Source organism: Thalassophryne amazonica, chromosome 2 (genome assembly GCF_902500255.1).
Source record: "Thalassophryne amazonica chromosome 2, fThaAma1.1, whole genome shotgun sequence".
In the NCBI taxonomy this organism is placed as follows: domain Eukaryota; kingdom Metazoa; phylum Chordata; class Actinopteri; order Batrachoidiformes; family Batrachoididae; genus Thalassophryne; species Thalassophryne amazonica.
The window spans coordinates 23,996,972-24,140,832 of NC_047104.1; the positions used below are offsets into that span (position 1 = coordinate 23,996,972).

The 143,861-nt window shown below is 41.8% G+C and overlaps 1 protein-coding gene and 1 long non-coding RNA gene across 3 annotated transcripts; one reads left to right on the plus strand and one right to left on the minus strand.

Annotated features, from left to right (window-relative positions):
- Nucleotides 1-330: 330 nt before the first annotated feature.
- On the plus strand, nt 331-814 carry LOC117522960. The gene is made up of 2 exons (XR_004564381.1): nt 331-551; nt 582-814. It is a non-coding gene; the product is annotated as an uncharacterized LOC117522960 (long non-coding RNA).
- On the minus strand, nt 615-97,881 carry LOC117522943 (CD81 protein-like). 2 transcript variants are annotated; one of them, XM_034184367.1, is made up of 8 exons: nt 97,704-97,881; nt 64,726-64,840; nt 33,221-33,318; nt 19,450-19,524; nt 18,977-19,096; nt 9,799-9,897; nt 9,026-9,109; nt 615-3,336 (listed from the first exon to the last, which is right to left on the minus strand). In XM_034184367.1, exons 1-8 carry the CDS (start codon nt 97,767-97,769, stop codon nt 3,100-3,102), a joined length of 894 nt encoding a protein of 297 aa, XP_034040258.1. In that variant the 5' UTR covers nt 97,770-97,881; the 3' UTR covers nt 615-3,099. The 2 variants fall into 2 exon arrangements, with proteins under 2 accessions (XP_034040258.1, XP_034040263.1); XM_034184372.1 differs by having other exon boundaries at nt 3,301-3,336; nt 9,026-9,107; nt 9,786-9,897.
- Between the last annotated feature and the right edge of the window lie 45,980 nt (nt 97,882-143,861).

Genomic DNA, 143,861 nt, shown 5'->3' on the forward strand with positions numbered 1-143,861 from the left:
AAGAAAATTGACAATAAGGAGTACCAAGTTGTGTACTTGAAAAATGACAGAAGAACATTACAACTTGGCATTTTGGCTTGTGACAGTAGAACCACTGCAGACATCTATATACCAAGATAGGACCTGCTTGATGAGTACAATGCATGGAACAGTATTCAGATGATAATCTCTGACACAACAGCAGTCAATACTGGTCACAAAAATTGCTCCGGTTTCCTCCCACATCCAAAGACATGCGGGTTAGGTGGAATGGAATCTTTAAAACTGTCCGTAGGTGTGTGTGTGGGTGTGTCTGTGTTTGTTTGTCTATTTGTGGCCCTGCGACAGACTGGCGTCCTGTCCTGGGTGTACCCCGCCTCGCGCTCTATGACTGCTGGGATAGGCTCCAGCCCCCTGCACCCTTAATTGGACTAAGCGGTAGAAGATAAATGAATGAATGAATGAATGTCACAAAAGGCTAAAGCACACCATTTCAGGCCTAAATCCAGTTTAGAGCAACAGAATATATTACTGCAGATGTTTACGTAATGTTTAGCTAAAAATGGTAAAAAGTGACTTCTGCACAGTATGACCTCTTTAAGTGAGTTACAAGACTGCAGAAGAAGACGACAAGATGGCAGTGTTATTTGTAAAATACATTTAATCCCTTTATGTTTGGGCAAACCATCGTCCACAAGAGTAGACAGGGGCGAGATCAGAGTGGTCCAAACTGTCAATCACAGACAACTTTACTGTGACTGGCTGATGTCTAAAACCACCAAATCTTTCCCCCTTTCTGTCCACACATCTCTGACAACGTACCAAAGAAACGACAAGACGAAGCAAAAAGGCAAACATCATTTTTCTGCAGCTTTCAAGATTTTCATTAATATGATGTAAATATGACGCGATGATTGACAACAAGACATGACGGCTTTAGACAAAATGTGAGGTTACACATGGGCGACTATTAGGTGTTATTAACGAGCATCAATTACAAGAAAAAAAAAACACCTCTACATCCAATCAGCATGCAGAACTGCCTGCTGGGGCTTTCTGATTGGCTGGAGGTCAGCAGGCTGTTCAATTAAACAGCTTATTTAACAGGACTCTTCTGCCCCCTCCTGGTAATAGCACCGTTACTGCAGCCAGCAGAGATTGTTTTGTTGTTTAAATCAAGAGTTTCACAAACTTTTTTGGACCAAGAACCACTTAACCAATGAAGAGTGTTGCAGACCACCAACTCTTCAAATATCTAAAAACAACAGCTTCATAAGTAGCTTGCGGCTGCTGAACCACCTGCATCAGGGAGATGCATTTTCCCTGTTCTGTCAGATGTTTAATTTAATATAATTAACTGACGCTGACTTGTCAATTGATGGCGCTGATTATTAACACTTTTAAACTAGGATATGATCTTAATTCAAAAGGTGATATGTTACCAATATACTCACAGACCACTAGGGGTCACTCATGGACCACCACCAAAAAAAAACCTTTCTAAGTGACATTGGATTTTTAAGTCAAACGCAAGATAAAAGCCAGTTTTGAAATGAAAATGGCAAGTTTCTGTGAAAATAATGCGAAACTAAAAAAAGTACAATTTAAATTTGGTTAAATCAAAGTTCAACAAAAGTGAGTAGCTCATAATTATGAATTTAAAAGTAGACATACTGAGATGTAAAGTGTAATGATGCTTAATCTCATAAATTTAAATGACAGTCATGTTTAGTTTTGAATCTCTGAATTGTGACACGGTGTTGTGATTTTGTTTCTACTTTGGCATGAATACGCTTCCGAAAATGCACACAATAGAAGGATGACATCGCTGTGTTGGCGAGCTGATTGAACTCTGCGATCACACGGTGGATGTCTTAACATTTCAGCGTGATTACACGAATCATTGATTAGTGAGACCAGTCCACTGCTGCTATTATTCTTTCGAACCGTATTTTAGGAGTGAGGTTACGACACAATTATAATAATAATACTCCTGTTAGGAGACAAACTGTTATTTTGTCATAAAGGATTGATTATTATCATTCTTATTACAAAAACATGATTCTGTGTTGTTTTGTCTTCACTGATAAAAGTGCACACTGATTTAATTCCTCAGAATATGATGACGACTAAATGCTGTCTTAGTCATATTTAGTCTAATATGTCGTCGAGTGACACGGTTGCCATCACATGGATTTGTTCGGGCGGTACAGCTGTTTGTGGTATTTTGTCAAGCCGTGCTTTGCACACATGCAAAATGTTTCACAGCACTGACCAGCAGGGGGCAGAAAAACTCAACGCAAACCGCAAAGTGGTTTCAGCCCTGAAATGGAAAACGTCACGTGAACATCTGCGGGTCCGGTGCCAAAGCCAGGTCAAACGGTACCAGAACGTGGACATTGCTCCAACAGCACGCAGCCAGACAGCTAGCTAACACATCAGCAACTTGGATGCTAAGAACACAACACAAGCATACAGATGCTAAAAGAGGGCTGCATGCTAACAAACAGATTTCAGCCGGCTTCCTCCACGACTGAATACAAGATTCTTTTTTTAATAACATTTTACATAAATCCTTCAAATAAGTGGTCAGCTGCAAATTAAAAAAAAAAAACACCTCATATTTTCTTTAACATGTTCATCTTCCCTGACATAATGATATTTAAAGTAAATGATTCTTCAGTCAAAAAAATTTAGAGTTAAACTTGTAACTGCACTTGTGACAAAAAAAACAGCATATCTGTGTAGAATATAAAGGTATATTAGTATCTATAGAGGACGACTACAGGTAACTACGTTCCTAACGCGGTTTATGTAACGAGCGCTCGAGACAACGGGTGAAGATGGAGCCAAAAAGGACGGGTTCCTGGTCAGTCGGACTTTGGTTCCAGCGTGTCGCTTGGTGCTGGTTACACACCGTGATGTGGATCAGTGCGGCGTGAGGCGAGCAGGACGACATTCATGCTCAGGCAGTCATCAAGCACTGTTATTATATATACTTATATACAGTTATACAGAATCAGTGAAAAACACCCAGAAGAAGAAAACAAGGGGAAGTTCAGCGGCCAAGAGAAGAAGAAGAAAAAACAATCAGGACTGCAGCAGTGCATGATGGGATATCTACACGTCGGGTTCGGACAGCTCCGACCTCACCGACACCAAATGCTTCCAGGATGACAAACTAAATCCCAGCAAGCTAAAGAGAACAGAGAGCGAGAGAGAGAGAGACACACAGGAGACGCTGCGAGCTCGTCCGCCAGCTTCATTGGCGAGCTCACGCTGGCCTGTCGGCGCCTCAGTACACGGGCTGTTGCGGATGCCGCAGCACAACACCATGCTGAAGATCATCTCGAAGATCTGGAAGACAAACACAGCTGGCAGTCACATTTCTGTACCTAATGAGTAAAGACGCTGCAGAAAGCAGGAAAAGGTTCAAAACATCAGATGGTGACGGCGCATCACACACACGCCCACTCTGAACTACCGCCTGGTTTTTACAATAACTGATTATTGACTGATTATCATATCGTTTGTTGACTGTGTTTGAATCATTGACTGCAAAATTATAAAGTAGCCATAGTTGTATTTTTTGTTTTATTTTAACTGTCCACTGCGTTCTTTAATAAATGTCTTGTAAATGTCTTAATTTGGGGTTTTTCTGACTGATTACACAGAAGCAGGCATGTGAGTAAATATGGCTGACTGCTTACTGCTAACGAGCTTTTTAAACTGAATGACGGCTCGCACACGGATCCTGTGGAGGGGGCTGTGGCTTTGTGAGGGAAGCAAAACTGACAGACAGCATCCAGAGTTGGTCTGAAGATCAAAAGGGCGGGCTCCACCATCCTGCCCGGTGTTGGACTCTGCCCTAACTCCTGGCCACCCCATAAACGGGGAAGCACGGGGAAGCCCGGCGTAACTTCGGCCCATGACGAATGAAACACGAACACGCCAACCTAGATAGGCCGATATATTGGCCGGCGATATTATCGGTCGATATAAGCCCTTATCAAAGTACTCACTACTCGGCCGAAAATTTTGCCGATAGAATGCTGATAATTCCTCATAACAGAACAGTTACTGAAATAATGTTTGTGTTGGCAATGTAAAATGCCCCTTGCACCGTTTGTCCAGTAGATGGAGCTCGCCTCCATTCAACTGAGAGCGGCTGCACCCCTGCATTAAATGTGTTCATCAATGGCCCCCGTAGTTACCCTCACATGCACTGATCGGCTGACAAAAGCATACAAGTTATAAGGATGTGTTTGAATAACTTGCGATTACATCACACCACATTTCTCCCGTTTTCAAGTTCAACTCAGTGTGATTAAACTCAGTTATGTAGTAACTGTGTCAAATGTGCTTCATTGTGTCGGTCACGCTTTTTTATTAAGCCCACGTGTGGTAGACCTTATTCCTAGCATGAAAACACTTTTCGTTCACTGCTAGAGGTTGAAAATATTCAGATTCACTGGTCCTCACATGTTATATCAGGGTCCATGTTTTCTTGTTAAATGTTCTACCAGCACTAAAACCAACCTCTGCTTGCGCTAAGGTTGTTTGAAAGTTTTTTGTTCTTGAAAGTTGCAGAATAGAAAAATAAAGGAGTGTTGTGGAAATAATGTTTCCTTAGTGTTTGTGTTTCTTTCCTCTCACAATTACTTGTCTGCAACTTAAAAAGTTTTTCTACCTGTAATATAACCTAGATCTAAGTTGCAGCAACAAGAGGTACAAGATCAGATGTATTTCACAACTCTTTTTAAGGATATGTATTTGCTAATTTCACGAAGGTTTAATTCTTGATTGCATTTTTTGAATTTGAAAATTCTTCTCTGTTATAAAGTTAATCAATATGATGACAAAGCTTCAGCTTTTATCTCATACCTTTTTGGTTAAGGTTCCAAAAACGAACATTTTATTCATTAAAAAAAAAATAATAATAATAATATCATCTGATTTATCGTCTATCGGCAAATCAGCCGATTTATTGATCATCCAAATATCTTTATCGGCATCAGCCTAAAAAAATCCATAATGGTCGGGCTCTAGTGCTAACACACAAAAGAATACTAAAAATGTCACTCTTCTGCAATACTGCAGCACAGACTTCTTCAGAGGTCCGGCAGGACTATTAATGACACTGCAAGTCATATTATCTCAAATATTTGTCATAAAATGCTCATGAAGGACAAACATACACCACAGCAGCTAGCACGTGGCTACAAGCAACTGAAAATTTTTGACTGAACATTTTCAGTCAAAATGTGCAGTGATCACAGCACGGCTCTGTGTAATGCTTTCGTTTTGTGATGGTTTGTGTCGTCTGGATGTAAACAGAATAAAATAAAGAGCTGAAGTTGCTTATGTGAAATTTCCCTGCAAAAATGGGTTTCCGCACAGTCACCCCCCCATCCACCCTTTTCAGGTTTCAAATCCCGCAAAACCTTGGAGAGGTCACTGCGCTGCGAGATCTCAGCATCATTGAGAACTGCATTGAGACGCTCTGATCACGCTGCACTTTAACCGCTGCACACGGCCAACACCATTAACATCGCAACATAAAACTATTTTTATATTGTGCCTAAAACTCTCATGAACATATTCTCTGGGTTTATAAAAGTTGTAATTGCATCTGTTTTATGTAAACATGTGAGAATCACAGGCTGTCTCTCCATTATTTTCAATGGGAGCTGCTGTGAGCTACACTCGCTTCCTGATCATGTCGTTCTGGGGGAAAGTGAAGTTTGTTCTTTAACGTTTTGATTATTGTTCTTTACAACACTGTTTGTCCTCTTTGTTCCAGACTAATATATATGTCTGAAATTCGGTTTGCGTTTACTAAATTCCACGCAGATTAAACGTAGCAGACACGGATTATTCGTTATAATTGTTTTACCAAGTTTAAAGGGTATCATGCAGCAGTCTCTTATTAACGTGATGAAAAGCATAAAAAATACATTTTTGTAGTGTAATATTCATTTATAATTGTCATCATGTAGATTCTCTATGTTGTTTTGACTGCAGCGACTCTCTGGCGCGCAAGGGATTATGGGATACATGAAAACCCTGGATTAACCCAAACCTTGATAAGGCCCAATCAGGATAGAGTAACCTTTAAACTCTGTATTTCATGGATGTTTTATGGTCACAGATGAAGCAGTTTGATTGATGGTGAACAATATTGGTATTCCTTCTGTATCTATCTATAGCTATCTACAATAGTAATATTTCCTATTCTGAAGTATCTTTAAATCCCCCTTCCAAATATACTCTACAAATATATGGACCTGACTGATAACCTGAAATATGTGATGTGACATAAAATACTCCAATTTAGTTTTGCATAAAATATCCACAGAATATGTATAGAACACACAGTACCACACCATCTTTATGTATAAAGTACTTTACTATAACCAAAGCTGACCCAATGTGCTGTACACTAAAACATACAGTTAAAACATTAAGACATATATATAAACAAGTTAATAAATAAATATAGCGCATGCACGCTCACACACACACACACACACACACACACTAGTAAAGAAACACATGTTTAAAAAACATAATGAAAATGAGGGGCCTATAATGTCTGTCACCTTTCTTAAATCTCTTTTGTACAAACTCGTCATAAATATAAAGAGCAGCAGATAGGAATCAACAGAATAATATAAATGTAGCATGAAATTGACAAATATAATTATTTGAAACTGTGTGATTTTCACTGGACGAGCAGCTCGGCAGGAGAAAGAATTAATAAAGATTTGTTCAAATCATTTTTATCCACTAAATATTACAGCAAAGTGGTTTCAAGTTTTAGTAGCATGAAGAATGAGTCAAACTTTAGAGTCCCAACTGGTGTTGAACTACATGGCAAATGACCCCACAATAAGTGAAGATCAAATGTACGAGGTCTGTTAGAAAAGTATCTGACCTTATTATTTTTTTCAAAAACCATATGGATTTGAATCACGTGTGATTACATCAGACATGCTTGAACCCTTGTGGGCATGCGAGAGTTTTTTCACGCCTGTCGGTTACGTCATTCGCCTGTGGTCAGTCTTTGAGTGAGGAGTCGCCCACCCTCTCGTCGTTTTTTTCATTGTTTAGGAATGGCTCAGAGACTGCTGCTTTGTTTGATCAAATTTTTTTCAAAACTGTAAGGCACAACTGAGTGGACATCATTCGATAAATTCAGCTGGTTTTCGGTAAAAATTTTAACGGCTGATGAGAGATTTTGGTCTGGTAGTGTCGCTTTAAGGGCGGCCCACGGCGCCTGACAGTGATCTGCGCTCTGAGGCGGCAGCGTCTCGCCGTTTCAAGTTGAAAACTTCCACATTTCAGGCTCTGTTGACCCAGTAAGTCGTCAGAGAACAGAGAACTTTCAGAAGAAGTCGGCATGAGGAGTTTATTCGGACATTCCATTGTTAACGGACATTTTGTAATGAAAGAATGTGCGGGCAGAGTCGCATGTCGGGCCGGACCCGACCGCGGGAGGTCGTGACAGGAAAAACACCTCCGTTGGAAACCTTAACAGACAAGTTGGAACATGCCCAAGCTGTTAAACAATTTCTCAGTTACTCACTTGTTGAAAGCCATCAAAAGCTGCCTGAATTTTACAAATGGTTTTCAACACGGAGGTGTTTTTCCTGTGGCGGCACACACAGATTCGCCGAGTCGTCACGGAAACGACCCGGCGAATTTGCACGCACGTCTTTCATTAAAAAATGTCCTTAAACAGTGGAATGTCCGCATAAAGTCCTCATGCCGGCCTCTTCTGAATCTTCTCTGTTCTCTCACGACGTCCTGGGTGAATTAAGCCTTAAATTAGGATGTTTTCAGGTCGAAACAGGCCGACGACGGCGCCTGGAAGCGCTGCAGGACGTCCCGCTCTGTGGGAAGTCCTTACACCGACAGAAACACCCCATAATCTCTCATCAGCCGTTAAACTTTTCACCGAAAACTAGCTTAATTTCTCGAATAGTGTCCACTCGGATATTCCTCACAGGTCCAGAAAAAATTTTGATAAAGCAACTCGTGCCGTCTCGAGTAGTGTGTGAAACAAAGGAATTCAGCCGAGAGGGCTGAACCACATCTCACTCAAGGCCTGCCCACAGAGAAATGACGTCACCGACACGCGTGAAAAAACTCACGCATGCGCACGAGGGTTCAAGCATGATTGGTGTAATCGCACGTCATTCAAATCCATATAGTTAAAAAAAAAATAAAAGTGTCGGTTTCTTATCTAATAGACCTTGTATTCAAAAGAACAAAGTCGTTGGAACAGACCCTTCTCTACCCTGCAAAAATCAGTTTACTTCTTATACTGACAGTATGATAACAAGCAAAAATACATTTATGTTAGTTTTTCAACACCCAGTATGACTAATAGTTTGCTGTAATGAACATTTACCATAACTATATGCTGCTAGTACTAATATAATCCTAAAATATTATTAATTTGGTGTATTACACAACATGTTTTATTGTAATCTGAAGTTTGACCTAATTTAGTTGCCATTTGATCTCAAGTGAAACCCTGAAGGTCAAGGTCAATCACTTATCCCAGATAATGGCTTATGGGCAAGGCCTATCACTATGTGCATGCCAAATTTGGAGGCAAAATTTCAAAAACTGCAACCAAGGAAGCTGTTTCATAGAATTTAGTGCTTGACCTACCTGTATTTAAACTGGATTTTAACTCACATAATCAACCGCATAATATTATTTCATTCTCTTAATGGCATAATTTATAAATATTAGAGACCTAGACCTTTCAAAGGACACATAGATCATCAAGACAGTCCCATTACTTTCCAAATTATGAGCCATTCAGTGATGGAAAAGGTCAGTGTACACAATACTGTGCTGCATGCCCGTTACACCACATAAACACCGGGTGGTGCTCATATCCACGCAGCTGGTGGTCACATCATTTTGGAAAGTATTATTAACACATACACAGTACTACTGCTGGGTGACTAACTCAACTCCTTTCTTTAAATTCCATTAAACTGAAACAAAATAATATTCACATACTCACCATAATAACTGCAACCACCAGGGCGGCGATACCAATCAGGTAAATTTTATCCGTGAACAAATCGTTGATCCTGGTGTGGCAGCTCTGTGCGGTAAAGTCAAAATATGAGTGTAAAAAATCCTGTACAATACACTGGCAATTATTATCATCATTTTCTTTCCTGTCAATCACAGTGTTTGTGAGTCAAAGTAAAGCTTGAGCCTTTTCCAGCAGTCATAGCGTGTGAGGCGGGGTACACTCTGGACAGGATGCTAGTCTAAACTTTAAATATATATATACACATATAATTTTGTTAAATTACCTTGCTTGTGTGAAGCAACTTGAGGCAGCTTTGTTGTGATTTGGTGCTATATAATTTAAATAAATTGAAATTGAATTGAATGAGGCTACTCCTTTTAATCACACAAACTATTTCCACTGCAGAACTTCCTTCCCAGAGGGTGTATTATTAGAGCACAGATCTGGCAACTTAAGAAGTATGCATGAGACATTTTTCAGTAATATAAAAGAATGCACATCTGTGCTGCTCAGATGTGAATTCAGAAAAAACACAATTAGTCTGCAAACTCACAACGCTGTTAATTAATGTGTTATTTTAAAAACATAAATAAACGAAATTGGTAGTAAAGAAAATAAAAGCATTAGGTGTAAGAATGAAATGAATCATGTAATTACAAGATGCTGATATTTCCACTTGGTGTCAAAGAAGCTGTTGTTTGTCACTGAGCGATGTGCGCATGGGGAGATGAAAGCTACTGACTTGGTGAACTTACGATGTTGCTTCCAGACTCGGGACAGAAGTTGGTCACGCCGAATGTGTCCATCACTTTGGTGAAAAGCGTGCTGCCCTGACCTTTACCGCAGCAGTTCAGCTGAAACACAAAAACACAACTCAGCAAAAAAAAAGAAAAAAAAAGAAAAAAGAAAAACATGCACTGTACAAGTGACCTAGTAAACCTACAAGCTAAAATACTCAAAGATTCTCAAACAAAATGCCAGGGTGGAATATGCAGCACAGCGCTCACTGATTCAAGATTCAAACAACTTTACTGATCCATAAAAGAGAAATTCATATCACACCCAGTTACCTCAGACAAAAAAATACAGCAATTAATCCACAATTATTACTAGTTGAACGTAATAATGGCACACATCAGAATTAAAACACCACACATATACATTTGATTGTTTATGTACACTAAACTTTAAGACAATCCATCATCCGAATTGAGGCAATGTGAGTGTGGGGTGGCCACAGCAGTCTCCCACACAGCCACGAGCTTGGGGGAAAACGGAAAGCTGTAGCAGCTGAGCCGTGCTGCCTCCCGATGGGGGGAAAGGAGTGGCAGAGCAGAGGCCTGGGGTGGGGGGTCGGAGACACAAGGGGGAGTAGAAATCTTGGTAGGGGAGGCGTGCGTCATGTGTGGGTGAGCAGATAAGTTTATATCAGTTTCTGTCCGTGTGTGCATAATGTCTGGGGATGCCATGACAACAGTGGCCAGTGGTGAGCACAGCTAACCAAAACGTTAGCTTCGATAACCGCTTTTAGTATTGACTCTGACACACTGTCAGCTACTGACAAGCCAGTCTTGAGTTTTAGCACCACTGATGCTTCTGAGTAGAATCAAAGGCAATCACAGGGGAGAATCAGCCTCCGCTCATCAGTGACTGGTTGATTTATTATATTTAAAAACCAACACACTGATTTTCCCATAATGCCTTTTGGCATCTGTGTGTGTTGATGTTCAAACCTTCAGAATTAGTGCATTATTTTAAAATTAAAAGATATGTGGGTAACACTTTATATTAACTGCACACTATAAAGCATTAGTAAAGCATTTATAAAGTGTAAGTAAATGCTTAAATAAGTACTTGTAAAACATTTACAAAGCATTCTTTTTATTAGCTACTCATTGGTAAGAACATAAATAGATGGCTTAATAATTATTAATATCAAAATATGTAATGCCTTTATAAAACATTTTTAATTCTCTATAAACCATTTAAGAAAACTTCATAATTAATAGTTCATCACTTACAAACGTAAAATCAGACACTATTCATTAGTGATAAAAATACTTTACAAAACATATTTTTATTGTTTTTACATTTTTTCCTCACAAATTATTAAGCCTTTGCATTAACTATTTTTCCTTATTCCTCAATACTATGTATCATTTGTTAATATGTACAAAGCTCAAGTCTCTTTCCCCATCACTACAAGTTTGCAGTTTTAAAGACTTTATCTATGTATGAATTCTTCTTTCAATGTACAAATAAGCCTTAACTGAGCATTAGTTAAGCATTTGTAATATCCTTGTGGTGATTAAACTTGTTTTATAACTCATTTGTATATGCTTAATATATATTTTAATCACAATCTCAAACAGTTGACCAATTCACTTTTATATGTCCATTTATAAATGCTTAATGCGTTACTAAACTTAAAAATACTATTATAAAGCCTTTACAAGCTGTTAGTATTTGGTGTGAGCTTAACTAAAGTGATGGTTAAATTTGCATTAGAACTCATTTGTAGATGCTATTTATACGATATTTGTACGCACCCTCCGCCATTGTGCGCCGTCTTTAAACCGGTTGTAACACTCCTTAATCTGTGTGATGCCCATATGATCGTCACCGAAAGCTGTCTGAATCTTCCGAATGGGTTCCACCTGCCTGTCTCTCATAGTTTCTGGAAAAATTTGATGCAGCAAAGCTCCAAATTGTTCAGACATTTTCCTCGCAATGAAAATCCAACGAGGGGGGAGGACCAGTGCTCACACAAAGCCTGCTCACAGGCGAATGATGCAACCGACGGGCGTGAAAAAAATCACGCATGCGCATGAAGGTTCAAGGTTGGCTCATGCAAGCACACATGATTCAAATCCATATGGTTTTTGAAAAAAATAAAAAGGTCTGATACTTTTTGGACAGACCTCGTATGTGTTATGCAGAGTCACCAACAGCTGACCAATTCACTTTTATACGAGGTCTGTTAGAAAAGTATCCGACCTTTTTATTTTTTTCAAAAACCTGATGGATTTGAATCACGTGCGCTTGCATGAGCCAACCTTGAACCTTTGTGCGCATGCGTGAGTTTTTTCACACCTGTCAATTGCGTCATTTGCTTGTAAGCAGCCTTTGTGTGAGGATGGGTGTAGTGTCTCGTTTTTTCTTTGCAAGGAAAATGGCGGAACAACTGGAGCAGCGCGACTGCATCAAATATTGCCAGAAACTGGGCGACAGCCAGGTGGAAACCATTCGGATTATTTAGATGGCTTTCGGTGACGATCCTATGGGCATCACACAGATTAAGGAGCGGTACAACCGGTTTAAAGACGTCTGCACAATGGTGGAGAGTGAGCCGCGCTCCGGGTGGTCATCAACATGCTGAAATGACCAGATCATTTCCAAAGTGAATGCTGTGGTGATGCGGGACCGTTGTGTGACTATCCGAGAAATTGCGGAAGAGGTGGACATCAGCACTTTTTCGGCACATTCCACTGTGAAAGAAGATTTGGCCATGAAAACAGTTGCAGTGAAATTCATGCCGATGGCTTCGGCATGAAGCTGATGGCAGAGCAAAAGCGCCACCGTGTTGAAGCCTCACAGGACATGCTGTGACATGCCCACCTCTTCCACAATTTCTCGGATAGTCACACGACTGAAAAGCCACCGAAAGCCGTCTGAATCTTCCGAATGGTGGAAGAGGTGGGCATCATTTTTCGGAGTCCAGCATGTCCTGTGAGAATTCAACATGGTGGCGCTGAATGTGACGTGCAGCCAATCAGAAAGCGAGGTGACGAACGTACGGAGCGGAAAATAAAATCAAAACAGCTGTTCTGACTTACCAGAAACTCCAGTGGTCGCGCTGTCTCCACTCCTTTAAAGAACACCTTTTCTTTTTCTTTTTGTATCGTTTTTTTTTCCCTCTGCTGTAAATAGTCCACAAAGTACCTCCGTTTGTTTACTCTGAAGTCACGTTTAATCTCGAGAGATTTTGCGAGATTTCCTGTCTGAACTGTAAATGTCCGTGCGTGAAATCTGTTCGTGTGTGGTGTTGTTGTCCTTACTGTGTGGCTGCACACCACACACTGTACGACCAAACCTGTTAGATCCATGATTTTTTATCTTCACGTTTGTGGTCTCTTAGGTTTTGGAAACCTACTGATAATTTTAAAATCCTGTCGTGTGAACCAGGCTTTAGAATACATTAAGCAGTTAGATTTGGGACGACATCGGTTCACCAATGCAGCTTTAGCCTAGCTTTTGCTAACACTTACGCACATAGCTGATTAATCATCATTTTTGGTGAGGTGTCCGCTGGAAGTGTGCATGAGAATGCCAGTGATTAAGCAACATTAGTCCATACTGTCCGAAAAACATTTAAAACCAGTTTTTCATTTTAATCTTTCTCTTCGGACGTTCCTCGTCAATGAGAACAAAAACAGGAAGTGTCGTAGGAGCTGCTGCCATATGTCGGCGATATAGTATCATTTGCACTTGGTGTTACAGCCATTTGTCGGCGAGGTAAGTAAAATCACATCTTATTTGATTTGAAAAACAGGTTTATATTCCCAGAAATGATTGGGTGCTTAAAATTAAGAAATTTAATTAATAAAACATAAAATAAATAAATGATTGGGTGCTAAAAATTTAAATTAAGAAATTGAATAAAATAAAAATAAGGACTAATAAATAACAATAAATAAATAAAAATATTATATAATATTAATAATAAAAATAAAAAAGATAGCACTGGGAAAAAGCTCAATATGTGGACCTCCTTAACCAGAGGAACAGTGTTTGAGAGAGCTCAAAAGGAAAAGAGGAAAGAATTAGAGAGCAGGAAACAAAAAGAACAGAAAAGGAATGTGATGAACAAATAGGTGCAGAGAGAAGTCATTATTGTGGGATTCTTAAATGGTTTATAGAGAATTAAAAAATAATTTATAATGTTTTATAAAGACATTACATATTTTGTTATTAATAATTATTAAGACATCTATTTATGTTCTCACCAATGAGTAGCTAATAAAAAGGTGCTTAATAATTTGTGAGGAAAAAATGGAAAGACAATAAAAATATGATTTGTAAAGTATTTTTATCACTAATGAATGTTGTCTGATTTTACAATTGTAAATAATGAACTATTAATGATCAACTGTGCTTGAATGGTTTAAAAATCATTTCTAAATGTTTTATAAAGATGTTACATATTTTGCTATTAATAATTATTAAGCCATCTATTTATGTTCTTACCAATGAGCAGCTAATAAAAAGAATATTAGCGATATGGGTTACATTTTCACTTTGTAAAATTGACAGAGTTAACATTAATATTGAATTTATTTTGGCACACATGGATCCAAGCAATTAACAAAACATACAAAGAAAGAAAAAGAGAAAATAGTCCAACAAAGAAAAGAGAAAATAGTCCAAGAGCAAACCCATGCGGCCGAAAGGGGATAGGCAGAAGCAAAGCTTGCAGATGCCTACCCCATTAACCAAAGAAATAAAAACTGTACATATGTATATAAAAAAAATTATACATCCATCCAGTTAAATCCAGTCCAAAAAGGACTTGGGGGGGGGGGGGGGGGGGGGGGGGGACCCATTTATTCCCATTCCCTATTTCAACCGCTCAATCACTGCAATTCATAGGACACAATCCCAATGTTACCAAACAATCTACATTCACAATTCAGCAACTCATAGAGCACAAACTCATTTTTCTTCATCAGTCACATATCTAGAGAACATAATTTCTTTATATTGATATTTAAACTGAATAATATTTGGACATCACTTGAGTTCCTCCGTCAGTTTATTCCATATTTTCGGGCCACAAATGGGGAGACAGAAACCTTTCCTGCAGCCCCTGCAATTTTAAAATAATACAAACCCCGTAAATTCTATTTTCCCTCTCTCTCCATGAAAAAGGCAGTTGCTTATTTTTCACTTTATACATTAATTGAACAGTCTTAAACGCAATCATATCGTGAAGTTTTAATATTTTAGATTTAATGAACAATGGGTTGGTGTGGTCCCGATAACCTGCATTGTGAATTGTTCTTAATACTCTTTTTTGGAGAATGAATAATGGTTGCAATGTAGTTTTATAATTGTTGCCCCAAACTTCAGCGCAGTAATTCAGATAGGGTGCAACCAATGAACAATACAGAGTATGTAGTGCTTTGCAAGCAAGAACATGCTTTGCTTTATTTAACGCTGCAATACTTTTTGATACTTTCTTTTGAATATGTTGAATATGAGCTTTCCAACTCATTCTTTCATCAATAATGACACCTAAAAACTTATTCTCTTTGACCCGCTCTATGTTTACCCCCTGTATGTTTAACTGAATTTGTATGTCTTTTTTATCATTTCCAAATAACATTATTTTAGTTTTAGACAAATTTAGTGATAATTTATTAATATCAAACCATCTCTTTAACTTAATCATTTCAATGTCTAAATCAGATAATAATTGTTGCAAATTTTCTCCTGAACAAAACAGGCTTGTATCGTCTGCAAAGAGAACGACTTTAAACAAATCTGAAACTTTGCACAAATCATTGATGAACAAAATAAATTGTTTTGGTCCCAACACAGAACCCTGGAGAAGCACACAAACGATGTCCAAATATGAAGAACAGTAGTCCCTGAGTTTAACAAACTGCTTCTGGTTTTGTAAGTAACTTTTAATCCAGTTCAAAACCAACCCTCTGATCCCGTACAGTTCCATCTTTTGCATTAATATGTTGTGATCTATTGTGTCAAAAAGCCTTCCATAGATCAATGAATAAACCTACTACTATTTCCTTTTGATCCATATGTTTATTGATCTCTACTACTGAATCGAGCCGTGCCAGTGCAGTGGATCTTTGCTCTAAAACCACATTGACTTTCATCAAGCAAGTTGTGTTGTTCGATAAATTTATCCAATCTGTTATTATAAAGTTTTTCCAGTATCTTTGAATATTGTGACAATAGAGATACAGGCCTGTAATTAATAAAAAGATGCTTGCTACCAGACTTACCAGGCCACTTAATGTTTTTGTATTAATATCATTTGTAAGTATGTTATCAATGAGAGTAGCTGAATGTGAAGTTATTCTCGAAGGCCTAGTAATTTTTGGATATAGGTTTAAGCTGTACATGGTATTAATAAAATCCTCTGTTACTTTATGTTGATACAGATTTAAAAAGATCAATGTTTATATCTCCACAAACAATTACTCGTTTGTGGCATTTCTGAGAAAAAAACTTCTCTATCCAATTTTGAAACTCTTCAATTTCAGAGCCAGGAGCTCTGTATATGCGCCTAAAAATTATATTTTTACATCTCTCCATACATATTTCAATTGTTATGCATTCCAGAAGATTTTCCACAGCCACTGTCATTTGTTCTTTAATTTTGTAATTAAGATTTATGTCAACATACAATGCCACTCCTCCCCCTCTATTTTGTCTATTCAAGCAACTGAATTCATAACCCTCCAATTCATAGCTTGTTTCATCAACCTCTGTAAGCCAAGTTTCAGTTATAGTAATTATACTAAAAGGTTGACAAAATTGTTTAAATAATCTTTAATATTCACAAAGTTTTTATATAGGCTCCTACTGTTAAAATGGATTAATGAGAGTTTCCCATCACTTTTAATGTAGTTGTTGTATTGGTCCTCTGTGTAATACTGACAGTTACCATTTATGAGAGAACAGAAATGATTGTCCGGATCCATCTCATATTCTAGATCCTGCATATTACGTTCAGTATACTGAGAAGGTTGTAATTCCAAACTCTCATAACCCTGTATCATCCCAGTTAAGCTATTACTGTTGAGAAGCACAGATGAATGGTCTGTATGTTTGTCAGTCATTGTAAAAGTTTGATAAAATTTTGTACCTGCAGTCATTAACACTTCAACATCAATCATCAAGTCATGTCTCAATTTAACAGAAAAATGGTCACGCATAAGCATGGCCACACCACCTCCAAACCTATTACAATCATTCCTATAAATTGAAAAGGCTCTTATATAAACCTCTGAATTGTCTATAAAGCTGTCCAGATGGGTTTCATAAATTGCAAGAATATCAATATTATTTGACTGCAAAAATAGAGAGAGGTCATGAATTTTATTCCTCAGACTACATATACTGATATGTGCAAGGACTAAACCTTCAGGTAGGTCATTTATGTCAGTCATCTTATCGCATACCTCAAGCTGTTACATATATTATCATCAAGTATATCAGACATATTTATCCAGCTCTGAAAGTTCACAAATAAGTAGCGTCTTTGCTTCCTTTGGGTTTCCATTAAGTTTAATGTAAATCTTGCAGTTTGCCATCCAGGTGGCTTGTATTTTGTTCTCCTTTCTCAGGGCACGTGCTTGGCAGGCAATGTGGGCATTTTTCCTTGTCAAATGTTCATTTAGATATACATTTGAGCCCTTCAGCTTCTGGCTTTGCTTCAGGACTTCCACCCTTTGTTTTCTGTTTACAAAACGCAGTATTATATCTAGACTATGTCATATCAAAAAACTATCTGGAATTAGTTTGGTTTTTAAATCAAACCACAAGTCAAACCTGTTTTGCTGTGTGTGCCTTTGCCACATGTTAGGAGCTCTGTAAGCTGTGAATGTAAATTACTTATTTTTTTTGTAGCAGCCTGGCAGCCAGGCCCCTTCTGTTGGGGTAGAGCTGAGCTCAGCTCCTCACAGCTGACTGACTAGTGCAAAATACATAGCAGACACGAACCAACATGTATGATTTTAGGGTTTACAAATGTTTTTGACCGTTACTAACTATGCCAGCAAAAAAAAAGATAGCTGACTAAGTTAGCGGAACTAAATTTAGCGGAAGCTAATTGGTCCGCTGAAGGTTTTTGAAGTAGCTGAAAAGTTAATCCGCTAATTAGCGGTTAGTGGATTAGCAGAACTATGCCCACCACTGGAGGTGGCATATTGCTGATTGAAGTGTTGTTGCTAGTTTCCAACCGACACAGTTGTCATTTTCGCGCCCAGTGCCAGCACTGCTTCACTGCTGCATTTGTGCGGCTGTAGAACAAGAAGCAGCGTCACCAACTCAGCCTGCCGCTTAAATAACAATGTGGTAGGTTCAAGCACATGCCCCTCTTAAAGGTAACATAACTCTGATTGGTTTGATTCATGTTACACCCATAAATAATTATTTGAAAGTAAAATACAATCCTCTTGTACCCTGTGCCAGACCCTGAGACCTATAACTAGCCAAATGGAGATGTAAGTGCCTCAAATACACTGTGCTATGTGCTGTGCCATGGAACGCCAGGAGGGGGCACTTGACCTTGATACTATCTCATGAAAGGCTGATCATTTATTTTCAGAATGTCTCATGGAAGACTGATACTTTACGTAAACAAGTCTCCTGGAAGTCTTTGATACTTACTCTGTTCTTACCGTCATATGGGAGACTTTCATTTTTTATAGCAATTCAAAGAGGTCCAGTTAGAGGAGATTTCCTCAAACAAAGGTCTGGACATCATAACGTCTAACATGCATTATGATTCAGCACCACATATTTTGAAGTAGCCTAGTATTTCTATCAACATCTATATACTCCATATACTTTGTGTTTATACAGTCTTGTGAAAGACTTTGATCCTTTGTGTTCATACAGTATTGTGGAAGAGTGTGATACTTTTTGTTCATACCATCTTCAGGAAGACTTTGATACGTTGTGTTCATACCGTCTTGTGGAAGACTTTGATACTTTTTGTTCAGACAGTCTTGTGAAAGACTTTGATCCTTTGTGTTCATACAGTCTTGTGAAAGACTTTGGTCCTTTGTGTTCATACAGTCTTGTGAAAGACTTTGGTCCTTTGTGTTCAGACAGTCTTGTGAAAGACTTTGATACTTTGTGTTCAGTCAAGTGGAAAACTTTCATACTATATATTCTTACCGTCTCGTGGAAAGCTTTGAGCACAGGGACAGCTGCCGCCTTCTTCTCTTGTTCAGTGAGGCTTTGTGCCATGGCTCTGTCGTACACAGTGTCATAGAAGTTGATCATCTCCTTTGACACCTAACAACAAAGACCAACGTTTTCAACCAAACCCTTTTGCTGTATAGTATCTATCTGATTTCAGCCGGTGGGACTGTTGCACTCTGAGAGCCACACCTCCACTAGCTGGCAGAGGAAGACTCTCTGTGTGGCACTGATGTCACCGGGAAAGCCACAAATAATTACCAAATAAAGACCTCAAATAATTTGCTTTGGTCTGTGGAAAAGTTTCAGGTGGATTAATATCAACACGAGTTTAGCCTTCGGACATCAACCCCACAAAGTTTTGATGGTTGATCAGATTCATAGCAGCCGTATAATGTTGCATGTCTGTGTCACATCATGTAAGGGTACTGATGACGTGCACGTCTTACCGTATCTTTGTTCATGAAGCCCCAGATTCCAGCAGCAACCTCACAGGCGAACAGGATAACCAGGCAGGTGAAGAACTGCAGGAAAGGAAATGGCCAACTTATGGTAAGTTCAGACAAAAAATAAAAAAATAACTGGATTTGCAAGCTCTCCCCGTGTGGCTCCAGGCCAACCATGAGTAGGGACCACAGCTGAACGAGCTGCAGCACAAAGTGCATGTCTCCTTTTGCCCAAAATGTATTCTTTTGTATTCCGAGGCAGTCATGGATTTCCCACCAAATGGTGGCAGTAATGCACAAGTCAGCTGTTTGGCTTCCTACAAAAACAGAAGAAGAAGAACAATCTACGCTTGCTGCAACCATGTCCAGATAATCACTGCTCAGACTGAAATTACATGCGACAGAAAGCCATGCGTTTCCAACCTGACCGTTCTTCAATGTGGTCTTTACCTATCTGGACACATTTTGTCAGGTTTCGGCCCTGTTTATGTTTCAGTTATCATTTGTCCCCTTTTCCTTTTCCACTGTCTGCCCCGAACTGGATTTCATAATTGTTTTATTTTTGTCACTTGTTAGGACCCCTTCACACGTAACACGGCTGAAGCCGACTTGCACACGAAGGAGGAATTGCGTGCCATTCGTGAAAAATGGAGCTGCCTCCAACGCCTTGTACACCTGTCGTTGCAATTATTTGTGCACACCAGCAGCTGAAAGAGTGCCCTGTGAGAGCCCATTCGATCCCATTCGTTCGTGCATAAACCCTCGCTGATGTGTCCTGCATGCCTGTGCAACAGTGCGTCCCTCATGACAGCAGGTGGATAGTTTGTGGTTCCTCATTTCGTGGTTGTTCACGGATTTTCTTCCGCTTTTGTGTCATGCGTGAAGGGGGCCTTAATTTTCAGCCAAGTCTGGTTTTGATCATCCCTTCTCTGTGTATTACACTTTAGTCTCTGGTTTTGTTTTCTGTTTATCATTTATTTTTGGTTCAGTCATTTTTGTCATTATCTGTTATTCAGTAGTCTCAGGTTTTGTTTCTGTTTTTCAGGTAGTCACTGTTTAGCCTATAGTTTGTTTTGCCATTTAGTTATCTTTATTACTTTTTATACTCTAGCCATTTTTCAGTCCTGTTCTAGTTGTGTCCAGCCAGTCTGCAATTTCATTGTGTAATCATTAGTTTATAATCATTTGTTTGTTTTGTTCTTAACTTGTTGAATTATCTGTTTATTTATCTGTTTATTTGCTCACTAGCTGAGTTCTGTTCTTGTTTGGTCTTGGCATTTATTTCCTGGTGGTTCCCTTTTCGGTTCTTATAGTTGTTTGGTTGTGCAATTCTTTTCTTGATAGTATTTTATTTCGTCTTTGGTTTTTGATTTATCTTTGGTTGTTGTTGTGTGTTGGGGAGTTTGGCTGGATGTTTTTGTGTTGTTTTCTTTTCTTTGCTCTCCAGGTGGTATGCAAACTGGTTTTTGTCTGTGGAGACGGTGCTGGCAGAAGAATCCTTCACCCTCATCAACATTATTGGCTGCACTTGTGGAGGATGTCCGCGTGCAGGCCTAATGACTCGCAGCACCTGTGGATGATGCTCACGTGCAGACTTAAAGACTTTCAGCTGAAGCAGATAATTAGATGGCGTTCTGCATTTAAGCCATGAGTGGTTCAAGCAGAATTGCCGGGAACTCGACCTTGTGACGTTCATTTGTGAGACGCTGAGGACCGCGCCTGGGTTTGACACATCGTGCCTGTGAAGGAGGATGGGTGAGGGACACATGCTGTCAGCACACATCAGAGGTGATTGATTGTCTGAATAAGTGTTAATAGTAATTTGGTATTTTGTTACGCAGTATATTTGAACATTGATGAGAATTGTGCAGCTCGCTTCTCACGGCTGTGGCGTGCGGACTGATGATCCTCCACCTGTTGTGAGAAGCTGCTCATTTACATAAAGCTTAAATTCAGACCTGAATGTGTTGCTGATAGTGTGTGCCTTTGAAGGATATTAGTTGTAGCTGTTGACTTACCTCACCTCTTCTATCCTTCACAGAGTCAGTTTGTCGTGTCCACCTGGGGGGTGTTTGGCGGTGAACTTGAGTCCAGAAGCGCCGGGCTTCGATCCCTTTGGGCACTGGAGAGCGCGCTGTCCTTCACTCCGCCAGACAAACGCACTTTTATGTTGTACACAATTATTGCACGAAAGGGAAATAAATGTTTTGTTTTTGGAACCGCTTTCTGGTTATTTAGCGCTGGGTTCAGTCAGACGCAGGTCCGCTCCTCAACCCGCGTCGGCACATAACAGTAGTTCCCGGCCATTCTAAAATGGACCCAGCGGCAGAAGCGGTTCCATTTGCCGAAAGAGTTCAAGAATACTTGGAGAAAATTTGGGAGCAATTACAGTATCTCGCAAACCTAATTAAACAAATAGATGTCTGCATTACGGAGCTTGCAGCGCACGCCGTTCTGCTTTCTGCTCCTCCGGCTGCGGCACTATCGATACCGGTGCAGATAACTCCGTCACCCAGAGATTCGGCTTCCTTCTCTTCTGATGGTAGCCGTGTCTCATATGTGACAAATTTGCTCCGAGGTGACGCCTTAGCTTGGGTCACTGCGTTGTGGAGTAATGACTCTCCATTGTTAGGATCCTTAAGGATATCTCCAGGTGTTCTTGGACAGGCACAATAATGGACACAAAAAAAACAAAAAAAAAAACATAATTAGTTATGTGGGCTGTTTTTGTTTTTTCTGTGAGGGGTTATAAATTGTTTGGGTGTTTAGAGGCGGTTCTGGTGGAGTGAACGACTGGCGGTTCGGAGCTCGGCTGGACTCAGACAATCGTTGGTTTTTATTAGTTGAACTTAGGTATTTTCTGTTTGGGATTGGGTCGTTTTGTTTTGTTGTTTTTTATTTCCCTGCTTCCCTTACCCCAACCTCCCTTGCCCTAAGACCGTTTGTCTTGTGGGTTGTGGGGTGGTGCAGGTTGGTCACGCTGAGTGTTTCTCAGAAGACCTCTGCACCTGGGGGGGGTTGTCAGGGGCGTTTTTTTGGGTTTGGTTAGGGCCCGGTTCCACTCCAGCCTCGGTGGGCCTTTGACCGTTCGTCATTGGTGTTACCGGGGTGTGGTGCAGCGGGAACATACCTCAGTCGGAGGGGTGGGCCGATCTGTTGCCGTTCACCATTTCGGTAGTTCCGCCCCTCCCGATAGGCTGGTGGTATGGTCGGGTAGGGGCACCAGACGTATTTCCGGTTTTCCGCTGCACTTCAGGGTTGGGATCGGGTTAGTTTTTCCTGTTTCCTTCCCCGGCTTAGTAATTTTGTGCCGTTCGCCAAAATGGAGCTAACGACTGGCTCTGGGAGTGATCTGGGGTCTTTCGGGGTGCTGGGGGAGGTAACAGGGTTTTCCAGTTGTTTTATTTGCCCCCAGGGTGTTTTAATGAAGTCCGCCGGGGGTTGGATTTTTGTGTTTTTATGCTTCCTTCCAGGTTCCACCTCCAGGGTTGATGGGACGGTCCTCTGGGGGGGGGGAGGGGGGAATTGATTGTGGGTCCGTCTCACCAAGTGTGGCCGGGTCTGGGGTTCCTGGGTTGTGGGGAGGGGGCCTCCTGGGGTTGATGGTACGGTCCTCTGGGGGGCGCTGCTCCTCCATGTAAACCTGGGGACCTCTGTGGGATTCCGGTTTTGGTTGTCTCTCCTAGAACTGGCGGTAAAGGTCTTCTGGGGGGGGGGGGGGTTGGGCTCTGCATATCGTTCTGGGGGGGGGGGGGGGTTGTTTGTTATTTTTCTTTGTGAATTTGTGTTTGTATTGTGTTGTTGGGGCTGTGTTGGGTTTTTGCATTTGGGAGTTTTTCTTTTCTTCCCGGGGTTGGATGGGACGGTCCCCTGGGGAGGTTTTGGGTGGGTTTTGTGTTTTTCTTGTATGTTGGGTTGTATATGGGACTTTTTTGGGGTTTTGTTGATGCCAGCCGGCCTTCCAGCCGCGGTGCCCTGTCCTGCTGTCTGCTGTGGACCTTGGGAGCGCTACGCCGTCTGCTTGCTGTCATGGACCCCGGAGGGAGGTGCTGTTCTCGGGCCTGGTCTGTTCGGTCGCCGGGAGGCTTCCCGTTGATGGGGGGGTACTGTTGTGTGTTGGGGGGTTTGGCTGGATGTTTTTGTGTTGTTTTCTTTTCTTTGCTCTCCAGGTGGTATGCAAACTGGTTTTTGTCTGTGGAGACGGTGCTGGCAGAAGAATCCTTCACCCTCATCAACATTATTGGCTGCACTTGTGGAGGATGTCCACGTGCAGGCCTAATGACTCGCAGCACCTGTGGATGATGCTCACGTGCAGACTTAAGGACTTTCAGCTGAAGCAGATAATTAGATGGCGTTCTGCATTTAAGCCATGAGTGGTTCAAGCAGAATTACTGGGAACTCGACCTTGTGACGTTCGTTTGTGAGACGCTGAGGACCGCGCCTGGGTTTGACACATCGTGCCTGTGAAGGAGGACGGGTGAGGGACACATGCTGTCAGCACACATCAGAGGTGACTGATTGTCTGAATAAGTGTTAATAGTAATTTGGTATTTTGTTACGCAGTATATTTGAACATTGATGAGAATTGTGCAGCTCGCTTCTCACGGCTGTGGCGTGCGGACTGATGATCCTCCACCTGTTGTGAGAAGCTGCTCATTTACATAAAGCTTAAATTCAGACCTGAATGTGTTGCTGATAGTGTGTGCCTTTGAAGGATATTAGTTGTAGTTGTTGACTTACCTCACCTCTTCTATCCTTCACAGAGTCAGTTTGTCGTGTCCACCTGGGGGGTGTTTGGCGGTGAAGTTGAGTCCAGAAGCGCCGGGCTTCGATCCCTTTGGGCGGTGGAGAGCGCGCCGTCCTTCACTCCGTCAGACAAACGCACTTTTATGTTGTACACAGTTATTGCACGAAAGGGAAATAAATGTTTTGTTTTTGGAACCGCTTTCTGGTTATTTAGCGCTGGGTTCAGTCAGATGCAGGTCCGCTCCTCAACCCGCGTTGGCACATAACAGGTTGTTACGTCATGTCATGCTCTTGCACTTGCTACTGTGTCTTTGTATTGCTTTTTCACTTCACTCTGGTTCTGGCTGCTTTGTGTTTTCCGTCCCTCACCCTCTTGCACCTGCTCTGTCCTCATCCTCATCTTTCTGCCACGCCCCCTTTTCAGATCCTTCTCCCACACGTAAGTCTCATTACCACCTTCTCGATATGAGAAGTTTCAGCTCACCGCTTCTTTGCTCGTTCGTTGACTTTGTTCACCCACCACCTACTCTTCGTCACAGTTCTGTTTTTACCAAGCCATGTTTTGACCCTGCTCTGCTTTTCAGATCTCGCCTTTTGCCTCAGCTCTGATAACCCTGTTTGCTCAAACTCCCGAACCCTGCTTTTTTTTTTGACCACGTCTATTTGCCTCGCCCCTGACTGTTCCCGTCGCTCTGTGGACTGCGTACCTGTGTACCGTACTTTTTTCTGCATTAAAGATCCAGCCCTTTTTACTCATACGCCTCACCTGAGAGTCTGCATATTGGGCCTCATGTATCAACGTGCGTACGGCGATATTTGAGCGTATATGGGATGTACGCCAAAACGGCTGCGCTACTTGGCATTTATCAATGTGGTCGTTGGCGTACGCTGCGCTGAAAATATACACCAGGTCGAGAGGTGGTGTAAATTATACACCAAAATGAACCAGCGCTGGAAACCACATAAAAATGAAAATGATCAACATGATAAACAGTGCCATTATACAAATCAATGCATATGTTACATAAATAACACTTTCCTGATTATACTACATAATAATCAATACAAATCCCGCTTTTGCTCGATTGTTGGTCTCGAGCACGATCTGTGGCCACAGCGCTGACCGCAAAGAAAGCGCTGCTCGCCTTTTTCTCCAGAGCCTGGAGCCAGAGCAGCGCTGAGCTTAACTTTATGTGGTGTGATCGTTTTAGACAATGAAACTGATAATTACAACTGTAGTGTTCTCATTCCCTTCGCCCGTGCTGCAATCAGGTTTTGTCTTCTCCATTCGTTTGTCACAATAAAATAAAGAAATACATTTTAAGAATAAAGAAATCTGAAAAATTAGGTGTGTCTTATTAATTGAGCGAGCAAATATCCACATGTCAAGAATTATTGACATGTGAAAAGAGAATACAGTGGTCCCTCGCTATAACGCGGTTCACCTTTCGCTGCCTCGTTGTTTCGTGGATTTTTTTAGTCCAATTTTGCATGCTTTTTTTTACAGTGCATTGTGGTCTGCGTGTCTGTTTATAAGAATCTTCTCGCCCAGAAAAAAAAAGAGTGCCAACAACTACTCATAACTGTGTTTGTCACTCGGAAACAGACACCTGCAGCCAGGTGTGAGTGGAAAAAGGCGCGGCGTCAGGACGCAGAGGCACGATCTGTGAAATACTGGTCAGTCACTATTAATAATTTATGTGTCCAACCTCGTACGTTGATTGTTAAAATTAAATTCATTAGTTCTAAAAGCCATCATAATTATTTATAGGAAAACATTCTATTTTTATTTCTCAAACAAATGTTTGGGCCTGAAAACAGTTTGGTCTTATTTTTTAATAAGGTTTGAACTTTGAGAGTGTTTACACACGAGAGAAAAGTGAGAAAATGTTCATGCCTGATTGAGAAAGTGTATAAAGTGGTTTTACAGCTTTGAAATGTCTATAATAATTGTAAAAAATAACGCTGACTACGTCGTGGACTTCGCTTTTTGCGGACTGTTTTTTAGAACGTAACTTCCGCGATAAATGAGGGACCACTGTAACACTTTTTTGATTATACTACAAAATAATTAATACGACGGCCGCTTTTGACGCTCTATTGGCACGCGTCATGATTGGTGGAGTTCTTTTTCTTTGCCGTCTTCCTGGCTTCCATGTCGTAAAATGAGGGTGTGTCTGAAGCGGAGTCTGAATATTTATGGGCGTGTTTATTATAATTATGATTGTTTTCACCCGCTGCATTTATCAAGGTCACGTCAGGCGTACGCTGGAAATGGGCAGGTGCGCACTTCTTGATACATGTCACGGCAACTTTGGTGTACTTCAAATTTACACCGTAAATTTACGCCACAAGTGCGCAACTTTGATACATGAGGCCCATTGTGTCCAGCCTCTGTCTGTGCCTCGCTTTCTCTCAGCCTGACACATTTCTTCTTTGTTATGAACATTAACAGACTACATCACTGCCATCATGTGGTTAGGAGTGGAACTGATTGAGCTCACTGGACATATTTGGCATTGTGGCTGTAATCAGTGGTGGGCACTGCTAACCAAAATGTTAGCTTCGATAACAGATAATCAGCTAACTGAAAAGTTATCTTTTATAGAGCTAAACCACCCAAAAATTTATCGAACGCTACAGCTAACCGATAACTTTCAGTATTGTCTCCAGTACACTTGCAACTACTATCAAGCTAATTTTGATTTTTAACACCACAATTGCTTCTGTTAGTATCAAAGGCGACCACAAACCCAAACAATGAGTCAGCACTTCTGTTTTTGTGCGTCCTGCCCACTGCTGGAACCTCCTGTTTATTACATAGCTTCCAGCAGTAAAGCAGTTGAGAGGAGCAGCGAAGCTCAACTCTCTACTCAATAACAGCGTCGCCGTGAGGCGGAGGTCTTGGAAAATAAAGCAGTGCTGACTTAATGTTTTGGTGTATAAATAAAATTAATACAGATAGAATAACTCCATTAATGTCTATTCTGTCATTTGTACAAAGCTAAAATATAACACATATCTTTTAATTTTAAATAATGCACTAATTCTGAAGTTTTGTAACAAACACAGATAGATGCCAAAGGGATTATGGGAAAATGAGCCTCCACTAACACTGATTGGTTGACTCATTCATTCTATGTAAAAACCAACACGTTAATGTGATGTGACGTGTTAGTATTTAAATGTGCTTTTGTAAAATATGGCATTTTAATTATATGTAAAAAAAAAAAAAAAAAAACTATTTGTTAAAGCCATAACTAAGTCAAGTTGTGATTTGACTGATGTAACCGGGGTCAAAATGCATAGAACACTGCCATCTACTGGCGCCCAAATGCTCAGACCCTTACCCATAATCCTTTGTGTACAGAGTTTTTTTGTTTGTTTGTTTTTAGCGCCAGGGAGTTCTGCGGTTTAAAACAACAAAATCCATGCCGGCAATTGTAAATGAACATTATACAACCAAAATGTATATTTTTTCTTTAGCTGCAGCAAGAGGCTGCAACAACTATCAGGCGCGCAAATTATTATAATTTATGGGATATCTCAATACTTAGGGCAAATACTGCCATGAACATTACTGGCCAGTAGATGGCAGTAGAGGCTGTAGAGCAAATAGGAAAATATTGGATAAGCAACCTGAGCTTCTTCTGACATTTAAAACAAGCTCAATAACAAGTAACAATGTCTATAAACCCAGAGAATATATTCATGAGAGTTTTAGGCACAATATACAAAGAGTTAAATGCTGTTGTCCGTATGGAGCCTGATCAGAGCGTCTCAAATGCATTTCTCCTGCCGTGACTGTACCAGGATTACCCATAATGCAGGACCTGCACACATGTCCACACTAAAACCTTCAAAATCAGTGCAGTGCAGTACTTTAAAAGTAAAACATATAGCTGATATTTTCACTTTATAAAACTTCAGAAGTGATGTTAATTTAAATAACATGTCCAAAATTAGTTTTGTTAAAATTTTAAACATAAGTTAAAACTGTATGCCTCTGAATGACTTGGGTGATATTGCCGGTAAGTTGATAAGGTGTCAAGAGGAATTATCTTTTGACCAGCTCTATTCTAACTGCAAAGGATAGAGCAGTTTTCATGAAACCAGCTCTTCTCTATTTACAGAGAATACAGTGTTTTTTTTTTTTTTTTTTACTGCAAAACCTTTTGCATGTAAGGGCTAAAATCTTTGATATCAAACTTAACAAAGGATTTTAGCTGTTAATGCTCGATTTACTTTGCTTGTAAAAACATATTAGCGATCTAAAAATTACTGGACCAAAAATTATCAGAAGATAATTGATTCGACGATGCTTTTCAAAGTTATCTGAAAAGCTAATCCGATAATGAAAACATTCGCTTCGATAATTAGCGGTTAGCGGATTAGTGGAACTGTGCCCACCACTGGCTGTAACTGATGTCCTGCATAGACCTACAAAATTCCAAGCCATATGGTGATGCCATCAGTGATCCAGAAATCAAAAATCCAGAGATGAGTTCACATTGGCCTATTTTGCATATTTCCCGTATTGTGAAAAAATTATGTAATACCACTGTCACACCTTGACGATTCAGCCTGCATATGCTGACTGTATGAAAAATGCTGGCATACGACTAATAAGTTATGGGTAGGTTTTATATAACAGCATGTTGAATCATGCTGATATACATCATAATATGACAAGTACGTCTAAAGGTTTTGGGCATGCACAATATTTTCAATGTATGTCTGATACATCTCACATATGATCATAAGCTGTAGGTAACGCGATTGTTGACACGTGTTTCTTTTAAGTTACTCATAAGTCGAAATATGTCCATTGATGCTGTCCATTGATTGGTTGAACAACTGAAACCTGCAGTCATGCGAACAGTTCAGACTGTTTCAAATATTAAAACCATTCACATACAAACCTATCCACATAAAGCATCCTGAGTTTAGAAAACAACATCTGAAAAAACTTTAGTTCCTTGTCGTGGCTGAAGGAATGTAGCATTTTTAAAGAAGTCCCTCTGCTCCAGGTGCGTTTCTCAGCCTGAACCAGAGAATAGCGGCGCTTTGTGCCACAAGACAATTAAGTTATTTTAAAAGTTGACAGAGTCACAGCACCTCATTGATTCACCTCAGTATTTACCACAGGCATCACGTGATGAAAGTACAGTAAATCCCATGATCCACCAAGATAAAAATTGAATTAAATTTTTAAAAAGTTGAATTAATCTTTTTGGTGGAAATGCAAACCATACCAGGCTGAGCGACACACCGGGCAATGGTGGCGCGTCCGTCGCCATGTGACCGAAGCAACTTTGTGGCGTCTGGTCGCGCCCGGTGTGAACGCGGCATTATATTTACACTGTGTGTGAATTTACACCGCATGAGGAGTGCAGCTTTCAGGAAATCAATTGACACCATCAACTGACGTATTTCGACTTATGAACAAGCCTGTAAGAATCCATAAATTAGCCACATCACGGTAAAAGCTGCAGTGTTCAAAGCATGTGAAAAAAGTAGCGGCTTATAGTCCGGAAATTACGGTATTTCCATTGTGGTCCATTTAAAAATCAAAGGACAAAATAGAAGTAAGAATAAAATATAATAACAATAATAATAATAGTGTGTATATGATAACAATAACCTAAACGATGTATAAATACATAAAGACAGTAAATTAACCTAAAAAATTACAAACTGTATTTTCCGCACCATAAGGCGCACCGGATTATAAGGCATGCCCTCAATTAGCGGGTACTTAACCCTTACATAAGGCGCACCTGATTATAAGGCGCATGCTAAAACATATAGTCTACAAAAAAAAAGTCACGGAAGCAAAACAGTGAGTTTATTTGAACTTTTAAACAACTTTGAACTACCAGTATTTAACAATACGGTACTCACATTATTTTTTATTATGGTTCTGTCACAAAGCCATCGAAGTCCTCATCTTCTGTGTCTGAATTGAACAGCTGAGCAATTTTGCCATCAAACATGCCAGGTTCCCACTCATCTTCCCTCTCATCATTGTCGGAGTCGGTCTCGTTGCCAAGTGGCTGTTCAGCAATGATACTGGCTTTCGCGAAAGCTCGGACAACAGTTAAAGCAGAAACCTGAGCCCAGGCATCCACAATCCATTCACATATGGTGGCATAACTCATCCGGCGCTGCCTCCCCGTCTTCGTGAAGCTGTGTTGGCTGTCTGTCATCCATCGCTCCCAAGCTGCTCGCAACTTCAGTTTGAACGCCCTGTTTACACCAATGTCCAGTGGTTGGAGTTCTTTTGTTAGTCCTCCCGGAATGATGGCAAGCTTCGAATTAGTTTTCTTGACGTGGTTTTTCACAGCAGCGGTGAGATGGGCGCGCATGGAGTCGCAGATCAACAGGGACGGTGATGCGTGGAAAAAACCATCCGGTCTCTTTACATACACTTCTCTCAGCCACTCACTCATTTTGTCCTCATCCATCCAGCCCTTTTGATTGGCCTTAACGACGAGTCCGACTGGAAACGTTTCTTTTGGCAGCATCTTCCTCTTAAAAATTACCATGGGTGGTAGTTTCTCTCCGTTACCATGGCAACCAAGAACAACAGTGAAAGCCGACTTCTCATGGCCTGTGGTGCGTATGGATACCGTGCTGGTCCCCTTCTTCTCCACAGTATGGTTCATGAGGATGTCAAAGGTGAGGGGGACCTCGTCCATGTTGGTGATGTGGTTGGGCTAGCCGCTAGATCTTTTTTCGGTAATCTTGTGTCTGCAGTAGGTGCGGAAGATGGCCATCTTTTCTTTGTAATCCGCTGGGAATTGCTGCGCCACGGTAGTCCTCGCGCAGATAGAGAGCTGACGCCTTTTCATAAAACGAAAGCACCAAGACGGACCTCCATCAAAGTTTTCGATGTTCATGTCTTATATTATCGTTTTTGCCTTCAGCCGAATGGTGACTGTAGAGACGCTTCTCCCGGCTGTTCTTTGTTCAATGACCCATTGTTGGAGTTGGTCTTCTAACTGTGGCCATCTCGGTTTGTTCTGCGGAAACTCAGTTTGGTCTTTTTAACTTGGCGCAGTTCATTTTCTTGTTTCTTCCACTTACGTACCATAGATTCATTGATCTTGAATTCTCTCACAGCTGCTCTATTCCCATGAACAACCGCGTAACTGATAGCCTGCAGTTTGAATTGTGCCTTGTAAGCATGTCTCTTCGCTGGCACCATTTTCGAGGGTCCTTAGACAAACAAATGTTTTGCAGGATACCAGTAGTATACCTACCGGAGGAGTGGCGGAGGTAAGTGTACGTACCACGGACTCTTCTCTGATTGGTTTATCGCTGGCAGCATACGTACTCTACGCTGCCAGTGTACGTACTTTACATATTACGTAATGTTCTCTGATTGGTTTATCGCTGCCAGTGTATGTACTCTATGCTGCCAGCATACGTATTTTACGTATTACGTCCCTGTGTCAGCGGGAAATGGTCCAATATTCCGACGGTCAAGGACAACATCGTCGGTCGTTTTTACAGATTTTGGAATTCAGTGCGCACATAAGACGCACCGGATTATAGGGCGCACGGCCGATTTTTGTGAAGATTTAAGGGTTTTAGGTGCGCCTTATGGTGCGGAAAATACGGTAATTTACAGGAAATGAAACAGGGTTGAGTTCTTCTTCAAAACCTGTTGAGGTCTAAGGTTGTAAAAACATTCTGGACTCACACTCCATTCCAACTCATTATAGAAACTTTGCATAATTTATTACTACCCTGTCAGCTACCTATGTTATAAACACTACCCAATCTAGAACCCGTGGATCCCCACAGGCTACTCGCTAGGTTACATACAAGCCCCTAAAAGTCAGAATGACAGTAGTAATTCCTAAACTTTGCATTTAGTTTAGGTGGACTTGTGGTCACAGTACAGACATTATAGACAGACATTACAGACATTGTGCCGTTTAACTCTTGTATGTTTACATTGTTTTTGTGAATTGTTGATCTTTGATTTTACTGTGAAGCACTTTGGACACTGTCTGGCTGCTGTAAAGAGTTTTAGGAATAAATGTTGATTAACTGATTATTGTTCGCTGCGGGCAGTCATACAGAGAACACGCGGTGTAAAAATGCAAGACGGAACCAAATTTACACGTGAGTTCTTCCAGGACGTGTCTGAGTCGGTCACACTCACTGACATGCGAGTGGAAACTAACGGCCCTCAGGAGCTACAGAGGACCTGCCTGCTTCTTTTAAAACAGCAGGATGGGAAAACTTTGCATTCTCAGTGAGCTACGAATGGTGGATCGGACGAGAACGGTGGTGTTCGGCAGTTATACGTGAGTGTTCACCCAAAATCATCTGTCACTTTTCTTTTGGCGCTGCAGTCTTCAGGAGTCGCTTACAAACGCGCTCAAGCATTCAGTGTCACTCACAAATCTCGCTCTCTCTCTCTGCCTCTCTCCCCTTGCATCCCCCCATCATTGTACCGATTTTGTACCAAACTGTGATGTCCAAGCCGCACGCACCGCAGCATGTGCACAACGTTAATTCTAGGTGCTACTCCCGTGTTATTCCCACACTTTTCCACAAAGCTAATCCACGTTTTTCATTGGATTTAAGCTGCAGAGGAAACTCAGGAAGAACGGTTGATCCTGCTCACCCCGCATGTCCGCCATCACCTACTTTTTGTAAAATATTACTCTGACTCTGCATGAAGTACGTCTGACTGTTCAGTACTTCTGGATCATGATTTTTTTTGAACATGTTCAAAAAAATTCCTGATAACTCAAAATGTTCCACAACGCTACTTTTACCACCACTTACACTAGACGCTTGGGTGTCCGATTATCTTTTGTAATGTAAATGCTGTCGGGCGGGTGTCATGAATCAGCTCTAGGACTCGCCCTCACTGTGTTCTGGCTTCAGTTTTGAGTGCGTCGGTTGATGTGGGCGTGGTTTCAGTCTCTATTTTCAGTATTTGAGTTGCCAGCGACTTTGCTTGTTAATAACCAATCATCAATTAATGAAGTAAAATGTGACTCACAGTTCCCAGCAGGCACTGGGACTCCTGGATGGCACCGTAGCAGCCCAGGAACCCGACCACCATCATGACAGCTCCCACGGCGATCAGGATGTGCACACCTGGGCAGAGACGATCAGACAGGAGAGTGTGGTTACAATCTTTGGTCCCATCAATGAACGCATGAACGTGTGCTTATGACATGGAGACACGTTCACAACGACACACACACACACACACTACTTGTTTCCACCAGAGGTGTCATAACAGCCACTGAACACCAGGGGGTGCGATGCTGTTTTCTTGCACAGTGAGTCAGTCTGTGGGTAGAATCACATCCCCCCAGGATAATGACTGACTGCGTGGTTGTGCAGCATCCACTGTCTCCATGGAAACGTGTGACTCACGGCTCTGCTTTGCACCGTGCTCTTATTAAACAGCGGAATCTTTGTCAGTGCTGTTGCACATTTGTGGTCATGAACTCGATGTCCGAGAAGAGGAAGCGATTTACAAGACTCCTAAAATGTCAGGTCAAAGGTCAGATGCAGGATGAACCAGGAAAAGGGAATTAAAGCAGATCTGATCAGTATTACTGTCACACTGAAATCACTCCAAACATTTTCTTCTAAAAACAGGCTGATTGGGGGCTGGATATACCCCAGGAAAAACAGAAGATTGCTTTGTTTTCACAGAGTTAAACACTGAAGACATTTATCCTAGGTTTTTTACTCCCACAAACCACCAGAAGGTAGACTCATAACAACCTCTGACTGACCAGCAGAGCAGTGGGAGTCACAGGGTCACATGTCTGAATGTTTGTGATGCAATAAGGATGTTGAAATACAGTAAACTATGTAAGAAAAAAGTCAGACAGACTGAGGATACGTTCTCATTGTATTTCCTATCTCCTTTACTAAATTATTTTCTTTACCTCAATGGATATTGTCAAGTAGTCAAGGAAGCCCAGTGAGTGTTTGGGTTTAGACCGTTTTTAACCGTGATGTTGAATAGTGATATTTTTCAACCTGTACAATGATTAAATTATAGCAAATTACAATTTTGAAGCCTAGCTAGGCAAGGCATGTGAGAGGATGCCTGAGGAGTGGACCTATTTTTAAGAACAAGGGTGATGTTCAGAGCTGCAGTAACTACACAGGCATAAAGTTGATCAGCCACAGCATGAAGTTATGGGAAATGTCAATGTCAATTTTATTTATATAGCACATTTACAACAACAGCAGCTGCCCAAAGTGCTTCACAGTAAAAACAATATCAAAAACCTTAACACAAAAAAACAGAGCATTAAAATTCCAAAATATACAAAGACACACAAGACCAGACACACACAGCTAAAATTATACGAGGTCTGTCCAAAAAGTATCGGACCTTTTTATTTTTTTCAAAAACCATATGGCTTTGTTGATCCGGGACGTCGTCTGACTTTCACAAAAAAGGCAGAAGGCGTGGACATCAGCACTTTTTCAGCACATTCTACTGTTACAGGAGTTTTTTTCATGGAGAAAAGAGAGAATCAGAGGATTGCGCCACCGTGCCGCTCATGGCGCGGGACAAAAGCACCTCCGTGTTGGTCTCACAGGACGGCTTTCAGGTGGCTCAGACGGCTTCCGGTTGCTTTTCAGTCGTGTGAGTATCCGAGAAATTGTGCATGAGCTGGACATCCCAGAACATGTCCTGTGAGGCTTCATCACGGCGTTGCTTTGCGCCATGCTGCTCCGCCGCTACGCGCGGAAATCCTCCGCTCCTCCTTCCATGACAAAAACTCCTGTAACAGTGGAATGTGCCGTTCATTTCTAAACTGGACGCTGTCTTGATCCGGTATGTCGTCTGACTAGCACAGGAATTGCGGAAGACGTGGACATCAGCACTTTTTCGGCACATTGAGACAGACGTACGGAGGAATTCCGTGCGTCAGGACGGAGCCGCATGGTGCAAAGCAACACCGTGATGAAGCCTCACAGGACATGTTGGGGCATGTCCAGCTCATGCACAATTTCTGGGATACTCACACGACTGAAAAGCAACCGGACGCCATCTGAAAGCCGTCCTGTGAGACCAACACGGAGGTGGTTTTGTCCCGCGCCATGAACGGCACGGTGGGGCAATCCTCCGCTTCTCTTTCCATGAAAAAAACTCCTGTAACAGTGGAATGTGCCGAAAAAGTGCTGATGTCCACGTCTTTTGCCTTTTTTGTGAAAGTCAGACGACGTCCCGGATCAACAAAGCCTTCACATTGGAAATGATCTGGTTGTTTCAGCGGGGTTTGAGCCTGTCGATCGGCGCTTGGAGTGCGCCGCGCTCTCAGACGCTGTGGGTGGTCTTTAAACCGTCTGGAGCACTCCTTAACCTGTGTAATCCCCATAAAATCGTCGCTGAAAGCCATCTAAATTTTCCGAATGGTGTCCACCTGGAGGTCACTCACACTTTGTGGAAACATTTGATGCAGCAAAGCTCCAAATCATTCAGACATTTATTCGCAATAAAAATCCGACGAGAGGGGTGGACCACTGCTCACACAAAGCCTGCTCACAGGCGAATGACGCAACCGACAGGCGTAAAAAAAACTCACGCATGCGCACGAAAGTTCAAGCTTGGCTGATGCAATCACGTGATTCAAATCCATATGGTTTTTGCAAAAAATAAAAAAGGTCTGATACTTTTCGGACAGACCTCGTATTAAAAGCCAAAGCATAAAAATGAGTCTTAAGAACAGATTTAAAAGACTCTAGAGATGGAACAGCTCTAATGTGCAAAGGCAAACTGTTCCAAAGTTTAGGCGCAGCCACCGAAAAAGCCTGATCACCTCGAGTTTTTAATCGAGATCTGGGCACATTTAATAAAAGCTGGCTTTCTGACTGGGACATAAGGAGTCAAAAGCTCAGAGAGGTATTTAGGAGCCAAACCATTTAAGCACTTGAACACAAGCAGCAGGATTTTAAAATCAATCCTAAATGTGACTGGGAGCCAATGGAGCGAGGCTAACACAGGGGTGATGTGCTCTCGCTTCCTCATCCCTGTAAGCAGTCGTGCAGCAGCGTTCTGGACCTGCTGCAGACGCTTTAGAGACGACTGGTCCAGTCCACAGTAGAGTGAGTTACAATAATCAAGACGAGATGTTATAAACAAATGAATAACTCGCTCAAAATCACACGCTGGGAGGTAAGCCTTCACTTTTCTCAAGATTCTGAGTTGGAAGAAACTGGCCTTTACCACAGAATTAATTTGCTTGTCCATTTTAAAGGAGCTGTCAAAAATGACCCCCAGATTTCTGACAGAATCATGCACACAGGAAGACAAAGGACCAAGCACATCATATGAACCAGATGACCATGCAGGGCCAAAACCAACTATTTCAGTTTTATTCTCATTGAGAATTACAAAGTTTTGGGCCAACCAAGTTTTCACTTCCTGCAGACAATTTACCAAGTTAGTAAGAGAATTTGATGGGAGCTTAAGTGGCAGATAGAGTTGCAGGTCATCAGCATAAAAATGAAAGGCCAAGTTGTACTTTCTGAATATGGTGCCAAGTGGCAGCATATACAGTGAAAAAAGGGCGGGACCCAAAACAGAGCCTTGTGGAACACCATAATTTAATGGTGCTGAGCTGGACTGGTGTGGCCCAAGGTGCACAGAGAAACTACGGTCTCTAAGATAAGATCTGAACCACTCCAGTGCTGTCCCTTTACCTGCATAATGCTCCGGATGGGACAGTAGAATACAGTGATCAACCGTGTCAAAGGCTACTGTCAAATCCAGCAAAACTAAAATCCCAGAGCAACCAGAGTCAGCAATTAAAAGGAGAGCATTAAAAACTTTCAACAGTGCTGTTTCAGTACTACGAAGTGATTTGAAGCCAGACTGAAATTTTTCAAAAATGCCATTAGTATCCAAATAGTAGTAGAAGCTAGGCTTAGAAAACAGGTGAAGATCTGTGAGCAGCACTATGGTTTCATGCCAATAAAGAGCACCACAGATGCAATGTTTGCTCTAAGAACACTGTTGGATAAGTATAGAGAAGGCCAGAAAGAGTTACACTGTGCGTTTGTGGACTTAGAAAACGTTTATGACAGGGTGCCACAAGAAGAGTTGTGGTATTGTATGAGGCAATCTGGAGTGGCATAGAAGTATGTTAGAGTAGTGCAGGACATGTACAAGAATTGTGTGACAGTGGTGAGATGCATAGTAGGAACGACAAACTCATTCAAGGTGGAGGTGGATTACACCAAGGATCAGCTGAGTCCTTCACAATGGTGATGGGCAGGTTGACAGATGAGATCAGACAGGAGTCTCCATGGACTATGATGTTTGCAGATGACACTGTGATCTGTAGTGAGAGTAGAGAGAAAGTTGAGTCTAGTCTGGAGAGGTGGAGAAATGCTCTGGAGAGCAGAGGAATGAATGTCAGTAGGAGCAAGACTGAGTACATGTGTGTGAATGAGAGGGGGCCCAGTGGAATAGTGCAGTTACAAGGAGTAGAGAGGTGGTGAAAGTTCCCGGTTCAATCCCCACCCCTGCTATATTTCTCCATGTAATGGAGTTCCAAAGTTAAGTGGAGTTGCATCAGGAATGACATCCGGTGTAAATCTTGTGCCAAATCAACATGCATATCCACCTTAGACCTGCAAACAAGGGAGCAGCCGAAGGGACTTACTGTATAATCTGAGTTGTTCTCTTGTGATTGTTTGGTCTGTGAATTTACAAAATTGTTGCAGGCATGATGTGATTTCGCTTGATGTTTGCTGTTGTTCTTGATGATGTTCTTGATCTTGATGATCCCAGTTCCACATTGTTTAAATCAAGTTCTTATTTTGCAAAAAATATGCTCATGAACATGTTTTGCTTTAAACACTGCTGCTGCAAGGAATTGTGGGGCTTTATTATCTCTTTTCCTGAACTAATAGTTAGGTGCAGCCTATGATAAAGGAGATGAGAAAGGATGCACTGAAGCACCTTTGAAGGGCTCTTATCACAGCTGTCTCTGGATGCCTTTGGTTCTCGGTCTCTTTGGAGGATATTTAGCTACCACAGGAAACACTTTGAATCCAATGACCAGCAACATTTGCATTGTGATGGGGTGGCATGGTGGCTTAGTGGTTAGTACAGTTTCCACACAGTGAGAAGGTCCTGGATTCACTTCCAACCTGGTCCTTTCTGTGTGAAGTTTATTTGTTCTCCTTGTGATTGCGTGGGTTCCCTCAGGGTGCTCCAGCTTCCACATTCAAGCGGAATAGGTGCAGTAGTGACTCTAAATTGACCGTAGGTGCGTGTGAGAGTGTGAATGAGTTTGTCTGTCTCTATGTGCTGGAATGAGCAGGTTTAAATTAATAGATGGGGTGGATTAGTCATCTGTCTGGGTGGCTGCTATCCATGATCCAAGGCTGTTCTGCTGTGTCATGAATGTGGTACAGCGTGACAGCAACACATGCTCCCAGACTTAACTTATCACAGCTGCCACTTAGATACTTTTGGGGTCACTTCATTCAGCTAGGAACCTTCCTGGTGAAGTCTTGTTTATCAACACCAAAGATAATGTTGTAGTTGCCCTGTTTATGTAATGTGTAGTGAGAGTGGAGAGCAGGCTGAGACGAGCCTGGAGACGCATGGGTATGCTCTGGACAGAAGGAGAATGAAAGTCAGTTGGAGCAAGACTGAGTACATGTGTGTGAATGGGAGGGAGCCCAGTGGAATAGTGCGGTTACAAGGAGTAGAAGGTGGTGAAAGTAGATGAGTTTAAATACTTGGACTCAACTGTCAATACTTCCCCTCAGCCCCAACCAGTCCCAGCAGAAGACTGCCCCTCCCTGAGCCTGGTTCTGCTGGAGGTTTTTTCCTGTTAAAAGGGAGTTTTTCCTTCCCACTGTCGCCAAGTGCTTGCTCACAGGGGGGTCGTTTTGACCGTTGGGGTTTTTCTGTAATTATTGTATGGCTTTTGCCTTACAATATAAAGCGCCTTGGGGCAACTGTTTGTTGTGATTTGGCGCTATATAAAAAAATTGATTTGATTTGAACTGTCCAAAATAATGGAGAGTGTGGTAGAGAGGTGAAGAAGAGAGTACAGGCAGGGTGGAGAAAGGTGGCAGGACTGATTTGTGATTGAAGAATATCTGCAAGACAGAGGGAAAGTTTACAAGACAGTAGTGAGACCAGTTATGTTGTATGGCTTAGAGACGGTGGTACTAACAAAAAGACAGGGGGCAGAGAGAATGGGCAGGATTAGGAATGAACATAGTGCCGCTTAGGAGGTGAGATTGAAATGGTTTGGACATGTGCAGAGGAAGGACCCAGAGTACATAGGGAGGAGGATACTGAGGATGGAGCCACCAGGCAGGAGGAGAAGGAGGAAGCCAAAGAGGAGGTTTATGAATGTGGTGAGGGAGGACATGCAGGTTGGTGAGACAGAGGAAGATACAGAGAACAGGGTGAAATGGGAACGACTGATCTGCTGTGGCATCCCCTAACGGAAAGAAGAAGAAGGTCATCCCTACTTATGTGACAACACAGAAGTGATGATGACATCAGAGCTCTCAGCCAATCGGTGCCTGATGGTCACACTCGGAGCAAGCTGGTACCCTCAGTGCTTCATATTTGATAAACATGCTTGGATCCAGACTCTCTTTTTAGTGGGTACAGTTAAAATGAGGGGCTGGATAATCGAAAATAGGCAGAAAGGAATGCAGGGCAGTACTCCTGAGGGGCGAGGCCGCAGGTCCGCGACTCCACCGCCCTCTAATGGTGGGTAGAGGTAACGATGAAGTAGACAACCTTATTTGTGGCTGGAGCTCCTCGTGATGTTTCTATGAAGAGCCCATCCGAAACCAACCACTTTAATGTGCACATGTGCGGGACTGCGTGTGTGTGTGTGTGTGTGTGTGCGTGCATGTCAGACCCAGAGTGGCGCTTTCTGTCCTCCAGCTGCAGCATCATTACTCCCGTTTCCTCAGACATAATTGGATTGTGAACCACTAACTGCTCCCGTATCTCACGTACTTCCACTACTCTGCTCAGGACCGACACACACACGCACACACCAGCTAATTTCTAAATGGCTTTGCTGGCGGCTGCCCGAGCTCCGCCTCCATGTCTTTGCGGTGACACGGTGCAGCGCTGACCGGCTCCCCCTCCCTCTGTTTATGTAATGCATTCACTCATTTGAAATTATGCCCCCAATAATTCCATTTACTTAAATGTCTTTTCCTGTCCGTCTTGATGCACTCTCCTTTACCATCATGCTCTCTGCCAGCCGGCTGCAGCTTCCATGGCGGGAAGAAGAGCTGCTGGATAACACTCATCTGTGTTCCGCCGCCGCTGCTGCGGCACCGCCACACGCATCAATGTGATTTAAAGGTACAAATCAAACCATGACACAAGAGATGGCTCACTGCTCAAAAATGCAACGCACGATTTCACAAAGATGCTTTGAGAGAGACGTGTCACTATTTGTCTTTTAGCCAGTGCTCTCAAAGTAATGACTCGCCCAATGTTCTGCACGCCGCACAGATGGAACACCTTTTCTTTTAATGAGAGGGAGAATCACAGCCAGAGCTCTTATGTATAGAAGTGCAATGCATTCACTGGATTAAAAAAATTAAACCCCTGATCTCATACAAGATCAAGATCTACGAGATCAGGTGTCTAATTTTTTTTTTTTTAAATCCAGCTTCCTTACAATGTGCTTCCATACATACAATCCCTCAGTAAAGACAAGTATGAGAATTCCTGAGTCATAATCGAAAATTAGCCGATTCGTAACTTCCGACGGTGCACGGCGATCGCACACAAAGTGTGGATTTCCCCCTAATGCTGCATTTACACATAGGCAGGACGTATTATAAATGTCATATTTCTGTCATTCGTGGCACATTCCTAAATTCTTAACGTGACTTAATGCATCTGAATAAGTTTCTTAACAGTGCGTGTCGGTGCGCAACATTCGTGATATTCGTGGAGCATGGTTTTGGGTGTCAAAAAAATCTTCCATGAATGTGACACACCACCCTCAATTCGTGGAGTTCGCCACTGAGCGTGTTGATACGTGTTGATTAGTGGTGATTCATAATAGAGCCTGACAGTGTTGGTAGTGGTTCCTGTGATGGTTCTTGGAGCCCAAACTGTCACGCGCTGTTACGAATTGACACGAAAACTGTCATGCCTTAACATTAATTGTAACGCACTGTCGCATTTCACTGCACGCTACTACGAATCACTGTTTTCTCTCACGTGCGCACAACTAGACCCTGCTGCACTGCATTCAGTTTCATTGCTGCAGTATGCTGAAGAAGGACAGCGACGCCAAGTCGGCTAAGTATCGTTCCAGACCAGAGCCAGCACCTCCTGCTGATGCTACTCCGGGTGCTCCTGCAGGTGTTCCACTCGCTGTTTGGGAGAATGAGTTTGAGCCAGAGGAGCGCCACGTGCAGCCCGACATCTGGCTCTCTTCATCTCCTCTTCCTTCTTTATGTGCAACTCCACGGCACAGAACCAAACTAAGCATGCAATCGCAAAGTTCTTCTTCTGCTGTGGATTCATCTGGACTTTGAGGAGCAACCTAGAGCGATGTCCAGCAGCTGACGGTAGGATGAATATGGGGGGTGTGTGTGGAGACAATTCGCCTGATTCACAACATTCCTGACAGATTCATGACAGAACATAATGATGGGACAATATTCTTGACCATGCGTAATGGTTTGTGATCATTTGCCAGCAATACGTGCTATTAATCATAACGCGTGGTAACAGGACGCAACAGTTCCTGAGGATTCCTGACGCCTTTGCCCCGAATCATCACATGTGTGATTTGGCGACCAAGAATTTATACTTCAAGGCATTCGTGACTTGTCGTCATTATGTGTAAACGCACCATAGGGTGTTCCTGGCAGAAACTCCACATAGACCGCCGTCAGATGTGCGTCCCATCTCAACAGCACCAAGAGTGTTTTGAACATGTGCAACACACTCTGGACAGCCGAGCGAATGGGACCAAATATGTAGACCGCTTCGAGACTGCCATCCTTCTGTCTTCAGACCGCACCTCAATAGTTCCCGACTGCGGCCGGATGTGTCATTCTGACAACATTCGGCCTCAATCGGTGTATGTGTGACGGGGGTATGATGCTATTCCGATACCTCTGTTTGCTTTAATATTATTATTAGCATTATTACTGATTTTATATGAGGATATTTTGTATCCCCAGTTATACAGCTTCATGATGAAGTATCTAGAGGATGATTTTCTTGGAAAAAAAAAAAGACCTGAAAGTTCAGCTACAATTTTCCTGAAGGTACATCTAAGAAGCAAGCCTAGATCTGATGTTTTGGTGAAAGAATTAAGTACTTCTCTTTTTGGTGGTTTCTTGTGGCATTTTGGAAAAGCAGAAATGCACTCCTTCCTCAAAATGGTACATGTACTCATACTTACTTTTTGGGGCGCCTCTGTGAAAAAAATCCAATCCAATCAATAAAATCTCAATTGATGAGAAATGGCAGATCTTCCAAAAAAGCCGAGACTTTATAGAGAAAAGACAGCACTCTCTGTGCCCCCCCCCCCCCACCAAGAAATTAGCTCTTTAGAATGCTTAAACGCACCAATGTAAATAAATGAAATAAATAAGATTAATGGTATACATGTTTATGTACATGTAAAACGGGGCCAATGAGGCAGTGGCGGAGGTGTCATCTCTTGAACACCAGAAGACATACCCGCCCGAGTACATTAGAGTCTTTGTACCATTTTTAGGACAAAGCACATTTCCGCATTTCCAAAATACCACAACAAGCCATCAACATAAATAAATAAAAGTACTTAATTTACTCATATTTGTACTTGATTAAAAAAATCCTCACACTCTTATGTGATGCTTTTTCAAATTTTGATTAAGTTTGCTGTAGTATAGGTCACGGAGGAGCTTCCACGTCTTGGTACAATGGCTTTGCAAACATTGCACGTTGCTGTCTTGCTTTGCAGCGTTTTTAGTATAAAATATTTCCAACCAGCGGACTTGTTGAAAAGTTGGCTTAGCTTAATGCTCACCTGCTCTGCTGGCTGCAAACTGTGGAAGGGACCTCACCCCCACACAGATTAGTGGATAACTACATAATCTGCAAGCACGATACAAACTTTGTGTTACATCTGAAAATTGTCCAATGCTGATTCTTGGGTCTTTGAGAATGAAATGGGTCAGTTTCTGTTTTTTTTGGTTTCATCTCCTTATTGTTCTGTTTTCTGGTTTTATTCTCCACATTCGTCTGTGTCTAAAATTATTCTCTGCAGGGCTTGACATAAACCAATTTGCCCCACTGGCCACAGGGCCAGTAGAATTTCAAAGTTAGTGGCCCACAGTGTAGGAGCACTGGCCCATGGTTTTGAGCACGAGAGTTCATGATATTCCACCCTGAAATCCCGCAAATAAAACTGCCTATACAAATATAAACCAATCCAGAAAAAAAAAAAAAAAAAAAAAAAATAGTCTATGGACCATGAAGTAAAAAAAAAAAAAAGAAAAAAGAATTTATCAGTGTAAAAAAATAAACCGACTTCCATAAAATTTAGAGGGCATTTTTTAGCAACCCTGAGTTGGCTAACTCACAGTCAGAAAAGTAAAATATAGATGTAGGCCCGGCTCGGTAAAACTTCGGCCGTCTTCAGCCAAAGCATACTTACAACCGTGCAGACATGGCAGTTCTTGCACCAGCTGTACCCGTCAGTGAAATTCGCTTTTATTTATTTATTTATTTTTTATGGGGCCTTAATTGTCTTGTTGTGGCACAAAGTGCCAGCGTCCTCTGGTTCAGGCTGAGAGATGCACCAGGAGCAGAAAAACCACAGAGGGACATGCTTTAAAACGCTACGTTTCTTCAGCCACCACAAGGAATTTAAGTATTTTCAGATGTCGTTTTCCAAAATTGGGGCGCTTTATGTGGATCCGTTTTCATCAGGTTGTGATGATGAATCCAACTGAAATGAACAGGTAAGATTAAGACTTTATATTTACTCTGTGTGTGAATGGTTTTAATATTTCTGTCTGAACTGCATGAGAACTGCAGCTTTCAGTATTTCAGCCAATCAATGGACAGCATCAATAGATGTATTTCAACTTACGAGTAACTTGCAAGAAATGCAATTGAATAACTTATGTACAACTTATGTCCCGCACATGTGGAATGCATGAGTCATACACTGGCATACGTCAAAAATACTGTGCATGCCCAAAATTTCTAGAGGTACTTTGCACATCACAACATACATCAGCGTGCTTCAACGTGCTCTTAACTTAAACAAAACTTACCCATAACTTATTAGATGTACACCAGCATATGCCAGCGTTTTTAATACGGTTGGCATATGCTGGCCAAATTGTCAAGTGCGACAGGGGTGTTAAGAGAAATTATTTTTGCAAAACAGTGTACATGAATCAAATACAAAATTAAACACTGGAATCTCTGTGCATTTCTGGAAACTGCAGTTACAAACATGGTACAGGTATATGCATATAGTGCAATGTTTGACTGACAACACTAAATGTAACAGTTCACCAGTTTTGCCACAGTTACTCTGAAAAGTTATATTAGTTACTTTTTTAGTTACTTTATACAGTTACTTCATTAGCAGCTGCTGACTTGTAACTAGGGATGGGTATTGATAAGATTTTATCGATATCGATACCATTATCCATTCCGCTTATCGATAGCTGTTGTGAATTTTCTGTGTACTAAAAGTAGGCTTTACAGGTTTTTTATGTCAGCAACATTTTATGAGTCTCAAAGTAAATAAATGTGAAATTGGTCACTGGATTCTTAAACTCTGGACATAATAAACTCTACATGGTGGGTCCTTGATCTCTGGACATAAATAGAAATAAACTAAATCTGTAGTTTTTGTCAAAAGCATTTCCTTTCAGACAGCTGAGCTCTTGCAGCTGGCTGCGCTGCACGTGAGGATGTAATTCATAAAGAATACAGAACGTCTCATTTTGGGAGGAAAAAAACGTTTTAGTCAACTGTAGTTTATTGCCTGTATTACAGCGTTTGGAAACAAGTGTCATTTTATTTAAAGCGGCAATTCGTTTTGAAGTTATTAATTCCAACCGAACTCTGTCTCGGCAGAGAGCCGCACAGCGTTTGGAGCTGTGCTAACGGAACGGAGAACGATTCTCGTTTCTTGATTGCAACAACACAAAAGTCCCAGGTAGTGACTTTAATCCACACAAAAGTAACTTACAATTAACACATTTTAATGGGTTTGAGACGGGTTAAGAAGCGGACTTGCTGCTTCTGAAGAGCAGCTAATCAAAGAACAAACCAGCCAGCAGATCGAAGCATTGCTTCGTTGGTTCATGCTTCAAACTGGAGTCGTGCTGCAGAAACGGTTGATTACAGACCCTGCAGCAGGTCTGTAATCAACGTAGAGAAATGATCATTTTCCTGACAAACACCCTCAAAAACAACAGCTGCTCTGAAGGACCGATAAGGGAATTGTTAAGCAAAAAGGCTATTGATGTTGGTGGATCGAATCATTTCTTAACGATACCTGAAAAGAACCGGTTCTCGATACCCAACCCTACTTGTAACTAATAAGTAATGTAACTAATAAGGTACCTAGTAATCTTACTCGGTTACCCTTAAGATAAGTTGTCCGCAGCTGTGAATGAAGTAACTATAAAATGTAACTGTATAAAGTGTCATGTTTTGGCCCTAATCCGGTTCTGTGTCATGTTTTTTTCCCTGTCCTCATCTTTGCCACTTCTTTGATCCTCAGTTTTGATTTTCTATTTGTTATTTCGTAGTTTCTGTTTTGGTTTTCTGTTTATTATGCATGTTCAGTTTATCATACTTTAGTCTTGTCTCTCTGTTTATTTTACATTTAATAGGTGTTCTATTTTGTGGTAGTTTTTCTTCAGCTGTGATTTTCCATTTTTGTATCAGTAGTCATATCCCCTGTTATCACTTTAGTCACTAGTAGTTTTTAATGTTACTCTTCAGCCACATGTTGAGTTCTTTTCTAGTTTAGATCCTTCTGCTCTTTCATTTGTTTATTTTGTTTTGCTCATGTTTGGATTTTAGGTTTCATTATTTCTTAGTTGTTGAACATTTGTCTAGTCACTGTCACATTCCTGTTTTGCTGCTTTTGTCTGACACGCCCCGTCTCTCCACTCGTCTCGTCCGGCCACGCCTTCTTCCCTGTGCCTGCATCTTATCACGCCCTGATTAACCTGTGTATTTAAGTCCCACGTTTTCCTCTGTTTACTGCTCGTTTGTTGTGCTCCATGCCTTGTGCTCTTCCCCTCGTTCTAAGCCTTCCTCGTGTTGTTTCTGCTCTGCGTCTTTTCTGTGCTTGACTCTTTCCCATTTTTTGACCATGTCTCAGCCTGCGCCAATGAACCTGCTTCTCCGTGTCCCTGCCTCTCGATCATCTGTACCTCTGCCTGTACTGATTGACTTCCTGTGTCCTGTGTACGAACTGATCCTGTTTTGGGATAAAGTTTTTTTCTTAACCCACATATGAGTCATGCATTTGTGTCCATCCGCCCGCCGTGCCTTGCCACCTCAGTTCCTGACATAGAGTAACTAACAAAGTAACTTTTCAAAGTTCTGTGGCAACACCGAAGTTCACTGATGATACTTCAAAGGCTCCACTAAACTAATGATGTCAGAAAAACAGATATTGGAACAAGGATCCTCTAGGGTACTTTAAAGTGACATCACAACTTACAGAATACATCGTACCATTGTGACTGTACGCCGGGTAATTATACGTCCATCCTGAAAGTCCAGCTTGGAAAACAGTTCCAATCCATCAATGGAATTTCAGAGCGTCTTGCATGCTTCACTGCAACCTTCATTCTTCACAACAGGGAAAAGGCCTCCGGGAGGAAGGATTTCATTGTCATCATACAACAGTCAGATAACACAAACACATCTGGACAAAATATTTGAAACTATTTTCATTTTCAGCCTGCACTGTGACTGTATGCTAGATGTTCCAAATGGTGTATTACCATATCTAAATATTGATTTGCCTGACATCACACTGCCACAGTTGCTACATCTTAAATATTAACAAAATAATACCCCACCCACCCCTTGCATATTTAATGTTTAAGCCCTCACTTTCAATCAATCAATCAATTTTATTTATATAGTGCCAAATCACAACAAACAGTTGCCCCAAGGCGCTTTATATTGTAAGGCAAGGCCATACAATAATTACGTAAAAACCCCAATGGTCAAAACAACCCCCTGTGAGCAAGCACTTGGCGACAGTGGGAAGGAAAAACTCCCTTTTAACAGGAAGAAACCTCCAGCAGAACCAGGCTCAGGGAGGGGCAGTCTTCTGCTGGGACTGGTTGGGGCTGAGGGAGAGAACCAGGAAAAAGACATGCTGTGAAGGGGAGCAGAGCTCAATCACTAATGATTAAATGCAGAGTGGTGCATACAGAGCAAAAAGAGAAAGAAACACTCAGTGCATTATGGGAACCCCCCAGCAGTCTAAGTCTATAGCAGCATAACTAAGGGATGGTTCAGGGTCACCTGATCCAGCCCTAACTATAAGCTTTAGCAAAAAGGAAAGTTTTAAGCCTAATCTTAAAAGTAGAGAGGGTGTCTGTCTCCCTGATGCGAATTGGGAGCTGGTTCCACAGGAGAGGAGCCTGAAAGCTGAAGGCTCTGCCTCCCATTCTACTCTTACAAACCCTAGGAACTACAAGTAAGCCTGCAGTCTGAGAGCAAAGCGCTCTATTGGGGTGATATGGTACTATGAGGTCCCTAAGATAAGAAGGGACCTGACTATTCAAAACCTTATAAGTAAGAAGAATAATTTTAAATTCTATTCTAGAATTAACAGGAAGCCAATGAAGAGAGGCCAATATGGGTGAGATATGCTCTCTCCTTCTAGTCCCTGTCAGTACTCTAGCTGCAGCATTTTGAATTAACTGAAGGCTTTTTAGGGAACTTTTAGGACAACCTGATAATAATGAATTACAATAGTCCAGCCTAGAGGAAATAAATGCATGAATTAGTTTTTCAGCATCACTCTGAGACAAGACCTTTCTAATTTTAGAGATACTGCGTAAATGCAAAAAAGCAGTCTTACATATTTGTTTAATATGTGCTTTGAATGACATATCCTGATCAAAAATGACTCCAAGATTTCTCACAGTATTACTAGAGGTCAGGGTAATGCCATCCAGAGTAAGGATCTGGTTAGACACCATGTTTCTAAGATTTGTGGGGCCAAGTACAATAACTTCAGTTTTATCTGAGTTTAAAAGCAGGAAATTAGAGGTCATCCATGTCCTTATGTCTGTAAGACAATCCTGCAGTTTAGCTAATTGGTGTGTGTCCTCTGGCTTCATGGATAGATAAAGCTGGGTATCATCTGCGTAACAATAAAAATTTAAGCAATGCCATCTAACAATACTGCCTAAGGGAAGCATGTATAAAGTGAATAAAATTGGTCCTAGCACAGAACCTTGTGGAACTCCATAATTAACCTTAGTCTGTGAAGAAGATTCCCCATTTACATGAACAAATTGTAATCTATTAGATAAATATGATTCAAACCACCGCAGCGCAGTGCCTTTAATACCTATGGCATGCTCTAATCTCTGTAATAAAACTTTATGGTCAACAGTATCAAAAGCAGCACTGAGGTCTAACAGAACAAGCACAGAGATGAGGCCACTGTCTGAGGCCATAAGAAGATCATTTGTAACCTTCACCAATGCTGTTTCTGTACTATGATGAATTCTAAAACCTGACTGAAACTCTTCAAATAGACCATTCCTCTGCAGATGATCAGTTAGCTGTTTAACAACTACCCTTTGAAGACTTTTTGAGAGAAAAGGAAGGTTGGAGATTGGCCTATAATTAGCTAAGATAGCTGGGTCAAGTGATGGCTTTTTAAGTAATGGTTTAATTACTGCCACCTTAAAAGCCTGTGGTACATAGCCAACTAATAAAGATAGATTGATCATATTTAAGATCGAAGCATTAAATAATGGTAGGGCTTCCTTGAGCAGCCTGGTAGGAATGGGCTCTAATAGACATGCTGATGATTTGGATGAAGTAACTAATGAAAATAACTCAGAACAATCTGAGAGAAAGAGTCTAACCAAATACCGGCATCACTGAAAGCAGCCAAAGATAACGATACGTCTTTGGGATGGTTATGAGTAATTTTTTCTCTAATAGTTAAAAATTTATTAGCAAAGAAAAGTCATGGAAGTCATTACTAGTTAAAGTTAAAGGAATACTCGCTCAATAGAGCTCGACTCTTGTCAGCCTGGCTACAGTGCTTGAAAAGAAACCTGGGGTTGTTCTTATTTTCTTCAATTAGTGATGAGTAGTTAAGATGTCCTAGCTTTACGGAGGGCTTTTTTATAGAGCAACAGACTCTTTTTCCAGGCTAAGTGAAGATCTTCTAAATTAGTGAGACGCCATTTCCTCTCCAACTTATGGGTTATCTGCTTTAAGCTGCGAGTTTGTGAGTTATACCACGGAGTCAGGCACTTCTGATTTAAAGCTCTCTTTTTCAGAGGAGCTACAGCATCCAAAGTTGTCTTCAATGAGGATGTAAAACTATTGACGAGATACTCTATCTCACTTACAGAGTTTAGGAGCTACTCTGCACTGTGTTGGTATATGGCATTAGGGAACATAAAGAAGGCAAACATATCCTTAAACTAGTTACAGCGCTTTCTGAAAGACTTCTAGTGTAATGAAACTTATTCCCCACTGCTGGGTAGTCCATCAGAGTAAATGTAAATGTTATTAAGAAATGATCAGGACAGAAGGGAGTTTTCAGGGAATACTGTTAAGTCTTCAATTTCCATACCATAAGTCAGAACAAGATCTAAGATATGATTAAGTGGTGGGTGGACCTCATTTACATTTTAAGCAAAGCCAATTGAGTCTAATAATAGATTAAATGCAGTGTTGAGGCTGTCATTCTCAGCATCTGTGTGGATGTTAAAATCGCCCACTATAATTATCTTATCTGAGCTAAGCACTAAGTCAGACAAAAGGTCTGAAAATTCACAGAGAAAACTCACAGTAACGACCAGGAGGACGATAGATAACAACAATAAAACTGGTTTTGGGACTTCCAATTTGGAATGGACAAGACTAAGAGTCAAGCTTTCAAAGAATTAAAGCTCTGTCTGGTTTTGATTAATTAATAAGCTGGAATGGAAGATTGCTGCTAATCCTCCGCCTCGGCCCATGCTACGAGCATTCTGGCAGTTAGTGTGACTCGGGGGGTGTTGACTCATTTAAACTAACATATTCATCCTGCTGTAACCAGGTTTCTGTAAGGCAGAATAAATCAATATGTTGATCAATTATTATATCATTTACTAACAGGGACTTAGAAGAGAGAGACCTAATGTTTAATAGACCACATTTAACTGTTTTAGTCTGTGGTGCAGTTGAAGGTGCTATATTATTTTTTCTTTTTGAATTTTTATGCTTAATAGATTTTTGCTGGTTATTGGTAGTCTGGGAGCAGGCACCGTCTCTACGGGGATGGGGTAATGAGGGGATGGCAGGGGGAGAGAAGCTGCAGAGAGGTGTGTAAGACTACAACTCTGCTTCCTGGTCCCAACCCTGGATAGTCACGGTTTGGAGGATTTAAGAAAATTGGCCAGATTTCTAGAAATGAGAGCTGCTCCATCCAAAGTGGGATGGATGCCATCTCTCCTAACAAGACCAGGTTTTCCCCAGAAGCTTTGCCAATTATCTATGAAGTCCACCTCATTTTTTGGACACCACTCAGACAGCCAGCAATTCAAGGAGAACATGCGGCTAAACATGTCACTCCCGGTCCGATTGGGCAGGGGCCCAGAGAAAACTACAGAGTCCGACATTGTTTTTGCAAAGTTACACACCGATTCAATGTTAATTTTAGTGACCTCTGATTGGCGTAACCGGGGTCATTACTGCCGACGTGAATTACAATCTTACCAAATTACGCTTAGCCTTAGCCAGCAGTTTCAAATTTCCTTCAATGTCGCCTGCTCTGGCCCCCGGAAGACAATTGACTATGGTTGCTGGTGTCGCTAACTTCACATTTCTCAAAACAGAGTCGCCAATAACCAGAGATTGATCCTCGGCGGGCGTGTCGCCGAGTGGGGAAAACGGTTAGAAATGTGAACGGGTTGGCGGTGTACACGGGGCTTCTGTTTAGGGCTACGCTCCTCCTCACAGTCACCCAGTCAGCCTGCTTTCCCGGCTGCTCGGGATCTGCCAGAGGGAAACAAACGGCGGCTAAGCTACCTTGGTCCGCACCGACTACAGGGGCCTGGCTAGCTGTAGAATTTTCCACGGTGCGGAGCCGAGTCTCCAATTCACCCAGCCTGGCCTCCAAAGCTACGAATAAACTACACTTATTACAAGTACCATTACTGCTAAAGGAGGCCGAGGAATAACTAAACATTTTACACCCAGAGCTGAAAGTGCGGGAGAGACAGGAGAAGCCGCCATGCTAAACCGGCTAAGAGCTAGTATAAAAACACGCAAAGTGAATAACGTGTAAATAATTTAGAGGTGATTCAGCAGAGGGAGTGCTTTAGTTAAGGCACGTGAAGATAACACTGTGAAACAAATCGTTATCTAGGTAACTAGATCAATCTAACTGCGCAGATTAAACAGCTAACAGATACAGCAAAACACCGCTGTGCTCCGGAACAGGAAGTGATACAATACCGCAGTGAGAGCCAACCACCAGTAGAGGCAAGCCTCTACTGGTGGTTCGCTCACTTTGTCAAAAGAATTCCGACAAAGTTACACACAAAACGTATGTTACATCCAAAAGGGCTTATGGTGGCTTTACAACTGAACTGCACCATGTTTATGCCCCTCCACTGCAGCAAACGACCAAAATACTGGAGAAGCTTCCTTCTTTGTAGGTCATGTCCAGAGTGGTTAAAGAGGATTAACTCTGAGTTCACAATACGGTCACATCGTGTTTGCAACACTAGATGGAAACTAGCTTCAGAGTGCAATGTGTGGGCTTTATTCATTTGTTGATGAATTAAAGAAATAAGGCAAGTCAAATTTGGAGATGCAATTTTAAATTATTTCATGTCCGGAGCGGCTGGAGTGTCCACGCTGTGCACAAAGGGATGAAAGCTGGTTTTAGGGCAGCATTATGGTACACTTGTGTCGCTACACAGGAGCTCACTTCAGAGCTGTATTACTTTATTTACAGTACATTCTCCTGCACGCACGCCTCAAAGCCTGCAGAATGTCCCAAGGGCCAAGTCCTTCAAATGAACTAGATCCAAAATGCAATTGTAGTCGCTCACATTGAAGCTGCTCACATTTTCTTCATGTCACAATCCATAATCTCTGATCGACTTTGTGGTCTGTTAAGAAAACCACGAAGCTGCTTCTTCAATCTGACAGTGTTCACCATATTAAGTCACAGTGAAGGGCTTGGTTTGGTCAAACCTGGCTGTTCCTCTCCTCCTGGATTTCCTAAGTCTTTGGTTGTAACGTCACCCTCAGGTCGCTCACATTAGTGCAGATTTTAAAAAGTCTGCAGCAACATGTTAATACAAAAGTCCACTTTCACTGGTGGGATTCAACAAATAGAAGCAGCCGTGCACAGGTCAGCAAACGCCAAACCTTAGTCTGGAAGGACATGGTCTTCCTTCTGAGCACACGGCACGGGTATTACCAAAACGCAAAACTGTAAACGTCGGTCTGTTTTGAGAAAGCTGCCCCAATCGTTGTGTAAAGTCATTGGTTGTTGTGAGATAGTTGTGAAACAGGAACAGCAACTCATTCATTGCTTCAACATCGGACCAGGGACGTGCATGAAGCACGTGCATGAACCTGGCATATGCAATCTGAGAAGCCTTCAAAACTGAAATGAATCTCAGCCATTTGAGGAAACATTTATTGCTGTTGTGTGTGTGGTAGCACATTTCGTGAATGCGGCGTGTTTTACAGTGAAACAGGAAGTCAAGTCAAGTGGCTGAAGCAGCAGCTTCCGAAATCACCGCTGGAGCCGTTCATCTGTGAAAAAAAAAAAAAAAAAAAAAACTGCAGAGGTTGAGGGTCTGGTCCTCGTGGAAACACAGTGTATGTGTGTGCATGCGTGCGTGTGTGTGTGTGCAGCTGTTTTCCTCATTAACTGCCGAAGCGTTCAGTCTCACACCCACTTAGAGTCGTGACGAGAACAGACGGCACCACAACACAACAAATCTGTAAAAATCCAATGCTCTGACTGCAAGTTGGTTGAAGGTTTTCTCTGTAAAATTTATTTTTCTCAGTCGCCACAGTTGGAAAAGTTTGACAGTGAAGGCCAAAAATATTTGGACAGTGAAGGATTTTTATAATGTTGACTCTGTTCACCATCACGGTGGATGTGAAGTGAAACATGTTCTCAGAGTTCTCGACATTCAGCTTAAGGTTGTTTTAACTACAATATTACATGAACCCTTTCAGAATTACAGCCATTTTTATACACAGTCCCTCCATTTCCAAAGGCCATAAGTAACTGGACAAACTGAAGACTTTCCTTCATCATCAAAAGTAACAAAAATGAACAAGAGTGCATAAAATGAAAGTTGCAGCGAAATTAGGGGTAGCGACAGTGAAGTGCAGTGAGGTTGATGGCTGGTGAGGCACTGATTTCATCACAATCAGATTTACAAACATACAACCCCAATTCCAATGAAGTTGGGATGTGTAAAATGTAAATAAAACAGAATACAATGATTTGCAAATCCTCTTCAACCTATATTCAATTGAATACACCACAAAGACAAGATATTTAATGTTCTAACTGATAAACTATTTCTTTTGTGCAAATATTTTCTCATTTTTAAATGGATGCCGACGAACATTTCAAAAAAGCTGGGACAGTGGTATGTTTACCACTGTGTTATATCACCTTTCCTTCTAACTGCACTCAATAAGTGTTTGGGAACTGAGGACAAAAATTGTTGAAGCTTTGTAGGTGGAATTCTTTCCCATTCTTGCTTGATGTACGACTTCAGCTGTTCAACAGTCCAGGGTCTCCGTTGTTATATTTTGCACTTCATAATGCTCCACACATTTTCAATGGGCGACAGGTCTGGACTGCAGGCAGGCCAGTCTAGTACCCGCACTCTTTTACTATGAAGCCATGCTGTTGTAACACGTGCAAAATGTGGCTTGGCATTGTCTTGCTGAAATAAGCAGGGTCATCCCTGAAAAAGACGTTGCTTGGATGGCAGCATGTGTTGCTCCAAAACCTGGATGTTTCTTTCAGCATTGATGGTGCATCTGTGATGGTATGGAGGTGTGTAAGTTGCCCATGCCATGGGCACTAACACACCCCCATACCATCACAGACGCTGGCTTTTGAACTTTGCGCTGGTAACAATCTGGATGGTCTTTTTCCTCTCGTCCACAAAACACAACGTCCGTGATTTTCAAAAACAATCTGAAATGTGGACTCATCAGACCACAGCACACTTTTCCACTTTGTGTCTGTCCGTTTCAAATGAGCTCAGACTGTTGTGTGGGCCGCCAGAAGAGGAGGTACTGCTGGCCCACCACCAGAGGGCGCCCTGCCTGAAGTGCGGGCTTCAGGCACGAGAGGGCGCTGCCGCCACGGACACAGCCGGGAGTGACAGCTGTTACTCATTACTTCCTGACAGCTGTCACTCATTCTTCATCACCTCACTCCATAAAACCCAGACGTCATCTCCACCTCATCGCCGAGATATCGTACTTCATTGAAGGTAATATCCTCAGCCGTTTTGTGTTACAATATATCTGTATATTGTGAGTGTTTGCAGGAGTACCGGTTCCTCTATCTGTGGAAGCTGAGTGAGTGCAGGACGGCACTCTTTTCCCCTGAGGAATCACTGCGGTACTCATCACATATTGAGTGAGAGGTGGAGGTGGCATTCCCACCGTTGTTGTTACTGGGTGTACACACACCCACACTTGACTGTCTTTGTTCTCGCCAGCAGTACCAGATCCGACAGTCGGAGACGGTGATCACCTGGGAATTCGGGACTTGGCGGCTCCAGTATTCACCAGGTTCGGTGGCGGCAGAAATCGTGTGGTTCCGGCCCTTCTCAGGACAGACGTCTTCTATCCTCGAGCCTGCCCACACGTCACCTTTGTAATTTGACTGTAATCATATTCTGAGATTGTCTGTATATTCGTTGTGCACATTTCACAACATTAAATTGTTACTTTTTGGCTCATCTATTGACCGTTCATTTACGCCCCCTGTTGTGGGTCCGTGTCACTACACTTTCACAACACAGACCCAGAGAAGGCGACAGCGTTTCTGGATGTTGTTGATGTATGGCTTTCACTTTACATGGTAGAGTTTTAACTTGCACTTGTAGATGTAGCGGCAAACTGTGTTAACTTACAATGTTTTTTTGAAGTGTTCCTGAGCCCACGCAGTAAGATCCTTTACACAATGATGTCGTTTTTTAATGCAGTGCCGCCTGAAGGTCACAGGCATTCAATGTTGGTTTCAGCCTTTTCACTTACATGTAGAAAGTTCTCCAGATTCTCTGAATCTTCTGATTATATTATTGTAGATTGTAGATGATGGAATCCCTAAATTCCTTGCAGCTGAACGTTGAGAAACATTGTTCTTAAACTGTTGGACTATTTTTCCACGCAGTTGTTCACAAAGTGATGATCCTCGCCCCATCTTTGCCTGTGAACGGCTGAGCCTTTTGGGATGCTCCTTTTATACCCAAACATGACACTCACCTTTTTCCAATTAACCTGTTCACCTGTGGAATGTTCCAAACAGGTGTTCTTTGAGCATTCATCAACTTTCCCAGTTTTTTGGTGCCCCTGTCCTAGCTTTTTTGAAATGTGTTGCAGGTATCCATTTCAAAATGAGCAAATATTTGTACAAAAACAATAAAGTTTATCAGTTTGAACATTAAATATCTTGTCTTTGTGGTGTATTGAATTGAATATAGGTTGAAGAGGATTTGAAAATCATTGTATTCTGTTTGATTTACATTTCACACAACATCCCATCTTCATTGGAACTGGGGTTGTATGAACCCCACAGAGCAGCTTATTCACCGTTTGAATGACAGCAATTAACGGGTATGTTTAACAAAAAAAAAAAAAAAATGTTATTATGGTCTTACCTTTACTTATAAATGAAGTTCATTGCCACTCCTTCTGAACAAAAGCATCAATGACTTGTTTGTAGTAATTTTCCTTATCTTCCTTCAGTTTTAAAAGTCTCTCTGTCTCAGTGGAGATCACTACCAGGGAAGACAGTCTTCCTTCATCAGTCCTGTTCCGACTATATGTTTGGAGCTTTTCTGGCTTTGAATGCGGGTGGTCGACCACTTGTCGAAATTCATTGGGCCACAATATCTCATCTGAGTCCAGACATTGTCACAAGTTGAGAAAATAAAGCAGATAAGGCAGTTCCTTGCTGGACGTCCACACAGCCAAACTTTACGTGTGTCCTGCTCCATTTGAAAAAAGCGGCTCTTGTGTTGTCTGAAGCAAACCGTTTAGCTATGGTGTCGGTCTTCTGTTAATTAATACCTCCTGCTTCGATTGAAAGTCCAGTTTAGAAAATTCTTACAGTTTGGATATGTAATCCTCCATTCTAGAGGAAAGTCGAGAGGAAAAAAATAAATAAACGGCTGCTTTCGTAGGTTAGTGTCACTCATTCTGCACCTCAGAAGAATCCCTGGAAATCCCTGGGATCACTAGTGCCCCCTAACATGAGGCAGGAGAACTGCGTGGCTCATTTCATGCCTTTTTACAGTCGCTTTATGATCGATCAGCACACGAAACACGTTACACACATACAGCTGTTGACAAAATACACAGATTAAGTGATGCCATCTGCTCAAAGTGATGTTAGTGAGATCACCTGGTGGAGCAGGTGGTTGCAAAGAAAACCTGCACCCATTTGCCCCTTTCTGGAATGAGTTTCAGACCTCTGCTGTAGGAGATACAGTCTTCTGTGGTTGTGACTAAAGAGAATGTGCACAGTGCAAGTTTTGTGTCTTGCATCACCAGTCATGAGTTTGCATTTTCTCCTCGTGTTCGCATGTTTCCACTTCCAAAAACGAGGTGAACTGGTGACTCTAAACTGCCAGTAGGTGAGTGCGAAAGAGTCTGTCTGTCCATTTGTGTTGGCCCTGCAACAGACTGGCGGCCTATCCAGGCTGTACCTCGCCCCTTCCCCAATGATGGCTGAGACAGGCTCCAGCTTTACGGTGGCATTGAACATAGAGAAAATTTTGTACAAGAAAACAGATCAAATCTTCAGTCGTCTCTTCAAGAATGTCGTCTGTTTCATTCCACCATGAAGCCATGAAACTGGCGAGCCAAAAAACAAAATGTGCACAGCTTCTCCAATCAATGTCAATGTCAATGTCAATTTTATTTATATAGCACATTTTCAACAACACCAGCTGCCCAAAGTGCTTTACATGTTAAAAAACAATATCAAAAACATTACAAAAACAGGGCAATTAAAATCCAAATAAACAAAAAGACAAGCAAAAAACCAGACACATACAGCTTAAATTGTATTAAAAGCCAAAGCAAAAAGGTATGTCTTAAGAGCAGATTTAAAATACTCTAGAGTTGAAGCAGCTCTGATGTTTAAAGGAAAACTGTTCCATTGTTTGGGCGCAGCCACCGAAAAGGCCCGATCACCTCGAGTCTTTAATCGAGATCTGGGCACATTTAATAAAAGCTGGTTTTCAGACCTCACTGATCTGACTGGTACATACAGAGTCAAAAGCTCAGAGAGGTATTCAATCACAACCACAGAAGCCTATACCTCCTACAGGGTTGTCATGGGTTTCTTGGTGGCTTCCCTCACCAGTGTCTTTCTTGTACTCACTCATTTTTGAGAACCGCTTCCTCTATAACAGTTTTACCACGCAGGACCAGACTGTACATATTTCTTAATGACTGATGTAAACGAAGTCCGAGGCATGTTCAGTGACTTGGTAATATTCATGTATTCATCACCTGACTTGTCTGAAGAAAACTGTATAAGTGATCATTAATAATATTAGAGTTCATCCTCCTTATTCCAACTTCTGAAAGCTGTTACACGATGACATTCTCTGTTGCAGTTTCACCAGCGGTGGCACTGAACAGCCAGTTTTTGGACCCGCTGAACTGTAATGACTCTGACAATCGTGCAACCGGAACGCAACACAAAATAAGGCATCGTCACAAGTTAGTCAGTCACTCAAGACTGTTCAACACGTCTTCTGGGAAGCTGGTTATTTCGAAGTCGGAATGTTTCTGATGTGTGAGTCTGTTGAAAACTCAGAAACCGGCAGCCATTGTGTGTCTGAGTGCATGAGGAGAAAGAAAGGAGGGAGCGGGAGACAGCGGAGGAAGGAGAGGGAGGGGAGGACAAGGCGGAGAGATCGAGGGAAGGAAAACAAGAAGTGAGACAGGCAGGCTCGAATGCTAACTGCAACCAGATGGAAACGTGGGGGAGAACACTGGAAACAAACGGAGCAGAGCGAGTGAGAGGAAAACTTTCACAGAGGAAGGAGAGAGGAGGAGGGATAGGGCTAGGAGATGAGGAATTTTTTCCTCTACTGACTAGGCTTCTTCTGGTTGGGAGTGAGAGGGAGGCTTTATATGAGTCGGCTGTAATCAGTGTTTTTTTGAAAAAACCCCGGCGTGGTTCCTCTCTGAGCGGCAACAACAACCACAGTTATGCAGCTTCCTGAGACACAAAAACAAAAAACACCCCCTGAAGCTTCTCCGCTCGCTAACCCCACTGAAGCCGCTTCTTCTGTTATACTTCACCCACCCACAGCTCAGGGCGCTGACCGCTAAACGAGATGACACACTGGATAATGTCACGTGGGCGTGTCCTCCGTCTGCCGTGGTCACGAGCAAATTTGGGCTGGTCTCAGTGCTTCCATATCCTCTGTTCAGGGTTAATCAGCAGGGTTCTGTCTGTAGACAAGGGGCGTGGCCATGATTTTCAGCTCCAAAATCCTCTTTATGTGTATGGAAGCGGAGCCACTGCTGTCTGATGGAAGGTGACAGATTGCGTGCCGCTGCGGCGAGGTCAGCTCATCCACAAACACGCTGATATGAAAATAAGCAGGTGCAACTGAGGCGTGATCGAGATGTGCAGTGACACGATCTCAAGTCCAGCAGAAACAGGAGCAACCTGACCCCACTGGACACACACGCAAAGAGGAGGACGGATTCTGATTAAATTTAGTGGACAGGTCGTTCTTGCGGCACGGAAGAGCTGACTAAAGTTTTCTGACCCACCTTTTATGTTTTTCTACAAATTCTCTAACTTGCACCATAAAGGTTTTCCTCTTGACTCGGTCTTTAACACTCTGACCTTATGACATCACAAAGACAGGAAAGGAACACACATCCCTCCAGTGTGTGTTGCCACACTAGTGTCCATCCTCATGTGGTTTCAAAATGGAAGAGTGTTTTTACGACGACAGGTTTTTACAGTGAGAGGAAACAGGAATGTTTGGAGAAATCACAGGGGGAACATTTTATACTCCACACAGCAAGGAACAGGAAAGGAATGCAAAGTGGGTGGCTCTGTGGGAGAGGAGTTCAGACTACAGACATACAGACCAAGGTTCAATTTCAATGTTCAAACACAAAATACTTCATCTGCATTGATCACAGTCCATCAAGCTGGAAAAGGAACCTGCAATGGAACGGCATTCCATCCAGGAAAAGACACAGACTCTCATCTCACAGACTCATATTTGTCTAATAGATTACAATTTGTTCATGTAAATGGGGAATCTTCTTCACAGACTAAAGTTAATTATGGAGTTCCACAAGGTTCTGTGCTAGGACCAATTTTATTCACTTTATACATGCTTCCCTTAGGCAGTATTATTAGACGGTATTGCTTAAATTTTCATTGTTACGCAGATGATACCCAGCTTTATCTATCCATGAAGCCAGAGGACACACACCAATTAGCTAAACTGCAGGATTGTCTTACAGACATAAAGACATGGATGACCTCTAATTTACTGCTTTTAAACTAAGATAAAACTTAAGTTATTGTACGTGGCCCAATACCCTGACCTCTAGTAATACTGATGAGAAATCTTGGAGTCATTTTTGATCAGGATATGTCATTCAAAGCGCATATTAAACAAATATGTAGGACTGCTTTTTTGCATTTACGCAATATCTCTAAAATCAGAAAGGTCTTGTCTCAGAGTGATGCTGAAAAACTAATTCATGCATTTATTTCCTCTAGGCTGGACTATTGTAATTCATTATTATCAGGTTGTCCTAAAAGTTCCCTAAAAAGCCTTCAGTTAATTCAAAATGCTGCAGCTAGAGTACTGACGGGGACTAGAAGGAGAGAGCATATCTCACCCATATTGGCCTCTCTTCATTGGCTTCCTGTTAATTCTAGAATAGAATTTAAAATTCTTCTTCTTACTTATAAGGTTTTGAATAATCAGGTCCCATCTTATCTTAGGGACCTCGTAGTACCATATCACCCCAATAGAGCGCTTCGCTCTCAGACTGCAGGCTTACTTGTAGTTCCTAGGGTTGTAAGAGTAGAATGGGAGGCAGAGCCTTCAGCTTTCAGGCTCCTCTCCTGTGGAACCAGCTCCCAATTCAGATCAGGGAGACAGACACCCTCTCTACTTTTAAGATTAGGCTTAAAACTTTCCTTTTTGCTAAAGCTTATAGTTAGGGCTGGATCAGGTGACCCTGAACCATCCCTTAGTTATGCTGCTATAGACGTAGACTGCTGGGGGGTTCCCATGATGCACTGTTTCTTTCTCTTTTTGCTCTGTATGCACCACTCTGCATTTAATCATTAGTGATCGATCTCTGCTCCCCTCCACAGCATGTCTTTTTCCTGGTTCTCTCCCTCAGCCCAAGCAGTCCCAGCAGAAGACTGCCCCTCCCTGAGCCTGGTTCTGCTGGAGGTTTCTTCCTGTTAAAAGGGAGTTTTTCCTTCCCACTGTAGCCAAGTGCTTGCTCACAGGGGGTCGTTTTGACCGTTGGGGTTTTACATAATTATTGTATGGCCTTGCCTTACAATATAAAGCGCCTTGGGGCAACTGTTTGTTGTGATTTGGCGCTATATAAAAAAATTGATTGATTGATTGATCCACTTCATGCTATGTTGTTGGAGAAAAGAACCGGCCCGATGGGCCTCAGGTCCTGGACTGGACTTACTCCTGAAGAAAATAACTTTGTTGGAACCAAACCCGCAATTTTCTTGTATTCCCCATCAACACCCTGCCAGAAAACTCAATGACAACATGATACAAAGCACCTGAATCACCAGTCACTATTTTAGTTTGGAATAAAGTTAAACAGACAAAAAAACAAAACAAAATCCCTAATAGCCAAGAAGTACAAACCAACAAAAGGAACTTGTGCTGTGTCAAAATTCCCTCATTCCTTATTTTATGTTCTCATTTTCTCAGCACTAAGCTGTGCATAAATGTAACTGTTCCACTTTGATTCTGTAACTTTCTCAATGGGATCTTTTCTTACAAAGTGTGCTGTTATTCTACCCTTCCAGATACAAGGTGTATCTGCAATCGAGAACCGATTCCATTCTGGTTTACGACCCTCATTTGGTTCAAACACTTCAGCCAAAAGCAGCAGAGCACAGAGGGTCCTGCAGTGGGAATGAGCGGACTTGCATTTGCCTTTTGTTTGCAGCGTTTCAATGAAAACCTCTGGAAAATAAGGCTGGTAGACCAGATAACACTTTGGTTCTTCATATACCAAATGAAACCGGGCTCAGAACCTGTGGTAACTATTTATCACAAGGTTACAAGGAAGCTTAATGTACACTGTATTTGTTGTTAGACTTAAAAAGTCACAAAAAGAACAAGGCAGTGTTGCTGGCAACATCTCCCACCACAAGAATTCTTCCTCATAAGTTAGGAATTATGGAAAGTGGAGCACTGTGCAGGTTTTATTTCATCAAATTTCATTCAGGAGTTATATAAGGTTGCTCTGTTGTACAGGAATCAGGAGTCGACTACATCAAGACTCATACTCATAAACTGAGCCCTATTTCCCCCCAGTAGCCTGCTAACATTAGCTTGACTGCCAGTCACACCCAGGGTCGAGATGTTTTAGATGCACCACGGCTAAAACCATCCCAAAAAAACGCTTTTAGACCGTTTTCACCAGCAAAACACAAAATACAGTATATCTAAAATAGGAAAACATATTTGAAATCTACCTGAAAGTAAAATAATCACATAAGAATAATTAAATATCAATAAAATAGTGTGACAAGCATGGTACTAGTAAGTCCCTTCAGCTGCTCCCTTCTTCACACTCGGGGTCGTCACAGCAAATCCAAGGTGGATCTGCATGTTGAATTGGCACAGGTTTTACGCCGGATGCCCGGATGACTTAACTCCACATTACATGGAGAAATGTGGCAGGGGTGGGATTTGAACCCAGAACCTTCTGCACTGAAACCAAGCGCATTAACCACTTGGCCAGTGAAAAAATATAATTGTGGAAAAGTTTATTAAACTCTCCTTAAGTGTTCTATAAGTTTCTCATACTTACTTCAAAAGATGTGGTTAAAAAAAACTCATCTCTCTTTGATAATGTCCAGGGAGGAGACTTCAAGAGCTTATCTACTTTAGCAGAGATCTTGGTATAAATATGGGCTAATTTCACAAACAAAATCCATTTCACTAAGTTATGCAGAGCAGACACATCTGCTGTCAAACACCTTGAGCATATAGCGCTGTTACCTTCACTTGGAATTACAATTTTAAAGTGGGTGATTTCTCAGAAGTCATAATGGTAGTACATCAGATTGGAATGTTCGTAATTATGATGCGATTGCCTTCCTTCTACAAAAAGGGTGTCATAAAACATTCTAAAACAAGTGTTATCAAATAATTTCCATGTTATTAATATTGTGCCAATCTGCTCCTCAACCAGCTCAACCCAACTAACCCATATTTCCCATACTTTTCCACCCACCTAATGTAATCCAGGTACACAAGCAGAGTATGACCCTCCCACCATGGGACTTCTGGGTTTTGGGGTTTTAAATGTTGTTATTGTGGTTCATGTTAGTTTAACAGTGTTGTTAGTGTTATTGATTTATTGTGTTTTTGTAGTTCAAGTGGTTTAGTCAGTTTAGTTACGTGTCATGTTGTCATTACCATGAGTGAAAAGAGCATTGCTTCAGATGTCTTCCGCCACCATCTCTGTTTGTACATGTGTAACAATTAAAAGCACCTGCTTGCAGCAGCCACCGTCTGTGCGTGTGTAAAAAAAAAAATAAAACACCTGCTTGCAGCAGCCACTGCCTCTGTGTGTGTAAAAATTCTAAGCACCTGCTTGCAGAAGAATGCAGAAAAAAACAAAAAGCTCTGTGTGTGTGTGCTACTGGGGAGAGCTGAAAATTGCCATTTGGTATGCTTATGTATTTTGGGTCAAGGATGAACACTGCAAAAATGGACAGTTGATAGGACCAATATTTTTGAATAAATTGGCAATTTTAGCTAACCAGTAAACAATGGACATGCAATGCAATACACCATGAGAGTTCGGGTGTTGGGTTTTAAATGATGTTATTGTGGTTCATGTTAGTTTAACAGTGTTGTTAGTGTTATTTATTTATTGTGTTTTTGTAGTTCAATTAGTTTAGTCAGTTTAATTATGTGTCATGCTGTCATTACCATGAGTGAAAAGAGTATTGCTTTGATGTCTTCTGCCACTGTCTCTATTTGTGCATGTGTAAAAATTAAAAGCACCTGCTTGCAGCAGAATGCAGAAAAAAAAAAAAAAAAAGCTCTGCATGGGTGCGACTGGGGACAGCTGACATTTGTCGTTTGGTATGCTTTTGTATTTTGGGTCAAGAATGAATGAGTTGAGTACTTCCTCTAAAAATAGTTGAAGTCTAAGGTTCTAAAAACATTCTGGATTCACACTCCATTCCAACTCATTATACAAGCTTTGCTTAATTTATCACCCATGAAAAATGTCAGCTACCTATTTAATAAACACCACCCAATCTAGAGCCGTAGATCCCCACAGGCAACACGCTAGTTTTATTATATTTATATCATAACTAAGTAGATGATGCTGAATAAATGTTAAACAGCTTTTAGAACACATATGTGCCCCGGATTCCTTATCAACAAATCAATCTCTTTAAGAACATACAAGATGTCATCTGGGATTAACAGTCTGTTATCAGTGTCAGCTTTTATCTTCCATTTATTAATTATGAATATTCTATTCATCTTAATCAATAGCAAGCAAAAGAGTTCCATTTATTCTGGCTGTGAATATTTAATGAAGAGCTACCACTAACTGCACAACAAACAAATGACAGTTTCAGAGTGCATTCAGTAACGATACACACAATTAAATGTCAATGGTGCGTTCAACTTATGTTGTTCATACAGTATGTGTGTGTGTGTGTGTGTGTGTGTGTGCGCGCGCACATATTGGAGGTTGTCCTTTTCCAGACTACATGGTGTGAAATGACAGGCGTGTTGTGAGACACATACTGATGTAGAAGGTGCTGGGGGCGTAGGTATCCTCAAATTTGAGTTCCATCAGGTCACTGGTCTGGGGGTCATGTCTGAGCCACAGGGCCACTCCCAGGATGACACCTCCCGCAAGCTGCAAAACACACAAGGCGTCAGGACGTTTCCTTAAAACAATCAACAGGCACTGTGTTGTTTTTCTACCTTTATTGGACACATTAAAGGGAGCCAGAGACAGGACTGGTGGGGGGGGGCAGCGTAAAACAAAGGTTTTTGAGTCAGAGCCCAGCACACCTCTGTGCTGACTCTGTAGATCTTATTGCACCCATTCATTACACAGACACATCTCCTGAAACATCTGCAGCCTCCGTCATCCTCGTAAAAATAACTTACGACATCAAACCTCAGCCCCATTCAGGGAAAAAAAAAACCCTGGACAGGTGATATTTCACACAGCGAGAGCCACATGTGTGGAGCATCAAGTGAAGAAGCAGGGCGTTTAGAAATGCATCAGGCAGACGGGTCCTGCTGGACACGACACACCTGTCCACCCGCACAGAGTCAGTGGCTCGGTAAGCTGAACATTCTTTCATTATCAGCATTCACTAATAGCGCTGCTCCGAGTGTCGGGACAAGTTATTCTACTCATTTGTCGGAATCAGTTAAAATGGTTAAAATTCTTGTTTCTCTGCATCACCGCCATAGAACTCGTCCAGCCAGATCACGCCACTGTGCTTCTGATGTTTACGTCTCACGTCAGGACGACTTCATCTTCATTTTTCCTTGAGAAACTTCAAGATGTGCCCCCAGCACAGAGCACAATAAAAAAACAAAAAACATTCCCCCAAAACTGCAAAGACGACACTGGATGTGTGGAAGCAAAGCGACCGAATGTTTGGAGGGTAAAATTGTGCATTCTGGTGAATTCTTTCTATGTAGGTAATTACTAACCCTTAACATATGGAATTAAAAAGCCCTTTTCTAGTCATTCAAATCAGCCTTTGTTTTATATAAAGAATAGAGGAAGTGGGCGGAAAAAGACATTAACACAGAAACAACAAAACGAAATGAATAGGATAAAGAAAAAATCTGTATATGAGGTAATAAGGAAGCATGTAACACTAAAATAAATGTTTTGCTTCAGTGCTACAGTTCTTTCCTACTTCCTCAATTATCTGTATCGCTATTTCCTTTTTAGGCGCACCTGCCATCTGTTTTCTTACGTGTTCCCTGATGAGAACGAATTATTAAACGCATACACAGTGAGGCAAATAAGTATTTCTTCCACTGTCGACTTTGCAGGTTTCCACCACTAAACGAATGGAAAGGTCTGTCATTTTTATCATAGGTACACTTCAACTGTGAGAGACAGAATCTAAAACAACAAAAAAAAATCCAGAAATCACATTGTATGATTTTTAAATAATTTGCATTTTACTGTATGAAATACTGTACAAGCCAAGGGAAGACGTTTATTCAAAATGAGGTTTTTCTGTTAGTATTGATCAGCAGGAACACACAGGCGGGAGGAAAATCCAGACCGCTGTTTGGTTTCGCCGTCTCACCTTCTCGGCTCACACTCAAGTCAAACGTGCCGTTTCCCTGCTGGAGTTTATTGTTCTTCAGGGTGATTTCAACAGAAGCATTTCTTTCTGGAAAAGGGTCTTAAATATAACTACAGTTCCACAGAACGTTCATAAGCTTCCACATAGTCAAACAAAGAGTTGGGTGGAGCTTTAGATAAAAAAAAAAAAAAAAGTGCAATATTCTGCTTCTTTCCACAAACCATCCAGCCTGACTGTGATTTTTCTGAATAGATTTGGCTCGCACGCCGGCCCGCCCTCCTGCGCTCAGAGTGAGGTCCATTCCAGAGCAGAGGCCAGATGCTGCATAGCAACCAGATCAACACCATCAGCGCCAAGAAGCGACCTCAGAGACACAGCAAGATGGGGAAACTCTGCACTCGCTGAAACACTCGCTGCTAGTTCACACATTACCATCAGCGTCCACTAAAGGTCTATTTTTACAAAAGATATTCATTCTGGAATCTGGACCAATAGGAATGGAGCCTTCAGGTGATGTCAGTGTCTTCTCAAACGTTCACTGGTACAAATGCTACATTCAGTGACAACTGGGAACTCTCAACGTCTGATTTCTGCCTTGGAAAATTGATTTTAAAAACGCTTCCAGACGTTGGACAGCCTGCTCTGGAACTCAAAAGGTTCCATTTTATCTATTGGGTTCAAACTGAGGAGTTCCTTTGCAAAAACAAAAGTGTAATTTTTTGTTTTTCCACCACCACCATTTATTTGTGTGATTGTCTGCTAGCTGGATAAATGAAATGTGTAGGTGAATGTGAGGCATCATTGTAAAGTTCTTTGAGCTTCTGACTGAAGGTTAAAGCGAGAGAGCTCATGATGCCACCGTAGTCTGATGTGTCCTCTGTTACTGCTACAGGGTGACACAGTGAATACTCAAAAATAAATAAAATAAAATAAAAATATCATGCTGTATAAATTCAACTCCACAAAAGTTGTAATTTCATGACTTTTACTCACGTTACTCTTTCTGTAAAAATGGTTCTAGAGCCAACAGCACAGTGTTGAAATGAGCCCCAAATCTGATAAGAACAGTTTTAATATTTTTGTAGTATCAGGACAGATCTAGTGGATCCGCCACATCGTGGAACTACCTTGGGTTCTGGGTGGCAACCACCCAGGCAGACTGACATCTCCATCTCATGACTATAACCATCTATCTACTACAACCCTGTGAAATGCTGGTGTCCCCTCGGCATTCTCCAGCAGCTGAGGTCCTCAACACTGCGGCACCTGCGTGCTGGATCATGTCCAGAGAAACAAACAAAATATCGTAGCTGAAGCTCCCTCGCAACACAAGTGATACGTCTCATCTGAGTCTCTTCAAGTAACTGTTCACTTGAGACAAAGTTTTTCCACTGATACCCGAGGATCCTCAGAAAAGACCTGGTACCAGAGACATCCAGTCAGGGCCTGAGGTCACTGGTTAACATCCAAGACTCACAACAAAGCAATAAAAACCGAAAGACTTGAACCTTCGTTGTCCTGCAAAGACATCAGCACACTGAAAAGTGTTAAGATCACACGATCAATATTTAAATATATCTGGCTGCTAAAAGTTGCCTCTTCACTACATTCTTAATGTCTCCACACAGATAGCGGAACCTGTCACGCTGCGTTCTTACAGACGGGACTCTGCTGCTTATCCAGATCTGTATCTTTTTATTTTGAGGAAAGTGAACCTCATGTGGAACTTTCCCTGTCACGAGCAGTTAGTTTAATCTAATCACTCTGATCAGTGTGACATGCCGTCTATCCATCCTCATGTACTGCACAGAACTTCCTTTATTGTGCTCAAAACAGCCCAGCTCCAAAATTCAACAAACACTGACTTATCGCTGAAATTTCTAATTATAAGATAAAACTTTATTATCCGTAAAACGGAAATTTGACTTACAGGAGCTGCCGAAGTCCCAAGACGTGAAAACACATCAAACATTCATCATAAAACATTCAACATAAAATACTTTTAAAAGTAGTTTGTGGTCTGCAACGTGTTCATTTGGTCTCCCTCTGATTTAAAAGTGCGATGGAGTGTGGCACAAATGAGTTCTTGTATCTATTCCTCCTGTAACGATGCACTCTATAGTGTTTCCCAGAAGGAAGAAGCTCATATTCACTGTTCAGAACATGGGCTGAGTCCGTAGGCTTGTTTCCTGCACAGCTCTGTGAAATTGTTCTCCACCGAGTGGCCCACAATTTTGGAGCAGATGTTGAGGAGCCTCAGTATCCTGTTCTTTAACACTTACAATTAATGGTAAGAAGCTAAAACAACTATAGCTCACCTGGTAAGTCTGAATATCTTGACAATCTATTGTGCACATAAACACATAGCGTAAGTGCATTTGTAGTGTTTTGAACCCACCTTAGCTAAAACAGTTTTTCTATCTGAGTACAAATTAAAGCACAAAGGGGTTGCTTTTATTCTCTCACATAATCATGGATTTGTTTTTTGTTTAGATACTTTTTTTCGAGAAGTGCGATAAACCGTTTGTCTACCTGGGAGGGTTGCTATCTAGGACGAAAGGCAGTTCCGTAGTATGGTGGATTGTCTTTAAGAGACAAGTGCCCCCGCAACTGGCACACTGCTAATCAGATGGTGGATGCAAGTGAGAGGTGTTCAGTCACATAAGTGGCTGTGTGGCAACATGTCCACCACAGCTCCCTGAAGTGAAGCATTTTTGCACCTCCTGTAACCCTTCCTCATCTTTCTCCTGTCACCACCTGATATCTTCCATATCTCATTATCATCATTCTTAAGTTTATTATGCATTGCTGTGCAGAGAGTCTACCAGTGTTATGAACCCACTTATGTAAGGCAAGTCTGAGTGTTGTGCTCTTTAACAGCCTCTTTAAATTCAGTAGCAGTTGAGTCGCAGATCACAGTGCTCTGGCAGGGGCGTAGACATGAAGGAGCTCAGCCAGATACTGGGGGTGGGGCTAGGCCATTAAGAGCTTTAAAAATAAATAATAACATTTTAAAATCTAGTCTATAAGCAACCAGGAGCCAGTACAGTGAAGTTAAGACAGGGGATAGCATGGATTACAGTCTCGAGATCTTTGCGTGACAGGTACCCTTTTACTCTTGATAAAATCCTTAAATGAAAAAAGCTGCTCTTCACAACTGAACAAATTTCAGCCTGTCATCAAATATTACACCAAGATTTCTCACTGATGACGAGATGTTTGGTGTAAGAGGGCCCAGAAAGCCAGCAGGAAAATCAGATGGACCACTTGCAAACATTATCATTTCGGTCTTGTTTTCATTTAAATTAAAAACAATTGTGGTGACATCATTGACATCATTTAGACAATCAAGCAATGACTGTACAGAGTCAATGGATTTTGATGTTAAAGGCTGATAAATCTGAACATCATCGGCATAAGAATGATATATAATGAAATATATAATGATATATATAAAAGAAAGATTATATTTTCTAAAAATTGACCCCAATGGCAACACATACAGCAGGAAAAGAATTGGCCTGAGGATGGAGCCTTGGGGGACCCCCGTGACAAGAGGGGATGTGGATGAAGTAAATTCACCTAGCTGCACAGAAAAACTCTGCTCAGCCAAATATGACTGGAACCATGAGAGAGGAGAGCCTGTAATGCCCACCCACTATTCCAGTCGTGCTAGGAGGATCCCAAGATCCACACTGTCAAAAGGAGCTGTCAAATTCAAATCAAGGAGCACGTGCCACGCAGGGTTTCCTGAGTCAACAGTTACCATTAGATCATTAAAAACTCAGCAGTGCTGTCTCAGTGCTGTGGCATGGTTGAAAACCAGACTGAAAGGTCTCATAGATATTATTGTCCACTAAAAAGCCCTAAACAATATTAGACATCAAACAAGGTTTTTGCTGATCTATGGTACACTAATGATAATGACAGGTATGCGGCACTGTGCGTGAGTATTTAAGTGCACCTACTGAGGTGAACAGAGCCAAATGGAAAATCACCCACACCAACGCCGACACTTGGATCAGTATTACAAAACACTTTGGATATGTTGTGCCACAAATACATACACATACCAACAAATGGTATAGGAGAGAAAGTAAGACATAGAGCACAAGTTATGGGTGTGGTGCATGAGGATCCAACAATGTCTGCTGTGTCACTGTGTCCAAGAACACGCCGTTAAAAGGTAAATAAAACATTGTTCATGACTGAGTGATTGATTGATTGATTGACTGATTGAGTTTATGCAACATCAATACAAATATACAGAAGTGAATGATACACGGACAATACAATAAAACATAAACACTCATTTCCATTATATACATACATATACACACACACACACACACACATATATATATATATATATATTTTTTTTTTTTTTTCTCTCTCCACTCAGATTGCAATAGCCAATCACAGATCAGACTTTCTGTCCATCATTTACCTGTATTTTGGCATGCTTGGAGCCAGAAAGTTATGTTGGATCCAAAAGGATCCAAACAGGCTAGGACCAAAAGTTATATTGGATTGGTTCCCACTGACCAATAGTGTTAGAGCTTACTGCCAACAGCTAGCCAATCAGAGCGTGGCATATGAAGGTCAAGAACTAGCTGACAGACGCTGGTTGAAAAAAATGGCAACAATCATGTCAACAACAGCAGAAAATCGTCTGCCAGCGAGGTTTGCTGAGTTCACAGAGGAGGAACTGGTGGAAATATTGAACTCCAAGGATGCCAAAAACACTAAGAAGGTAGACAAGCATGCTACTGACGTTTTAGAAGCATTCATCACATCAGAATCAATCATACGCTGTTCACAACAAAATTAATTGCTCTAATTTACTTGACTCTTTGTTGTTTGCTTAATTTGGGAGAGGTGTGGAGAACATAACTGATGGATGGCAAGTCGTCCAACATAGAGAAATACTGGATTCAGAAAAGTTATATTGAACGAGGCGTGGCCGAGTTTTCTTGATCCAATACTTCTCTATGTTGGACTCCTTACCATCCATCATATATATATATATATATATATATATATATATATATATATATATATATATGAGATAGAGAGTTTGCATTGGGATACCAATTAAACAAGTGCAAATTATAAAGAAGACAATAAGATCTTAACAATTAATATAAGTAGCCACTGTATACCTGTAGATATGTACACACAACAACAAATATAGCACCGACATTAGGACTAGAAAAACAGACGAGAAGACAGGTTAAATATTTTCAAAGATGGCTAACCTTGACCTATTTTAAGAGGTCAGAGGGTCAAATTCTGTTTGCTATTTTTATGCTCATAAGGCCAAAGGTATTTAAGCATTGCATTATATTAGGATTTACACAGTCATTAACTTCAGTAGCATTGCAACAAAAGCCCACAATCTTCTGAAATACTGAGCTGGAAGAACCAAGTATTATCTGTGGTCCTAATACTGGAACTGAACACTTATTTTTTAAATTACTAAAGTGTGACTTCTTGGGTTTTACTGATTCATTAACTCCAGTAACACTGCAAAAGTACCCGCAACCTTACAAAATACTGATGTGGAAGAACTGCATATTATCAAAGTTCCTAATCCCATGTCTGATCAGGTATTCTCAAAATGACTACAGAGTGACTCACTAGGATTTTCCACGGCAGGGTAGATGTCAGCTAGAACAACACAGACATTGTCTGAGTGCACTGTGATGTTCAAACACTTACGTACTTAAAGTTCTTCAAAGTTTTGTTCAAACATGCGCGTTAAAGAAATAACAGCACGGCTCAGTGTGGACACCCCATGTGGACCTCCAACAAGATGTTTTATTAAATAACATGATCTGCAAATGTATGTATGCAAATGCAAATCACACTGTGGAAAACTATGACTTTCACTCAAATAATTTGTCTTGTCTCAGAACATCCAACCACTCATTGGACAGTCCTCACACGTGTCCCAGGACTAAAGGTGGAAAGGAGCCTGAAAGTGTGAAGGGGCTTCAAATGTGGTCCAATCAGCAGCCTCATCCCGGCTGTGGCTATTTCTGCCTGTTGCCCCGAGTACAGCGGGTTGTAGAATGCCGAGCATGTCGAAGGGGGAGACGTGGGGATGGGGTGTGGTCTTCAGTTCCTGTAAGGATCTTATACCCCAACATGTGCATGTGTGCACAGACACTCCACCCCCACCCCCCACCCCCACTGTAACCTCTTAACCCGCTCAGTGTCGGCTGAGATTTATGGAAACAGGAGGTCTCCCGTTTATCGTCCACGCCTGCCTTCTAACAGCGTCTCTTCAGGTCAACTGAAACGAGCTCTTCTGAACAAAACGATGAATCTTTTCACAAAGGGGGTAAAAGCAAAAGAGCTAAAGAGAGCTTTGTCTTAAAATGGCACGAGTCGAACACAACAATCACAATAAAATCACAAGTATGACAAACACTTATCATAAGAGACTTGGTGTATCATACACACACACACACACACACACACACACACACACATATATATATACATATATATATATATATATACACACACACACACACACACACACGCACGCATATGACTACATTTGAGTGCTTACAGTGAACACCTTCCATCTGGTCTCAGCTTGAAGGACCAAAACACTGGAAACAAAATTAGATTAAAATTTAAGTGTCGGTGTTAAATGCTTTATATTTAATTATATAACGCCTGAATAGATCGTTGTCATTTGATTGGTGGTTTCTATGTCACGTGACATGGATCATTCGTCCCATTTTCCATTGTGCTCCATTTACCATGCAATTTTGGTTCCATATGATTTGTACCATTGCAAGCTCCGACCACCGCACATGCACACGAGCGATGAAGGCACTTAGCAGCTTAGCGACACTGCTCATTCTTATAACACAAAAGAAAAAACAAATCCGGTATGCCGTAAGCCATCTGGAGGCATTTGAAATATTTGCTGGGACGTTTCTAGCTAAAGTAGAACCGCTGTTGGATGAAGAGCTCAACAAATGTCTGTCGCGAATTTTCATGAGACTGAAAAAAGCATAAGAAGTACACGAAGAAGTCAATGCACGACATCACCTACGGACTACATCGTGAGAATTGTTTTTGAACTAGTTGACTGTTTTTGCAAGTTGACTGAGAATAATTTTGGATTGGATTGCTATTCAAAATCTGTGTTGGAGTATTTGGAACCTGTTGATGTCAAAGGACCAGTGACGCACACAAAAATGTAAGTCCCTTTCCTCTTGTTTATAAATTCATAAAATATCAAATTTTTAGGTGTTATATAAAACAAATAATAATGTTTCTTCATTCATTCAATGGTACGAATATTTCATTTGGTGAAAGATGGAATGTCCATCTTTAGCGGGACTTACCATGATGATTAGATTTACAGTCCTGGCGAGAGCATCGCTTGAATGACTGTTATCACAAAACCCAGCAGTCACATTCCAACAGTGTTCAGAAAATATTGCTTAACTTTTGCGCAAATCTTTAATGGATGCCCAGCTACTTTTTTTTTTTTAACAAAAATTAGAGTAACTTTAATTTTTCACCCCTGTACAAACTGAAATCTACCTTTGTCACCATTTTTGCTGGTTTTACACCATAACTCTGACATTCAGCCATCCAGGGTTTTCATGTATCCCATAATCCCTTGTGCGCCAGAGTCGCTACAGTCAAAACAACATAGAGAATCCACATGAGGACAATTGTAAATTAATATTATACTACAAAAATGTAGTTTTTTTTATGCTTTTCGTCACGTTAATAAGAGACTACATGCATGACACCCTGAAAATTTGCTAAAACAATTATAATGAATAATCTGTGTCTGCTACGTTTAATCTGCATGGAATTTAATAGACGCAAACTGAATTTCAGACATATATTAGTCTGGAACAAACAGGACAAACAGTGTTGTAAAGAACAATAATCAAGACCTTAAAGAGGTCTTACCCCCAGAACGACATGATCAGGAAGCGATTGTAGCTCACAGCAGCTCCCATTGAAAATAACGGAGAGACAGCCTGTGATTCTCCCATGTTTACATAAAACAAACGCAATAACAACGTCTATAAACCCAGAGAATATATTCATAAGAGTTTTAGGCACAATACAAAAATAGTTTTATGAATTGTTAATGGTGAAATGTTAATGGTGTTGTCTGTGTGCAGTGGTTAAAGTGCAGCCTGATCAGAGCGTCTCAATGCAGTAATCAATGTTACTGAGATCTCGCAGCGTGGTGACCTCTCCGAGGTTTTGCGGGATTTGAAACCTGAAAAGGGTGGATAGGTAGTCCAAACTACCGTAATTTCCGGACTATAAGCCACTACTTTTTTCACACGCTTTGAACACTGCGGCTTTTACAGTGATGTGGCTAATTTATGGATTTCTACAGGCTTTTTAGTTCCGTTTTAGTTTAAAAAAGTCCCTCTCCGGCACGTTGCGCCACAGTTGTGCCATCAGATCAGTTAGCGTAGCGGAGCCTTCTCCCCCACCCTTCCCCACCGGTTCTCTGTCACAGCGCCTCATTAACGTCTCATTTACCACAGACTCCATCTGATCCTGGCGGCATGCGATGAAATCTCAAGAAAAAGTTAAAATTACTCAGTTCTCCATGTGGAGCAGAGACACCGTGCACGAGCACTGGATGACGTGCACGTCAATATTTACATGTAACACTTCAGGGGAAACAAAGCATTTAGGGTATGTATTTAATAAAAAGTTTTAAAAAATCTGTCTAACATCTTTCTATGTAAATATCTCATGTTACAACGTGGAGACCTGTGGCTTATAGACAAGTGCAACCTATTTATGTACAATGTCTTTTTTCTTTTTAAAATTGGTGCATGCGGCTAATATTCAGGTGCGCTCTATAGTCCGGAAATTACGGTATACCTTTGGAGCATTTTTTAAATTTTGACCCTTGTCTAATCCTTCATAGGTCCCTACCGGGCTACATCTACCACCCTGGGATGGTTATCATACATTTTTGTGGAGGTCATGGTCCACTGAGGGTGGTTGAATGGTACCGAAAACCTCCTTGGCCCATGGACTATAATGTGGTGGCACCGCACGCGATCCCTCCCACCAACTTCTCCAAGCTTCCCACCGCATCGGACGCAAATAATCAATATCTGACATCCCTGGATTTGGGGTCAATCTCTTCCATTAACTGTTTAAATCCAGAATGCTTGTCCACAATCAGCTGTTCCTAATGACTAGCTTTAGCCTGGAGACGGATGGCGTAGCTGTATCACGTGTGTCCACGTTGTTGGTGACATATATTGAGAAGCGCTGTCACAGACACATCCAGGCAAATGTTTGGCCTGACATTAAATATCTCATTGAAAAAGATTTGGATAAATTGCTCACAGTGCAACCTTTGTCAGTTGTATCACTGGTTATACAACTTCATGGTGGCGTGGAACGGAGAAGGATTTGATTCAAAAGGAGTACAGTAGTGTTCAGAATTATAGTAGTACTATGTGAATAAAGATTAATCCAGGTTTTGAGTATATTTCTTATTGTTACATGGGAAACAAGGTACCAGTAGATTCAGTAGATTCTCACAAATCCAACAAGACCAAGCATTCATGATATGCACTTAAGGCTATGAAATTGGGCTATTAGTAAAAAAAAGTAGAAAAGGGGGTGTTCACAATAATAGTAGCATCTGCTGTTGATGCTACAAACTCAAAACTATTATGTTCAAACTGCTTTTTTAGCAATCCTGTGAATCAATAAACTAGTATTTAATTGTATAGCCACAGTTTTTCATGATTTCTTCACATCTGCGATGCATTAATTTTGTTGGTTTGGAACCAGGATTTTGCTCATTTACTAGTGTGCTTGGGGTCATTGTCTTGTTGAAACACCCATTTCAAGGGCATGTCCTCTTCAGCATAAGGAAACATGACCTCTTCAAGTATTTTGACATATCCAAACTGATCCATGATACCTGGTATGTGATATATAGGCCCAACACCATAGTAGGAGAAACATGCCCATATCATGATGCTTGCACCACCATGCTTCACTGTCTTCACTGTGAACTGTGGCTTGAATTCAGAGTTTGGGGGTCGTCTCACAAACTGTCTGCAGCCCTTGGACCCAAAAAGAACAATTTTACTCTCATCAGTCCACAAAATATTCCTCCATTTCTCTTTAGGCCAGTTGATGTGTTCTTTGGCAAATTGTAACCTCTTCTGCACGTCTTTTATTTAACAGAGGGACTTTGCGGGGAATTCTTGCAAATAAATTAGCTTCACACAGGCATCTTCTAACTGTCACAGCACTTACAGGTCAATTCAATCAATCAATTTTTTTTTTATATAGCGCCAAATCACAACAAACAGTTGCCCCAAGGCGCTTTATATTGTAAGGCAAGGCCATACAATAATGATGTAAAACCCCAACGGTCAAAACGACCCCCTGTGAGCAAGCACTTGGCTACAGTGGGAAGGAAAAACTCCCTTTTAACAGGAAGAAACCTCCAGCAGAACCAGGCTCAGGGAGGGGCAGTCTTCTGCTGGGACTGGTTGGGGCTGAGGGAGAGAACCAGGAAAAGACATGCTGTGGAGGGGAGCAGAGATCGATCACTAATGATTAAATGCAGAGTGGTTGCATACAGAGCAAAAAGAGAAAGAAACAGTGCATCATGGGAACCCCCCAGCAGTCTACGTCTATAGCAGCATAACTAAGGGATGGTTCAGGGTCACCTGATCCAGCCCTAACTATAAGCTTTAGCAAAAAGGAAAGTTTTAAGCCTAATCTTAAAGTAGAGAGGGTGTCTGTCTCCCTGATCTGAATTGGGAGCTGGTTCCACAGGAGAGGAGCCTGAAAGCTGAAGGCTCTGCCTCCCATTCTACTCTTACAAACCCTAGGAACTACAAGTAAGCCTGCAGTCTGAGAGCGAAGCGCTCTATTGGGGTGATATGGTACTACGAGGTCCCTAAGATAAGATGGGACCTGATTATTCTAAACCTTATAAGTAAGAAGAAGAATTTTAAATTCTATTCTAGAATTAACAGGAAGCCAATGAAGAGAGGCCAATATGGGTGAGATATGCTCTCTCCTTCTAGTCCCCGTCAGCACTCTAGCTGCAGCATTTTGAATTAACTGAAGGCTTTTTAGGAAACTTTTAGGACAACCTGATAATAATGAATTACAATAGTCCAGCCTAGAGGAAATAAATGCATGAATTAGTTTTTCAGCATCACTCTGAGACAAGACCTTTCTGATTTTAGAGATATTGCGTAAATGCAAAAAAGCAGTCCTACATATTTGTTTAATATGCGCTTTGAATGACATATCCTGATCAAAATGACTCCAAGATTTCTCACAGTATTACTAGAGGTCAGGGTAATGCCATCCACAGTAAGGATCTGGTTAGACACCATGTTTCTAAGATTTGTGGGGCCAAGTACAATAACTTCAGTTTTATCTGAGTTTAAAAGCAGGAAATTAGAGGTCATCCATGTCTTTATGTCTGTAAGACAATCCTGCAGTTTAGCTAATTGGTGTGTGTCGTCTGGCTTCATGGATAGATAAAGCTGGGTATCATCTGCATAACAATGAAAATTTAAGCAATACCGTCTAATAATACTGCTAAGGGAAGCATATATAAAGTGAATAAAATTGGTCCTAGCACAGAACCTTGTGGAACTCCATAATTAACTTTAGTCTGTGAAGAAGATTCCCCATTTACATGAACAAATTGTAATCTATTAGACAAATATGATTCAAACCACCGCAGCGCAGTGCCTTTAATACCTATGGCATGCTCTAATCTCTGTAATAAAATTTTATGGTCAACAGTATCAAAAGCAGCACTGAGGTCTAACAGAACAAGCACAGAGATGAGTCCACTGTCTGAGGCCATAAGAAGATCATTTGTAACCTTCACTAATGCTGTTTCTGTACTATGATGAATTCTAAAACCTGACTGAAACTCTTCAAATAGACCATTCCTCTGCAGATGATCAGTTAGCTGTTTTACAACTACCCTTTCAAGAATTTTTGACAGAAAAGGAAGGTTGGAGATTGGCCTATAATTAGCTAAGATAGCTGGGTCAAGTGATGGCTTTTTAAGTAATGGTTTAATTACTGCCCCCTTAAAAGCCTGTGGTACATAGCCAACTAACAAAGATAGATTGATCATATTTAAGATCGAAGCATTAAATAATGGTAGGGCTTCCTTGAGCAGCCTGGTAGGAATGGGGTCTAATAAACATGTTGATGGTTTGGATGAAGTAACTAATGAAAATAACTCAGACAGAACAATCGGAGAGAAAGAGTCTAACCAAATACCGGCATCACTGAAAGCAGCCAAAGATAACGATACGTCTTTGGGATGGTTATGAGTAATTTTTTCTCTAATAGTTAAAATTTTGTTAGCAAAGAAAGTCATGAACTCATTACTAGTTAAAGTTAATGGAATACTCAGCTCAATAGAGCTCTGACTCTTTGTCAGCCTGGCTACAGTGCTGAAAAGAAACCTGGGGTTGTTCTTATTTTCTTCAATTAGTGATGAGTAGAAAGATGTCCTAGCTTTACGGAGGGCTTTTTTATAGAGCAACAGACTTTTTCCAGGCTAAGTGAAGATCTTCTAAATTAGTGAGACGCCATTTCCTCTCCAACTTACGGGTTATCTGCTTTAAGCTACGAGTTTGAGAGTTATACCATGGAGTCAGACACTTCTGATTTAAAGCTCTCTTTTTCAGAGGAGCTACAGCATCCAAAGCTGTCTTCAATGAGGATGTAAAACTATTGACGAGATACTCTATCTCCCTTACAGAGTTTAGGTAGCTACTCTGCACTGTGTTGTTATATGGCATTAGAGAACATAAAGAAGGAATCATATCCTTAAACCTAGTTACAGCGCTTTCTGAAAGACTTCTAGTGTAATGAAACTTATTCCCTACTGCTGGGTAGTCCATCAGAGTAAATGTAAATGTTATTAAAAAATGATCAGACAGAAGGGAGTTTTCAGGGAATACTGTTAAGTCTTCTATTTCCATACCATAAGTCAGAACAAGATCTAAGATATGATTAAAGTGGTGGGTGGACTCATTTACTTTTTGAGCAAAGCCAATAGAGTCTAATAATAGATTAAATGCAGTGTTGAGGCTGTCATTCTCAGCATCGTGTGGATGTTAAAATCGCCCACTATAATTATCTTATCTGAGCTAAGCACTAAGTCAGACAAAAGGTCTGAAATTCACAGAGAAACTCACAGTAACGACCAGGTGGACGATAGATAATAACAAATAAAACTGGTTTTTGGGACTTCCAATTTGGATGGACAAGACTAAGAGACAAGCTTTCAAATGAATTAAAGCTCTGTCTGGGTTTTTGATTAATTAATAAGCTGGAATGGAAGATTGCTGCTAATCCACCGCCCCGGCCCGTGCTACGAGCATTCTGACAGTTAGTGTGACTCGGGGGGTGTTGACTCATTTAAACTAACATATTCATCCTGCTGTAACCAGGTTTCTGTTAGGCAGAATAAATCAATATGTTGATCAATTATTATATCATTTACCAACAGGGACTTAGAAGAGAGAGACCTAATGTTTAATAGACCACATTTAACTGTTTTAGTCTGTGGTGCAGTTGAAGGTGCTATATTATTTTTTCTTTTTGAATTTTTATGCTTAAATAGATTTTTGCTGGTTATTGGTAGTCTGGGAGCAGGCACCGTCTCTACGGGGATGGGGTAATGAGGGGATGGCAGGGGGAGAGAAGCTGCAGAGAGGTGTGTAAGACTACAACTCTGCTTCCTGGTCCCAACCCTGGATAGTCACGGTTTGGAGGATTTAAGAAAATTAGCCAGATTTCTAGAAATGAGAGCTGCTCCATCCAAAGTGGGATGGATGCCGTCTCTCCTAACAAGACCAGGTTTTCCCCAGAAGCTTTGCCAATTATCTATGAAGCCCACCTCATTTTTTGGACACCACTCAGACAGCCAGCAATTCAAGGAGAACATGCGGCTAAACATGTCACTCCCGGTCTGATTGGGGAGGGGCCCAGAGAAAACTACAGAGTCCGACATTGTTTTGCAAAGTTACACATCGATTTAATGTTAATTTTAGTGACCTCCGATTGGCGTAACCGGGTGTCATTACTGCCGACGTGAATTACAATCTTACCAAATTTACGCTTAGCCTTAACCAGCAGTTTCAAATTTCCTTCAATGTCGCCTGCTCTGGCCCCCGGAAGACAATTGACTATGGTTGCTGGTGTCGCTAACTTCACATTTCTCAAAACAGAGTCGCCAATAACCAGAGTTTGATCCTCGGCGGGTGTGTCGTCGAGTGGGGAAAAACGGTTAGAAATGTGAACGGGTTGGCAGTGTACACGGGGCTTCTGTTTAGGGCTACGCTTCCTCCTCACAGTCACCCAGTCAGCCTGCTTTCCCGGCTGCTCGGGATCTGCCAGGGGGGAACTAACGGCGGCTAAGCTACCTGGTCCGCACCGACTACAGGGGCCTGGCTAGCTGTAGAATTTTCCACGGTGCGGAGCCGAGTCTCCAATTCGCCCAGCCTGGCCTCCAAAGCTACGAATAAGCTACACTTATTACAAGTACCATTACTGCTAAAGGAGGCCGAGGAATAACTAAACATTTCACACCCAGAGCAGAAAAGTGCGGGAGAGAGGAGAAGCCGCCATGCTAAATCGGCTAAGAGCTAGTAGCTACGCTAAGCTAGCGGATTCCTAAAAACACGCAAAGTGAATAATGTGTAAATAATTTAGAGGTGATTCAGCAGAAGGAGTGCTTTAGTTAAGGCACGTAAAGATTACACTGGGAAACAAATCGTAATCTAGATAACTAGATCAATCTAACTGCGCAGATTAAACAGCTAACAGATACAGAAAAACACCGCTGTGCTCCGGAACAGGAAGTGATACAATACCGCAGTGAGAGCCAACCACCAGTAGAGGCAAGCAAGCAAAATAACAGATGAATTTCAGATGCATTGATGCACATCAGCATCCAAGGTAACTCAAGACTGTCTTTGATCATCCTGGAGCTGATCAATGGGTGAGCCTTTGCCATTCTGGTTATTATTCTGTCCATTTTAATGGTTGTTTTCTGTTTTCTTCCACGCATCTCTGGTTTTTTTTGTCCATTTTTAAAGCATTGGAGATCATTGTAGATGAACAGCCTATAATTTTTTGCACTTGCATATAAGTTTTCCCCTCTCCAATCAACTTTTTAATCAAACTACGCTGTTCTTCTGAACAATATCTTGAACGTCCCATTTTCCTCAGGCTTTCAAAGAGAAAAGCATGTTCAACAGGTGCTGGCTTCATCGTTAAATAGGGGACACCTGATTCACACCTGTTGACGAACTCACTGACTGAATGCCACAGTACTATTATTGTGAACACCCCCTTTTCTACTTTTTTTTTTTACTAATAGCCCAATTTCATAGCCTTAAGAGTGTGCATATCATGAATGCTTGGTCTTGCTGGATTTGTGAGAATCTACTGGTACCTTGTTTCCCATGTAACAATAAGAAATATACTCAAAACCTGGATTAATCTTTTTAGTCACATAGCACTACTATTATTCTGAACACTACTGTATGTAAATCTTCAGCTGCAGTTTGCTAGAAGGCACGTGGGAGACTGTAGTCTAGATATGATCTGTTGTACGAAAATCCTTCTGTGCCACTCCACCAAGGAAGTGTGTCTGGCTATAAAATCGATGATTTGTATTAAGAATAATGTTTATATTTAGACTGTGTAATGAATTTTGGGCTCTGAAAAAAATGGAGGCATGATATATACGTACAAATGTATGTTTCCAAACTGTTTTTGGTGGAACCACATGATGGAGAACTGAAAGTTTTCACTGTAAACATATCTTGACTGTTTCACCATTTTAGTGAAATGAAGAAGTAAAATTACAAAAAATAATAATAAAAATTCCTAGGCAGTGAAAACCAAATTTCCCCATAATGATCTGGTCTGATGTGTCACTACAGTGATGGGTGCAAGAAGGAGGAGGTGAAAGAGGATTTGGGGAGAAAACGTAAAATTCTCTCTGTTAAGTGGTGCATTCTTAAGTGTTTTGTTTCATCACTGGATCGGATGGTGTCACAGACTGAAATTACTTTTTTTGTGTTCATTGCCCTGCAGGAACAACATGAGTGAATAATGTTCACCCCGCTGACTTTACATTCATCAATTACATATACTTAACCAGTGTTTTATTTCATGATGATGACAATATACTGGAAGCGATAAGTACTTATTTACACTCAACAAAAATATAAACGCAACACTTTTGATTTTGCTCCCATTTTGTATGAGATGAACTCAAAGATCTAAAACTTTTTCCATACACAATATCACCATTTCCCTCAAATATTGTTCACAAACCAGTCTAAATCTGTGATAGTGAGCACTTCTCCTTTACTGTGATAATCCATCCCACCTCACAGGTGTGTCATACCAAGATGCTGATTAGACACCATGATTAGTGCACAGGTGTAGACTGTCCACAATAAAAGGCCACTCTGAAAGGTGCAGTTTTGTTTTATTGGGGGGGATACCAGTCAATATCTGGTGTAACCACCATTTGCCTCATGCAGTGCAACACATCTCCTTCGCATAGAGTTGATCAGGTTGTCAATTGTGGCCTGTGGAATGTTGGTCCACTCCTCTTCAATGGCTGTGCAAAGTTGCTGGATATTGGCAGGAACTGGTACACGCTGTCGTATACGCCTGTCCAGAGCATCCCAAACATGCTCAATGGGTGACATGTCCGGTGAGTATGCCGGCCATGCAAGAACTGGGACATTTTCAGCTTCCAAGAATTGTGTACAGATCCTTGCAACATGGGGCCGTGCATTATCCTGCTGCAACATGAGGTGATGTTCTTGGATGTGGCACAACAATGGGCCTCAGGATCTCGTCACGGTATCTCTGTGCATTCAAAATGCCATCAATAAATGCACCTGTGTTCTTCGTCCATAACAGATGCCTGCCCATACCATAACCCCACCGCCACCATGGGCCACTCGATCCACAACATTGACATCAGAAAAACGCTCACCCACACGACGCCACACACGCTGTCTGCCATCTACCCTGGACAGTGTGAACCGGGATTCATCCGTGAAGAGAACACCTCTCCAACGTGCCAAAACGCCAGCGAATGTGAGCATTTGCTTCCCTGAGATGGTTTCTGACAGTCTGTGCAGAAATTCTTTGGTTATGCAAACCGATTGTTTCAGCAGCTGTCCGAGTGGCTGGTCTCAGACGATCTTGGAGGTGAACATGCTGGATGTGGAGGTCCTGGGCTGGTGTGGTTACACGTGGTCTGCGGTTGTGAGGCTGGTTGGATGTACTGCCAAATTCTCTGAAACGCCTTTGGAGACGGCTTATGGTAGAGAAATGAACATTCAATACACGAGCAACAGCTCTGGTTGACATTCCTGCTGTCAGCATGCCAATTGCACGCTCCCTCAAATCTTGCAACATCTGTGGCATTGTGCTGTGTGATAAAACTGCACCTTTCAGAGTGGCCTCTTATTGTGGGCAGTCTAAGGCACACCTGTGCACTAATCATGGTGTCTAATCAGCATCTTGATATAGCACACCTGTGAGGTGGGATGGATTATCTCAGCAAAGGAGAAGTGCTCACTATCACAGATTTAGACTGGTTTGTGAACAATATTTGAGGGAAATGGTGATATTGTGTATGTGGAAAAAGTTTTAGATCTTTGAGTTCATCTCATACAAAACCAAAAGTGTTGCGTTTATATTTTTGTTGAGTGTATAAGTTGCAATTTATTAAGCAACAAAAGTAATTTTGTTTTCTGTAGGGTTTTTATAGACCGAAATAACATTTTGCGGCCTGTTAATTCTGACACAGAATACACAAGACGACTTCATGTTACTCGCAGAAATCTGTTGGAAATAGAAGTGTTATGACACTGTATATTTCCTTAACTGCCTTGTCTTTTCAGGACTGCTTCATGGAAATTCTATAACTTAGATCTAACAAATGTCACTGCACCCTCACTTCCACCACCTATTCAATAAACAAACTCTCCCTCTAACCCCTGTTGGTTATGTCTCCATGTCTTTCTTCAGCCTCTGATCCTCCACCAGAGGCCTCAAGAGTTTGAGGGTCTTGATCAGTACTGTAGTTCTTCCTATGACTGCACTCTTTGTGATGAATTTCTTGGAAGATACTGCAGCCATTCTCCCAGTTTGGAGTCACAACCTACTTTCTATTTCCACCAGGACACTTTGGACCTGTTCTTCCGTAAGCCCTTGCTACTTGTTGATCCTGTCTTGTTGTTTCCTCGTGATCTTATTGTCAGTCATGATTGCTACATTTATCACAACACTGCCTTTTTCTGGTTCTTGGTAAAGGTGTTGTCACACTATGACAGATTGAGTAAACTGATTAGCAACAAATTTAAATAGTTTGTCCGGTGGTAAATATCGCTACATCTGTCAGTCTCCAGTGGATTTGGGGCTCTGATGGATGGATGGATGACGCGACATTTCCACTGGCAACACAAAGAGTGGCATTAAGCAGAATGATTTTCCAGTTTAAAGGCATACAGCGCATCCAGAAAGTATTCACAGCGCTTCGCTTTTCCACATTTTGTTATGTTACAGCGTTATTCCAAAATGGAGAAAATTAATTTCCCCCTCAAAAATTCTATTCACAACACCCCATAATAACAAGATGAAGAAAAAAACTAATCAATCACGTGTAACTTAAGTATTCACACCCTTTGCTCAATAGTTTGTTGATGCACTGTTGGCAGCAATTACAGCCTCAAGTCTTATGATGCACATGCTTGGTGCACCTATCTTTGGGCAATTTTTGCTCATTCCTCTCGTACAGCACCTCTCAAGCTCCATTAGGTTGGATGGGGAGCATCTGTGCACAGCCATTTTCAGATCTGTCCAAAACTGTTTTGTCAGATTCAGGTCTGGGCTCTGGCTGGGCCACTCAAGGACATTCACAGAGTTGTCCTGAAGCCACTCCTTTGATATCTTGGCTGTGTGCTTAGGGTCACTGTCCTGCTGAAAGATGAACCGTCACCCGAGTCTGAGGTCAAGTGCGCTCTGGAGCAAGTTTTCATCCAGGATGTCTCTGTACATTGCTCCATTTATCTTTCCCTGTATCTTAACTAGTCTCCAAGTTCCTGCTGCATCCTCACAGCATGATGCTACCACCACGTTTCACTGTAGGGATGGTGCCTGGTTTCCTCCAAAAATGACGCCTGGCATTCTTCTGTCTGACCACTCTACCATACATGCCTGATTGGTGGATTGCTGCATAAATAGTTGTCCTTCTGGAAGGTTCTTCTCTCTCCACAGAGGAATGCTGGAGCTCTGACAGAGTGACCATCGGGTTCTTGGTCACCTCTCTGACTAAGGCCCTTCTCCCCCGATCACTCAGTTTACATGGGTGGCCAGATCTTGGAAGAGTCTTGGTGGATCTGAACTTCTTCCATGTATGGATGATGGAGGACACTGTGCTCATTGGGACCTTGAGCAGCAGAAATGTTTCTATACCCTTCTCCAGATTTGTGCTTCCAGAAAATCTTGTCTCAGGGGACTACAGACAATTCCTTTGATTTCATGCTTGGTTTGTGCTCTGACTGTCAACTGTGGGACCTTATATGTAGACAGGTGTGTGCCTTTACAAATCATGTCCAATCAACTGAATTTACCCCAGGTGGACTCCAATTAAGCTGTAGAAACATCTCAAGGATGATCAGTGGAAACAGGAAGAACTTGAGCTCAATTTCAGCTTCATAGCAAAGGCTGTAAATACCTATGTACAACCCCAATTCCGATGAAGTTGGGATGTTGTTCATGGCATCATTCATTCATCTTCAACCGCTTTTCTGGGTTCGGGTCGCGGAGGCAACAGGTCCAGCAGGGGACCCCCAGACTTCCCTTTCCTGTGCCACATTGACCACTTCTGACTGGGGGATCCCAAGGCGTTTCCAGGCCAGTGTGGAGATATAATCCCTCCACCTAGTCCTGGGTCTTCCCGGGGTCTCCTCCCAGATGGAAGTGCCTGGAACACTTCCATAGGGAGGCACCCAGGAGGCATCCTTACCAAATGCCCGAACCAACTCAGCTGGCTCCTTTCAACACGAAGGAGCAGCAACTCTACTCCGAGCTCCCCATGGATGACTGAACTTCTCACCTTATCTCTAAGGAAGCCACCAGCCACCCTTCTGAGGAAGCCCATTTCGGCGGCTTGTACCTGCAATCTAGTTCTTTCGGTCATGACCCAACCCTCATGACCATAGGTGAGAGTAGGAATGAAGATTGACCAGTAGATCGAGAGCTTCGCCTTTTGAGTCAGCTCCCTTTTCGTCACAACACTACAGTAGAGCAAATGCAATACCGCTCCTGCTGCGCCGATGGGATGTTGTGTGAAATGCAAATTAAAAACAGAATACAATGATTTGCAAAGCTCTTCAACCTATATCAATTGAATACACCACAAAGACAAGATATTTAATGTTCAACTGATAAACTGTTTTGTTTTGTGCAAATATTTGCTCATTTGAAATGGATGCCTGCAACACATCTCAAAAAAGCGGGACAGGGACATCAAAACACTGGAAAGCTGAAGCTCAAAGGACAACCCTGTTTTGGAACATTCCACAGCTGAACAGGTAATTGGAAACAGGTGAGTGTCATGACTGGGTATAAAAGGAGCATCCCCAAAAGTGCTCAGGCCATTCACAAGAAAAGCTGGGGCGAGGATCACCACTTTGTGAAGTGTGAAAAAAATAGTCCAACAGTTTAAGAACAATGTTCTCTCTACCTTCAGTTGCAAAGGAATTAGGGATTCCGCTCATCTACGGTCCATAATATAATCAGAAAATTCAGAAAATATAGAGAACTTTCTACATGTACGCGACAAGGCCGAAAAACCAACATTGAATACCCATAACCTTCGATCCCTCAGACAGCACTGCATTAAAAACCGACATCATTGTGTCAAGGATCTTACCGCGTGGGCTCAGGACACTTCAGAATACCACTGCAGTTAACACAGTTCGTCGCTACATCTATAAGTCCAAGTTAAAAGTCTACCATGCAAAGCAAAAGCCATACATCAACAACATCTAGAAACCGCTGCTGCCTTCTCAGGGCCTGAGCTCATTGAAATGGACAGACACAAATGGGAAAGTGGCTGTGGTCTTGATGAGTCCACATTCAAATTGTTTTTGGAAATCATGGACGTCGTGTCTCTGGACCAAAAGGAGGAAAACGACCATCCAGATATTTACGTGCCTCCAGTCCAGACCTGTCACCCACTGAAAATGTGTGGCACCCTGCAAAATAGATTCTGAATCTCCATGGGATTATTCCTTGGTTAAATAAAAATAAATAAATAAATTACGAAGCGCAAAATACGACAAGGGAGAACCCGGACTGTGTGAACAACTGAAGTCGTACATCAAAACAAGAATGGGAAAGAATTCCACCCTACAAAGGCTTCAACAATGGTGACACATGGTGCTGGTGGTTGGCTCTCACCTGCGGTATTGATCACTTCCTGTCCAGAGCACAGCGTGGTTTTGCTGTATCTGTTAGATGTTTAATCTGCGCAGTTAGACTGATCTAGATAACTAGATAAACGATTTGTTTCACAGTGTAGTCTTCACGTGCCTTACTAAAGCACTCCTTCTGCTGAATCACCTCTAAATTATTCATACATTATTCACTTTGGTGTGTTTTTAGGAAATCCGCTAGCTTAGCGCAGCTACTAGCTCTTAGCCGTTTAGCATGGCGGCTTCTCCTGTCTCTCCCGCACTTTTCTGCTCTGGTGTGAAATGTTTAGTTATTCCTCGGCCTCCTTAGCAGTAATGGTACTTGTAATAAGTGTAGCTTATTCGTAGCTTGGAGGCCAGCTGGGCGAATTGGAGACTCGGCTCCGCACCGTGGAAAATCCCTACAGCTAGCCAGCCCTGTCGTCGGTGCGGACCAAGGTAGCTTAGCCACCGTAGTCCCCTCTGGCAGATCCCAAGCAGCCGGGAAGCAGGCCGACTGGGTGACTGTGAGGAGGAAGCATAGTCCTAAACAGAGCCCCCGTGTACACCGCCAACCGTTCACATCTCTAACCGTTTTTTCCCCACTCGGCAACACACCCGCCGAGGAGTCAAACTCTGGTTATTGGCGACTCTGTTTTGAGAAATGTGAAGTTAGCGACACCAGCAACCATAGTCAATTGTCTTCTGGGGGCCAGAGCACGCCACATTGAAGAAAATTTGAAACTGCTGGCTAAGGCTAAGCGTAAATTTGGTAATATTGTAATTCACGTCAGCAGTAATGACACCCGGTTTACGTCAATCGGAGGTCACTAAAATTAACATTGAATCGTGTGTAACTTTGCAAAAACAATGTCGGACCTGTAGTTTTCTCTGGGCCCCTCCCCAATCGGACCGGGAGTGACGTGTTTAGCCGCATGTTCTCCTTGAATTGCTGGCTGTCTGAGTGGTGTCCAAACAATGAGGTGGGCTTCATAGATAATTGGCAAAGCTTCTGGGGAAAACCTGGTCTTGTTAGGAGAGACGGCATCCATCCCACTTTGGATGGAGCAGCTCTCATTTCTAGAAATCTGGCCAATTTTCTTAAATCCTCCAAACCGTGACTATCCAGGGTTGGGACCAGGAAGCAGAGTTGTAGTCTTACACACCTCTCTGCAGCTTCTCTCCCCTGCCATCCCCTCATTACCCCCATCCCTGTAGAGACGGTGCCTGCTCCCTGAGTCAACACCCCGAGTCACACTAACTGCCAGAATGCTCGTAGCACGGGCCGAGGCGGAGGATTAGCAGCAATCTTCCACTCCAGCTTATTAATCAAAACCCCAGGCAGAGCTTTAATTCATTTGAAAGCTTGTCTCTTAGTCTTGTCCATCCAAATGGAAGTCCCAAAATCAGTTTTATTTGTTGTTATCTATCGTCCACCTGGTCGTTACTGTGAGTTTCTCTGTGAATTTTCGGACCTTTTGTCTGACCTTAGTGCTTAGCTCAGATAAGATAATTATAGTGGGCGATTTTAACATCCACACAGATGCTGAGAATGACAGCCTCAACACTGCATTTAATCTATTATTAGACTCGATTGGCTTTGCTCAAAATGTAATGGAGTCCACCCACCACTTTAATACCTTAGATCTTGTTCTGACTTATGGTATGGAAATTGAAGACTTAACAGTATTCCCTGAAAACCCCCTTCTGTCTGATCATTTCTTAATAACATTTACATATACTCTGATGGACTACCCAGCAGTGGGGAATAAGTTTCATTACAGTAGAAGTCTTTCAGAAAGCGCTGTAACTAGGTTTAAGGATATGATTTCTTCATGTTCTCCAATGCCATATACCAACACGGGGCAGAGTAGCTACCTAAACTCTGTGAGTGAGATAGATTATCTCGTCAATAGTTTTATAGCCTCATTGAGGACAACTTTGGATGCTGTAGCTCCTCTGAAAAAGAGAGCCTTAAATCAGAAGTGCCTGACTCCGTGGTATAACTCACAACTCGCAGCTTAAAGCAGATAACCCGTAAGTTGGAGAGGAAATGGCGTCTCACTAATTTAGAAGATCTTCACTTAGCCTGGAAAAAGAGTCTGTTGCTCTATAAAAAGCCCTCCGTAAAGCCTGGAAAAGAGTCTGTTGCTCTATAAAAAAAGCCCTCCGTAAAGCTAGGACATCTTACTACTCATCACTAATTGAAGAAAATAAGAACAACCCCAGGTTTCTTTTCAGCACTGTAGCCAGGCTGACAAAGAGTCAGGGCTCTATTGAGCTGAGTATTCCTTTAACTTTAACTAGTAATGACTTCATGACTTTCTTTGCTAATAAAATTTTAACTATTAGAGAAAAAATTACTCATAACCATCCCAAAGACATATCGTTCTCTTTGGCTGCTTTGGTTAGACTCTTTCTTTCCGATTGTTCTGTCTGGTATTTTCGTTAGTTACTTCCTCCAAACCATCAACATGTCTATTAGACCCCATTCCTACCAGGCTGCTCAAGGAAGCCCTACCATTAATTAATGCTTCAATCTTAAATATGATCATCTGTCTTATAGTTGCTATGTACCACAGGCTTTTAAGGTGGCAGTAATTTAAACCTTACTTAAAATAGCCATCACTTGACCAGCTATCTTAGCTAATTATAGGCCAATCTCCAACCTTCCTTTTCTCTCAAAAATTCTTGAAAGGGTCGTTGTAAAACAGCTAACTGATCATCTGCAGAGGAATGTCTATTTGAAGCGTTTCAGTCAGGGTTTAGAATTCATCATAGTACAGAAACAGCATTAGTGAAGGTTACAAATGATCTTCTTATTGTTGTGTGTTGGGGGGTGTGGCTGGACATTTTGGTGTTTCTTTTCTTTCTTTGCTCTCCAGGTGGCATGAAAACTGATTTGTCTTGTGGAGAAGGTTGCTGGCTGAAGAGTCCTTCACCCTCATCAAACATCATGTGTAGCACCTGTGAATGGTGCTCACGTGCAGCCTTAAAGACTTTCAGCTGAAGCAGATAATTGGATGGCGTTCTGCATTTAAGTCATGTGTGATTCAAACAGAATTGCCGGGAACTCGACCTTGTGATGTTCGTTTGGTGAGACGCTGAGGACAGCGCCTGGTTTGACTCATCGAGCCCGTGAAGGAGGAAGGGTGAGGGACATGCTGTCAGCAGCACATCAGAGGTGATTAAGTGTTTGACTAATTGTTGATAGTAACTTGGTATTTTGTTACGCAGTATATTGAATTGTGATGAGAATTGTGCAGCTTGCTTCTCACTGAGTGTGGCGTGCGGACAAGTGATCTCCTGCCTGTTGTGAGAAGCTGCTCATTTGCATAAAGCTTAAAATACAGACCTGAATGTGTTGCTGATAGTGTGTGTCTTTTGAAGGATATTAGTTGTAACTGCTGACTTACCTCACCTTTCTATCCTTCGCAGAGAGTCGGTTTGTCGTGTCCACCTGGGGGGTGGGTGGCGGTAATAGTGAGTCCAGGAGCGCCGGGCTTCGATCCTTTTGGGCGCTGGAGAGCGTGCCAGCCTTCACTCCACCAGAAGGACGCTATTTTAGTTTTTACACTTTATTATGCACCAGCGGGTGAAATAAATAATTGTTTTGTTATGGAACCGCTTCTGGTATTTTTAGCGCTGGGTTCCGTCTGATGCAGGGTCCGCTCCTCAACCCGCTGTCGACAAATAACACTTATGGCCTCAGACAGTGGACTCATCTCTGTGCTTGTTCTGTTAGACCTCAGTGCTGCTTTTGATACTGTTGACCATAAAATATTATTACAGAGATTAGAGCATGCCATAGGTATTAAGGCACTGCGCTGCGGTGGTTTGACTCATATTTATCTAATAGATTACAATTTGTTCATGTAAATGGGGAATCTTCTTCACAGGACTAAGGTTAATTATGGAGTTCCACAAGGTTCTGTGCTAGGACCAATTTTATTCACTTTATACATGCTTCCCTTAGGCAGTATTATTAGACAGCATTGCTTAAATTTTCATTGTTACGCAGATGATACCCAGCTTTATCTATCCATGAAGCCAGAGGACAGACACCAATTAGCTAAACTGCAGGATTGTCTTACAGACATAAAGACATGGATGACCTCTAATTTCCTGCTTTTAACTCAGATAAAACCGAAGTTATTGTACTTGGCCCCACAAATCTTAGAAACATGGTGTCTAACCAGATCCTTACTCTGGATGGCATTACCCTGACCTCTAGTAATACTGTGAGAAATCTTGGAGTCATTTTTGATCAGACACCTCGTCTACTTTTAAGATTAGGCTTAAAACTTTCCTTTTGCTAAAGCTTATAGTTAGGGCTGGATCAGGTGACCCTGAACCATCCCTTAGTTATGCTGCTATAGACATAGACTGCTGGGGGGTTCCCATGATGCACAGTGTTTTCTTCTCTTTTTGCTCTGTATGCACCACTCTGCATTTAATCATTAGTGAATTGATCTCTGCTCCCTCCACAGCATGTATTTTTCCTGGTTCTCTCCCTCAGCCCCAACCAGTCCCAGCAGAAGACTGCCCCTACCTGAGCCTGGTTCTGCTGGAGGTTTCTTCCTGTTAAAAGGGAGTTTTTCCTTCCCACTGTCGCCAAGTGCTTGCTCACAGGGGGTCGTTTGACCGTTGCGGTTTTTCCGTAATTATTGTATGGCTTTGCCTTACAATATAAAGCGCCTTGGGGCAACTGTTTGTTGTGATTTGGTGCTATATAAATAAAATTGATTTGATTTGAACAATTAATGTCCTCAGTTCCCAAACACTTATTGAGTGTGTTAGAAGGAAAGGTGATGTAACACGTGGTAAACATACCACCTGTCCCAGCTTTTTTTGAAACGTGTTGTAGGGCATCCATTTCATTATCAGTTTGGACATTAAATATCTTGTCTTTGTGGTGTATTCAACTGAATATAGGTTGAAGAGGATTTGCAAATCATTGTATTCTGGTTTTATTTACATTTTATACAACATCCCACCTTCATTGAAATTGGGGTTGTACATGTGATTTCTTAGTTGCTGTTTTTTAAAATCAATTTTCAAATATCTCAAAACTTTTTTTCACATTGTCATTATTGTGTGTAGGAAAAAAAAAGAATTTCATCCATTTTGTAATAAGGCTGTAACATAACAAAATGTGGAAAAAGTGAAGCGCTGTGAATACTTTCTGGATGCACTGAATACCCGTGTGAGATTTGGTCTGGAAAATATTGGGGGAGAAAAAAAACTTAATTGTCTTTTACTGAGTCTGTTATTTCAGTTTGTTTTTTTTTTACAACTACAGTTAATTAATTTGTCAATGAATTAATATGTATTTTACGATTGTTGCTCAGTTTACAAATTTTCAGGAAATACCAATTATTTTTTACGCAATAAATAAATAAGTTTGACAAGCAATCAAATCTTTATCTGAAATTGAGCCTTTTTTTAAAAGGTTTACTGTGGGTCCAGATCTTGGCGCAGTAGTTTTAATATTAGCTGAAGTCACTTTATCTATAATTTAACCAGATCTAAACACCAGTGGTAACATATTTTACCTTTGATTTACAGCAAAGTCAAACCACTCAGGTTAAATCCAATCAGACAGAGTAAGCCATAAAGGACATTTACTGTTGGCTTGGAGGTATTTGATAGAGCACCAAATTTAAATCTAAAGCCATTTAAAAGCTGTTTCAAACAGTGTGTCATTAGTGCTCAACAGATTAAAGCAATTTAGCATGAAATAAAGAAAACACTGCTGTAGAACATGAATGTCTGTCACATATTCTTCCCAAAAGTCTTAAATATGAACAAAATGGATGACTATTTTCTGCTGTTAATTCGGTGACTGATTAACTGACAAACCAGTTGGGTTTTAACTTCAGGGGATTTCCACCAATAATTAGACCAAAGTGCTGTTTGTACACAGATTAAACTCAGACAACACCAAAAAAAGAAGAACGTAATAATATGTTTTAGAACATAGAGAATCAGTCCCTTAAAGGTGTCTGGCCTTTGGGTTTTTAAGATCATTTAACTCATAAAAAGATTCTTTGCACACACTATTAATTTTATTTATTAGCTTTTAAATCTTGGGAATTCATAATATGACATTACAATAATGAATTAAAATAAACATCGTCTAGAAAAAAAAAAAATTAACAAATACTTCCCCTGAAGGGAACAATATCAAAGACACACAGCCTTGAATTACTTATGGTAGCAACCCACACAGTCTATGACAGTGAAGTCATAGATCACATGGGGCTTCCCCGACTTACTCGAGGGATGTTGGGAAGGACACGGCAGCAGCCAATCAGAGAGAGAGGCACGGTGATGTAGGCTGGCTGCTCCTTGAATAAAATAATCCAACATGATGGAAAATGCTCTGATACAGCTTATTTCTGTATAATCGCTAATACATTTCTCATAAATTTTGTAAAAATGCATGTTTTTGTAACCAGATAACACCTCTGAAGTGATTTGTGAGACATCTTAGGCCCCTTAAACAAACCATTAGTTTATCATCCCTGCCCGCATACCGAAATCGTCTCACATCAAATTTTATTTATTTATTTATTTTGGGGGGGGAATTTCATTGACGGCAGTACAGCTGATGCAAGAACTGGCACGACCACTAGGTGGCGAGTACGCTTTGGCCAAAGACGGCCAAGATTACCCAGCCGGGCCCGGAACTTGCCGGAATTTCTTGTCACTGACAACCACATAGACAGTGGTTCTGTGTCACTCACACACAGTATGCACATTTATCATGCTACTAGTGTGCAGCACACTGACTGTATTCAACATGGAAACAAGATTTATTTTAAAACATAGCTGATATTCTGTATGTGTCGTTTTTCAGGTTTGAAATGACATTGTATGTATGTTTCTAAGAGAAAAAAAAATCACCCACCCTCATCACTTTTTTCTGATGTCAAGAATGATAAACTAATGTTTTTGCTTTGTTGTAAATGGGGCCTTATGGATGTTAGCGTGCATGCCTGGGAAAGTGCGTGCACACATGCAATTCCTCCTGAAAATGGCATTAAAATAAAAAATAAAATATTCATAATGGAATTCCCCCCAGTATTGTGTGTTGGGGGGGGTGGCTGGATGTTTTGGTGTTCTTTTCTTTTCTTTGCTCTCCAGGTGGCATGAGGGCTGATTTGTCTGTGAAGAAGGTGCTGGCTGAAGAGTCTTCACCCTCATCAACATCATGGAAAGCACCTGTGATTGGTGCTCACGTGCAACCTGGACGACTTGCAGCTGAAGCAGATAATTGGATGGCGTTCTGCATTTAAGTCATGTGTGATTCAAGCAGAACTGCCGGGAACTCGACCTTGTGACGTTCGTTTGTGAGACGCTGAGGACCGCGCCTGGGTTTTGACACATCGAGCCCATGAAGCAGGGAGGGGTGAGGACACATGCTGTCAGCACACACGAAAGGTAATTAAGTGTTTAAGTAATTGTTGATAGTAACTTGGAATTTTGTTACACAGTATACTGGAATTGTGAAGAGAATTGTGCAGTTTGCTTCTCACTGCTGTGGCATGAAAGATAAGTGATCCTCCACTTGTTGTGAGAGGCTGCTCATTTGCATAAAGTAAAAAAAGGACACCGACCTGAGTGTGTTGCTGATAGCGTGTGTTTATTGGAAGATATAGTTGTATCTGTTGCCTTACCTCACCTTCTCTTTGCTTCACAGAGAATCAGTTTGTCGTGTCCACCTGGGGGGTGTTTGGTGGTGGTAGGAAGTCCAGGAGCGCCGGCTTTAATCCTTGCGGGCGCTGGAGAGCGAGCCACGAATCACTCCACCAGAGGGACGTTGTTTTTATGTTTTTACACTTTTAAGCACAGGTGAATAATAAATAGTTTCTGTTTGGAACCGCTTTCTGGTTATTTTTAGCGCTGGGTCCTGTCTGACGCAGGTCCGCTCCTCAACCCGCGTCGACACATAACACCCAGGATAAATTAAGTTCTCGTCATGAAAATGAGCGGACATTATAATACTTGTATTTCAGTATAAAAAACAAATTTTGGCAGTTTGTGAAATACGAAAGACCGTCCAGCTTTAAGCTTGCTGGCTGAGCAGATTTCAGAGAAGCTGGATCAGCTTCTTATATCGAGAATACGGCTTCAACATTCATACCAGCAGGCAACAAGTTGTATGCAGTTTTGAAATACAAAGCAGGACATGTTTAAAGTGAACAGAAAGTCTGGTCGCACAGCAGCGTTACGGGTGGCTGTTATAATCCCATAATTATTCACTTATTGCAGCAGCTTCGGGAGTGACGTCAGCCAGCGGCCACAGCCCCAAACCACGCAGAGATGCTTCATGCTGCTGAAACCAAAGACAGCATCTCAGCCCCACACCCGTAAACAACCTGTGGACAACACCAGCCTCCACGTTCTCCTTCAGTCTGCTGAAGTGTGAAGACGGGACGCGAGAATCAAACCCAATTCTGAGCAGATCGGTGAAGGTGCCACTGGAGAACAAAGTCTGAACCAGCTCTCACACAAAAGTACAAACTCCCAAATGTTTCCGTGATACGCCAGTCTGACTCACATATGGAAATCAACCCCCCCACCCACACACACACACCTCCCCACCCCTATACACACACACACACAGATTTTTTTGTCACTTAGGAGGATGCTGTTGACTCCCTGAAGAAGCTACAAACAAACAAAAACCTAACAAGTCCTTAAACTTCTTCAAAGACCAACTTTTTGTCCCCAAATGGGGTTAAGTTCAGGTCAATTTGAGAAACAAAACTGTTGGAACGTCTGTTGATTTAGAGCTGAAACTGTGAATTCATTAATTACTCAACTAATAGAATAATAATGAATTGGTAAAGTCGTTTATTAAGAAGAATAAACTGCCCAATTTTACATTTTTTTCCTATTTTTTGTTTGGGCCTGAACTGGTTTTAAAGGCAAAAGTCAAAGAATCCTTCTGATTTCAAACAGGTTTCATGTGGTTTTTAAAGCAGTTCTGTGTGGCTTTAATACAGGAACAAAGCTCGAAGCGGATGTTGGGTTCCGCACCTCGTTGTTGGACAACTTTGGTTTTAAGGGGTTTTGACAGAATAACTGGAAATTGATTGTGAATTTTGAAAGTTACTACGCATTTGTAAAATGTGAAACTAAAGGAGAAAACTGGAGAACTACAACCGAAAATAGCTGATGACTGAGTTTCATACTTTCTGTCAGAAACACGGTCTAAAATACAAATCAGTAACTGAAGAAAGGCTTACTTTAAAAAGGGAAGAAGTTTAAGTATTTTACAAGTGAAGGAAACATGTTGAGAACATGTGGCTGTTTTCCAGAACTGCAGAAACGGATCGGGTTGCTGAGGCTGCTAACAGCTGTATTAACTCTAAACCTTAACGCTGACTAAAGAAAAAAAAAAAAAACACTCAGTCCGGTGGTGGGAATTCTACCTCGCTGGGTGGATCCGTGTACAGTGGGTGTGTGGAGGGAACAGTGTCCCCACAACGCCGCATGTTCCCACGATTTGGGCGGAGGATGACGTCCAAACAAAGTCCCGCCCCCTAGCGGCGACATTCAGCACTGCACACACAGCATAAAATAAATCGAATTTCTATTCAAATATTTTTAAGCGTTCGGGCTTTACACTGAAACAAAGAGAATTCTGACTGGTTAAATGGAAGAGTTTTTTTTTTTTTTTTAAACATTGACCTGACTCGACCCCGCGTGTTTCAGTCACGCGTTCTTCTCTACGTTATTGTAGCTTTCAACTGTATTTTTGTGTGTGTGAGAAACTATCCGCTCCGGTGCGTAGCGGCAAACGTTACACACGACGAAGATTTGACGGTTAACGGACCCAAAACCGTTAGACAAAAAGTGGGCGGAGCTACCGATGAGCGCTTACCCAGAAGATGAAGTTGAAGAAGAACAGCGTGTACTTGATGCATTTGGTGCAGCCTTCGACTCCCATGGTTTGTCCGGTAAATGTGAGAACGCAGAGACACAGCGAGGCGACAGCAGCGGGACCAGACGACGGCGTGAGGCTCACAGTCGGGAATCTGGATTTTGGCTGCGGACTGCGAGGCAACCCAGCTCCTCCGAGGCTCCGCCCCCCGCTACTCCAGTCCAAGAAAGTGGAGCACTCAGACACGCACGCGCCATATAATTATCCACAGAGTGTTTCAGATAGCGCCGTTGATTGATCGATAATCGATCAATAGAATGTTATACAGTTAGGATGCATTACGGGAATGAAACAATAAAAAAAAATATGGGTGACAGATTAATATAAAATGAAAGGCACTGCAGTGACGTAGGCAGGGATGAGGCGAGGACAAAAGGAGAAAAACAGGAGGTAATGAAAAGAGGAAGAAGAAAATTAGGGAAGGAAAAGGGAAAATCAAGGACATATATAACTCCTGAAGAAAATGCATAGACAGGGACTTTCTGTAGAGATCCCATGTTCTGACAAAACATCCTACTTTGTGGTAGAGGTGGGCGATACCGGGAATTTTGGTATTGATCCGATACCAAGTAAATACAGGCCCAGTATCGCCGATATCGATACCGATACTTTTTCATATTTAAGCTTCATAGATCCAAAGGATCCAAAAGACCTAGGATACAATTTCGCCAAACATTATATGTGACAACAAAATACTTTATTATCACAATCAACATTTTTGTTTAAAAAATATCACTCAAAACAACTTAAAATCTCCTGAGGTAGAGGGCTGACTCCAGGAGAGCGCTGAGTGGGCAGGCCAGGTTGAGCCTACCTACATGGCTGTTGGCTGGTGCCGCTGAGCCACGTGACAGCGCAACAACAAAAGACCAGAGGGGGAGGGTGCGCTGGTCTGTGTTGTGTGACACAGCGCAGCGCTGCTCTTACAGACAGAGAGTAGCCTTTGATGAATCTGCATGCACAGCAGTCAGTGCGTGCGAGAGAGACAAAAAGCTTGAGTATCGATCTTTTTACATGAGGATCGTTCAATATCAATACCAGCGTTGGTATCGATATTATCGATATCAGGATCGATCCACCCACCACTACTTTGTGGTAACATCATACAGCAGGCTGAATTCATAGATGCATCTGTGGATCTGTGCTACCTCATCAGAAAATTCTGTCATTTACCCAGTAAATGTAATACCAGCAAAACTGGGATACAGGGTTAGTCTAAACAAAACTTTATTAGCGACACCAAATGCACAGGGTCCACAAAGCTAACAGCACGCTTGCACATGCATGCTAATACAGAGAAAATCAAAAACAAGCCACTAACATTAAGTCTGTCAAACAATTAATACTCAGTGCTTTTCCGAAACGGACATTCAGGGCAGAATAAAATGATAGGCCTGTCCTCAGCCCCCAAAATGATTTTTTTGTGTGCATGCGCACTAAGCAGATAGTATTGGTAGGATGTGATGCCATGAAGCTATCTGGGTGTCGCCATGTTAGCAGCGCTGACTCTGGCAATGATGAAACAAACCCATAAATGGATAAAGTGGTGGAGTATTTGTGGCTCAGTATGTGATGAAAGAAACTGAACATGTCCCTCTCATTGAGTCCAAACCAGCTATCAGGATAACCTTGGTTTGGGTTTATTAAACCATGCTGTTAGAGACTGCGCGGTGGTTCTCATAATGGTTTGCTGTGGTGTGGGGATTAAAAGCTATGAGCTGCTAATTTTCTCAGTATTCGTGCATTAAAGGTACCAAGCTACCTGTAGTGATGACTATACAGGCCACCATAGTCCTCACTTGTGGCATCATCTTTGAGTGCTTGAGAAAATAAATGGTTTATGAGTGTGAAACCTGATGGGCAGTCATGTTATTGTCTGTACCAATACAATACCAATAGCGACACTACCAATAGCTGCTAAAGGTGCTAGCACCATAAGCATTAAATCCAAATAGAGTTTCACTCAACATGAATATTGCATCAGGGATGTCTGAGATGAGCCATTAGGACGTATCACCACACAACAACCCACTTTATTTCAGACGTTTGTAATAACATGCTCAAAATGACAGACAGCAACAGCTAGAAACCGCATCAAGTGAACCCTGAGTTACCAACACAGTGAGGGCAGCACTGACTTTGGCTATGTCATGAAAAGATAAATTGGTGAAGCAGGGGTGACTCCGTTGTGTGACAACAGAAGCCGAGTCTGAACCAGCTAAGCTAACTGGCTAACCTCAATTCAGGTGATTATTAAATTATGTTTTTGGGACTGCGTGGTACTTCTCATAAAGGGTTGCTTTGGAGTGGGCATAAAAAATTATGCGCAGCTTATGTTCTCAGTAGCTAATCGTGCATTAAATGGACCAAACGGATCAGACTACTGATAGCTGATAACATTGCTAACGCCATTAGCGTACAACATTATTAAAGACAAGAGTTTCACTCAGTGCGAATATTGCAGCAGGGACGTCTTAGATGATCTGTTAGAACATTTCACCACACAACAACCCACATTACTTCAGATGTTTGTAATAAAATGCTCAAAATGAGACAGCTGTCCACAACAGCTAGCAGCTGCTGCCAGCGGACACTGGTTTCTGGATGTCATGAGAGTCAGATATTTTCGGTTGTGTCATTGTCACTCAAAGCAATCACACCTCCTATTACATATATCGTTATGGCTTAAAACATCTTAAACAAAGAATTTAGGGGAACCCCACCACCACCACCACCACCTGTGCAGCTGTCATGGAAGGGAAAACTATCTATAGAGACCAAAAAGACATTTTTTTGTACCAGGCTGTAAACATGTTCTTTTGAGTGCTTACAGAACCCTTCCATCTGGTCTCAGCTTGAAGGACCAAAACACTGGAAACAAATAGATTAAAATTTAGTGTCGGTGTTAAATGCTTTATATTTAATTATATAACGCCTGAATAGATCGTTGTCATTTGAGTGGTGTTCTATGTCGTGACATGGATCATTCGTCCCATTTTCCATTGTGCTCCATTTACCATGCAATTTTGGTTCCATATGATTTGTACCATTGCAAGCTCCGACCACCGCCATACCAACGAGCGATGAGGCACTTAGCAGCTTAGCGACACTGCTCATTCTAACACAAAGAAAAAAACAAATCCGGTATGCCGTAAGCCATCTGGAGGCATTTGAAATATTTGCTGGGACGTTTCTAGCTAAAGTAGAACCGCTGTTGGATGAAGAGCTCAACAAATGTCTGTCGCGAATTTTCATGAGACTGAAAAAAGCATAAGAAGTACACGAAGAAGTCAATGCACGACATCACCTACGGACTACATCGTGAGAATTGTTTTTGAACTAGTTGACTGTTTTTGCAAGTTGACTGAGAATAATTTTGGATTGGATTGCTATTCAAAATCTGTGTTGGAGTATTTGGAACCTGTTGATGTCAAAGGACCAGTGACGCACACAAAAATGTAAGTCCCTTTCCTCTTGTTTATAAATTCATAAAATATCAAATTTTTAGGTGTTTATAAAACAAATAATAATGTTTTCTCATTCATTCAATGGTACGAATATTTCATTTGGTGAAAGATGGAATGTCCATCTTTAGCGGGACTTACCATGATGATTAGATTTACAGTCCTGGCGAGAGCATCGCTTGAATGACTGTTATCACAAAACCCAGCAGTCACATTCCAACAGTGTTCAGAAAATATTGCTTAACTTTTGCGCAAATCTTTAATGGATGCCCAGCTACTTTTTTTTTTTTAACAAAAATTAGAGTAACTTTAATTTTTCACCCCTGTACAAACTGAAATCTACCTTTGTCACCATTTTTGCTGGTTTTACACCATAACTCTGACATTCAGCCATCCAGGGTTTTCATGTATCCCATAATCCCTTGTGCGCCAGAGTCGCTACAGTCAAAACACAGAGAATCCACATGAGGACAATTGTAAATTAATATTATACTACAAAAATGTAGTTTTTTTATGCTTTTCGTCACGTTAATAAGAGACTACATGCATGACACCCTGAAAATTTGCTAAAACATTATAATGAATAATCTGTGTCTGCTACGTTTAATCTGCATGGAATTTAATAGACGCAAACTGAATTTCAGACATATATTAGTCTGGAACAAACAGGACAAACAGTGTTGTAAAGAACAATAATCAAGACCTTAAAGAGGTCTTACCCCAGAACGACATGATCAGGAAGCGATTGTAGCTCACAGCAGCTCCCATTGAAAATAACGGAGACAGCCTGTGATTCTCCCATGTTTACATAAAACAAACGCAATAACAACGTCTATAAACCCAGAGAATATATTCATAAGAGTTTTAGGCACAATACAAAATAGTTTTATGAATTGTTAATGGTGAAATGTTAATGGTGTTGTCTGTGTGCAGTGGTTAAAGTGCAGCCTGATCAGAGCGTCTCAATGCAGTAATCAATGTTACTGAGATCTCGCAGCGTGGTGACCTCTCCGAGGTTTTGCGGGATTTGAAACCTGAAAAGGGTGGATAGGTAGTCCAAACTACCGTAATTTCCGGACTATAAGCCACTACTTTTTTCACACGCTTTGAACACTGCGGCTTTTACAGTGATGTGGCTAATTTATGGATTTCTACAGGCTTTTTAGTTCCGTTTTAGTTTAAAAATCCCTCTCCGGCACGTTGCGCCACAGTTGTGCCATCTCAGTTAGCGTAGCGGAGCCTTCTCCCCCACCCTTCCCCACCGGTTCTCTGTCACAGCGCCTCATTAACGTCTCATTTACCACAGACTCCATCTGATCCTGGCGGCATGCGATGAAATCTCAAGAAAAAGTTAAAATTACTCAGTTCTCCATGTGGAGCAGAGACACCGTGCACGAGCACTGGATGACGTGCACGTCAATATTTACATGTAACACTTCAGGGGAAAAAAGCATTTAGGGTATGTATTTAATAAAAGTTTTAAAAAATCTGTCTAACATCTTTCTATGTAAATATCTCATGTTACAACGTGGAGACCTGTGGCTTATAGACAAGTGCAACCTATTTATGTACAATGTCTTTTTTCTTTTTAAAATTGGTGCATGCGGCTAATATTCAGGTGCGCTCTATAGTCCGGAAATTACGGTATACCTTTGGAGCATTTTTTAAATTTTGACCCTTGTCTAATCCTTCATAGGTCCCTACCGGGCTACATCTACCACCCTGGGATGGTTATCATACATTTTTGTGGAGGTCATGGTCCACTGAGGGTGGTTGAATGGTACCGAAAACCTCCTTGGCCCATGGACTATAATGTGGTGGCACCGCACGCGATCCCTCCCACCAACTTCTCCAAGCTTCCCACCGCATCGGACGCAAATAATCAATATCTGACATCCCTGGATTTGGGGTCAATCTCTTCCATTAACTGTTTAAATCCGAATGCTTGTCCACAATCAGCTGTTCCTAATGACTAGCTTTAGCCTGGAGACGGATGGCGTAGCTGTATCACGTGTGTCCACGTTGTTGGTGACATATATTGAGAAGCGCTGTCACAGACACATCCAGGCAAATGTTTGGCCTGACATTAAATATCTCATTGAAAAAGATTTGGATAAATTGCTCACAGTGCAACCTTTGTCAGTTGTATCACTGGTTATACAACTTCATGGTGGAGTGGAACGGAGAAGGATTTGATTCAAAAGGAGTACAGTAGTGTTCAGAATTATAGTAGTACTATGTGAATAAATTAATCCAGGTTTTGAGTATATTTCTTATTGTTACATGGGAAACAAGGTACCAGTAGATTCAGTAGATTCTCACAAATCCAACAAGACCAAGCATTCATGATATGCACTTAAGGCTATGAAATTGGGCTATTAGTAAAAAAAAGTAGAAAAGGGGGTGTTCACAATAATAGTAGCATCTGCTGTTGATGCTACAAACTCAAAACTATTATGTTCAAACTGCTTTTTTAGCAATCCTGTGAATCAATAAACTAGTATTTAATTGTATAGCCACAGTTTTTCATGATTTCTTCACATCTGCGATGCATTAATTTTGTTGGTTTGGAACCAGATTTTGCTCATTTACTAGTGTGCTTGGGGTCATTGTCTTGTTGAAACACCCATTTCAAGGGCATGTCCTCTTCAGCATAAGGCAACATGACCTCTTCAAGTATTTTGACATATCCAAACTGATCCATGATACCTGGTATGCGATATATAGGCCCAACACCATAGTAGGAGAAACATGCCCATATCATGATGCTTGCACCACCATGCTTCACTGTCTTCACTGTGAACTGTGGCTTGAATTCAGAGTTTGGGGGTCGTCTCACAAACTGTCTGCAGCCCTTGGACCCAAAAAGAACAATTTTACTCTCATCAGTCCACAAAATATTCCTCCATTTCTCTTTAGGCCAGTTGATGTGTTCTTTGGCAAATTGTAACCTCTTCTGCACGTCTTTTATTTAACAGAGGGACTTTGCGGGGAATTCTTGCAAATAAATTAGCTTCACACAGGCAGCTTCTAACTGTCACAGCACTTACAGGTCAATCAATCAATCAATTTTTTTTATATAGCGCCAAATCACAACAAACAGTTGCCCCAAGGCGCTTTATATTGTAAGGCAAGGCCATACAATAATTATGTAAAACCCCAACGGTCAAAACGACCCCCTGTGAGCAAGCACTTGGCTACAGTGGGAAAAACTCCCTTTTAACAGGAAGAAACCTCCAGCAGAAACCAGGCTCAGGGAGGGGCAGTCTTCTGCTGGGACTGGTTGGGGCTGAGGGAGAGAACCAGGGAAAAAGACATGCGTGGAGGGGAGCAGAGAGCGATCACTAATGATTAAATGCAGAGTGGTGCATACAGAGCAAAAAGAGAAAGAAACAGTGCATCATGGGAACCCCCCAGCAGTCTACGTCTATAGCAGCATAACTAAGGGATGGTTCAGGGTCACCTGATCCAGCCCTAAACTATAAGCTTTAGCAAAAAGGAAAGTTTTAAGCCTAATCTTAAAGTAGAGAGGGTGTCTGTCTCCCTGATCTGAATTGGGAGCTGGTTCCACAGGAGAGGAGCCTGAAAGCTGAAGGGCTCTGCCTCCCATTCTACTCTTACAAACCCTAGGAACTACAAGTAAGCCTGCAGTCTGAGAGCGAAGCGCTCTATTGGGGTGATATGGTACTACGAGGTCCCTAAGATAAGATGGGACCTGATTATTCAAAACCTTATAAGTAAGAAGAAGAATTTTAAATTCTATTCTAGAATTAACAGGAAGCCAATGAGAGAGGCCAATATGGGTGAGATATGCTCTCTCCTTCTAGTCCCCGTCAGCACTCTAGCTGCAGCATTTTGAATTAACTGAAGGCTTTTTAGGGAAACTTTTAGGACAACCTGATAATAATGAATTACAATAGTCCAGCCTAGAGGAAATAAATTGCATGAATTAGTTTTCAGCATCACTCTGAGACAAGACCTTTCTGATTTTAGAGATATTGCGTAAATGCAAAAAAGCAGTCCTACATATTTGTTTAATATGCGCTTTGAATGACATATCCTGATCAAAAATGACTCCAAGATTTCTCACAGTATTACTAGAGGTCAGGGTAATGCCATCCACAGTAAGGATCTGGTTAGACACCATGTTTCTAAGATTTGTGGGGCCAAGTACAATAACTTCAGTTTTATCTGAGTTTAAAAGCAGGAAATTAGAGGTCATCCATGTCTTATGTCTGTAAGACAATCCTGCCGTTTAGCTAATTGGTAGTGTGTCGTCTGGCTTCATGGATAGATAAAGCTGGGTATCATCTGCGTAACAATGAAAATTTAAGCAATACCGTCTAATAATACTGCCTAAGGGAAGCATATATAAAGTGAATAAAATTGGTCCTAGCACAGAACCTTGTGGAACTCCATAATTAACTTTAGTCTGTGAAGAAGATTCCCCATTTACATGAACAAATGTAATCTATTAGACAAATATGATTCAAACCACCGCAGCGCAGTGCCTTTAATACTATGGCATGCTCTAATCTCTGTAATAAATTTTATGGTCAACAGTATCAAAAGCAGCACTGAGGTCTAACAGAACAAGCACAGAGATGAGTCCACTGTCTGAGGCCATAAGAAGATCATTTGTAACCTTCACTAATGCTGTTTCTGTACTATGATGAATTCTAAAACCTGACTGAACTCTTCAAATAGACCATTCCTCTGCAGATGATCAGTTAGCTGTTTTACACTACCCTTTCAAGAATTTTGAGAGAAAAGGAAGGTTGGAGATTGGCCTATAATTAGCTAAGATAGCTGGGTCAAGTGATGGCTTTTAAGTAATGGTTTAATTACTGCCACCTTAAAAGCCTGTGGTACATAGCCAACTAACAAAGATAGATTGATCATATTTAAGATCGAAGCATTAAATAATGGTAGGGCTTCCTTGAGCAGCCTGGTAGGAATGGGGTCTAATAAACATGTTTGATGGTTTGGATGAAGTAACTAATGAAAATAACTCAGACAGAACAATCGGAGAGAAGAGTCTAACCAAATACCGGCATCACTGAAAGCAGCCAAAGATAACGATACGTCTTTGGATGGTTATGAGTAATTTTTTCTCTAATAGTTAAAATTTTGTTAGCAAAGAAAGTCAGAACTCATTACTAGTTAAAGTTAATGGAATACTCAGCTCAATAGAGCTCTGACTCTTTGTCAGCCTGGCTACAGGCTGAAAGAAACCTGGGGTTGTTCTTATTTTCTTCAATAGTGATGAGTAGAAAGATTCCTAGCTTTACGGAGGGCTTTTTTATAGAGCAACAGACCTTTTTCCAGGCTAAGTGAAGATCTTCTAAATTAGTGAGACGCATTTCCTCTCCAACTTACGGGTTATCTGCTTTAAGCTACGAGTTTGAGAGTTATACCATGGAGGTCAGACACTTCTGATTTAAAGCTCTCTTTTTCAGAGGAGCTACAGCATCCAAAGCTGTCTTCAATGAGGATGTAAAACTATTGACGAGATACTCTATCTCCCTTACAGAGTTTAGGTAGCTACTCTGCACTGTGTTGTATATGGCATTAGAGAACATAAAGAAGGAATCATATCCTTAAACCTAGTTACAGCGCTTTCTGAAAGACTTCTAGTGTAATGAAACTTATTCCCTACTGCTGGGTAGTCCATCAGAGTAAATGTAAATGTTATTAAAAAATGATCAGACAGAAGGGAGTTTTCAGGGAATACTGTTAAGTCTTCTATTTCCATACCATAAGTCAGACAAGATCTAAGATATGATTAAAGTGGTGGGTGGCACTCATTTACTTTTTGAGCAAAGCCATAGAGTCTAATAATAGATTAAATGCAGTGTTGAGGCTGTCATTCTCAGCATCTGTGTGGATGTTAAAATCGCCCACTATAATTATCTTATCTGAGCTAAGCACTAAGTCAGACAAAAGGTCTGAAAATTCACAGAGAAACTCACAGTAACGACCAGGTGGACGATAGATAATAACAAATAAAACTGGTTTTGGGACTTCCAATTTGGATGGACAAGACTAAGAGACAAGCTTTCAAATGAATTAAAGCTCTGTCTGGGTTTTTGATTAATTAATAAGCTGGAATGGAAAGATTGCTGCTAATCCACCGCCCCGGCCCGTGCTACGAGCATTCTGACAGTTAGTGTGACTCGGGGGTGTTGACTCATTTAAACTAACATATTCATCCTGCTGTAACCAGGTTTCTGTTAGGCAGAATAAATCAATATGTTGATCAATTATTATATCATTTACCAACAGGGACTTAGAAGAGAGAGACCTAATGTTTAATAGACCACATTTAACTGTTTTAGTCTGTGGTGCAGTTGAAGGTGCTATATTATTTTTTCTTTTGAATTTTTATGCTTAAATAGATTTTTGCTGTTATTGGTAGTCTGGGAGCAGGCACCGTCTCTACGGGGATGGGGTAATGAGGGGATGGCAGGGGGAGAGAAGCTGCAGAGAGGTGTGTAAGACTACAACTCTGCTTCCTGGTCCCAACCCTGGATAGTCACGGTTGGAGGATTTAAGAAATTAGCCAGATTTCTAGAAATGAGAGCTGCTCCATCCAAAGTGGGATGGATGCCGTCTCTCCTAACAAGACCAGGTTTTCCCCAGAAGCTTTGCCAATTATCTATGAAGCCCACCTCATTTTTTGGACACCACTCAGACAGCCAGCAATTCAAGGAGAACATGCGGCTAAACATGTCACTCCCGGTCTGATTGGGGAGGGGCCCAGAGAAAACTACAGAGTCCGACATTGTTTTTGCAAAGTTACACACCGATTTAATGTTAATTTTAGTGACCTCCGATTGGCGTAACCGGGTGTCAATTACTGCCGACGTGAATTACAATCTTACCAAATTTACGCTTAGCCTTAACCAGCAGTTTCAAATTTCCTTCAATGTCGCTGCTCTGGCCCCCGGAAGACAATGACTATGGGCTGGTGTCGCTAACTTCACATTTCTCAAAACAGAGTCGCCAATAACCAGTTTGATCCTCGGCGGGTGTGTCGTCGAGTGGGGAAAAACGGTTAGAAATGTGAACGGGTTGGCGGTGTACACGGGGCTTCTGTTTAGGGCTACGCTTCCTCCTCACAGTCACCCAGTCAGCCTGCTTTCCCGGCTGCTCGGGATCTGCCAGGGGGGAACTAACGGCGGCTAAGCTACCTTGGTCCGCACCGACTACAGGGGCCTGGCTAGCTGTAGAATTTTCCACGGTGCGGAGCCGAGTCTCCAATTCGCCCAGCCTGGCCTCCAAAGCTACGAATAAGCTACACTTTACAAGTACCATTACTGCTAAAGGAGGCCGAGGAATAACTAAACATTTCACACCCAGAGCAGAAAAGTGCGGGAGAGAGGAGAAGCCGCCATGCTAAATCGGCTAAGAGCTAGTAGCTACGCTAAGCTAGCGGATTCCTAAAACACGCAAAGTGAATAATGTGTAAATAATTTAGAGGTGATCAGCAGAAGGAGTGCTTTAGTTAAGGCACGTAAAGATTACAGGGAAACAAATCTGTAATTAGATAACTAGATCAATTACAACTGCGCAGATTAAACAGCTAACAGATACAGAAAAACACCGCTGTGCTCCGGAACAGGAAGTGATACAATACCGCAGTGAGAGCCAACCACCAGTAGAGGCAAGCAAGCAAAATAACAGATGAATTTCAGATGCATTGATGCACATCAGCATCCAAGGTAACTCAAGACTGTCTTTGATCATCCTGGAGCTGATCAATGGGTGAGCCTTTGCCATTCTGGTTATTATTCTGTCCATTTTAATGGTTGTTTTCTGTTTTCTTCCACGCATCTCTGGTTTTTTTGTCCATTTTAAAGCATTGGAGATCATTGTAGATGAACAGCCTATAATTTTTTGCACTTGCATATAAGTTTTCCCCTCTCCAATCAACTTTTTAATCAAACTACGCTGTTCTTCTGAACAATATCTTGAACGTCCATTTTCCTCAGCTTTCAAAGAGGCATGTTCAGGTGCTGGCTTCATCGTTAAATAGGGGACACCTGATTCACACCTGTTGACGAACTCACTGACTGAATGCCACAGTACTATTATTGTGAACACCCCCTTTTCTACTTTTTTTTTTTACTAATAGCCCAATTTCATAGCCTTAAGAGTGTGCATATCATGAATGCTTGGTCTTGCTGGATTTGTGAGAATCTACTGGTACCTTGTTTCCCATGTAACAATAAGAAATATACTCAAAACCTGGATTAATCTTTTTAGTCACATAGCACTACTATTATTCTGAACACTACTGTATGTAAATCTTCAGCTGCAGTTTGCTAGAAGGCACGTGGGAGACTGTAGTCTAGATATGATCTGTTTACGAAAATCCTCTGTGCCACTCCACCAAGGAAGTGTGTCTGGCTATAAAATCGATGATTTGTATTAAGAATAATGTTTATATTTAGACTGTGTAATGAATTTTGGGCTCTGAAAAAAATGGAGGCATGATATATACGTACAAATGTATGTTTCCAAACTGTTTTTGGTGGAACCACATGATGGAGAACTGAAAGTTTTCACTGTAAACATATCTTGACTGTTTCACCATTTTAGTGAAATGAAGAAGTAAAATTACAAAAAATAATAATAAAAATTCCTAGGCAGTGAAAACCAAATTTCCCCATAATGATCTGGTCTGATGTGTCACTACAGTGATGGGTGCAAGAAGGAGGAGGTGAAAGAGGATTTGGGGAGAAAACGTAAAATTCTCTCTGTTAAGTGGTGCATTCTTAAGTGTTTTGTTTCATCACTGGTCGGGTGGTCACAGACTGAAATTACTTTTTTTGTGTTCATTGCCCTGCAGGAACAACATGAGTGAATAATGTTCACCCCCGCTGACTTTACATTCATCAATTACATATACTTAACCAGTGTTTTATTTCATGATGATGACAATATACTGGAAGCGATAAGTACTTATTTACACTCAACAAAAAATATAACGCAACACTTTTGATTTTGCTCCCATTTTGTATGAGATGACTCAAAGATCTAAAACTTTTTCCATACACAATATCACCATTTCCCTCAATATTGTTCACAAACCAGTCTAAATCTGTGATAGTGAGCACTTCTCCTTTACTGTGATAATCCATCCCACCTCACAGGTGTGTCATACCAAGATGCTGATTAGACACCATGATTAGTGCACAGGTGTAGACTGTCCACAATAAAAGGCCACTCTGAAAGGTGCAGTTTTGTTTTATTGGGGGGGATACCAGTCAATATCTGGTGTAACCACCATTTGCCTCATGCAGTGCAACACATCTCCTTCGCATAGAGTTGATCAGGTTGTCAATTGTGGCCTGTGGAATGTTGGTCCACTCCTCTTCAATGGCTGTGCAAAGTTGCTGGATATTGGCAGGAACTGGTACACGCTGTCGTATACGCCTGTCCAGAGCATCCCAAACATGCTCAATGGGTGACATGTCCGGTAGTATGCCGGCCATGCAAACTGGGACATTTTCAGCTTCCAAGAATTGTGTACAGATCCTTGCAACATGGGGCCGTGCATTATCCTGCTGCAACATGAGGTGATGTTCTTGGATGTGGCACAACAATGGGCCTCAGGATCTCGTCACGGTATCTCTGTGCATTCAAAATGCCATCAATAAAATGCACCTGTGTTCTTCGTCCATAACAGATGCCTGCCCATACCATAACCCCACCGCCACCATGGGCCACTCGATCCACAACATTGACATCAGAAAAACGCTCACCCACACGACGCCACACACGCTGTCTGCCATCTACCCTGGACAGTGTGAACCGGGATTCATCCGTGAAGAGAACACCTCTCCAACGTGCCAAACGCCAGCGAATGTGAGCATTTGCTTCCCTGAGATGGTTTCTGACAGTCTGTGCAGAAATTCTTTGGTTATGCAAACCGATTGTTTCAGCAGCTGTCCGAGTGGCTGGTCTCAGACGATCTTGGAGGTGAACATGCTGGATGTGGAGGTCCTGGGCTGGTGTGGTTACACGTGGTCTGCGGTTGTGAGGCTGGTTGGATGTACTGCCAAATTCTCTGAAACGCCTTTGGAGACGGCTTATGGTAGAGAAATGAACATTCAATACACGAGCAACAGCTCTGGTTGACATTCCTGCTGTCAGCATGCCAATTGCACGCTCCCTCAAATCTTGCCATCTGTGGCATTGTGCTGTGTGATTAAAACTGCACCTTTCAGAGTGGCCTCTTATTGTGGGCAGTCTACGGCACACCTGTGCACTAATCATGGTGTCTAATCAGCATCGTGATATAGCACACCTGTGAGGGTGGGATGGATTATCTCAGCAAAGGAGAAGTGCTCACTATCACAGATGTAGACTGGTTTGTGAACAATATTTGAGGGAAATGGTGATATTGTGTATGTGGAAAAAGTTTTAGATCTTTGAGTTCATCTCATACAAAACCCAAAGTGTTGCGTTTATATTTTTGTTGAGTGTATAAGTTGCCAATTTATTAAGCAACAAAAGTAATTTTGTTTTCTGTAGGGTTTTTTATAGACCGAAATAACATTTTGCGGCCTGTTAATTCTGACACAGAATACACAAGACGACTTCATGTTACTCGCAGAAATCTGTTGGAAATAGAAGTGTATGACACTGTATATTTCCTTAACTGCCTGTCTTTTCAGGACTGCTTCATGGAAATTCTATAACTTAGATCTAACAAATGTCACATGCACCCTCACTTCCACCAACTATTCAATAAACAAACTCTCCCCTCTAACCCTTTGGTTATGTCTCCATGTCTTCTTCAGCCTCTGATCCTCACCAGAGGCCTCAAGAGTTGAGGGTCTTGATCAGTACTGTAGTTCTTCCTATGACGCACTCTTTGTTGATGAATTTCTGGAAGATACTGCAGCATTCTCCCAGTTTGGAGTCACAACCTACTTTCTATTTCCACCAGGACACTTGGACCTGTTCTTCCGTAAAGCCCTGCTACTTGTTGATCTGTCTGTTGTTTCCTCGTGATCTTATTGTCAGTCATGATTAGCTACATTTATCCAACACTGACTTTTTCTGGTTCTTGGTAAAGGTGTTTGTCACACTATGACAGATGAGTAAACTGATTAGCAACAAATTTAAATAGGTTTGTCCGGTGGTAAATATCGCTACCTCTGTCAGTCTCCCAGTGGATTTGGGGCTCTGTAGGATGGATTGGATGACGCGACATTCATGGCAACAACAAAGAGTGGCATTAAGCAGAATGATTTTCCAGTTTAAAGGCATACAGCGCATCCAGAAAGTATTCACAGCGCTTCGCTTTTCCACATTTTGTTATGTTACAGCGTTATTCCAAATGGAGAAATTAATTTCCCCCTCAAAAATCTATTCACAACACCCCATAATAACAAGATGAAGAAAAAAAACTAATCAATCACGTGTAACTTAAGTATTCACACCCTTTGCTCAATAGTTTGTTGATGCACTGTTGGCAGCAATTACAGCCTCAAGTCTTATGATGCCACATGCTTGGTGCACCTATCTTTGGGCAATTTTGCTCATTCCTCTTTACAGCACCTCTCAAGCTCCATTAGGTTGGATGGGGAGCATCTGTGCACAGCCATTTTCAGATCTGTCCAAAACTGTTTTGTCAGATTCAGGTCTGGGCTCTGGCTGGGCCACTCAAGGACATTCACAGAGTTGTCCTGAAGCCACTCCTTTGATATCTTGGCTGTGTGCTTAGGGTCACTGTCATGCTGAAAGATGAAACCGTCACCCGAGTCTGAGGTCAAGTGCGCTCTGGAGCAAGTTTTCATCCAGGATGTCTCTGTACATTGCTCCATTTATCTTTCCCTGTATCTTAACTAGTCTCCAAGTCCTGCTGCATCCTCACAGCATGATGCTACACCATCGTTTCACTGTAGGGATGGTGCCTGGTTTCCTCCAAAATGACGCGGCATTCTTCTGTCTGACCACTACCATACAGCCTGATTGGTGGATGCTGCATAATAGTTGTCCTTCTGGAAGGTTCTTCTCTCTCCACAGAGGAATGCTGGAGCTCTGACAGAGTGACCATCGGGTTCTTGGTCACCTCTCTGACTAAGGCCCTTCTCCCCCGATCACTCAGTTTACATGGGTGGCCAGATCTTGGAAGAGTCTTGGTGGATCTGAACTTCTTCCATGTATGGATGATGGAGGACACTGTGCTCATTGGGACCTTGAGCAGCAGAAATGTTTCTATACCCTTCTCCAGATTTGTGCTTCCAGAAAATCTTGTCTCAGGGGACTACAGACAATTCCTTTGATTTCATGCTTGGTTTGTGCTCTGACTGTCAACTGTGGGACCTTATATGTAGACAGGTGTGTGCCTTTACAAATCATGTCCAATCAACTGAATTTACCCCAGGTGGACTCCAATTAAGCTGTAGAAACATCTCAAGGATGATCAGTGGAAACAGGAAGAACTTGAGCTCAATTTCAGCTTCATAGCAAAGGCTGTAAATACCTATGTACAACCCCAATTCCGATGAAGTTGGGATGTTGTTCATTCATTCATTCATTCATCTTCAACCGCTTTTCTGGGTTCGGGTCGCGGAGGCAACAGGTCCAGCAGGGGACCCCCAGACTTCCCTTTCCTGTGCCACATTGACCACTTCTGACTGGGGGATCCCAAGGCGTTTCCAGGCCAGTGTGGAGATATAATCCCTCCACCTAGTCCTGGGTCTTCCCGGGGTCTCCTCCCAGATGGAAGTGCCTGGAACACTTCCATAGGGAGGCACCCAGGAGGCATCCTTACCAAATGCCCGAACCAACTCAGCTGGCTCCTTTCAACACGAAGGAGCAGCAACTCTACTCCGAGCTCCCCATGGATGACTGAACTTCTCACCTTATCTCTAAGGAAGCCACCAGCCACCCTTCTGAGGAAGCCCATTTCGGCGGCTTGTACCTGCAATCTAGTTCTTTCGGTCATGACCCAACCCTCATGACCATAGGTGAGAGTAGGAATGAAGATTGACCAGTAGATCGAGAGCTTCGCCTTTTGAGTCAGCTCCCTTTTCGTCACAACACTACAGTAGAGCAAATGCAATACCGCTCCTGCTGCGCCGATGGGATGTTGTGTGAAATGCAAATAAAAACAGAATACAATGATTTGCAAAGCCTCTTCAACCTATATTCAATTGAATACACCACAAAGACAAGATATTTAATGTTCAAACTGATAAACTGTTTTGTTTTTGTGCAAATATTTGCTCATTTTGAAATGGATGCCTGCAACACATCTCAAAAAAGCGGGACAGGGACATCAAAACACTGGGAAAGCTGAATGCTCAAAGAACACCTGTTTGGAACATTCCACAGCTGAACAGGTTAATTGGAAACAGGTGAGTGTCATGACTGGGTATAAAAGGAGCATCCCCAAAAGGCTCAGCCATTCACAAGAAAAGATGGGGCGAGGATCACCACTTTGTGAAGTGTGAAAAAAATAGTCCAACAGTTTAAGAACAATGTTTCTCTACATTCAGTTGCAAGGAATTTAGGGATTCCATCATCTACGGTCCATAATATAATCAGAAAATTCAGAAAATATAGAGAACTTTCTACATGTACGCGACAAGGCCGAAAACCAACATTGAATACCCATAACCTTCGATCCCTCAGACAGCACTGCATTAAAAACCGACATCATTGTGTCAAGGATCTTACCGCGTGGGCTCAGGAACACTTCAGAATACCACTGTCAGTTAACACAGTTCGTCGCTACATCTATAAGTCCAAGTTAAAAGTCTACCATGCAAAGCAAAAGCCATACATCAACAACATCTAGAAACGCTGCTGCCTTCTCAGGGCCTGAGCTCATTTGAAATGGACAGACACAAAATGGGAAAGTGTGCTGTGGTCTGATGAGTCCACATTTCAAATTGTTTTTGGAAATCATGGACGTCGTGTCTTCTGGACAAAAGAGGAAAACGACCATCCAGATTATTACTGCCTCCAGTCCAGACCTGTCACCCACTGAAAATGTGTGGCACCTGCAAAATAGATTCTGAATCTCAATGGGATTATTCCTGGTTAAATAAAAATAAATAAATAAAATTACGAAGCGCAAAATACGACAAGGGAGACCCCGGACTGTTGAACAACTGAAGTCGTACATCAAACAAGAATGGGAAAGAATTCCACCTACAAAGCTTCAACAATGGTGAACAATGGTGACTGGTGGTTGGCTCTCACTGCGGTATTGTATCACTTCCTGTTCCAGAGCACAGCGGTGTTTTGCTGTATCTGTTAGCTGTTTAATCTGCGCAGTTAGAATGATCTAGATAACTAGATAACGATTTGTTTCACAGTGTAGTCTTCACGTGCCTTAACTAAAGCACTCCTTCTGCTGAATCACCTCTAAATTATTCATACATTATTCACTTTGTGTGTTTTTAGGAATCCGCTAGCTTAGCACAGCTACTAGCTCTTAGCCGGTTTAGCATGGCGGCTTCTCCTGTCTCTCCCGCACTTTTCTGCTCTGGGTGTGAAATGTTTAGTTATTCCTCGGCCTCCTTTAGCAGTAATGGTACTTGTAATAAGTGTAGCTTATTCGTAGCTTTGGAGGCCAGGCTGGGCGAATTGGAGACTCGGCTCCGCACCGTGGAAAATCCTACAGCTAGCCAGGCCCCTGTAGTCGGTGCGGACCAAGGTAGCTTAGCCACCGTTAGTTCCCCTCTGGCAGATCCCAAGCAGCCGGGAAAGCAGGCCGACTGGGTGACTGTGAGGAGGAAGCATAGTCCTAAACAGAAGCCCCGTGTACACCGCCAACCCGTTCACATCTCTAACCGTTTTTCCCCACTCGGCAACACACCCGCCGAGGATCAAACTCTGGTTATTGGCGACTCTGTTTTGAGAAATGTGAAGTTAGCGACACCAGCAACCATAGTCAATTGTCTTCTGGGGGCCAGAGCACGCCACATTGAAGAAAATTTGAAACTGCTGGCTAAGGCTAAGCGTAAATTTGGTAATATTGTAATTCACGTCAGCAGTAATGACACCCGGTTACGTCAATCGGAGGTCACTAAAATTAACATTGAATCGTGTGTAACTTTGCAAAAACAATGTCGGACCTGTAGTTTTCTCTGGGCCCCTCCCCAATCGGACCGGGAGTGACGTGTTTAGCCGCATGTTCTCCTTGAATTGCTGGCTGTCTGAGTGGTGTCCAAACAATGAGGTGGGCTTCATAGATAATTGGCAAAGCTTCTGGGGAAAACCTGGTCTTGTTAGGAGAGACGGCATCCATCCCACTTTGGATGGAGCAGCTCTCATTTCTAGAAATCTGGCCAATTTTCTTAAATCCTCCAAACCGTGACTATCCAGGGTTGGGACCAGGAAGCAGAGTTGTAGTCTTACACACCTCTCTGCAGCTTCTCTCCCCCTGCCATCCCCTCATTACCCCATCCCTGTAGAGACGGTGCCTGCTCCCTGAGTCAACACCCCCGAGTCACACTAACTGCCAGAATGCTCGTAGCACGGGCCGAGGCGGAGGATTAGCAGCAATCTTCCACTCCAGCTTATTAATCAAAACCCCAGGCAGAGCTTTAATTCATTTGAAAGCTTGTCTCTTAGTCTTGTCCATCCAAATTGGAAGTCCCAAAAATCAGTTTTATTTGTTGTTATCTATCGTCCACCTGGTCGTTACTGTGAGTTTCTCTGTGAATTTTCGGACCTTTTGTCTGACTTAGTGCTTAGCTCAGATAAGATAATTATAGTGGGCGATTTTAACATCCACACAGATGCTGAGAATGACAGCCTCAACACTGCATTTAATCTATTGTTAGACTCGATTGGCTTTGCTCAAAATGTAAATGAGTCCACCCACCACTTTAATACCTTAGATCTTGTTCTGACTTATGGTATGGAAATTGAAGACTTAACAGTATTCCCTGAAAACCCCCTTCTGTCTGATCATTTCTTAATAACATTTACATATACTCTGATGGACTACCCAGCAGTGGGGAATAAGTTTCATTACAGTAGAAGTCTTTCAGAAAGCGCTGTAACTAGGTTTAAGGATATGATTTCTTCATGTTCTCCAATGCCATATACCAACACGGGGCAGAGTAGCTACCTAAACTCTGTGAGTGAGATAGATTATCTCGTCAATAGTTTTATAGCCTCATTGAGGACAACTTTGGATGCTGTAGCTCCTCTGAAAAAGAGAGCCTTAAATCAGAAGTGCCTGACTCCGTGGTATAACTCACAAACTCGCAGCTTAAAGCAGATAACCCGTAAGTTGGAGAGGAAATGGCGTCTCACTAATTTAGAAGATCTTCACTTAGCCTGGAAAAAGAGTCTGTTGCTCTATAAAAAAGCCCTCCGTAAAGCCTGGAAAAAGAGTCTGTTGCTCTATAAAAAAAGCCCTCCGTAAAGCTAGGACATCTTACTACTCATCACTAATTGAAGAAAATAAGAACAACCCCAGGTTTCTTTTCAGCACTGTAGCCAGGCTGACAAAGAGTCAGGGCTCTATTGAGCTGAGTATTCCTTTAACTTTAACTAGTAATGACTTCATGACTTTCTTTGCTAATAAAATTTTAACTATTAGAGAAAAAATTACTCATAACCATCCCAAAGACATATCGTTCTCTTTGGCTGCTTTGGTTAGACTCTTTCTTTCCGATTGTTCTGTCTGAGTTATTTTCGTTAGTTACTTCCTCCAAACCATCAACATGTCTATTAGACCCCATTCCTACCAGGCTGCTCAAGGAAGCCCTACCATTAATTAATGCTTCAATCTTAAATATGATCAATCTGTCTTTATTAGTTGGCTATGTACCACAGGCTTTTAAGGTGGCAGTAATTAAACCATTACTTAAAAAGCCATCACTTGACCCAGCTATCTTAGCTAATTATAGGCCAATCTCCAACCTTCCTTTTCTCTCAAAAATTCTTGAAAGGGTAGTTGTAAAACAGCTAACTGATCATCTGCAGAGGAATGGTCTATTTGAAGCGTTTCAGTCAGGGTTTAGAATTCATCATAGTACAGAAACAGCATTAGTGAAGGTTACAAATGATCTTCTTATTGTTGTGTGTTGGGGGGTGTGGCTGGACATTTTGGTGTTCTTTTCTTTTCTTTGCTCTCCAGGTGGCATGAAAACTGATTTGTCTGTGGAGAAGGTGCTGGCTGAAGAGTCCTTCACCCTCATCAACATCATGTGTAGCACCTGTGAATGGTGCTCACGTGCAGCCTTAAAGACTTTCAGCTGAAGCAGATAATTGGATGGCGTTCTGCATTTAAGTCATGTGTGATTCAAACAGAATTGCCGGGAACTCGACCTTGTGATGTTCGTTTGTGAGACGCTGAGGACAGCGCCTGGGTTTGACTCATCGAGCCCGTGAAGGAGGAAGGGTGAGGGACACATGCTGTCAGCACACATCAGAGGTGATTAAGTGTTTGACTAATTGTTGATAGTAACTTGGTATTTTGTTACGCAGTATATTTGAATTGTGATGAGAATTGTGCAGCTTGCTTCTCACTGATGTGGCGTGCGGACAAGTGATCCTCCACCTGTTGTGAGAAGCTGCTCATTTGCATAAAGCTTAAAATACAGACCTGAATGTGTTGCTGATAGTGTGTGTCTTTTGAAGGATATTAGTTGTAACTGCTGACTTACCTCACCTCTTCTATCCTTCGCAGAGAGTCGGTTTGTCGTGTCCACCTGGGGGGTGGTTGGCGGTAATAGTGAGTCCAGGAGCGCCGGGCTTCGATCCTTTTGGGCGCTGGAGAGCGTGCCAGCCTTCACTCCACCAGAAGGACGCTATTTTAGTTTTTACACTTTATTATGCACCAGCGGGTGAAATAAATAAATTGTTTTTGTTATTGGAACCGCTTTCTGGTTATTTTTAGCGCTGGGTTCCGTCTGATGCAGGTCCGCTCCTCAACCCGCGTCGACACATAACACTTATGGCCTCAGACAGTGGACTCATCTCTGTGCTTGTTCTGTTAGACCTCAGTGCTGCTTTTGATACTGTTGACCATAAAATATTATTACAGAGATTAGAGCATGCCATAGGTATTAAAGGCACTGCGCTGCGGTGGTTTGACTCATATTTATCTAATAGATTACAATTTGTTCATGTAAATGGGGAATCTTCTTCACAGACTAAGGTTAATTATGGAGTTCCACAAGGTTCTGTGCTAGGACCAATTTTATTCACTTTATACATGCTTCCCTTAGGCAGTATTATTAGACAGCATTGCTTAAATTTTCATTGTTACGCAGATGATACCCAGCTTTATCTATCCATGAAGCCAGAGGACAGACACCAATTAGCTAAACTGCAGGATTGTCTTACAGACATAAAGACATGGATGACCTCTAATTTCCTGCTTTTAAACTCAGATAAAACCGAAGTTATTGTACTTGGCCCCACAAATCTTAGAAACATGGTGTCTAACCAGATCCTTACTCTGGATGGCATTACCCTGACCTCTAGTAATACTGTGAGAAATCTTGGAGTCATTTTTGATCAGACACCCTCTCTACTTTTAAGATTAGGCTTAAAACTTTCCTTTTTGCTAAAGCTTATAGTTAGGGCTGGATCAGGTGACCCTGAACCATCCCTTAGTTATGCTGCTATAGACATAGACTGCTGGGGGGTTCCCATGATGCACAGTGTTTTCTTCTCTTTTTGCTCTGTATGCACCACTCTGCATTTAATCATTAGTGATTGATCTCTGCTCCCCTCCACAGCATGTATTTTTCCTGGTTCTCTCCCTCAGCCCCAACCAGTCCCAGCAGAAGACTGCCCCTCCCTGAGCCTGGTTCTGCTGGAGGTTTCTTCCTGTTAAAAGGGAGTTTTTCCTTCCCACTGTCGCCAAGTGCTTGCTCACAGGGGGTCGTTTTGACCGTTGCGGTTTTTTCCGTAATTATTGTATGGCTTTGCCTTACAATATAAAGCGCCTTGGGGCAACTGTTTGTTGTGATTTGGTGCTATATAAATAAAATTGATTTGATTTGAACAATTAATGTCCTCAGTTCCCAAACACTTATTGAGTGTTGTTAGAAGGAAAGGTGATGTAACACAGTGGTAAACATACCACTGTCCCAGCTTTTTTGAAACGTGTTGTAGGCATCCATTTCATTATCAGTTTGGACATTAAATATCTTGTCTTTGTGGTGTATTCAACTGAATATAGGTTGAAGAGGATTTGCAAATCATTGTATTCTGTTTTTATTTACATTTTATACAACATCCCACCTTCATTGAAATTGGGGTTGTACATGTGATTTCTTAGTTGCTGTTTTTTAAAATCAATTTTCAAATATCTCAAAACTTTTTTTCACATTGTCATTATTGTGTGTAGGAAAAAAAAAGAATTTCATCCATTTTGTAATAAGGCTGTAACATAACAAAATGTGGAAAAAGTGAAGCGCTGTGAATACTTTCTGGATGCACTGAATACCCGTGTGAGATTTGGTCTGGAAAATATGGGGGGAAAAAAAACTTAATTGTCTTTTACTGAGTCTGTTATTTCAGTTTTGTTTTTTTTTTACAACTACAGTTAATTAATTTGTCAATGAATTAATATGTATTTTACGATTGTTGCTCAGTTTACAAATTTTCAGGAAATACCAATTATTTTTTACGCAATAAATAAATAAGTTTGACAAGCAATCAAATCTTTATCTGAAATTGAGCCTTTTTTTAAAAGGTTTACTGTGGGTCCAGATCTTGGCGCAGTAGTTTAATATTAGCTGAAGTCACTTTATCTATAATTTAACCAGATCTAAACCCAGTGTAACATATTTTACCTTTGATTTACAGCAAAGTCAAACCACTCAGGTTAAATCCAATCAGACAGAGTAAAGCCATAAAGGACATTTTACTGTTGGCTTGGAGGTATTTGATAGAGCACCAAATTTAAATCTAAAGCCATTTAAAAGCTGTTTCAAACAGTGTGTCATTAGTGCTCAACAGATTAAAAGCAATTTAGCATGAATAAAGAAAACACTGCTGTAGAACATGAATGTCTGTCACATATTCTTCCCAAAAGTCTTAAATATGAACAAAATGGATGACTATTTTCTGCTGTTAATTCGGTGACTGATTAACTGACAAACCAGTTGGGTTTTAACTTCAGGGGATTTCCACCAATAATTAGACCAAAGTGCTGTTTGTACACAGATTAAACTCAGACAACACCAAAAAAAGAAGAACGTAATAAATATGTTTTAGAACATAGAGAATCAGTCCCTTAAAGGTGTATGGCCTTTGGGTTTTTAAGATCATTTAACTCATAAAAAGATTCTTTGGCACCACTATTAATTTTATTTATTAGCTTTTAAATATTGGGATTCATAATATGACATTACCAATATGATTAAAATAAACATCGTCTAGAAAAAAAAAAATTAACAAATACTTCCCCTGAAGGGAACAATATCAAAAGAACACACAGCCTTGAATTACTTATGGTAGCAACCCACACAGTCTATGACAGTGAAGTCATAGATCACATGGGGGCTTCCCCCGACTTACGCGAGGGATGTTGGGAAGGACACGGCAGCAGCCAATCAGAGAAGAGAGGCACGGTGATGTTAGCTGGCTGCTCCCTTGAATAAAATAATCCAACATGATGGAAAATGCTCTGATACAGCTTATTTCTGTATAAATCGAATACATTTCTCATAAATTTTGTAAAAATGCTGTTTTTGTAACCAGATAACACCTCTGAAGTGATTTGTGAGACATCTTAGGCCCCTTAAACAAACCATTAGTTTATCATCCCTGCCCGCATACCGAAATCGTCTCACATCAAATTTTATTTATTTATTTATTTTGGGGGGGGAATTTCATTGACGGCAGTACAGCTGATGCAAGAACTGGCACGACCACTAGGTGGCGAGTACGCTTTGGCCAAAGACGGCCAATGATTACCCAGCCGGGCCCGGAACTTGCCGGAATTTCTTGTCACTGACAACCACATAGACAGTGGTTCTGTGTCACTCACACACAGTATGCACATTTATCATGCTACTAGTGTGCAGCACACTGACTGTATTCAACATGGAAACAAGATTTATTTTAAAACATAGCTGATATTCTGTATGTGTCGTTTTTCAGGTTTGAAATGACATTGTATGTATGTTTCTAAGAGAAAAAAAAAATCACCCACCCTCATCACTTTTTTCTGATGTCAAGAATGATAAACTAATGTTTTTTGCTTTGTTGTAAATGGGGCCTTATGGATGTTAGCGTGCATGCCTGGGAAAGTGCGTGCACACATGCAATTCCTCCTGAAAATGGCATTAAAAATAAAAAAATAAAATATTCATAATGGAATTCCCCCCAGTATTGTGTGTTGGGGGGGGCGTGGCTGGATGTTTTGGTGTTCTTTTCTTTTCTTTGCTCTCCAGGTGGCATGAGGGCTGATTTGTCTGTGAAGAAGGTGCTGGCTGAAGAGTCTTCACCCTCATCAACATCATGGAAAGCACCTGTGATTGGTGCTCACGTGCAACCTGGACGACTTGCAGCTGAAGCAGATAATTGGATGGCGTTCTGCATTTAAGTCATGTGTGATTCAAGCAGAACTGCCGGGAACTCGACCTTGTGACGTTCGTTTGTGAGACGCTGAGGACCGCGCCTGGGTTTTGACACATCGAGCCCATGAAACAGGGAGGGGTGAGGACACATGCTGTCAGCACACACGAAAGGTAATTAAGTGTTTAAGTAATTGTTGATAGTAACTTGGAATTTTGTTACACAGTATACTGGAATTGTGAAGAGAATTGTGCAGTTTGCTTCTCACTGCTGTGGCATGAAAGATAAGTGATCCTCCACTTGTTGTGAGAGGCTGCTCATTTGCATAAAGTAAAAAAAGGACACTGACCTGAGTGTGTTGCTGATAGCGTGTGTTTATTGGAAGATATAGTTGTATCTGTTGCCTTACCTCACCTTCTCTTTGCTTCACAGAGAATCAGTTTGTCGTGTCCACCTGGGGGGTGTTTGGTGGTGGTAGGAAGTCCAGGAGCGCCGGCTTTAATCCTTGCGGGCGCTGGAGAGCGAGCCACGAATCACTCCACCAGAGGGACGTTGTTTTTATGTTTTTACACTTTTAAGCACAGGTGAATAATAAATAGTTTCTGTTTGGAACCGCTTTCTGGTTATTTTTAGCGCTGGGTCCTGTCTGACGCAGGTCCGCTCCTCAACCCGCGTCGACACATAACACCCAGGATAAATTAAGTTCTCGTCATGAAAATGAGCGGACATTATAATGCTTGTATTTCAGTATAAAAAACAAATTTTGGCAGTTTTGTGAAATACGAAAGACCGTCCAGCTTTAAGCTTGCTGGCTGAGCAGATTTCAGAGAAGCTGGATCAGCTTCATTATATCGAGAATACGGCTTCAACATTCATACCAGCAGGCAACAAGTTGTATGCAGTTTTGAAATACAAAGCAGGACATGTTTAAAGTGAACAGAAAGTCTGGTCGCACAGCAGCGTTACGGGTGGCTGTTATAATCCCATAATTATTCACTTATTGCAGCAGCTTCGGGAGTGACGTCAGCCAGCGGCCACAGCCCCAAACCACGCAGAGATGCTTCATGCTGCTGAAACCAAAGACAGCATCTCAGCCCCACACCCGTAAACAACCTGTGGACAACACCAGCCTCCACGTTCTCCTTCAGTCTGCTGAAGTGTGAAGACGGGACGCGAGAATCAAACCCAATTCTGAGCAGATCGGTGAAGGTGCCACTGGAGAACAAAGTCTGAACCAGCTCTCACACAAAAGTACAAACTCCCAAATGTTTCCGTGATACGCCAGTCTGACTCACCATATGGAAATCAACCCCCCCACCCACACACACACCTCCCCACCCCTATACACACACACACACACAGATTTTTTTGTCACTTAGGAGGATGCTGTTGACTCCCTGAAGAAGCTACAAACAAACAAAAACCTAACAAGTCCTTAAACTTCTTCAAAGACCAACTTTTTGTCCCCAAATGGGGTTAAGTTCAGGTCAATTTGAGAAACAAAACTGTTGGAACGTCTGTTGATTTAGAGCTGAAACTGTGAATTCATTAATTACTCAACTAATAGAATAATAATGAATTGGTAAAGTCGTTTATTAAGAAGAATAAACTGCCCAATTTTACATTTTTTTCCTATTTTTTGTTTGGGCCTGAACTGGTTTTAAAGGCAAAAGTCAAAGAATCCTTCTGATTTCAAACAGGTTTCATGTGGTTTTTAAAGCAGTTCTGTGTGGCTTTAATACAGGAACAAAGCTCGAAGCGGATGTTGGGTTCCGCACCTCGTTGTTGGACAACTTTGGTTTTAAGGGGTTTTGACAGAATAACTGGAAATTGATTGTGAATTTTGAAAGTTACTACGCATTTGTACTAAATGTGAAACTAAAGGAGAAAACTGGAGAACTACAACCGAAAATAGCTGATGACTGAGTTTCATACTTTCTGTCAGAAACACGGTCTAAAATACAAATCAGTAACTGAAGAAAGGCTTACTTTAAAAAGGGAAGAAGTTTAAGTATTTTACAAGTGAAGGAAACATGTTGAGAACATGTGGCTGTTTTCCAGAACTGCAGAAACGGATCGGGTTGCTGAGGCTGCTAACAGCTGTATTAACTCTAAACCTTAACGCTGACTAAAGAAAAAAAAAAAAAAACACTCAGTCCGGTGGTGGGAATTCTACCTCGCTGGGTGGATCCGTGTACAGTGGGTGTGTGGAGGGAACAGTGTCCCCACAACGCCGCATGTTCCCACGATTTGGGCGGAGGATGACGTCCAAACAAAGTCCCGCCCCCTAGCGGCGACATTCAGCACTGCACACACAGCATAAAATTAAATCGAATTTCTATTCAAATATTTTTAAGCGTTCGGGCTTTACACTGAAACAAAGAGAATTCTGACTGGTTAAATGGAAGAGTTTTTTTTTTTTTTTTTAAACATTGACCTGACTCGACCCCGCGTGTTTCAGTCACGCGTTCTTCTCTACGTTATTGTAGCTTTCAACTGTATTTTTGTGTGTGTGAGAAACTATCCGCTCCGGTGCGTAGCGGCAAACGTTACACACGACGAAGATTTGACGGTTAACGGACCCAAAACCGTTAGACAAAAAGTGGGCGGAGCTACCGATGAGCGCTTACCCAGAAGATGAAGTTGAAGAAGAACAGCGTGTACTTGATGCATTTGGTGCAGCCTTCGACTCCCATGGTTTGTCCGGTAAATGTGAGAACGCAGAGACACAGCGAGGCGACAGCAGCGGGACCAGACGACGGCGTGAGGCTCACAGTCGGGAATCTGGATTTTGGCTGCGGACTGCGAGGCAACGCCCAGCTCCTCCGAGGCTCCGCCCCCCGCTATTCCAGTCCAAGAAAGTGGAGCACTCAGACACGCACGCGCCATATAATTATCCACAGAGTGTTTCAGATAGCGCCGTTGATTGATCGATAATCGATCAATAGAATGTTATACAGTTAGGATGCATTACGGGAATGAAACAATAAAAAAAAAATATGGGTGACAGATTAATATAAAATGAAAGGCACTGCAGTGACGTAGGCAGGGATGAGGCGAGGACAAAAGGAGAAAAACAGGAGGTAATGAAAAGAGGAAGAAGAAAATTAGGGAAGGAAAAGGGAAAATCAAGGACATATATAACTCCTGAAGAAAATGCATAGACAGGGACTTTCTGTAGAGATCCCATGTTCTGACAAAACATCCTACTTTGTGGTAGAGGTGGGCGATACCGGGAATTTTGGTATTGATCCGATACCAAGTAAATACAGGCCCAGTATCGCCGATATCGATACCGATACTTTTTCATATTTAAGCTTCATAGATCCAAAGGATCCAAAAGACCTAGGATACAATTTCGCCAAACATTATATGTGACAACAAAATACTTTATTATCACAATCAACATTTTTGTTTAAAAAATATCACTCAAAACAACTTAAAATCTCCTGAGGTAGAGGGCTGACTCCAGGAGAGCGCTGAGTGGGCAGGCCAGGTTGAGCCTACCTACATGGCTGTTGGCTGGTGCCGCTGAGCCACGTGACAGCGCAACAACAAAAGACCAGAGGGGGGAGGGTGCGCTGGTCTGTGTTGTGTGACACAGCGCAGCGCTGCTCTTACAGACAGAGAGTAGCCTTTGATGAATCTGCGTGCACAGCAGTCAGTGCGTGCGAGAGAGACAAAAAGCTTGAGTATCGATCTTTTTACATGAGGATCGTTCAATATCAATACCAGCGTTGGTATCGATATTATCGATATCAGGATCGATCCACCCACCACTACTTTGTGGTAACATCATACAGCAGGCTGAATTCATAGATGCATCTGTGGATCTGTGCTACCTCATCAGAAAATTCTGTCATTTACCCAGTAAATGTAATACCAGCAAAACTGGGATACAGGGTTAGTCTAAACAAAACTTTATTAGCGACACCAAATGCACAGGGTCCACAAAGCTAACAGCACGCTTGCACATGCATGCTAATACAGAGAAAATCAAAAAACAAGCCACTAACATTAAGTCTGTCAAACAATTAATACTCAGTGCTTTTCCGAAACGGACATTCAGGGCAGAATAAAATGATAGGCCTGTCCTCAGCCCCCAAAATGATTTTTTTGTGTGCATGCGCACTAAGCAGATAGTATTGGTAGGATGTGATGCCATGAAGCTATCTGGGTGTCGCCATGTTAGCAGCGCTGACTCTGGCAATGATGAAACAAACCCATAAATGGATAAAGTGGTGGAGTATTTGTGGCTCAGTATGTGATGAAAGAAACTGAACATGTCCCTCTCATTGAGTCCAAACCAGCTATCAGGATAACCTTGGTTTGGATGTTTATTAAACCATGCTGTTAGAGACTGCGCGGTGGTTCTCATAATGGTTTGCTGTGGTGTGGGGATTAAAAGCTATGAGCTGCTAATTTTCTCAGTATTCGTGCATTAAAGGTACCAAGCTACCTGTAGTGATGACTATACAGGCCACCATAGTCCTCACTTGTGGCATCATCTTTGAGTGCTTGAGAAAATAAATGGTTTATGAGTGTGAAACCTGATGGGCAGTCATGTTATTGTCTGTACCAATACAATACCAATAGCGACACTACCAATAGCTGCTAAAGGTGCTAGCACCATAAGCATTAAATCCAAATAGAGTTTCACTCAACATGAATATTGCATCAGGGATGTCTGAGATGAGCCATTAGGACGTATCACCACACAACAACCCACTTTATTTCAGACGTTTGTAATAACATGCTCAAAATGACAGACAGCAACAGCTAGAAACCGCATCAAGTGAACCCTGAGTTACCAACACAGTGAGGGCAGCACTGACTTTGGCTATGTCATGAAAAGATAAATTGGTGAAGCAGGGGTGACTCCGTTGTGTGACAACAGAAGCCGAGTCTGAACCAGCTAAGCTAACTGGCTAACCTCAATTCAGGTGATTATTAAATTATGTTTTTGGGACTGCGTGGTACTTCTCATAAAGGGTTGCTTTGGAGTGGGCATAAAAAATTATGCGCAGCTTATGTTCTCAGTAGCTAATCGTGCATTAAATGGACCAAACGGATCAGACTACTGATAGCTGATAACATTGCTAACGCCATTAGCGTACAACATTATTAAAGACAAGAGTTTCACTCAGTGCGAATATTGCAGCAGGGACGTCTTAGATGATCTGTTAGAACATTTCACCACACAACAACCCACATTACTTCAGATGTTTGTAATAAAATGCTCAAAATGAGACAGCTGTCCACAACAGCTAGCAGCTGCTGCCAGCGGACACTGGTTTCTGGATGTCATGAGAGTCAGATATTTTCGGTTGTGTCATTGTCACTCAAAGCAATCACACCTCCTATTACATATATCGTTATGGCTTAAAACATCTTAAACAAAGAATTTAGGGGAACCCCCACCACCACCACCACCACCTGTGCAGCTGTCATGGAAGGGAAAACTATCTATAGAGACCAAAAAGACATTTTTTTTGTACCAGGCTGTAAACATGTTCTAAAGTTGGACATTTTAACATGGACTTGAATGGGAACTGCTCACTTTTGGAGCCATCTTCAAGTGGCCACTCAAGGAACTGCAACGTCTTCTTCTTCCAGGTGGACTTCATCTGAAACCATCAAAGCTTACCGCTTGATGACAACTCACCACAGAGGCATCTAACTTCTTCATAGTTGTCAAGAGTTTCTTTGTGGCTTCCCAGCCTTGATGTAAATGAAATGTACAAGACATTCATTCATTCTTTCATTCATTCATTCATCTTCTACCGCTTAGTACAATTAAGGGTTGCGGGGGGCTGGATCCTGTCCCAGCAGTCATAGAGCGCGAGGCGGGGTACACCCAGGACAGGACGCCAGTCTGTCGCAGGGCCACAAACAGACAAACAAACACAGACACACCCACACACACACGGACAATTTAGAGACTCCAATCCACCTAACCCGCATGTCTTTGGATGTGGGAGGAAACCGAAGCACCCGGAGGAAACCCACGCACACAAGGGGACAACTTGCAAACTCTACACAGAAAGGCCACGGGAATTGAACCCACAACCTTCTTGCTGTGAGGCAACAGTGCTAATCACTAAGCCACCGTGCTGCCCAGTACAAGACATACGACTTATAAATGTTCTGTTGTCCACCCCCTTGTCTAAAGAAAACTGGCTGTAAAAGTGATGGTTTACTGTAAGCGTGTCACTAACTGTCACACATACATTTTATGTCTGTATGAAAGCACTGCTGCTGCTGAATCGTTTGGGGAGTCTATAAAATATTATGATTAGATTTTTAAAAAAATGGTTCATTTGGTGGCAGCAGGGTGGTTTCGTGGTTAGCACTGTTGCCTCACAGCTAGAAGGTCATGGGATCAATTCCCAACTGTGGCCTTTCTGAGTGGAGTTTGCATGTTCTCCCTCTGGGTGCTCCTGCTTCCTCCACATCCAAAGACATGTGAACTTGGACCTTTAAATTGTCCGTAGGTGTGTGACTGTGTTTGTTTGTTTATATGTGGCCTTGCGACAGACTGGTGTCCTGTCCAGAGTGTACTCCGCCTCACACTCTATGACTGCTGGGATAGGCTCCAGTCTCCCCCGTGACTCTTAATTGGAGTAAGGAGGTATAGAAACCAGATGGATGGATGGTTCATTTGGATTTTTCTCCAGAGCATATTTTAAATTCTGTACTTAAAATAAAGGCTTGCTAATAATTCTGGCCAGCACCGTAACTGTCTGAGTGGCTCATTAGTTATAATGTGAAGTATCATTCAGTTGATTTAATAGCAACCTGATAAACTCTGTCTTGTATGGACAGCTATTTTTTTCTTCTTCTCATGTTTGTTGCAATAATCTAATTTGTTTCAAGTATGACAGCAGAGTTGTTTGAGGTTTGTGGTCATCACACAGCTTTTTATGTTGAATTTCATTAACTAATCACTCACCAGTGGAACAGTTCCTGCTGGCTATAATACTGCAGTGGACAAAAAACCCCTTCTTCTTCAGTTTTTATCAAATTAAGAATTATTGGCAAACTAAAGTCTCTGAAGTCTGTTCTGTTGTACTTACTTGCTTCACAAACCCAGTGTGGACCTTGGGTTGCTGAAGAACTACACACATATTTCCAATTAATCTTTTTCTTTCTTTTTTCTCAAACGTTCTTGAAAAACAATGGTGTCCAAGCAACTTAGCTTATTTGTAAGGGAATGCTCTTGTTGAGACTTTGTGCGCATCATTCCACATGACTACACTCACTAAAGTGATGAGCAAGTTGTCACTGGCTACTGATGTTGATTCAACATCATTGTTGCTGTTATTGGAGCTAAATGCAGCTTTTGACCCAGTTGATCACTGTATTTTGTTCAAAGGAATTGAACATTATTTGGATATTTCTGTACAGGTAATTTCATGGCTGAGATCTTACTTGTCAGGTCGACTGCATTATGTTCATTACAACATAGGAATTTTCCTCAGTGAAGTATGAGGTACCTCAAGGTTCTGTTCTAGGTCCACTGTTTGTCTCTTGGTATGTTTGTCTCTTGGTCAGATTATGTGTAGCCATGAGATGGACTTTGAGAATTATGGGGATGACCTACAAATGTACATGCCAGTTGATGTAGGTGAGCCTCTTATCTTGCAAAAGATGAGTGTCTGATTGCAGTAGAAAGCTTGATGTCTTCTAATTTTATATCTATCTTACTGACCTTATGAAGCCTTATGTGCCTTTTCATGTCTCATGGTCTAAGGCTGCAGGATTACTTTGTCACTGGCTTTTAAACCTCAACCATGCTCCACCTTTGTGGAACAGTTTGCCAGTAAAAGTTGCCGTGAATGAAGCGCTGTGACTCTTTAAACTTTTAAAGCTCTGGTTGCTCCGATCAGGTCTGCTGATTTGATTAGACCTGTTCAATCAGATTGTCTGTTGAGCGCACCGACATGCAGCGACTGTGCTTTTATTTTAAAGAGTCACAGCGCTTATTCAGGTTTGATCAGACCTGAGAGAGAGAGACAGAATGAGTGAGCGACAGAGTGAGAGAGCGACAGTGAGTGAGAGAGCGACAGCCAGCGAGCGAGAGAGCGACAGTGAGCAAGTGAGAGACAGCGAGCGAGAGAGCGACAGTGAGCAGGTGAGAGACAGCGAGCGAGAGAGCGACAGCGAGAGACTGAGAGATTGAGCGAGTGTGCGAGCAAGGGACAGAGAGAGAGAGAGAGAGTGAGGGAGCGAGAGAGGGAGTGAGCGAGAGAGAGAGTGAGGGAGTGAGAGAGAGGGAGTGAGCGAGAGAGAGAGCAAGCGAGAGAGGGAGAGAGCGAGGGAGTGAGGGAGCGAGAGAGAGAGAGGGAGAGGGAGCGAGCGAGAGCGAGAGAGCGAGCGAGGGAGTGAGCGAGAGAGTGAGGGAGCGAGAGAGCGAGAGAGCGAGGGAGTGAGCGAGAGAGAGGGAGCGAGCGAGAGAGTGAAAGTGAGGGAGTGAGAGAGAGAGAGGGAGAGGGAGTGAGCGAGAGAGCGAGCGAGAGAGAGCGAGGGAGTGAGCGAGAGAGTGAGGGAGCGAGAGAGAGCGAGAGAGAGCGAGTGAGAGAGAGCGAGGGAGTGAGCGAGCGAGAGAGAGCGAGCGAGAGAGAGGGAGTGAGCGAGAGAGTGAGAGTGAGGGAGTGAGAGCAAGCGAGAGAGAGAGAGAGCGAGGGAGTGAGGGAGTGAGAGAGAGAGAGGGAGAGGGAGCGAGCAAGCGAGAGAGAGCGAGGGAGCGAGGGAGTGAGCGAGTGAGCGAGAGAGTGAGGGAGCGAGAGAGACAGTGAGAGAGAGAGAGCGAGGGAGTGAGCGAGAGAGCGAGGGACCGAGAGAGGGAGAGGGAGCGAGCGAGAGAGTGAAAGTGAGGGAGTGAGAGAGAGAGAGGGAGAGGGAGTGAGCGAGAGAGCGAGCGAGAGAGAGCGAGGGAGTGAGCGAGAGAGTGAGGGAGCGAGAGAGAGCGAGAGAGAGCGAGTGAGAGAGAGCGAGGGAGTGAGCGAGCGAGAGAGAGCGAGCGAGAGAGAGCGAGCGAGAGAGAGGGAGTGAGCGAGAGAGTGAGAGTGAGGGAGTGAGAGAGAGGGAGTGAGCGAGAGAGAGAGCAAGCGAGAGAGAGAGAGAGCGAGGGAGTGAGGGAGTGAGAGAGAGAGAGGGAGAGGGAGCGAGCAAGAGAGCAAGCGAGAGAGAGCGAGGGAGTGAGTGAGTGAGCGAGAGAGTGAGGGAGCGAGAGAGACAGCGAGAGAGAGAGAGCGAGGGAGTGAGCGAGAGAGCGAGGGACCGAGAGAGGGAGAGGGAGCGAGCGAGCATCAGAGAGCGAGCAAGCGAAAGACAGCGAGCGACAGACAGACTGAGAGAGAGCGAGAGAGAGCTGTTTCTGTTCTGTTTTTGGATTTCTAAGTTGAGATTCAATTCCCTGACTGTTCTGACTGATGGACGTGTATGTGTGTTCACATGGACTGATCAATTTATTGCTCTGATTATATATTCAATCATCTTTACACTTATATTTATTACCCCTTTTGACAGTTTTGTGTTATAAATCAATTTATGTGGCTTAGTAACGTAATACATTTGATACAGCAGCCACCACAGACATTCATGCCAAAATGTCTGAAAGGAAATGCTTTTGACAAAAACTACAGATTGTGTTTATTTCTGTTTATGTCCAGAGATCAAGGATCCAGTGACCAATTTCATATTTATTTACTTTAAGACTCAATAAAATGTTGTTGACATAGAAAACCTGTAAAGCCTGCTTTTAGTACACAGAAAATTCACAACAGGTATCAATAAGGAATCCGATCAATAAGTGGAATTGATAATGACATTGATTACAGACCCGCTGCAGGGTCTGTAATCAATGTAGAGAAATGATCATTTTCCTGACAAACACCCCCCCAAAACAAAGGCTGTTCTGTAGGACTGATAAGGGAATCGAAAAAAGGCTATTGATGTCAGTGGATTGAATCATTTCTTAACAATACCCGAAAAGAACCGGTTCCCGATACCCAACCATAATTATGAGTTGTAATTACTTGAAATAATTAGCTAGTCTTAATTAAAGGTGAATTGAGATTACTTGCAACAAAAAATGTGTTTGACAAAAACACAATATGACTTATCCTGTAAGCCACTAGTAGTTGTAGCTTTCAAATCAAATCAAATCAAATCAATTTTATTTATATAGCGCCAAATCACAACAAACAGTCGCCCCAAGGCGCTTTATATTGTAAGGCAAAAGCCATACAATAATTACAGAAAAACCCCAACAGTCAAAACGACCCCCTATGAGCAAGCACTTGGCGACAGTGGGAAGGAAAAACTCCCTTTTAACAGGAAGAAACCTCCAGCAGAACCAGGCTCAGGGAGGGGCAGTCTTCTGCTAGGACTGGTTGGGGCTGAGGGGAGAGAATCAGGAAAAAGACATGCTGTGGAAGAGAGCAGAGATCAATCACTATCATGGGAACCCCCCAGCAGTCTAAGTCTATAGCAGCATAACTAAGGGATAGTTCAGGGTCACCTGATCCAGCCCTAACTATAAGCTTTAGCAAAAAGGAAAGTTTTAAGCCTAATCTTAAAAGTAGAGACAGTGTCTGTCTCCCTGATCCGAATTGGGAGCTGGTTCCACAGGAGAGGAGCCTGAAAGCTGAAGGCTCTACCTCCCATTCTACTCTTACAAACCCTAGGAACTACAAGTAAGCCTGCAGTCTGAGAGCAAAGCGCTGTATTGGGGTGATATGGTACTATGAGGTCCCTAAGATAAGATGGGACCTGATTATTCAAAACCTTATAAGTAAGAAGAAGAATTTTAAATTCTATTCTGGAATTAACAGGGAGCCAATGAAGAGAAGCCAATATGGGAGAAATGTGCTCTCTCCTTCTAGTCCCCGTCAGTACTCTAGCTGCAGCATTTTGAATTAACTGAAGGCTTTTCAGGGAACTTTTAGGACAACCTGATAATAATGAATTACAGTAGTCCAGCCTAGAGGAAATAAATGCATGAATTAGTTTTTCAGCATCACTCTGAGACAAGACCTTTCTAATTTTAGAGATATTGCACAAATGCAAAGAAGCAATCCTACATATTTGCTTAATATACACATTGAAGGACATATCCTGATGACTCCAAGATTTCTCACAGTATTACTAGAGATGTGTTGCACTGCATGAGGCAAATGGTGGTCACACCAGATACTGACTGGTATCCCCTCCCAATAAAACAAAACTGTACCTTTCAGAGTGGCCTTTTATTGTGGACAGTCTAAGGCACACCTGTGCACTAATCATGGTGTCTAATCAGCATCTTGATATGGCACACCTGTGAGGTGGGATGGATTATCTCAGCAAAGGAGAAGTGCTCACTATCACAGATTTAGACTGGTTTATGAACAATATTTGAGGGAAATGGTGATATTGTGTATGTGGAAAAAGTTTTAGATCTTTGAGTTCATCTCATACAAAATGGGAGCAAAACCAAAAGTGTTGCGTTTATATTTTTGTTGAGTGTATATTATATTCCAATTTTAAGGTGGTAACTATGCTAGTATACTAAGGTATATCTAAATATCTAAAAAGGAAGAGTAAAATAGAAGAGTAGAAAAGAGTAGAGTAGAACCACTTAGGTGCCTGGTCTTGAGAACCAAGGATGGTATGTATGTATGTATGGTATGTAATAACTGAACTGCTGAGTAGGAATGATATCCTTGACAAAGTGTCAGCAAAAGAATCTTGTGTTAATTCACAGCCTGGCCAATTCAAGTCATTTCATGATGGCCTGTTCTTCAAAGAAAATCCACTCCTCTCCAGAGATGAGCTATCAATTGCAGTTGGTTTGTATATAGATGACTTTGAGGTGTGTAATCCGTTGGGTACCTCCAAAAAGAAACATAAAGTGTGTGCTGTGTATTGGGTAATTGCAAATCTACCAATCAAATATAGATCTGCTCTGTCGCCTGTTTACCTGACAGTTTTGTGTAAGAGTGATGATTTTAAAAAACTTGGTTACGATGTTGTTTTAGATCCACTTTTTAAAGACATACAAATCCTTGAAAACCAAGGTGTTTTTATTCAGCGGCTGTGGGCAGATGTTAAAGGTACTGTGCTTTTTGTCTCTGCTGATAACGTAGGAGCACATTCTCTTGCTGGTTTTCAGGAATCGTTTAATGTAGATCCATTTTGTAGATTTTCTTTGGCAAGTCGTAGGGATATTCAGACAATTGAAGTAGGAAATGAATCCTTTCCTCTTCGGACTAAATTGTCCTATGAAGCCAGTGTATCAAAGCTCAAACAGGACACAGATTTGTCGTGTTAATGGTATCAAAAGGGACTGTGTTTTAAATAAGTTGACCTACAGGATTCCCGCCTGATGTTTTATGTGACCTTCTAGAGGGAATTGTGCCTGTTGAACTTAGCTTGTGTCTTGGAAAACATGAGAATTGGACTCTTTTGAAGCTATTGCCCCTGATGGTTGGTCATTTTGTCCCAGAGAACAACACCACATGGAGGATACTTCTTGAAGTTCTTGAACTTTTTGCCTCCTCTGTGTTTACAACTGAATCATTGTGCTATTTGGAGTACAAAATATCGGTCCATAGGCAGTTTCTGCAGGATGGTTTCCCGGACTTCAATTTAAGACCTAAACATCATTTTGTAGAACATTATCCCTTCCTCGTCCGTAGCTTTGGACCATTGCTTGACTGTTGGACTGTCCGTTTTGAAGCTAAGCATAGTTTTTTTTTTTTTTTTTAAAGGTTGTCCGTGAAGTGAACAATTTCAAGAATATTTTACTCACATTGGCTACAAGACACCAACTCATGCTAGCTTGCTACTGGAGCAGATAACTGTAACAATTGTTAATTTCTGGAAACAAGTGCCAAAATTGAAACACATACTCCTCAAAGATTACTCTTTTGAAAAAACTGAGTATCCACTTGAATTTTCAGTAGGCAGCCAGGTAGGGATCAATTGAAGAATTACACAGGGGTCAAAATTTAAAAATGCTCCAATCATATTGAAAGCTATATCACATTATTTGTCTGATCACAACGATACCAAAAAGGTATAGTTTGGACTATCTATGACTGAATGTTATGGAGTTATGGGGTAAAAACAACAAGAATGGTGACAAAAGTCAATTTCAGTTTGTACAGGGGTTAGAAGTTAAAGTTGCTCCAATTTTGGTAAAAAGTGGTGCAAATTACTGGTTGAACTAATAGGATTAATAAATGAAATAGTTTTGACTGTGTTGAATGCTTGGTCTGCAAAGTAAAGGTAGAGCAATGTCGACGTCCATTGGATTCTATGACGTGACATATGTTACCCTGTAACATGATAACTAAGCATGCCACATAGTGCAAACTATTCCTTTTTAAAACCCTATTAACTCAGCCAATAATTTGCATCACATTTTACAATATTTAGAGCAACTTTAACATCTGACCCCTGTACAAACTAATGCTGACCTTTGTTACCATTGTTGTTTTTACCCCATAACTCCATAACATTCAGTCATAGATAGTCCAAACTATACCTTTTTGGTATCGTTGTGATCAGCCAAATAATGTGGTATAGCTTTCAATATGATTGAAACATTTTTAAATTCTGACCCCTGTGTAATTCTTCAATTGACCCCTACCTGGCCGCCTACTGAAAATTCAAGTGGATACTCAGTTTTTCAAAAAAGTAATGTCTAAGGAGTATTAGTGCCAACTTTGGTGCTTGTTACCAGATTTGAAGGATTCCTCTGTAAATATTCTGTTATCTGCTGCACTATGCTTCATGGACATACCCAGCCTTTTCAAGCCCCCTGTAGAAGCTGGCAATGTGTCTCTTGTTTCTCCAGACATTTAGGATAATTCAGTCAGACAGACCATCAAGTCAAAGTATAAAGATGTGCCATCCGTGTCTCTTGCTTCTAGTGCCTCGCTGCATTGAACAAAGTACACAGAGGGTATGTTTGTGTCTCTCGGTACCACAAGTGGCCTCCCTGATTTTGGCAAAATTCTCAAAGTACTGATTGTTGCAGACAAGGCCTCATTCATCATTGAGCCTTTTTCAGCCTGGTACTTGGAGCATCTCAGATACTATGAACTTACCAATAAACCTTCTGCGGACCTTGTAGGTGCAGAACCAGAAGAGCTGAACATCTACTGCCCACTGTCCCATTACCTTCTTCAAGGAAGACTCTTGGTCTCACCTAAGGTGTTTCTACTACATTGAGGTATTTAACTGAAGAATTTCTTTGGCACGTATATTTATAAATACAGCTTTGACACATCAATATGCATGCAAATGTTAATGTCTGATACAGAGTAGGGGATCATCAATCTGTTCTGATACTTGTTGCTTTGTTTTGTTTGTGTCCACTCCCCACAGATTGGTGTTGCTTGTGCATCCTGTCTCTGACCTTCACAAGACCTTCCTGCAGTCTGTTCGAGTCCATTTTATTCTGAAGTAAGTGAAGGATTTATTCATTCCGAACACAGTACCCATGTTTTGTATATCTAGTAATCTAGATAAACTAAGGCAGGGCTGTACATCAACATGTTAAAGTGTTATGTAAAATATTAGCACCCATGGAATTTTTCTTGTCCAGTCAATTTAAATGTTTTGAAATGGCTGTTTTATCATTTATTTGACAAATGTTCTGACTTCAGTGCTCATATTGTTCTCTTTTCTCCCTGTTATATCTCTTTTCTTCCTGCTTTCCCATCTGAAGTTGGCATGTTGCTCCACATCGTCCTTGCAGATGACAACATTCAGAGAGTTCATATTGAAGGTTTTCCAGAGTTGGTGGATGAGCTGAAGGTTATGCCGAAGACCCGCCACAATCTGGAGGGTGAGATGGTCATCCAATTCCAGGATGAAGAATTTGGTGGTCAATTCTGTAATCTCAACAACATGGAGGATTTACCCAGTGAAAGGATTAAACTAAAGGTCATCATGAAGGCCCCACTCAGCAGTCCACAGTCAGGCTATACACTGGACACAGGGAGCTTGGACACTTCCAGTCAATCCTCAGGCGAGACGTCTGGACGTTCAAAACCCTGGCCAAATCTATTCACCATACCCACCTTCTCTTATGACACTGAGTTGAAGCTCAGGCGAGGAAATGAAGCTTATCAGAAGAATGGTTTCCTGTTGCCGCTCACCAATGACATTAAGACAGACATTCTTGACAAGGTTGGGTGAGCCATGTATGACTTTAGTATGTATCCAACTCAGAAACAAACTGAAGATGTTGCCAAAGCCCTGACTGAAAAGCACCCATGCTTAAAAGAGCCAGGCTCTAAGGAGGGATTCTACTGCTGGACGTTTAGTGTTGGTTTCAAGATGGGGAACCTGCGTCAGGAATACAAGGAAATACAGGAAATAGATCTGTCTTAACACCACGTATTTCCTGTTTAGGGGGAATTACTACAGGCAGATCGATGGTTGGGTGATGGGATCTCCAGTATCCCCCATTGTGGCCAATCTGTACATGGAGCGAGTGGAGAAGACAGTCTTGACGTCTTTCACGGGCATCCCTCCCAGTCACTGGTTCAGATATGTCGATGACACATGGGTTAAAATCAAGCAACAGGAGGATGAGGACTTTACAGAACACATCAACTTGGTGGACTCCAATATGAAGTTCACACGTGAGGATGCCAGAAACAATCATTTAGCCTTCTTGGACTGTGAAGTTACGATTGGAGAGAACAAGCAGCTCCAGACAGGGTTTACAGAAAACCCACTCACACTGACCAATATCTGCTCTTTGGCTCAAACCACCCCCTTGATTACAAGCTCGGGGTGATCAGGACTCTTCAACACAGAGCCCTACAGGTGCCCACAACTGCAGAGGGAAGGGCTAAAGAACAACAACTTGTCCGGAAAGCCTTCACAGTATGTGGGTACCCACGATGGTCCCTGGACAAAGTGCAGAAGTCCCAGAGAACAAAGAGACCAGATAGACAGGAGACTGAGACAAGAAGAAGAGGAGTGTCTCTCCCTTATTTAGCAGGAGTAGGGCAAAAACTACAGAGGCTCTTCAGACAGCACAAAATCCCAGTTTACTTTAAACCGGTTAACACATTGAGACAGAAATTAGTTCACCCTAAGGACAGGATCCCTAGTTACAAACAGAGCAATGTAGTGTATTCTATCAGATGTCAGGAAAACTGTAACAAACACTACATAGGTGAGACTAAGCAACCTTTACACAAAAGGCTATACCAGCACCGCAGAGAGGGCACCAGTGGACCTCAGTCTGCAGTTCATCTCCACCTTAAAGACACTAACCACACGTTTGAGGACAAGGAAGTTAAAATCTTAGCCAGAGAGAAGAAATGGTTTGAGAGAGGGGTCAAGGAGGGATTCTATGTGAAACAGTTGAAACCCAACCTTAACCGGGGAGGGGGTCTGAGACACACTTTGTCCCCTGTTTACAATGGGGAACTCAGGTCAAAGCAGTTTCAGTCTTTTGTTCATGGTAATGAGTCATTCACATCATCAGGAGAGTCATCAAGGGAGCCATCAGGAGAGGCGTCCGTCCCATCATTAGGAGGGACAGCTGCCCTCTCATTAGGAGGGTGCTAACTACAACACAGTAGGTGCTAATTAGAGCTATTGTTTAGTCACTAGCAGAGGTGTCAAGTAACGAAGTACAAATACTTCGTTACTGTACTTAAGTACACTTTTTAGGTATCTATACTTTACTCCATTACTTATTTTTCTGCCTACTTCCGACTTCTACTTATTACATTTTCACACAAGTATCTGTACTTTCTATTCCTTACATTTTTAAAACAGAGCCTCGTTACTCTCGGCTTCAGCGCCGGTGGATGTGCGCTGACGCCTCATCCACATAAAATTTTGTTAGCAAAGAAAGTCATGAAGTCATTACTAGTTAAAGTTAATGGAATACTCAGCTCAATAGAGCTCTGACTCTTTGTCAGCCTGGCTACAGTGCTGAAAAGAAACCTGGGGTTGTTCTTATTTTCTTCAATTAGTGATGAGTAGAAAGATGTCCTAGCTTTACGGAGGGCTTTTTTATAGAGCAACAGACTCTTTTTCCAGGCTAAGTGAAGATCTTCTAAATTAGTGAGACGCCATTTCCTCTCCAACTTATGGGTTATCTGCTTTAAGCTACGAGTTTGTGAGTTATACCACGGAGTCAGACACTTCTGATTTAAAGCTCTCTTTTTCAGAGGAGCTACAGCATCCAAAGTTGTCTTCAATGAGGATGTAAAACTATTGACGAGATACTCTATCTCACTTACAGAGTTTAGGTAGCTACTCTGCACTGTGTTGGTATATGGCATTAGAGAACATAAAGAAGGAATCATATCCTTAAACCTAGTTACAGCGCTTTCTGAAAGACTTCTAGTGTAATGAAACTTATTCCCCAGCATCTGTGTGGATGTTAAAATTGTCCACTATAATTATCTTATCTGAGCTAAGCACTAAGTCAGACAAAAGGTCTGAAAATTCACAGAGAAACTCACAGTAACGACCAGGTGGACGATAGATAATAACAAATAAAACTGGTTTTTGGGACTTCCAATTTGGATGGACAAGACTAAGAGACAAGCTTTCAAATGAATTAAAGCTCTGTCTGGGTTTTTGATTAATTAATAAGCTGGAATGGAAGATTGCTGCTAATCCTCCGCCCGGGCCCGTGCTACGAGCATTCTGACAGTTAGTGTGACTCGGGGGTGTTGACTCATTTAAACTAACATATTCATCCTGCTGTAACCAGGTTTCTGTAAGGCAGAATAAATCAATATGTTGATCAATTATTATATCATTTACCAACAGGGACTTAGAAGAGAGAGACCTAATGTTTAATAGACCACATTTAACTGTTTTAGTCTGTGGTGCAGTTGAAGGTGCTATATTATTTTTTCTTTTTGAATTTTTATGCTTAAATAGATTTTTGCTGGTTATTGGTGGTCTGGGAGCAGGCACCGTCTCTACGGGGATGGGGTAATGAGGGGATGGCAGGGGGAGAGAAGCTGCAGAGAGGTGTGTAAGACTACAACTCTGCTCTAACTCTCAATGTTAAAAGTTAGCATGAAGCAGTTCCAGCTGTCTTCACGTTCGGGTGCATTTGTTTTCAAATTGTAATATTTCTTAAATTTATTTTTGTTTATATATTAATAATCTAATGATTATTATATACAATTTCAGAGAAAGAGACAAAAAGAACCTGAATAGAAACACAACAGAAAATAAAATATAAAAGCAACTAACAATGAACATACATACATACATACTGTCTGACGCGGACCTGCGTCAGACAGGACCCAGCGCTAAAAATAACCAGAAAGCGGTTCCAAACAGAAACTATTTATTATTCACCTGTGCTTAAAAGTGTAAAAACATAAAAACGTCCCTCTGGTGGAGTGATTCATGGCTCGCTCTCCAGCGCCCGCAAGGATTAAAGCCGGCGCTCCTGGACTTCCTACCACCGCCAAACACCCCCCAGGTGGACACGACAAACTGATTCTCTGTGAAGCAAAGAGAAGGTGAGGTAAGTCAACAGATACAACTATATCTTCCAATAAACACACGCTATCAGCAACACACTCAGGTCAGTGTCCTTTTTTTACTTTATGCAAATGAGCAGCTTCTCACAACAAGTGGAGGATCACTTATCCTTCACGCCACAGCAGTGAGAAGCAAACTGCACAATTCTCTTCACAATTCCAGTATACTGTGTAACAAAACACCAAGTTACTATCAACAATTACTTAAACACTTAATTACCTTTAGTGTGTGCTGACAGCATGTGTCCTCACCCCTCCCTGCTTCACGGGCTCGATGTGTCAAAACCCAGGCGTCACAAGGTCGAGTTGCCGGCAGTTCTGCTCAAATCACACATGACTTAAATGCAGAACGCCATCCAATTATCTGCTTCAGCTGCAAGTCGTCCAGGTTGCACGTGAGCACCAATCACAGGTGCTTTCCATGATGTTGATGAGGGTGAAGACTCTTCAGCCAGCACCTTCTTCACAGACAAATCAGCCCTCATGCCACCTGGAGAGCAAAGAAAAGAAAAGAACACCAAAACATCCAGCCACGCCCCCCCAACACACAACACCTGTTTTATTTAAGTTTAATGACAGTTTGTTTCGGTCAATGTGTTAATTTCTTCAGTGATTTCCTCCAGAACTATCTGCCAAACTAGAAAACTGCTGCATCCTAGTAAGAGCAGAATACTACTGGAATGAATCTGAATAAGGAAAGTTTTTTTTTTTCTCACTAAATGGATGCTGCACTCACTGCAGTTTATTGTCTGGAATAGTCCCAGATTGCATTTCAGAGCTTCTAGAATTGAAACATTTTCGTGCAGGTGGTGTTGGGGGGTAATTTTGGGTTTTGGGTCTTGGGTCACATGTAGAACGAATCAGTTTTTAAATTAAGCTTTCAATTCATATAGTGGCATCTACCTTTTTTTTTCACAAGACCTGGACATCAGCCATTTTCCGGCAGATTTCACTTTTAACAAGAGATTTTGTCATGGAAAGCCGTGCGGAGGCTTCACGCGTCACGACCGATTCGCTGATGAAGCGAGACAAAGGAACACCTCCGTTTCGGAGTGTTAGAGGACAAGTTGGGACATGTCCAGCTCTCCACAAGTTCTTTTATACTCACTCGAATGGTAAGCACTGAAAGCCGAGATAGACAACTTGTCCTCTAACACTCCGAAATCGGTTGTGACGCGCGAAGCCTCCGCGCGGCTTTCCATGACAAAATCTCTTGTTAAAAGTGAAATCTGCCGGAAAATGGCTGATGTCCAGGTCTTGTGATAACCAGAGAAAGAGCACACAACGGTCTCGTATCCACAGAGCCATCAGCTTAGAAATGATCCAGTGGTTTGTGCCGCATCATCGCAGCTCGCAGCGCGGCGCACCGACCGTCCTTAAAGGGGTCCTTAAACCTGTAGTTAAAGTCCTTATTCTCTGTGAAGCCCGTAAAATTTTCACTGAAAGCCAGATAAATTTTTTGAATGGTTTCTAGGTGCCAGTCTCTAACAGCTTCTGAAAAAATTCTGATGGAAAAAAAGTCCTTTTCATTCCGCCATTTCCATACAATGAAAATCCGACGAGGGGGCGGGACCACTCCTTCCACAAGGCGTGCTCACAGGCGAATGACGTCACCGACAGGCGTGGAAAAACTCACGCATGCGCACGAGGGTTCAAGCATGTCTGACGTAAAAACATATGAATGAAATCCATATAGTTTTTGAAAAAAATAAAAAGGTACGATACTTTATGGACAGACCTCGTATACTTTGCAATAGGAAATCTATTTTCTTGCAGAACTGGATCTAGTAGATGACCAAGGGAACTGACTATCGTTTGAAAACTTGCACCCTTCAAGGGCAGAATTAAAAAAAAAAAATCTCCAAAGCAATCCCTCAAGCTCTCAAACGCCTAATAGAGAACATGCAACTGGAAAATCTGCCTGCTCCTAACCTCCCAAACCTGCAAATCTATGAACAAAATTTTTTAGAAAAAGATCTACATAGAAGATCTACAACTTTTTGCTGACCTATAATGTTTGTATATGGATGCATATCTCTTTGTGTGTGTGTGTGTGTGTGTGTGTGTGTGTGTGTGTGTGTGTGTGTGTGTGTGTGTGTGTGTGTGTGTGTGTGTGTGAAGGATGTATCCCCCCTTTTTTCTCTTTCTTCTTTTAAGTTACCAGTGCCTTGTAAACCGCACTAGAATGTTTCAAACTGTTAAATGCCAAGATCTTTTGTACATTTAATTCTTAAATAAATAATAAGAATAAAAAAAATGCATCTGCTGTCTCACGAGTTTTCTGCCCACCGCTGTGGGCCCCGCCCAGCGCGTGACGTCATCGCAACGGGCAACGTGCTTGTTATTATTATTATTTTTAAAAATTATTATTATTATTTTTTAAAAATTATTATTATTATTATTATTATTATTATTATTATTATTATTATTATTATCATCATAGTTGTAATTATTATTATACAGGACAAACACGTGAAAATTAGGAAATGTAAGCATTAATATTTAATTTTCTTGAACCGGTTGCGCTAGTGTTGACGTCATTGATTACATCATCCAGGTACTTAAAGAGACAG

Coding starts and splice junctions, on each gene's coding strand:
- LOC117522943 (XM_034184367.1), bottom strand. CDS start 97,769: ATGGGAGTCGAAGGCTGCACCAAATGCATCAAGTACACGCTGTTCTTC. Junction 19,525..33,220: donor CCCAGTGCCTGCTGGGAACT/GTGAGTCACATT, acceptor CCTTTCCTGCAG/TTCTTCACCTGCCTGGTTAT. Junction 19,097..19,449: donor GCTTCATGAACAAAGATACG/GTAAGACGTGCA, acceptor CTTTGTTGTTAG/GTGTCAAAGGAGATGATCAA.